A 144,179-nucleotide genomic window follows, 5' to 3' on the forward strand; every position below is an offset into this window, starting at 1 on the left:
ACACGACCACATCTATCTAATCATCTGCTCAAAATTTGGTGTCACTACATTACGAGCATCTAATGAAGTAACTAAGTCAACTAAATAAATGCATTTGTACGAAAAAGTAATTATGAACACAGTGTGAATTGGATCAATAGCTCACCATGAAGTCTCCAATATAATGCTCCTCTCAACTCAATGATATCGCTTATACAAGTCTCATAACTTGCACATGTGCAAAAGTATAATAGGAGTACAAAATCACAGTACTCAGTAAGTATCAAGTCTAGCCTCGAAGAAGTAGTGGCGAGGGTCGACATCGACATTCACTATCCATCCAATATCAAGTAAATCATAAATAAATTATGAAAATAAGCATGATATCATCAAATGAATACAACAGCTCAAAGAAACACATGTTGTACAGAATTTTGGCATGCTTAACAGATAAAGAGAGCAATTAAGATATCAACTCCTCGATCCTCGTACCAAATATGATTCATGTAAACAACAATTATATCAAATTTCTTCATGAGTCAAGGATATGAACATATGCATGCTCAGGATCCAATAACAATGTGTATAAGAGCCAATGCATGAGTCTAAGCTACCAATGTATGTCCCTGATCTAATATCAACATATATAAGAGCCAATGCATGAGTCTAAGATCCTAATGCACGCCCCTGATCCAATATCAACAACTTACAGCACAAATCCAAGTGTCTGACACAGGCCACGTATACAACAAGTACCAAAAGAATCACGGATGCCTACGCTGACAGAGCCCAAGGTAACATGGGTAATCACCTGACTCCTGAGGGACAGATCCTAATCCAAGTGTTAATCATTTTATAATTAATGATCATCAATCATTGCGGCGCGTAACCCGTTTCAATCATAATATCATAAATCAGTCGATAACCAATATCCACTCACATTGTCCTTAGTGCCAAATTTTTCAATATTTCCATAATATCCAACTCTCTAACTCATGCATATGTATATGAGATGATGTAATAAAAAGCCATCGGAGATGACAATAAGAATGTGGATAAAAAGCTCATAAAGCTATAGAGGACTATGGCAAATCATGTAACACAATTTATCACAACGTCTCAATAAGCAATTTAGCATGTTCTAGCTTAACAAATTGTTTATCATGAGTCAATTAGACCATAGAAACCACCAAAATCATGGAGCAAATATGATATATATATGACTACGAATTTATAATAAAGCTCAACATAGAAGAACAATCATTTATGTTAAATCAACAAGTCATAATCCTAGGCAAGCTCCTAGATCATGAATATAAATTATCACGTAGTCATAGCATCAATTTGGACATAAATAACAACTTCGCATAATCCAACAAAGCACAAATTCAAGTCAATAATATCGGATATGGTCAAGACCTAGCTATGCAAATATAGTCATCACCTCGCATATATTACCTATAGGGATAATTCTCTCTTACAATGATAGATAAGAGATTTTTCTCCGTTCGGTAAGCTAAAATCAAGCAACAATTGCCTATCATCCAAATTCAACTCCAAATGACTCGCATCTAGTCAAATACAACTCAATAACATCAAATAAAGTCATAGGAGCTTCGATCTTTAATCAAATTCTCAAAAGTAAACCATGGCCCACATGGTCAACACCTGAGTCAAGGGTAAATCCCGGCTACCCATAATTCTACGAGTCCAAATATATGATTAGATTTCAAAATCGGGTCCAAATCGACTCTCAAATGCCCCCCAAAATACACCATTTTAAGTTGTAGACAAAAATCCCAAATTTTACTATAAAATTCCAAGTTTTAGGTATAGAAATCCATAGAAAAACAAGATATAAATCCAAATCCAAGTAAAACTTTCTAACCTCTAATGTAGTAGTGAAATTGCTCATCAAATTCACCTCCTCTCAAAGTCTATAGCTCAAAATATAAAATAATGGGTAAAGGTCCCGAAATATAATACTTAAAGGTTTGCTCCAGGTATACTCTTTGCGATCGCGAAGCACAAAATGTCACTGCCCAGAAAGATTTTATTGCGAATGCGGGACCACCATTACGAATGTGATGACCAACCGAACAGCCCACCGTGCACGCGATCTACCCACTGCCAACGCGAAGGCCCAGACCTTCCAGCCGGCTACTTACTCTTACGAACACACTCCTCTCTCGCGAATGCAGAGCATCTACTCCCAGCACTCCGCGAACACGATTTTCTGATCACGAACGCGGTTCACTAAATCCCAGAGACCAAAATTACTCTATGTGAACTCGACCCATTGACCACGAACGCGAAGAACATCAGAACATCAACAATCTCAAAATGGTTCAAAATGATCTGAAATCACCACGAAATTCACCCAAGCCCCTCGGGACCCCGTCCAAACATGCCAACAATTCCATATACATAATCCAAACTTATACAAAGGCTCTAACCACCATAAATAACATCAAAAGCACGAATAGAAGATCCAATCATTCTCTTAACTTCCAAACATTCAAACTTCGCCGAACTTGTCTGCATCACACTTAGACATATCGAATCGCAACTAAACTTTGTACACAAGTCCCAATCACCCAAATGAACCTATCCGAAGTTTCAGAACGCTAATCCAAGCTCGACAATACCAAAGTCAACTCCCGGTCGAACTTATGAATTCTCCAATTCTTTAACTTGCCAACTTTTGACAAATAGGTACAAAATCTTCTTGGAACCTCCAAATCCAATTTCGAACATACGCCCAAGTCCAAAACTATTGTGCATGTCACGACCCAAAAATATCAACCCACCGGGGTCATGATGACGCCTAACACCGCTTGTTAGGCAAGCCAACACATAACAGATAATATGAAAGAATAGCAACTTACAAATAACAACAAGATAAAAATATAAATTAAGAGCAACTCAATAGGTATACATAATAAGTCTAGAACCAACATCTAACGCAAACCATCCCAAGTTGTGTAGTCACACGTGTATGAGCTTTACTATTTTGAAAGAAGTACAATAATGTCCGAAAAGTGAAAACAGTACAACATAAAGAAGAAGGTGACTCTAGGCCTGCGAACTATTTGCAGATCTACGTCGAATCACCCAACTGGTATCCGCTAAGTACTTCTTGGGAATCCGCTGGTACTAATGTCCGATTTACACAAGAAGTGCAGAAGTATAGTATGAGTATAACTGACCCAATATACTCAGTAAGTATCGAGTCTAACCCCGATGAGGTAGTAACGAAGCTAAGACAAGACACCTACAATAAACATCTGCAGTCATATATCAAGAAGTAACAAAATAACAGGTAAAGAATCAAGTATAACAACAAGTTAAGACAAGTAAAAGGGATAACAAGTATGAAAATAAAGGGGCATAAACGGAAAAGTAAAGTGTCATCGAGTAAACCTCATCTCGTAGTATTGCAATAACTATGAACAACGAAGCCACAAACTCAAGTCCACATCAAACTATCAAGGTAAAGAGCAAAATAATTAACAAAACTGTACGGCATCATCCTTCGTATTTTTACTCTTATCCTTATATTACAATATAAAAATAAGCACGGAAACACCCTTCGTGCATATCCTCACATTTACTCAAGTATGGAAATACCCTTCGTGCAATAAATATAATGCATGGAAATACCCTTCGTGCACAATCACTCTTCCTCACAAGTACGTCAACACCATTCGTGCATTTCACTCTTCCTCACAAGCACGACAATACCCTTCGTGTATTTCACTCTTCCTCATCAAGAATCACAAACAACACAATACCAAGCAAGGTGGGAAGCAAATTTAACATCAACAATGGTATTTGAACATAACCCGTTATATGAGAATCTTCCTACAATTAGCACCAATAACCAATAAATATTTTAATGATCTCAACACCCAATATCCCAATGATCTCGACATAGGAAATAACATGAATGGGAGAAATTAAAGAATTATACAATCTATCTAAAGCATGGAAGACATAATACACAAATAACATGGTACAAATATGGCTAATTCAACTCGCATGCTTATCCCATGGCCAACGCATATACATCTGTCACCTTGCATACGCCTCCCCCAATATATATAGTTCAAATATCAAATAGACTCGATTATACATTATTTTCCTCAATTCAAGGTTAACCAAGATACTTACTTCTTACTGGAACACAATCAACAATCCAACACGACTTTTCCATTAGAAAAAGCCTCCAAACCACTCGTATCTAGTCAATTATCATTCAAACACTTAAAACAAGCTTTAAAAATTACCCACAAATAAAAAGAAGTTCAATATTTAACACAATTGAAAAAGTCAATTCGGGCTCATGTGGTCGAAAACTGAAATTAAGACCAAATCTCGATTACTCATTCACCCCCGAGTCCGAATATGTGATTTGTTTCGAACCGACCTTAATTTGAGGTCTAAATATCAGTTTTATAAAATCCTTAAATTCTACCAAAAACTCCCAATTTCTACTTTAAAATTCTCAACTTTGATGATGGAGTTCATGAAAAAGAAATAAAAATTGAACAAAAACAAGTTAAGATTACTAACCAATGAATTTGAGAATAAGTTGCTCTCTAAAAATCGCCTCTATGGAGTCTAGGTTTCAAAAATTGTGTAAAATGAGCCAAGTCCCAAAATTCTCAACTTTTACCCGGCTGCAGATATTCGCAATGCGACAACTGCTCGCAATTGCGAACAAGCCTCTAAGCCTCCAATATCGCAAAAACGATGCCTCCATCGCAAATGCGAACCTGGGAAGTCCGCAAATACGAACAATGCATTGCAAATGTGAAGCTGCCCCTAAATCTTAACAGTTGAAAATACGACTGTCCAACCGCAAATGCGAAGCCTTCAAGTCCGCATATGCGACACAAACTTTGAAAATTTGCGAAGTTCCCAGCTCCAGCCCATCTTCGCAAATGCGAGTCATCCCTCGCAAAAGCGATGCTCGCATTTGCAAGCAGAATCTCGTAAATGTGAGATCTGCAGACTATCAACACCAGCACTTCACCGGCTATGCCAAAACCATTTGAAACTCACCCCAACCCTTCGAGCTCCAATCCGGACATCCACACAAGTTTAATAACATCATACAAACTCGTTTGCAAGCCCAAATAATTAAAATAACATCAAAATTCAAGAATCGATTATTAAAACTCAAGATTTTCAAGTTTAAAACTCAATTTTGCCAACTTTTCACATAACGAGCCGAAATGGCCTCGGGTCACCCGGGACCCCAACCAAACAAGTGTACAATTCCAATATCATAATACTACCGGAATAGTCAAAATACTGATCCGAAGTTGTTTACCAAAAATATTGACCGTGGTCAACTCTAGTCATTTTTAAAGTCAAATATCATATTTTCTTTAAAATTTCACATATAAACTTTCCGAAAAATCTACACGGACCACGCACGCAAGTCATAAATCATCAAATTGAGCTACGAAAAATCTAAAAATATAGAAAAGGGAGCTAGTACTCAAAATGACCTATCGAGTCATTACAGTAAAAACCTATTGAAACCATCAAATCTCGATTCCTAGGTCGTTTACTCAAAAGTCAAACCTTGGTAAACTCTTCCAACTTAAGGCTACATTATTGAGAATTATTCTTCCAAATCAACTCCGGACACTTGAAAATTAAACTCAACCATACACGCAAGGCATAATGCATTAAGTGAAGCTACTCAAAATCTCAAACCGCCGAACAAAATGCTAGAGCTTAAAATGACTGGTCGGATCGTTACACTTGTCCCCTCTTGTATACAACAGTTTGACTACATCGTATGACTCGAACAACTCTGGACTAGTTGTTGAATCCAAAGCTCCATTACTTGAAACACTTTCCTTCAATAAAATCATATTCTCTTTTGTAGAGAAAAGGTTGGAGACTTCTATTTTCTCCTTCCCTCGACTTTCTTCTTCCCGTGCTCTACAACACTTTCCTATACCCAAAGTCCCAAATACAAGGAGGAAAAACCATTATATACATGTGTATAATCTCTTCCATTAAATAATAAGGTAGTGGAATAATAACATAGGTTAGTGGTTACAAATTTAAGCTTTAATGGGTAAGTAGTGGTAGATCACAATGTTAGTGGTTACATGAGTTACACCAAAAATGATAATTATTTTCTTTGCCAATTTATAAACACTAACATGATAAAAGATATACACGTTAATATTATAATTTTAATATTAAAATAGGCATACTCCAAAACTTCCGCTCACCAATGTTTCCATCTTATCAATCGCAAGCTTCATTAAAATCTTCTTTCTTGTTCCTATTTTTGTTTTGGTGTCGCATAATTCTATGGAAAGCCAATTACATATTCAAGAAAATGGAGTTTTCTATTAAGTTTTATCCCAACTGTAATGAAAGTATATTTTTGCCCCAAAATGTTAAGTTACATTATAAATTTGCTTCTCCCTTTCAATGGGTTAACAGGTAAAATGTAATTGAAGGATTAAAGATTATGTTTTTGGTGTCAGGTATTACCTATGATCGAGACAAACATAGGTACATTCTATCTGGACAATTCCCTGCAGAGAAAAAGAAATACTCTTTTTGGAGTAGTAATTATGCTGCGCATCAACACAAATATATATATATATTGGACATTTTCCTTGCAATATTAGAGAAAACAAATACTCCAGCTTTACACTTCCGGGATTTGAGAAAATAAATACAGTAAATAAGTACTCAGCTCGGTGCCCGCTGATGCATAAGGCAATTAAAGCAAGGCATTAGGCCCCAAAATTTTGGGGTCCCATTTTTCACTAGTAGTAGGTGTATGAATTATTAATTTTTATCAATAAATTAAAATAAATATTTTGAAGTAAAAAAGTACAACTTTTCAATAAACTGAAAATAGAAAACTTCAAAATAGATTTGATCAAGTTGAAGCAATAAAAATATTTTTGGTTTTCTATTAGAGGCACAAAATTAATATCACTAGGCAATGCAAATCTGAAAAAATATTGTCTTTACCACAAAAGTTCCTTAAAACATAATAATCACTTCAATATTGATGTTTAAATTTATTTTTCCAATTAAAAAGTATTAAAGGAAAGTAATAGAAGTAGAAGATAATACTCTAGCTGATATTTTCAATCAGATAAAAAGACTTGATTTTTTTGTATCTATGTTTATTAGAAGAAGTCGATTATATTATTAATAATTTGCATCTATAAAAGTTACGGAAATACTTTCAAATAAAAATATGCATTTTTAAAAAAAAAATTAGGCCTTTCATCTAGGTTTGACTTTGGTCACAAATCTTTTTGAGCCGCCCGTGAAATTCAGCTCGAGGAAGATGATGAAAACCTACACACACGTGCTTGTTGATAAACAAGTCCTGGCTTGCAAAAATACCCTTTTGATGGACTACAATGCCTATCTTCTGAACAAATACACATCCCTTCTAAGGCACAGCCATCCCACTTTGCAGTTTGCTTCCCAAACAATATCTCATCAGACCATTCACTAGACAACATATTCTTAGGATCCAATTGATTCTTGGCTGCAATAAACTTGTTAAATTTTAGATACTTCTTCTGCACATCAAGAAATGCTACATTCCTATTTTTAGCCCAATGTGGCTTAGCTCCATACTTAACAAAAGCCATTTGCTCTACTTCTTCCCAAATATCTTGGTTTAATCGCGGGGTTAAGGCATCATTAGCGCGAAAATAGTTAAAATCCAAGACAACTGAATCTTCGCTTTGACCTAAATATGCTTCCGAGGCCTTGATGAAACGAAAGAGGAATCCGTTATAAATGTCAACACCACACATGTTTTCTGGCTTGACTAAATCGCGTAATTTTTTCACATCACGTATGAAATCTCCAAATTTTGAAGCTGGAAATTTGGCTGTGGATTCATAGAAGAAGAGTCCATTGATTCTTGGATCCCAAGCACATGTGTTAGTGATGTCTATAGGAGATGAGTATAAACAAGAACCTGAAGTTTGCATTTTCCCGTGAGGACCCACTACTGGATATCCAGTGAAGATTAACTTGTTGTTTTTTAATCCATTTGCTATCAATCTCTTATAGGACACGAAAGAACTTGCCATTGTGCATTTGCCACCCACGTTTCTCGTGTTTTCAAAGCCTTTTTCTGCAAAACAAAATAGTATATATAATTGTGAAGGTACATACATTAAACTACAAATAATTAAATGTTAACTCCACAAATTGTGTTTTAACATCACACTAATCATAGGGGTCACCTAATCCCTTCACTGAGCTTTCTTTGCCAGAAATAGCAAAACTATTACAAAAAAACTATGACACAAGTTATCAAATTTACCGATTCCTCGATTGCATGTCGAATGAATATATTAACTTACGTATATACAATGAAAAAAAACTATTATTTGTAATTGATATATCTTATTAAGTGATTTGTACTCATTTCCTGTGTTAGAGTAAGGATGCATATTTTAATGTTTCTATAAACTAATTCCATAATATTAATATTAATAATTAGATAGAATAATATATACCTGTGGCTCGAACAGACTTAGAGAGCAGAATAAGATTGGATTGAAATCCCAGAAAATCATTGACACCATCGCCTGATGTGTTTAAGGGGACTCTGTTATCATATCTGTACACAGCAGTACGTCTAGAAGGGTACCATTGAATGTCACCAAATTCATTCTTCCTTGCATGTTCCATAAACTCATCTTCTATATCACTATCATTCGTGAAATTGTATGTTATACTTCTTTTGAATGCTGGCTCCAATTGAAACGTCACCTACACAAAAATGCAGGTACAACGTTCATATTCTATTATACACTTAAAAAATTAGGCCGGGTTTCACTTTCCTCTATATCGTTCCAATTTTGTGGGGTGTCCTAATATAGGGGCACTTTAACTTTTCTCACATCAGAAGCGGAACAGGGGTGCAAGGGGAATTCCCTTGTAATTTTGATAGTGTGTCAAGTTTTCACACCTTTTCACTAATTAATTTGATAATGTAGGGCTAAGTTAATCCAAAATACTGTTAATATTCTCCACTTTAGGTCAAACCCGAATAGTTTTCTCGAAAAGGCCTCGCACCAAAGATTATCCTATAGCTTATATATAATTTTCTTTTCTTTTTAGCTACCATATTGAATCAAGGGTCACAATCCACCCACAACACCTACAAATGGTTCTTGATGACATCAATTATAACCTGAGAGATCAACTTGTACAGATTGAATTCAGGCACTACTATAGAGAGGCCAAATGGGCCTGCAGAATCTCCCTACTGAAATTAGAGGACAATTGAGACTAGTTGATGAAGATGTACAATGTGAACCTTGTTACTTTTTGTGGACCGACAGATCAATACTATTCATTGAGGCTATTTCTCTGGACTCCCAAGTAAAAGCTTCAATGAAGAACATTATCATTTTTATATATGCAACAAAGTTAATAGATTCTCCTCTTTTCCTTTCTGATGTACCATAATCTATTTTCTCTTATTATAGAAGCGGCAGTTGAGCTCCTCAGGAGTCAGTGTCATCAACATGCTTGCCTAGCATACTACGCGAGTGTCCACTTGATTTTCTAATAGGTGCATGTATACCTTTTCTAATAGGTGGGGGCCCGTTTGAATTTTCTTCACATTCTCACTCTATTTCCCAAATGTGAATTTGTAGGGCTTTCTATTATAATAGCCACGTGCACTAGACTACCGATTACAGCACATCATAGTAATAAATAGTAATGATGATGATCCTACGAATTCAAGTTTCTGACAGCTTCCGAAAATTTTGTTTACAAGTACAAAAACAATATGCAATGTTTGCTAACAAGTTTTTAATTGTTAATAGAATAATACGGCAGAAAAAGTAAATAAAAAAGGTAATAAACTATAGCTAACCAACTTTGCCTAGTAATGTAAATAAACAAAAATGTAGAAATTATTTACCGAATCTAATGTAGAACAAAATATAAAAGTATTTTTCTTGATATTATAATAAACATACAAAGTTCAACAATTTAAAAATATATAGCGATCATCTATTTTTGTGGTTAAAAAAGGGAGAAAAGTAACTCAAAAACTTTTTTAGAACACTTTTTAAAAAAAAGAAAATTATTGCTAACATTGTAACATGTTGAAACCATCACATTTACTGCACATCAATCCTCAAAATTGAGAAGAGTTATAGAAAGATGAGCGGTAAAAAAAAAACCTCAAAATGGGTATCTCACTTTTACTGGCACCATATTATGTACATTTAGTATTTATGTTTGATGATAATAAGTAACTCATAACTGAGTTTATAAAATCTTATTTTGTAATGTTATACAATATATTATTTTTTTTATTACCGGTACTTAGAGTGAAAAGAATTATTTGAGATTCATAAATACAATCACCTAAAATATGACGTTATATGAATTATGTGCAAATTTGTGTAAAAGAGGCAAAAAGATTATTTTCTAATTATCAAAAATTAATACAACTTCAACAGCTGGTAACTAATATTCCAAGTGAGAAATTTGCAGTTGCAAAAATCAATCAAAAACTTGAAAATACAATAAAAAGAAGAAGAATAATCATCTATTTAAAAATAAATCTATCATATCTTCATTTTGCCGTACTTTAATTTTAAAAAATAGTAACTATGGTACGTGATTTGCCATGAGAAATGATCGAATATGAGTAAAATCTTCCGAAGAGTATAATAGCTAAACCGTTTTTCAGCCAACTTTAATCACAAAAGAAAAAGTCATTATTCAATACCATTAGATATTAATTAAAAAATTTTAAACTTTGTAATATAAAATTATAGAATAAAAAGGGAAAAGCAAAATATTTGTCTTTGCAATTTAAACCACAAGTGATGTTATCATCCTAATTTTGCAAGAAGGATTGACCAAAATCATTGTTCCCGCAAATAGACCAAACACATGAGTTACTTTCGTTTAAATCACTTCCCAGTAATTTTCTTAGGTACATACTACTCTTTACCTTACTTATATTGTGAATAAATATACAAAAAATTAATTTTAATTAATAAATCCTTAACAAATAAAACACGATATTATAAATAGTAAAATAGCATGTGCAAGTACAAACGAGGTAAATTTATTCTTCGTATTCACAAATAACAAAAATTTTAACTTTGTTTATATCACCTTATAAATATGTTAATCCCTTCGTTCCAATTTATATGATGATGTTTGACTGTACATATTATTTAAGAAAGAAATTAAAAAATTTGAAATTTGTGGTCTAAAATATGTTATAAATATTTCTATGGCCTGAAATTATTTTATTAAGAGTAAAATAAAAACTTTAAATTTAAATTATTCTTAAATATAAAAAGATATCATTCTTTTTAAAATATACTAAATAAAGAAATGTGTTACATAAAACGAGACAGAGGAAAAAAAAATTACTCCCTCCATTTCAATTTATGTATCTATTTAACTGGGCACAGAGTTTAAGAAAAAAGGAAAGACCAAATCTACTCAATGCCCAAATCTACTCCAAATAAGTTTAAATTTGAAACATAACTTCAAATATTATAAAGAACAAATCTCATTCATCAATTTATCGAAACAACAACAAATTTAACATACCCATTTTGCAACTACGAAGAAGAAGAAGAAACTCTAAACACAAAGAAGAAGAAGAAAACATCAGAAGAGAAAAAGAGAAAAATGTATGTATCTCAAGTTATCTAAAAATTGGGTATTAGTTAAAAAAATTTAAAAATGGTATAAATTCAATGGGTGACATAAAACTAGACGCCACATAAAAGTTTTACATTTGACTATAGTTGTTGGACCCCGGCACAGCCTGGGCTAATCGTAACTAGTCATATATATAAGGGGAAGTCGCCTTTATTTTGTTTAATAAATATCTTATGTAAACAGGGGCGGCTTAACAGTATTTGTGGCTTGATAAGAGGCCCTAAACTTTATTTTATTTTTTTAAAATCACACACACATACGTGATATATATATATATATATTTGATATATATATATATTTGAATTCTATTTTTCTAATATTTTGAGATACAAAATTATTAATAACTTTTTATAATCGATCTCTCCTAAAAATATTTTGGACAATATTAAAATAGTTTTTAACTCTTTTATTTTAGTTTTGAACAACTTGATTCATATTTTTCGTAGCATATTTAAATTCTAATAAATGAATAAAAGACAATATATATAAATATGAAGTAAGAATAAAATGAGATGATAATAACACTTGAAAGTTCTAATAATAGAATTTAATTCAAGAAAATGATGACTTGATTTCAAGATATCTTTTTGCTCCTTCAATAACAGAAAATGCTTGAAACTTCAGGAAAAAATAAAAAAGAATGCACGATATATGATATCAATAGTACTTTTAAGATATGTGGGTTTTCGAAAAATACTATTCCTATTAAGTTATCAGACTTAAACTCGAAAAAAGCAAGAAAGAGAATATATAAGAGTATAAAGTTATGCGAGCGATTAACTCTTGGACAAACCAAGAAAGAAAATGAATAGTGTAAAAATATGATTTAGTACTACATATTTTCTGATGAAAAATGGGTAAAAAGTGGAATATAATAATTTCACTTGTTAGATTTTTTGTTCATACAAAAAAAAGTTGGAAAGAAATTCACATTTATAAAAAGTATTACGCTCACTTCAATTAGTTACACATCTATTCTTTCCTTTTATAAAAAAATATCTAATTTTCAAGGTAAAAACTGTTCATTATTTTTCTAAAACAGACTATAAATTTATTTTGATATTAAAAAAATGAGCCCCCAAATTTGGGGCCTCGAGCAAATGCTTTAAAGCTTTACCCTATAGCCTGCCTCTATGTAACTAGGAGGAGTCCTCCGACCATAGCTGTACGGTAAGTAGTTTATTGATTGAATAGTCACACCATCTTTAGCAAGACATATAGTTGACTCGTTTAACTACTTAGAGGTTGGGTTTATGTTCCTCTCTTTGTGATTTTCTGACATAGTAGGGGTTATAATATAATGTCAAACTCATATGAAAAATCGATCATTGTGGGGACTTTATTTGCAGCACCGGCAGATATTATGCAGTACTAGTGCAGTAGTGCTTATCGCTTGAACAAGTTCGATTTGAAATGAAGTGACTTGAATGATTACTAACTAATCAATCAGCTTGTTACTTTTGGCATTCAGTTGATGCTCTAATGGGAAATGTTAAATGTCATTCCCATTCTGCAGCCAAAAAAGAAGAAAAATAGTGACCTGTTCCCAATCATGCTCTGGATGCCTCTCTTTTTGTTTTTTGCGTTAGATTCCAGTCTGTCTACCTAAAAGTAATGAGCCAATATGATAAAACTCTGTAATTGAGATAAATTCTTAAATAATGGTATCCCTAGTATAACTTATTTTTGTCTCTTAGGCTAGAGATAATACTAGTAGTACTAATGATTTTACAGCTATAGAAAGAGACATTTATAAATCGAAAAAATGTAAATGAACTAATCACACTCCCGATGGAAAGAACAAGTTGATAAACCAATTAATTATCCGTAATTTCAGCTCTAAAGTGATTTCCTTAATTCTCTAAGGAAATCAATTCTTAAAAATGTATGAATTACGACAATCGAAAGAAACCAACTTGGACATACGAATAAACTAGACAGGAAAATAACTTAAACCCTCCTAATTAAATTTATTGAATAAAAAGGAAACAAACATATTTTATATATATAAAGAATATGAAAGAAAAATGCTTGTTACCTTAGAAATGATGCCAAGCAATCCAAGAGAAACTTTAGCAGCATTGAACAGTGGATCTTGTGGTATTAATTTGATTATTTTGGCATAGCCATTAGCTTCATTTGCTGGTACAATAAGACTCAGACCAGTAACATGATCATGAACTGCTCCTCCTTTGCCCCACCACGAACTACCGTGAGCCCCCGTACTTATTACTCCGGCAACCGTCACTCCCTCCCAATATGGCGCGGCCACTAAACTCAACCCCGCCTTTTCAATCGTATCGATAAACTTCCGGAGTCCAACTCCGCCATCAGCGGTGGCAGTACGTTTTTCCACGTCGACATTAATATTTGAGTCGTATTTTTCAGTACTAATAAAGACAGCAGCATTTCCAGTACTGGGGCATGCTAGTTTAGGAATGGTGTGTGAAAATCTTGTGACAACTTTGACTTTAAGGTTGTTCTTGTTGGCATTGGCTAATTCTTGTCGAAGCTCTTCTTCTGTTGTGGGATAGACAATTTTTGGAGCGTGACATGTTTGTCTGTCACCCCAAATACCGTAGGAATTGGAAAGCTGGCAATCTGTTTTATTGCATTTGATAGGGTTTGGTGGTGGCATAGCAGAAGAGATGGTTACAAGTGTGGCTAAAACCCATAGAAGAACTAGGTGGTGGCCGCGGCAGAGATCAGCCATTATCTTTTGAAATCTTGGTTGTGATTATTGATGGAGGATGTTTATAAAGATGAATGTTGCTTCAAAGGGAAGTGAAGGTGGGGTTGGGATATATTGCCATTGAGTGGAGACAGGGGAGTATTTAGGCCTTTTACGTAAATCCCAAACAAAGACACATTTGAGCTAAATAAATAAATGAATTTAAGGAATATGCACTGACCAAGTATAGATTAATTGTTTACACAATTCGTATAGTTTAACCTTAGATAATAGGTTAATTGTTATTTTTATTAGCTTACCTATTAATGCTTTTTATAAGATCTATTTTTACCTTATAATTTATCTTACAATATAAATATTTCAGTTACATTCTCCAGGCAATCAAATTTAAATTCTGAATAAATAAAGACTTCGCATTTGATTGCGGAGATGCTCAAATTTGACTTCTTTGTCTAATATTTCTAGTGTTTTCATTCTTTATTGTGTGGGCTTTTCTTGTTTGTGACGTACGCATAGCATAATGTAGTTTTCTGACAAAGTTTTGGATTTGTTCGACGTTCAGTTTTGTGGCTATTTAAGATCTAAGTATCTTTTGATGTGATATGGACTTCATCACTAAAGAAATTATCTTCCTTTCTGCTTCCTTCACCAGAAAGGAGCAAAATATGAAAACCTCGCCATTGCTGAAACATAAGAAATAGTATAATGAGAATATGCTCTCTTCAACGGCCACTGGTTAGCTAAAATCTTTATATATCTTGCATTCCAGCTTCTATTTTAGGAACAATACGCGTCCATTTTCTGTTTTATCTCGTTTGACTAAATTGCCTTTTAAGACAATCAATTTCTTTAAGATTGGTTCTCTTCAAAATTTGAAGCTACAGATATGAGCGTATCGGATGTCTTAGATCACAATACTTCTCCTTCTTTCAATTGCGTGAAAAGTATGGCTAACGTTGTAGATTTTAAAAAACAGGAGTAATCGATTCTCAACTCTGGTGGGCTCGTGTTCACATTTCTTGTAAAGTTAATCGTTTCCCATTAGAACTCCGCTTTTCCATAAAAGCAAAATTGTTATTCTCTCGGTTTCAATTTAGTTAAATATTTTTTTTATTAGTCAGTTCCAAATATAATGGTATATTTTTATAATTAAAAATAAATTAATTTTAAACTCTTCACTTTATCCAAGTTATCTTTAATGAGAAATTTTTATAATCACACAAATGTCATGGCTCCACAAAGTTTTTATCCTTTAAACTTTTAAGACCATAAATTTTAAAAGTCTTATTTTTTTTTTTAAAACTAGTGAAATGAATGGAGTACCTCTTTATTATGCTAACCGATTGAGTTCTCCCGTCTCATATTTTATTTAATTTGCTCCTCTGATTGCAGAACAAATGTATAACATTCCAGCCCACTACAATTATTGTTTGTTTTGCTCTAGGTCGGTACAACTTTAAAATACCTGTGTAAGGCTTGCTTTCTCGTATGCTCAATGTTTCTCCTGTATTTTTCTAATATAAAATTTACCTAAAGTGTCGCCTGGTTAGAAATACACCTACTCGTAATACCCTACGAGAAGAATAAGGTTTGCTAGCAATACGCAGAACACTAATACACCGCTATTCTGTTATTGGATAGTGATGTTGTCACGGCTAGGGGTGGTCTGGTTCGATTTGGATCGATTTTTTCCTAAAAAGAAACCAAACCAAATAAGTCGGTAATTATTCAAATATTGGAATCAAACTAAACCAATTAAGTCGATTTTTTATCGATTCAGTTTTTGTCGGTTTTGGTCGGTTTTTCGGTTTTTTCGGTTATTTATCGGGTTTTTTCTTAAATATGAGACATACACTACCAAATAAATATTTCGGAGATTACATTTTCAACTTAACACTATCAAACCAATTGCTCTTTGAGAAATCTATCATTTATCAAGATATATTGATGATAATTGAATCAAATAGTGATGAATAATTTAAGTACTCAATTAAAAATCGATTATTTTTAACATGAAATAAATTCTTGTACTTAGCAAAAGAAAACTACCAATCAATCTAAAATGTAAAGGCAAAGAATTAGATTATTATAATTGTAAAAAACTAGACTAAAAATATAAACGACTAATATGTACTATAAAATTTTAGAAACTTTATATAAAAATATAGATATATTTGTAATAATAAATTTAAATAGCTAATTTTATAGTCGGTTTGGTTATTTTTTTCGGTTATTTTTTATTAAAACCAAAACCAAACCAAATTTGATCGGTTTTTAAAATTCAAAACCAAAATCAAACCAAACCTAAAAAGTATCAATTTTTTTGATCGATTTAATTCGCTTTTCGATTTTGTTTGATTTTTCGAGTTTTTATGAACATACCTAGTCATCGCCCAAATGGCCATGACCAGCATCAAACGAGCCTAGTGGCTATTGAATGAGCCTTTTTCCTGACATCAACTAAATAATATTAAGCATGCATCCCATATGTACATATAAAGTGGCTATCACATATCTAAATTAAAACCTCGTGAGGCGTAGCCCAAATAAAATATCTAAGTACATATAAAACTACCCACGGTGGATTGGGAGCTTTTATGAAATATTTTAGACTTCTTTGCATTTTACAGCCTTAATGTACGCATTTTTTTTTAATATGCAGCCTTCTAAATTTTTTCATGATATGCGCCTCGATCTCTTCAACTTCTTACAAAACCACAAAAGATCCATTTAGTTTAATTAACTTACGACAGTAAAATAAGAAAAACACAATTACAATTTCTCAAAAATACAATAGTCAACAACTCTTACGGCATTGAAAATAACTACTCTTCAGACGAAAAGAATTACATTCCATTGAAGAAAATTGACGATGAAATTACATACGTACTTCTTTTTTCAGTACCGAATATGAGTACATACTTCCAAAGAGAAAATTCTCTCTCTGAAAAAGAATTTGTATTTCTAGGTGAAGGTTGTTGAATGATTATTCTTGAAAATTAAAAAGTACTAGCCCACATGGTCAACTAGCTGCAAGAACCATTTTGTCGAAAGCATCAAACAAAAGGCTAATGGAAAGTAGAACAAAGCTTTCCATAAAGCTTCCTAGCTAAGACCCTCAACCGGAAAGATTAAACTTTCTAACACTTTCTGCAAATAATCTTGGGAAAAGGCCCAAAAATGACCTTATGAGATTCGAAATGGATCAATTATAACCTTCGTTTAAACTTGAGTCCAAAAATGACCCTACCGTTATAGAATGAGTCTAATAATGCCCTTGTGTTATTCGAAATGGATCAATTATAATTCTCGTTTAAATTTGAGCCCACCAATGACCCTGCCATTAAAGAATGGGTCTAATACTGCTATTTCTCTCAGTTAGTAATGATTAGGGGTGTAAAATAAATATTTAAAAACTGACAAAACCATGCTGAATCAATTTTTAGGTTTCTTCTAATAAAACCGTAGGTTTTTATATAAATCTATAATTGTACCGATAATTAGAGTAGATTTTTTATTTTATAAAAATAAACCGAAAAAATATCTAACCGTACCGAATAAATTAACATGTGAAACATATATTTATATATTAATTTTAAAAATAATAATGTATTAAAATTTATACATTATTTATATTAATACATTATTATTTACAAATATAAATATTAGACTCATTCTTTAACGATATGGTCATTAGTGGGCTCAAATTTTAAACTTATTCGACTCATTCTTTATAAATATTAGACCCATTATCATTTTTAAACTTAATATATAAATATCGAACCGTACCGAATAAATTTACATGTGAAACATATATTTATACTGGGTCTAATAATAGGTCCGATATATTTACATGTGAAACATATATTCACATGTAAATTTATTCGGTACGGTTTAATATTTTTTCGGTTTATTTTTATAAAATAAAAAACCTACCCTAATTATCGGTACGGTTATAAATTTATATAAAAACCTACGATTTTATTAAAAGAAACCTAAAAATTGGTTCGGCACGTTTCTGTCGGTTTTTAAATATTCATTTTACACCCCTAATCATTACTAACTGAGAGAAATAGCAGTATTAGACCCATTTTTTAATGGCAGGGTCATTGGTGGGCTCAAATTTAAACGAGGGTTATAATTGATCCATTTCGAATAACACAAGGGCATTATTAGACCCATTCTATAATGGTGGGGTCATTTTTGGACTCAAATTTAAACGGGAGTTATAATTGATCCATTTCGAATACCACAAGGTCATTTTTGGGCGTTTTCCCATTAATCTTTAATTGTATGAGAATTTTGACCATCCCCAGCAAAGGTTTCATTCTTATTCATCACCTTTATTTGGGTTGTGACGTTTAATACTTCAATACCACATAAGGGGATGATTTGTGTGGTATTCAATTTTTGCGTGCACTTGATTATCGAAGGACCTCATTCTTTGATGCATTCCTTACATTACAACTGCGGAATAAATAAGACAGAAAGTAAAGAACATAAGAATTTTTACGTGAAAAACACCCGGCACAAAAAGGAAAAAAAACTACGACCTACTTCCCAGTAGAATTTTTTTCAAATACTTCACTAAACGCTGAACCAAAACAATGTTTACAAACTCTTGAAAATCTAAGGATTAAACTCTAACCCTTGTAGCAACACGTCACGGGCTGTTGCTACTACTTCAAGTTAACTCTAACTTGAATGATACGACTCAAGTACCTAGCACAATTTTCTTCTTAAGAAAGCTGCAAGGTATAACTTAAAAGCTCCTACTACACTTGAACTAGAATTAAAGGCAGACACATGAAACTAGTTTTTTTAATCTGGTTCATATAGCTTTAGGTTCGCACCCTTGAATCTCATAGAAATTGCTCACAAAATGCCTTGTTATTTTGCTCTCTGTTCTGCTTAACTTTAGTATATATATGTGTAATCACATGTAAAAGAGAGCAAACTGATATTTATAGAGTTAGTAGAATAAGGATTAACTAGAAGTCTGATACTTTACTCTTCCTTGGTGGAAGAGTTCTATATATAGAGGTGTAATAATTAATTTAAATAGCTACTTCTATAGTCGGTTTGGTTCAATTTTTTTGATTATTTTTTAATTAAAACCAAAATCAAACCAAGTTTGATCGATTTTTAAAATTCAAAATCAAAATCAAACCAAACCTAAAAAGTATTGATTTTTTTGATCGATTTAATTCGCTTTTCGATTTTATTTGATTTTTTGAATTTTTATGAACATACCTAGTCATCGCCCAAATGGCCATGACCAGCATCAAACGAGCCTAGTGGCTATTGAATGAGCCTTTTTCCTGACATCAACTAAATAATATTAAGCATGCATCCCATATGTACATATAAAGTGGCTATCACATATCTAAATTAAAACCTCGTGGGGCGTAGCCCAAATAAAATATCTAAGTACATATAAAACTACCCACGGTGGATTGGGAGCTTTTATGAAATATTTTAGACTTCTTTGCATTTTACAGCCTTAATGTTTGCATTTTTTTTATTATGCAGCCTTCTAAATGTTTTCATGATATGCGCCTCGATCTCTTCAACTTCTTACAAAACCACAAAAGATCCATTTAGTTTAATTAACTTACGACGGTAAAATAAGAAAAATACAATTACAATTTCTCAAAAATACAATAGTCAACAACTCTTACGGCATGGGAAAATAACTACTCTTCAGACGAAAAGAATTACATTCCATTGAAGAAAATTGACGATGAAATTACATACGTACTTCTTTTTTCAGTACCGAATATGAGTACAAACTTCCAAAGAGAAATTCTCTCTCTGAAAAAGAATTTGTATTTCTAAGTGAAGGTTGTTGAATGATTATTCTTGAAAATTAAAAAGTACTAGCCCACATGGTCAACTAGCTGCAAGAACCATTTTGTCGAAAGCTCAAACAAAACGCTAATGGAAAGTAGAACAAAGCTTTCCATAAAGCTTCCTAGCTAAGACCCTCAATTGGAAAGATTTAACTTTCTGCAATTAATCTTTGATTGTATGAGAATTTTGACCATCCCCAGCAAAGGTTTCATATTTATTCATCACCTTTATTTGGGTTGTGATGTTTAATACTTCAATACCACACAAGGGGATGATTTGTGTAGTGTTCAATTTTTGCGTGCACTTGATTATCGAAGGACCTGATTCTTCGATGCATTCCTTACATTACAATTGCGGAATAAATAAGGCAGGAAGTAAAGAATATAAGAATTTTTACGTGAAAAACATCAGGCTCAAAAAGGTAAAAAAAATCACGACCTACTTCTCAGTAGGATTTTTTTCAAATACTTCACTAAACTCTGAACCAAAACAATGTTTACAAACTCTTGCAAACCTAAGGATTAAACTCTAACCCTTGTGGCAACACGTCACGGGTTGTTGCGACTACTTCAAGTTAACTCTAACTTGAATGATACAACTCAAGTACCTGGCACAATTTGCTTCTAAAAAAAGCTGCAAGATATAACTTAAAAGCTCCTACTACACTTGAACTAGAATTAAAGGCAGACACATGAAACTGGTTTTTTAATCTGGTTCATATAACTTTAGGTTCGCACCCTTGAATCTCATAGAAATTGCTCACAAAATGCCTTGTTATTTTGATCTCTGTTCCGCTTAACTTTAGTATATATATGTGCGATCACATGTAAAAGAGGGCAAACTGATATTTATAGAGTTAGTAGAATAAGGATTAACTAGAAGTCTGATACTTTACTCTTCCTTGGTGGAAGAGTTCTAGTTAACTTCAAACTTCCAGCCGTTTTCTTATCTTGGATAGAGTTCTCTTCAAGTAATGAGTTATCCTCCTTATAAACGGTAAAGGTCCAACTATACCCTTGTACTTTCAAAAATGGTCTAAGAATACCCCTCATTATACTATTGGGTTATCTATACCCCTACAGTCATACTTTGGGTTCAAATATATCCCTCATTTAAATGGAGGGACACGTGTCATCGTCCAATTAGACAATTCTAAATAGCTCCTAATTAATTAAAAAGACCTATTACCCATACCCGAAAAGCAATTTTTTTTTACAAAAAAGCTTCTTTAAAAAAATGAAAAATATTTTCTAAAACAATGTTTTAGTAAAAACTGGAAAACAAAACTGAAAAGCAATTTTCTAAGTTTTTTCCCATCTTTCTTCTTCCACTTGGCAGCAGCCTTCTTGGCATTCTCAGCTAAGGTCTTTCTCAAGTTGACCTCACTCTGCTTCTTTTGGCTCCTTGTAGTTCTTCCTCTTGTAGGAGGAGTTTCTACAGGGATATAAGAGACATACTTTCTCTTCTTTCCACCCATACCTTTTTCCAAGGATTTTTACACTAGCACTCTTCTTCTTTTTAAAGTTGTTGCTATCAAACACATTCTGCAGCAAATCATGAAGGGGATATTTTCTAAAAGGAGCAGGTTCTTGGAACCGTTTTCTCAACCTAACTAGCCCTTCTGTTGCAGTAGTGTGTCTCCAATTCAAAATTCCCTTCTTTATCAACACTCTCCTCACTCCACACAACCATTGCCCATGTTTCTTTATCCATCCATATACAAGTGGGCGAAATATATCCAGTCACTCGTATTTCTTTCCTTCTCCTCACATCTACCTCAACACCCTTAATCTTTTTTTCTTTTTTTTTTTTATTTTTACCACTAATATCTGCATCTTTTCCAACCATCCTTATTTCTACACCAGCAATAGAACCAACCAACACAAAGCGATTTTTATGATTTTCTTGGCTTTCCGATCCCGCAGTAGAAGATTGAATCTCAGAAGTTAGCTATTCAATTTTAGATGAAACTAGTCCTTCCCCCTCAATCGCAGACTAGAAAAAGTCATCTGAATTTTTGTGTTTCTTCTGCTTGACTGGCTTGTAGTTTCTCGTTTAATTTCTCAGCATGTTCTCTGCATGCTACTATTTTGCGCGTAATCATTTTGACATGTTTTTTCTGAGTTTGGGTGGTTGAATGTGTTGGTGACAAATCTTTAGGTGGTGAAGAAGGATTTGCGGAGGTTTTGAAATTTTCAGGGGTGTTTTCCATTTCATCAATTCAAGAATCTAAGAGAGTTTTAGGATTTTTCTATTTTGAGTTTTCAAAAGTTTGGAGAGAAAGGGAGTTTTCTATTTCTATTTCTATTTTTATTTCTATTTTGAGTTTTCTATTTTGAGCAAGTAAGATCACTTTAAAGAGAGATGAATTTGATTGACTAATGACAACTTTTTGAACTTAGACGTCTACTCTTATTCGGAGTTTTAGTTTTGAAGAGATGTTGGACTCTTCCCGAAAAATTTGGAAATTATGATGTGTGGGATTTTTGTGGTGGAAACTAGTTCATTTGTAATTGCTCAGTTTAAAATAGATTTTAGGATAAAGTGGGACTCATTTTTAGATCATGATTCTTAAGCAGTTATTTCAACTTATGCGGAGTGTAGAATACATACCTTATAAGCTCGATGAACCAGGTTCTTCACTGAAAGTTCTATTGTGTAAGACTGAATTTTTCAAGAAAATAAGGGTAATATCATTAGACATCAGTGAAATATTTTAGTACATGGCACAAGAGTATAGTAATAAAAGTATGAGACTGAGCAATATCTAATCTATTTATTTACAAAATTTATAAATTATCTAACCAATAATTGAGGTAGGGTCGGTTTCGTTTAGGTGATCTTACTCATCCCTAATTCTAACTTGTTCCTTTTAAAGTGATTCCTACTCAAAGATTTTGTGAAGATGACAATAATTTGCTTATTAGTAGCACAAAATTCCACACTGATCAAACCCTTTTCAAAATCATCCCTTAGAAAATAATGTCTAACATATGTGTGCTTAGTTCTTTTGTGATGGACCGGATTCTTGGTCATACTGATTGCACTTGTATTGTCACAAAAGATAGGAATATAACATACATCAATTCCAAAGTTCATTTATTATTACTTAATCCATAACAATTGAGCACAACATGAGGCATCAGCCACATACTCAGCTTCAATAATAAATAAGGACATATAATTTTGCTTTTTGATGGCCCAAGATACAAGACATGAACCAAGAAAATGTGTCATATCTGAAGTAATTTTTCTATCCATAGAAAACCTGCATAATCAGCATCAGCATATCCCACTAAATTAAAATTACTACCTTTTGGATACCATAAGCAAATATCAGTTATGCCTTTTAAGTATTTTAAGATCCTTCTGACTGTAATCAAGTGAGACTCCTTTGAATTTGCCTGAAATCTAGCATAAAGTCCTACACTGAAAATAATCTTAGGTCTACTAGCAGTGAGATATAACAAAGAGCCAATCATTCTCCTGTACATTTTCTGATCAACAGATGAACTGTGTTCATCAAAATCTAATTTTGTGGCTATTGTAATAGGAGTGTCGATTTCTTTGGAATTTTCCATCTTAAACTTTTTGAGCAACTCTTTGACATGCTTTTGTTGATAGATCATAGTTCAATTTGAAGTATTTTTAATTTGTAAGCCTAAAAATAAATTAAGCTCATCCATCATGCTCATTTCAAATTCACTCCTCGTTAGCTTAGTAAATTATTTACTTAACCTATCAGTTGTTGCTCCAAAGATTATATATCAACATATATCTGAACAACCAAGAGATCTTTACCTTTTTTCTTTCAAGAATAAAGTATTATCAATTTTACCTCTCATGTAGCTATGTTCAAACAAGAATTTGGACAATCTTTCATACCATACTCTTGAGGCCTGCTTAAGACCATAAAGTATCTTATCAAGCTTGTACACATGGTCAGGACATTTCTTGCTTTCAAAGACAGGAGGTTGCTTAACAAACATTTCTTCCTTTAAATAGCCATTGAGGAAGATACTCTTGACATCCATTTGATGAAGAGTGAATTTCATATAAGCAGAAAAGGCTATAAGGAGTCTAATTATTTCCTATCTTGTAACTGGAGCAAAAGACTCATCAAGTATATGCCCTCTTCTTGACTATATTCTTAAACTACTAATATTGCCCTGTTTCTTGTAATTGTTCCTTCTTCATCAAGTTTATTTTTGAAGACCCATTTAGTGCCAGTCACTTATCTGTCCTTAGGTCCTGGTACCAAATGCCAAACTTGACTTCTCTCAAATTGGTTAAGTTCATCTTGCATTATTCACCCAATTTGCATCCTAAAATGTCTCAGAAACATTTCTAGGTTCAATAAAAGATAAGAAAGCATCAAAAGTACATAGATTCGTTAAAAATATCTGGTTTTAATTCCAGAGGTTGGATCAGTGATTATGTTCCCAATGAGATGAGAACTTTGATACTTGTACGGTTTCACAACTAACTGGTTTTCTTTGGATGTTCCTTCACTATTTTGTTGATGAGGAACATGTTCATGGACAGGTTCCTTCGGGATTTAAGGACCGACTCCTCTCTGATCAGTTCCCCCTATCAAGTTGCCCTGGGTGGAAGGACCTGCTCCATCACATGTTCTTTCCTATGATACACCTACTGGATGGATTGGAATTTCACCATTTGAATTTCTCTTCATTTGAATTTCTTCATCATCTTGTTCCTGCCTCTCGGAAATAATGCTAATTTCATGAAAGACAACATGCCCACTTTCTTCTACACACATAGTATTTTTATTTTATATCTTATAGTCTTTACTATGTGAAGAATACTCCTTCATTACTTCTGGGATCAAACTTTTCTAAGGAGCACTTTCCATTATTGTGAACAAAGCACTTGCATCCAAATTCCCTAAGAGGATATATTTGGCTTTCTCCCTTTAACTTACTCATAGGGAGTTTACTCAACAAGATGTCTAGTTATGAACTTATTTATGATGTAACTTTCAGTGTTCACAGCTTATGCCCAGAAGCTATGAGGCAACTTACTAGCAATCAACATGGTTCTAGCAATTTCCTCCAAAGTCCTATTCATTCTTCAACTACTCCATTTTGTAGTGGAGTTAAAGGAGAAGGAAATTATGATCTATGCCATGCTCATCACAAAATTAAGAAAACTTTGCATTCTCAAACTTAGTACCATGATCAGACCTAATTGATGCAAGTTGATTACCTAGTTATTTTTGCGTTTTCTAACAAATGAAGTGAACATGTCAAATGCTTTATATTTAGATAATAAGAATAATTTCCAAGTAAATCTAGAGTAATCATCAAAAATCACCTATCACATATCTCTTATCATCTCTGCTCATTATCCTCATTGGTCCACACAAATCCATATGGACCAGTTCCATCGACCTTGTAGTACTCACCATTATTTTACTTTTGAAAGAACATTTTACATGCTTCCCCCTTGCACAAGACTCATAAATTTTATCTTTATTGTATTTAATATTAGGCAACCCCATCACAAAGTATTTGGAGACTAGTTTGTTAAGTTGACTTAGACTAGAACGTCCAAGTCTCTTATGCCAAAGGAGGGGATCAATGTCCATGACACTCAAACAAGTGATTTCATTATCTGAAAGTGTGAATAGATCCACCACATGTATATTGTTCACTCTTCTTCCCAACAAGACTATTTTGTCAGTGGTAAGATTAATTACAAATATTTTGCAGAGGTGAAAGCTATTGTGTTTCCTCTATCACACAGTTGTGAGATACTTATTAGGTTGTATTTTAGTCCATCTATCAGATAGATATTCTCAATTAAGTGAGAATCAGATTTACCTACCTTCCTAACTCTAATGACCTCACCTTTCTTTCCATTTCCAAATGAGACATTACCTCATTTAAAAGCCACAAGTGAAAGGAACTTGTTATTATTTCATGTTATGTGCTTTGAGAAACCACTATCCATGTACCATATTTAATGTTCTCTTTCACTTGGACCTCAAGTTCTTCTTCAGATTCTCCAATAGCCATAAAAGCTCATTCATCATCATCATTAGAACCCTCATCTGTGCTATCTTCCCAAGTAGAAACCATTGCTTTGGTTGATCCTTTGTTGTAGCGCTTCTTGGGATGAATATGTTCCTTCTTCCTGCTCTTTCTTTAAGTTCTCTCATTTTTCACTCAGTCTTCCACATAGGACAATTCTTGATTATGTGGTCAGTTTTACCACATTTGTAGCAGCCATCAATCACCTGCATTTTAGTTATTTTTGCTTTGTTGTAGCTTCCACTTCTTGAAAAACATTTTCCTCTCCTTAGGTACTTCTTGAAGTCTTTGGTAATTATTATCATTTCATCATCTTCTAAATCAGAACCCTCGGTGATTCTGAGTGCCTGGCTCTTTTCCTTCTTACCTACGTCTTTCTTCATGGTTTGTCTCCTAAACTCATAGTTTTTAAGATTTCCAATCAATTCATATAAGGGAAGTGTAGCAATGTTCATTGATTCCTGAAGAGCATTGATCTTGCTTTCCCAAATGACTGGCAGAACCCTAGTCAGGATTTTTTCAACCCTTTCTTCTTTAGTGAGAATTCTTCCAAGAGACCTTAACTCATTTGTTAATGTAATGAACCTTGTGTATATCTCTTGAATGGTTTCTTCATCCTTCATGGCAAAATTTTCATATTATGAAAACAACAAAGTTCCTCTTGATCTTTTCACTTGACTTGTTCCTTCACGAGCCACTTGCAGTGTGTCCCATATTTGTCTAGCAGTGAAATATTGTTGTATTCTGTTGTACTCAACAGGACCAAGTCCACAGATAATCCATTTATTGGCTTTAGTATTCTTATCCCATTTCTTAAGATCATCAGCATTGAAGTCAACTCTTATTTTTGGAAAATCCTCACGTTGAACATTTTTCTTGAGTGTTAACAATAGACCGTTAGTGATTATGTCCCACAACTCATAATATTCTTCCTGTAGATAATCTCTCATCCTCTCCTTCCACCATGAATAGTACTGGCTATTAAAGAGTAGTGGCCTAGCAATGGATTGCCCTTCACAGTTTTCAGGTAGTGCACTCATCTTGATCTTTTCCTAAGGTGTTAGCATCTTCAAGGATAACCTGCTCTGATACCCATTGATATTTTATACTTCAATCGAACATAAGAAAAGGGGGAAGGGGTGATTTGTGTGGTTTTCAATTTTTGCGTGCATTTGATTATCGAAGGACCTGTTTCTTTGATACATTCCTTACACTACAATTACGGAATAAATAATACAAAAAATAAAGAACACAAGGATTTTTACATGAAAAATATTTGGCTCAAAAAGACAAAAAAAAAATATGACTTACTTTCCAATGGGATTTTCCCCAAATACTACACTAAACTCAGAGCCAAAAAAGTTTACAAACTCTTGCAAACCCAATGATTAATCTCTAACTCTTGTAGCAACACGCCACAGGCGGTTGCGACTAATTCAAGTTAACTTTAACTTGAATGATACAACTCAAGTAACTAGCACAATTTGCTTCTAAAGAAAGCTAAAAGGTACAACTCAAAAACTCCTTCTACACTTGAACTAGAATTAAAGACAAACACATGAAACTGGTTCTTCAATCTGGTTCATGTAGTTTTAGATTCGCGCTCTTGAATCTCACAGAAATTTCTCACAAAATGTCTTGTTATTTTGCTCTTAATCCTGCTTAACTTCAGTATATGTGGGATAATCTATGAAAGAGAACAAACTAATATTTATAGATTTAGTAGAATAAGGATTAACTAGAAGTCTGATGCTTTACTCTCCTTGGTGGAAGAGTTCTAGTTAACTTCAACTTCTAACTCTTTCTTTATCTTGGATAGAGTTCTCTTCAAGTAAGAAGTCTTGCTTCTTATTAATTATGCAATATTTTTGTTCAGATATTATCAGAATTAACCACTTATGCTTATCCCTTGCACGTGCATGCCTTTTGCTTGATTCTAACCGTAACCTGTGTACAATGTCCATGAACCTGGTTCATGCATGTGTTCCTTGTCAATCATCAAAACTTATACCGCTTAGATCAACATGTTCTAATATATAACCTTGAATCTCAACGTACAGTCTTAACATAATGTTATGTATATTAATTGCATGTGATAAACTAAAATTTTAATAACTTAAATGCTAAAGCAGGATTAGAAGCAATTTAAAGAAGAGTGAAGCAGAGAGAAAATTGAGCTCTCGAGATTGATACACCAAATGAGATGAAAGCATTTCTCGAAGTCTCAATTGAATTTAGAAAAGCCTGTGATAAATTCAAGAACAATTGCCTCACTTTACCTTTAAAAAAAGAATTCAAACACAATTGGCGAAGATGCACTGAGAAAAAGGACGTTAAATCAATAGGGAAATATTATATATTTTCTCACCTGTGGAGTACCAAGATAATTAGGGAGTACCAAAAATTTTTATGGCATGCCATCGAAGGTTCATCACAATTTCCCTAGAATTTGAAGTTCTTCCAACAAGGGAACGTTGGCTAGCCATCGAAAAAATACGACGTCCATCCATCTATAAGTTAGTATCTTTTCTTGATTTCTCTGGATGTCGGAATTCTAATGTTAATGCCATTAGAAGGAAATATCAGCAGTTCCGATGGACTTTTGCCGGAAAAGTTTAAGGACAAGTCGCTTTCCAACGGACACTTTTCACAAGTAATTCGCCGGTATCCCCTGATTACCTATGCCACTGAAAATTAGCGAATTTCCAGCCGTGTTAAGTTAGTTTTAGAAATTTATTTTTGGTTAATGTTGTTAGGATCAAAATAATCAGGTGTCATTCGGAAGCTAGTGAATCAAACCTTGAACGACGATAAATCAGACAACAAAAGAGAAATATATCAAAAGAGACACAAACATTTAACGTGGTATGGTCAATTGACCTACATATACATGCGGAGATGAGCTATATAAAAAAGAGTACAAAATATTGAGAGAACAACCTCACAAAGAGGCACACACAAGTGGCATCATAATACTTGTCTCACAAATTCTCCCCCTAAACAAGATTCTCAAACCCCTTAGGGACTACATTATGGATGCTACTGAATGAGAAAGAAGGATCCTTAATTTATAGAAGTCAAAACATTTTTCTCCAAGAAAAAGGATTAGCCAAATATGGAAGAACTATATTTTCCTTTTTGTAACAGGAAAAATCAATTATGGTAAAAATATGTTGTCCTTCCTTCAAGAGATAGTTAAACTAAATATAGTAAGAAAATCAGGGCAAACACCTAATAATCCTTCCTCTTTATCTGAATATTCTGACAAAATAAATTTGATCCATCTTCTTCACAAAATCTTTACCAAGTCGCATCTCCAAATCTCCACCACAAAGTTTGTCTCAATGTGAGTAGCACTCCGATCAAATTTTCCAGACAAAAATCATGATTACTGTCAAATTCTTCATCCATCCTATTACGTAGATCTTTTTATGTACTTCTATTTTCCTAGATATGTGATTTGCCTCATTAGTTTTTGATTACAGTGGGAGTTTAAGATTAATTTTATAATCTTTTTATGGTACTTTATTTCTTGACAAAATATAAACTTTTTTGAAAGATTAATCTTTAAATTTTGAAGTTCTCTTTTTCAACAAACACTTACAACCCTTGCAATTTGGGGCAAAGGTGCACTAATAGACCGTTGAGCCAAAGTGCTCCATTGAGCATGAGTTCACACATGCTTATTTAAGAATGAGATCAGAAAAATATATGTGTGATACATAGTCTAGGGAGGGAAGTATGTGTTTACGTGAATCCACCCCTCCTATATAGATCTGACCCTGAACATAGGGGCAGACTTATAGGCTTATATATGGGGTGTTGGGAAATAACAAGCATAAGCAATGTGTACGACGACGTATCAGCGGAATAATACCCGAGTCAAACTTTTTCAATATATTTGAATCAAAAGAACACAAATAAATTCAAGCACAAATGTATACGGGCAACAAGTATATTAACTACCACAAATATGGTAAGGTAAAAATAATCAAACACACGAGATACCAAGATTTACGTGGAAAATCTTTTCAATGTGAAGAGTAAAATCTATGGGACCAAAGGCCCTCAAAGCTCCATTGAGTCAATCAACAAGAGTTATAAAATTTCTCTAAATTGGCCACAAACCAAGTGCCAAACCAAAAGCAACAATAAAAAATAAGATTGCACCAAAACAATTGAAGAAAGAAGAGAAATCACCCCAAAAACGAGCTACTGTTCATGCCTCCAAAATCGAAGTTACAGTCCACCAAATCCATTATCCACCGTTGAACTCCAAGAACCCGATGTTGAGAACTCCCAGTTCAAATTTGAGCATGATCCAACCGTTAACGAGTCAGAAAAGCTAATTGAAGCGGACTGCCTGAGCAAAAATAACAATTCTCCCCCTCCCGACTATGTGGAGGAGACCACCATCCCGGCGATCATGCAACACTCTTCAAAACTTTCAGGTTCTCCCCCATCAGTCAAGAGCACATACTCAGTAGGAGGATAATGAGATTAATGTACTTTATCTCTAGTAGATCTTCTAAGAGAACTCTCTGGAGCATAAATAGTAGTTGGTTGATGGTATACCACATCATCTTGCACTGGAGCATCAACAATATCTTGCTAGTCATTCTAGATATCATCACCATCTTCATTATCAACTTGATTATCTTTAGTTTGAAGATTTTCTTCAGGTGGAATAGTCATAGGAACTGGATCAACATCAACTATATTCTCACTACTTTGAGAATTAACCTTCCAGCTTTGTCAAAATCTAAAATTGTCTGGTCTTCAAAGAACACAACATCATGGCTTCTAACAAGTTTCTTTTCAACTAGATCATAGAAACGATAGCCAAATTCATCTTGATCATAATCAATGAAGATACACTGCCTAGTTTTAACATCCAGCTTTGACCTCTCATCCTTAGGAACATGCACAAAGGCCTTAAACCCAAAGACTCTCAAGTGATCATAAGAAACTTTCTTACCATACCAAACTCAGTCAGGGACATCACCATCCAAAGCAACAGTATAAGACAAATTAATAATATAAGCAGCAATATTAAGTGTTTCTGCCCAAAAGGAGCCTGGCAGCTTAGCATCTGAAAGCAAGCATTTAACTCTCTCAACTAAAGTTATGTTCATCCTCTCTGCTAAATCATTTAACTGAGGAGTCTTTGGAGGAGTTTTCTAATGCCGAATACCCGCGATCTGCAATAATTATCAGAAGGACTAATATAATCACCACCATTGTCTGAGCGAATGCATTTTAAGTTCTTCCTTGTCTGCCTCTCAATCAAGGCCTGAAAAAGCTTGAACATATCAAGTACTTGATCCTTGGACTTCAAAGGAAATATCCAGAGTTTGCGAGAATGATCATCAATAAAGGTCACAAAGTAAAGTGCACCACCATGGGACCTTACTTTAAAAAGATCACATAAATAAGAATGTACCGATTCCAGCAAATCAAGCTTTCTAGAAGGCGGATGTCTCTAAAAAGAAACTTTTTTCTGTTTCTTGGCTAAGCAATGAACAAATCTCTATAATTTTTCTTGTTTTACTCCAGAAAGCAAATTATTCTTAGCCAAACTATCAATCCCCTTCTCACTAATATGACTCAACCTTCTATGCCATAACTCTGATGAATCATTCTCCACCAAATTAACTGAGTAAATAGAAATGGATCCATACATTTTGTACAAGTGAGATAACTTGATATCTCGAGCCACAACCATTGAGCCGTTATAAGCTTCCACTGGCCACCACCAAAGATGTTATAATAACCATCATCATCAAGCTTTCCAATAGATATTAGACTCAGGGGAAAATTCGGAGCATGCTTGACATTGTTAAGAACTAACCTGGAGCCATTGTTAGTTGTCAAACAAATAGTACCAATGCCAAATACATCAACCTCACCATCATTGCCCATTTTTAACTTTCCAAAGTTACCTGGAGTATAAGAAGAAAAACATTCCTTCTTTGGCGTGACATGAGAAGTGGCACCTGAATCCACAAACTAGCTAGTCTCATCATGAACAAAATTAATGGCATCTTCGTCTTGGGCAAAAAGAAGATCATCATCAACAACAGTAGCAATACGATTTTCATTGTCGTCGTCTTTATTTTGTTGTCTCATTTCTCTCTTAAACTTGAAACAAAACTTCTTAATGTGCCCCTTCTTGTTACAATGATCACATGTAACATTCTTATACCTGGACCTCGACTTTCTTCTACCTTTGCCTCTATCATTCTGACCTCTGAAGTTACTTCTTCCCCTGTCTTTAGTAACCAAAATATCGGAGTGTGAAGCTGAAGAAGACGAAGCTTGAGATCTTCTCCTCGTCTCTTCATTTAAGACACCACTCTTAGCATATTCCATAGTTACAACACCACTGGGAGTAGAATTAGCTAAAGAAACCCAAAGAGTTTTCCAAGAGTAAGGCAAGGTATTCAACAACATGAGTCCCTGTATTTCTTCATCAAATCTTACACCCATTCCAAACAGTTGGTCTAGGACACCCTGAAATTCATTTATATGATCAGAAATAGGACGACCCTATTTGTATCTAATATTCATCAATTGTTTAAGAGGAATAACTTATTATTGCCAGTCTTTGATGCATAAAGTGTCTCGAGTTTTTTTCACAAAATTCTAGCACGTGTCTCATTAACAATATGATTACGAACATTATCTTCAACTCATTGTCTGATATAACCACAAACCTGTAAGTGCTCAAATTTCCATTCCTCATCAGATAGAGTTTCAGGTATGTTGAAAGTGAACACAAGTAAATGCATTTTCTTGACAAATAGAATATCTTTCACCTTGCCTTTCCAAATGTGATAATTACTGCCATTCAAACAAACCATCATGCTCATATTTGCTCCATCATTCAAATAGACAATCAACATAACCATATACAACCACAAGCTCTGATACCACTTTGTTGATAAATAACAAGCACAAGCAATATGCACGACGAGGTAGCAGCGGAATAATATTCAAGTCAAACTTTTCCAATCTATTTGAACCAAAAGAAAACAAATAAATTCAAGAAAAAATGTATACCAGCAACAAGTATATCAACCACCACAAATATGGAAAGGTAAAAATAATCAAACACACGAGACATCAAGATTTAAGTAAAAAAACCTTTTCAATGTGAAGAGTAAAAATTACGGGACCAAAGGCCCTCAAAGCTCTACTAACTCAATCGATAAAAGTTACAAATGTTCTCTAAATTGGCCATAAAGCAAGTGTCTAACCAAGAACAACAATAAAAACAAGATTGCACCAAAATAATTGAACAAAGGAGAGAAATCATCTCAAAAATGAGCTATTATTCATGCCTTCAAAATTGAAGTTACAGGCTATCAAAACCAATCTCCACCATTGAACTCCAAGAACCCGAGCTTGAGAACTCCCAGTTCCTATTTGAGCAAGATCCAACAGTTAACAAATTGGAAAACGCTAATTGAAGCGGACTGCCTGAGCAGAAAGTTTTTGGAGCAAAATAACACACTTTTATCTCTCACAAGACTTCAAAAACGGTTGCACCTTTATGTTTTCTCTCTTGTTATGTTTCTAACCTAAAATAAGTCATATTTATATGTCTTGATATTAGTGGGCTATAGGGCAAAGTGGGCTAGTTCCAAAAGGTATTTTATTTATCCTCATAGGAAGGGATGCATGTGAACTCATGGTCTTTCTGTCAAACTAAGTATTTTATATACATATTTTCTAAAATTGATATGATATTATCTGCTGGCACCATTATTCAAAGAGGCTAAATTGTGCACTTAGTTGAATGCTAAGTTATTTACCTAAAGGAGCAAGGATCAATTCCCACTTAATATTTTTTTTCTCCTTTCTTTAATGGTGCACCCATCTTATAAATATTCTAGATCCTCCTATGCCTGAACATGCCTAGTATAATCCCACAAGTGAGAATACACTATTTAAACCGTTCAAAATTAAACTTCAATTCTAAAATTTTCATTTAGAGATTATGATCACATTCATCATATATTGAGAGTTACATATTAAGATCAATATAACTATCAGATACATGCTCCTTAGTCAAAGAGAAAGGACGGAACGTAAAAAAACTACTAAATATATAATTCAACTCAAGAACGACCTAAAATATTCACCTCGAACATGTAGGTATATGAGTGCACATTTACTTGTGAACAGAGATACGACAGTGTACGGGTGAAATTGGGGGAAAAGTTTTCCTTGATTCCCTGATAAAGGAACAAAGGGAAAGCACGACTCGAAGTGATTATAATCGAGGCCCAGGAGCCCTTCGTATCGAAATCCTAGAGGAATGAACGATGTATCTGAGATCAGACATGATGAAATGGTAGACTCAGGCCAAGTATAGCTTCTGGACCTTGGAGGATGCGATGAATAGTTATGCATGATGAGCATGGGGCCGTAATATTCTCCCACAGCTGGATATTACGGCATGAATCCTGTTCAGTATCAACTGTAGATCAACATTTACTGGAAAAAGAAGATTTTACCTTTTTTAGACTTATACTAGGACTGAAATTCTCCTACTATATAAAAGGGAAGGTTTTCTTTATTCTGACACATTGTGACATGCAAGTCAAATCAATAAAAATTTACTTTTGTCTTCTAGCAATTGTTAAAAGCATTACTCATTTATTCTTTTCTTCACTCATGACCGAATTTGTACCAAGGGTCCAATCGAGGATGAATTTCACTGTTCAGTCTAAGATCAAGCTTGGTCACTACATTGCTATTGATTTGATCATTTACTTTATCTTTAACTCATTTACCTATTGTTCTTAATTATTCGTATTGAATTATACCACGTATCCTTTAAACCGCGTATAAATTTAATCGTTACTCATTTTTTGGGTAAATAGTTTGGCACCCATCGTGGGGCTAAGGATAATAGTGGTGATTTGATACGAATCTCCATAACACACCCTATTGTATTCTTGTTCTTTGAAATTTTAATTCCAGGTTAGCCTAAGGATGTCAAACTCTCAGTCTACTCACTTGCATGTTGATGCTGAGTCAGACTATCAAGGCGAGAATAATAATGTGGTGCCTAGCAATGATGTACCTCCTATCGATCCCAATGGTGTACCAGTCGCCGACCCAGTCGATGCTAACTCACAGGTGGCCATCATCATCAATTTTCCAACTGATCTCGAAAACAGTGTTCGTGGGGGATCCCGACCAGCGGCTCAAGAAGCGCCCGAAGGTGAAGGTGATGGGGTGAGCCTACGACTAATTTTTGAAATGTTGTAGGATCAACAAGCGGCAATAGCATAGCTGCAGAACCAAAGCCATGCCCCTCATAAGGTCGAACCCGAATAATCCTGGAAAAATACTCGGAGAGATGAATAAGTTTCCATGGAACCGGGTGAAGTCAGGCCCGGAGAAAATTCTGAGGTGATGAAGATGCTCGAAGCATTAACAAAACGGATGGAGTCAGGAGAGAAAAATATTGAGGCCAACGACAAGAAGGTGGAAATATACAACTCCAAGGTCTATTAGATCCCCGGAGCACCTCTGATATTGAAGGGACCGGACTCCAAAATGCATATTCAAAATCTCTCCCCCCTGAGCACGGCACTGAAGCCGATCCCGAAGAGGTTTCGAATGCCCAAAATTCCTAAGTACAATGTGACCACGAATCCAAATGAGCATGTAACCTGCTATACATGCGCGATCAAAGGGAACAACTTGGAAGATGACGAAATTAAGTCGGGGTTGCTGAAAAAGTTTGGGGAAACTTTGTCCAAGTGGGCAATGATATGGTATCACAACTTGCCTCTGAATTTTATTGACTCATTTGCTATGCTCGCAGATGCTTTAGTGAAGGCCCACGCCGGAGCCATCAAGGTCGATACCAGAAAGTTGGATCTTATCAAGGTCAAGTAGAGGGATAACGAGATGCTCAGGGAGCTTGTGTCTAGATCCCAGATGGAACGAATGGATCTTCCACTAGTTGTGGATGATATGGTCGTTCAAGCATTCACTCAAGGGCTTAACCCCTAAAGTTCTGTGGCCTCTCAACACCTAAAACAAAATTTGGTGGAGTACGCAGTAGTGACCTGGGACGACGTCCAAAATAATACTAGTGAAAGATCAGGGTCGAAGACGACCAACTCGAGCCACTTCTGGATCTGTTTACCCCATCAGAACCGATGACAGATTTAAGAGAGCCATTGATCAGTAGACAAGGTAGGTCCAAGATCCGTATCAACCATATAATGTAGATTGAAGGGGGAACGGATTCGGGCATCACCCGATAAGGAATCGGAAGAGAAGTGATCGAGAGCGACCGGGGCCTGATGAGCAAGAGCAGGTTTGACAGGTCGCTCGGGAGAAGGGAAGCGACAATATTATCAGAGTATAATTTCAACGTGGATGCTTCAATCATAGTGTCATCCATAGGGCACATCAAATTTGATGTGTAGGTACCATGGTACTCACGGTCATAAGACCGAAGATTTCTGACAATTAAGAGAAGAAGTTGCTCTATTATTCAACAATGGGAACCTTCGAGAATTCCGAAGCGAGCGAGCCAGGAACCACTTCAGAAACAGGGATGCCAACAAACAGGTTGAACAAGAGGTGCCTCAACATGTAATCAACATGATCATTGGGGGAGTCGATGTACCCCAAGGTTCGATGATAAAATGCACTAAAGTGTCTATTATGAGGGAAACATGCACCCGGGATTAAGTCCTGGAAGGAAATATCTCTTTCAGCAACGAAGACACCGAGGACATCGTACAGCCTCACAACGATGCACTAGTAATATCTATACTTATCAATAAATCTCGGTTAAGCATGTGCTGATTGATCCAGGTAGCTTGGCCAACATCATTAGATTGAGGGGCGTAGAGTAACTGTGCTTACATGATCAAATCGTGTCGGCGGTCTGGGTATTAAATGTATTCAACATGGTGTGCGAGACCACGAAAGGTGAGATAACCTTACTGGTAAACACTGTTGGAACCACCCAAAAAACAAAGTTTTATGTGATCGAAAGGGACATGAGGTACAATGCTTTATTCAGAAGGTCGTGGGTCCACAACATAAGAGTGGTGCCTTTGACCTTACACCAAGCGCTAAAATTTCCCACATTAGAAAGAGTCAAAATGGTCTAAGGAGAATAGCCGGTCGCAAGGGAAATGTTCGTTGTCGATGAAGTGATCCCGGCGCCCGTGATTTCAAAGGGCACAGAATCGACCAAAAAAGAGGTAACTAAATAGCAATCAATGACAGAGGCCTAACCGGTCCAGAAGACTAGAAGAAGCACGGAGAGGATGATGAGGACGATTATAGTGTCCCGAGATCATTCGTAGCACCCGATGACACCGACACCACCAAATTAATGATCGAGGAGTTGGAGCAAGTTATATTGATCAAGTGCTTACCGGATCGAAAGGTATACATGGGCACGGGGTTAACCCCCGAGCTCAGGAAAAACCATATTGATTTTCTTAAATCTAACACCCATTGTTTTGTATGGTCCCATCTAGCCATGACAGGGATCCCGTCGAAGGTAACCACTCACAAGTTGAGTTAGAATCCGAAGTTCCATCCGGTTAAGTAGAAGAGAAGCCATAGTTTGAGATCTAACACGCGTTCATCAAGGATGAGGTATCCAAACTTCTTAAAATAGGTTCCATCCGGGAAGTTAAATACCTGGATTGGTTAGATAACGTTAGTGGTAGTACCTAAAAAGGATATAAACTGCGGATGTGTGTAGATTATAAGGATATAAACAAGGCATGCCCGAAGGATTCTTTCCATTTGCCTAACATCGATCGAATGATAGACGCGATGGTCGGACACGAGATACTCAGTTTTCTAGATGCCTACTATGGGTACAACCAAATTCAGATGGACCCGGACGATCAAGAAAAGACTTCTTTCTTAAATAAGTTTGGCACCTACAAATATAACGTAATGCCGTTTGAATTAAAGAACGCTGGTGCCACATACTAACGCCTAGTAAATCAGATGTTCGAAGAACAAATAGGAAAATCAATGAAAGTTTATATTGACGATATATTGGTCAAGTCCCTGCGAATAGAGGACCATTTGAAACATTTGCAGGAAATCTTCAACATATTAAGAAAGCACAACATGAAGCTAAATCCGGAGAAGTGTGCATTTGGGGTCAGCTGGGGCAAGTTTCTCGTATTTATGGTATCTAATCGGGGGATAGAGGTCAACCCCGACAAAATAAACACCATAGAGGACATCATAGTGGTCGACAACGCCGATGCAGTTCAAAGACTGACCTGGCGGATAGCCGCATTGGGCCGGTTCATCTCGAGATCGTTGGATAAGAGTCATCGGTTCTTCTCACTATTGAAAAAGAAGAACAATTTTTCTTGGACTTCGGAATGCCAGCAAGCTTTGGAAGAACTCAAGCGATACCTATCGAGCCCCCCTTTGTTGTACACTCCAAAGGAAGACGAACAGTTGTACCTCTACTTGGCGATTTTCGAGGTGGCGGTAAGTTGAGTCCTAGTCCGGGAAGAAGAAGGTACACAATTTCCTATTTATTATGTTAGTAGAACACTAAGCGATGCTAAAACAAGGTATACTCACCTAGAAAAATTAGTGCCTGCCTTGCTAAGCGCTTCTAGGAAATTTAAAACATACTTTCAATGCCATCCCATATGTGTCGTAACCTCTTACCCCCTGAGGAATGTCATGCATAAGCCCGAGCTCTCGGGTCGGCTAGCCAAATGGGCCGTAGAGATTAGCGAGTACGATATCGAGTACAGACTTCGAACTGTATTTCAGATTTTGGCAGACTTTGTGGTCAACTTTATGTCGGCCTTGATACCCGATGTCAAAACGAAATTGTTGCTCACCTCGGGGGCTAGCTCGGGGATATGGACCCTATTCATGGATGGTGCCTCCAACGCGAAAGGGTCTGGGCTCAGTATCGTATTAAAACCACCTACGGGTAACATAATTAGACAGTCCATTAGAACTGTAAAATTGACTAACAATTAAGCCGAGTATGAAGCTATGATTGCAGGTCTTGAACTAGCTAAGAGCCTCAGGGCCGAAGTGATCGAAGCCAAATGTGACTTCATCATCGTCGTAAATCAAGTCAATGAAACGTTCAAAGTAAAAGAGGAACGGATGCGGAGGTACTTGGACAAATTGTAGGCAACCCCACACCAATTCAAGGAATGGACTTTGCACCACGTACGTCGGGATCAAAATAGTGAGGCCGATGCACTGGCCAACTTGGGGCTGTCTGTCGACTCCGATGAATTTGACTCTGGGGAAGTGGTACAACTGATGAACTCGGTGGTAGAAGAAGGTCACGCCGAAGTAAACCTGACAAGTTTGACTTGGGATTTGAGAAACAAATACATAGACTACCTGAAGACAGGAAAATTGCCATCGGATCCCAGGGAATCAAAAGCTCTGCGCACCAAAGCTGCCATGTTTAGCTTAGTCAAAGGGCAATTGTTCAGAAGATCCTTCTTCAGCCCACTGGCTAGGTGCTTAGGTCCGGGAGAGAGAGAATATGTCATGAGAGAGGTCCACGAGGGCACTTGAGGGAACCACTCGGGGGCAGAATCCCTAGTTCAGAAGCTAATCAGAGCCGGTTACTACTAGAATGAAATGGAGAAGGATGCGAAAGACTTCAAATGAAATTGCAATGAGTGTCAAAGACACGCCCCGATGATTCATCAACCGGGAGAGATGCTACACCCGGTCCTATCGCCAAGGATGTTTATGAAATGGGGGATGGATATCATTGTTCCCCTGCCATGGGCGCCAGGTAAGGCACATTATATACTACTCATGACCGATTATTTTACTAAATGGGACGAGGCTCAGGCATTCGAGAAGGTCCGTGTCACGACCCCAATTTTCCTCCGTAGGATGTCATGATGACATATAGTCTTTAAGACTAGGTAAGCTTAATATACATGCAGAATATAACTGAAATAATGATAAAACTCTCAAATACTCAACAACTATCATAAAGGAAACTCCACAACTCAGCATAAACAAACTCCCCAAAATCTGGTGATAACAAATCACAAGCTCTACAGGAACGTACTGAACGTCCCTATACAACAATGTCTATAGAAGGGAAAGAAAATTAAATAGACTAGATAGAGGGTGACTCTAAAGCCTGCAGACGTCGGCAGGTATACCTTGAAATCTCTGAAGCTGAGATCGTCTCACTGGTGTCTGGACTGGTAAGAGGTCCCTGGGTCTGTACAAAAAGATGTGTAGAAGCATAGCATGAGTACACTACAACGGTACCCAATAAGTGCCAAGCCTAACCTCGGTAGAGTAATGACGAGGCCAGGTCAAGACCCTACAGGAATAAATAAGAAACTGGACAGGTATATAATAGTGTAATAACGATAACAATGGAAATGAAATAATAAAGAAATATACCAAGATTAGCTACACTGAACTAAGGCAAATAATGCATCACGAAAGAAAACAAGGAATGATATGCCAAGGGAACAAAGTAACCAAAACACAAGTGAAGTAATAGAAAGGTATCAATAAAAATTACTATTGAGGTACCGCCTCGTTGTCTCAACTCACAAAACAAATCACAATCTTTCTGTATATCACGCGGGAGCCTTGCATTTAATTTTGAAAATCATTTTTTCCGAAATAGCTTCCCGCGTTTTAGCCCACCTTATCACACCACATGGGTTCAAGTAGTTTCCCTACTAGCAACAAGCGTATCAAGCCCTATCTCACCGCATGTGTTTTAACCCCAATCTTTATACCACCGCATGCGAATCAATATCACAACTTATCAAAAATTGCACCTCAATATCACAACTTGCCAAAGAAGTCAACAATAATGGTGTTTCCATAATCAATATCCCATGGCTTAACCGCAATATGCACAAGATCTCAACAATTACAATCGGAAGTCAATAACTCAACAAGAATAGCATTTCATAACTTAACATATTTGCCTCAATGTGAATCACGACTTTTATAACTCAATACCAATTTCAACAACAAGACATTCCAAGAAATAACAATTTAAAGTAAGGAACTCAATGGTTAAATAATGAATAAGGAATAGAGGAAATAATAATTTCAACTAGGCATGTAAAGGCAAATAACAAGTAAGAGGTAAGACAAGTAAAGCATGTGAAGATAGGCTCAAGATGATGAATATAACATATTATGGTAACTCAATTAATGGCATGAAAAGAATTTACATATTTAGAACCGGTCAATTACCACATTTAGCCCGTGTATACACTCGTCACCTTGCGTACAAGGCTTCCACATATCACAATTAACACAAAACAACACCAATCCTAAGGGGTAATTCCCCCACACAAGGTTAGGCAAAACACTTACCTCAAAATACGCTACTCAATCCAATAGTAAGTCTTTCCCTCGGTTATCCAACTCTGAACGGCTTGAATCTAGACAAAATAACTTCATACCATAAATATAAACTATAGCAAGCTATTCCAAACAATAAAGTTGCAATCTTTAAAGAGAAATAAAAAGTCAACTCAAAACGTCAACCCCGGGCCCATGTCTTGGGACCCGAACAAAATTACAAAATTCGAACACCCATTCGATAACGAGTCAAACCATGCAAAAATTACTCAAATCCGACTTCAAATCCCCAAAATTTCGTCAAAGAAGTTTTCACAATTGTTTCCCAAATTTTCATCTCAAATCACTAATTAAATGATGAAAATAACAATGGATTCGTGTAATATAGCCAAAACTAAGAAAGAATCTCTTACCCCTATGATTTTCTTGAAAATCTCTCGAAATATGACCACAAACCGAGCTCTCTAGGTCCAAAAATAAAAATGAGATCAAACCCTCGAACTATGCCTTTTCTGCTCGGCGATTTGCGCATCTGCAGGATCACTGTTGCACCTGCGGAAAATCCATCGCAGGTGCGGTTCCCATAAATATCAGAGAATTCCGCTTCTGTGGACCAAATCGCGCACCTACACGTTCACTCATGCGGAACATGGGCGCATCTGCGCTCTCGCGCCTGCGGATGGGTCTCCGCTTCTGCGACCCCAGGCTTGGCTAGCCTTTCCGCTCCTGCGCTTCCTCACTTGCATCAGCGAGTCCGCTTCTGTGGAACACTGATTGCACCTGCAATCCTAGCTGGGCAGGTGCTGCACATGCGGCCCAAAGTGCACAGGTGCAATTGCACCAGACACAGCAATCCAAAATTGTTCCGGATTCAATCCAAACACACCCCCACCTCCCGGGACTCCATCCGAATATACCAACAAGTTCCAAAACACATAACAGACGTACTCGAGGCCAAAAATCACATCAACCAACATCGATTCAACGAATCGCAACCCAATACAAGCCTATTGAAACTATGAACATCCGACTTCCAAAACTAACGTCGAATCATACCAAATCAACTCCGATTGACCTCAAATTTTGCAAACAAGTCCTAAATGACATGACAGACCTATTCCAATTTTCAAAATTAGAATCTGACCCCCATATTAATAAAGTCAACTCCCGGTCAAACTTATCAACCTTCCAAACCTTCAACTTTCTAACTTTCACCAATTCAAGCCGAAACGACCTACGGACCTACAAATCAACATCCGGACACGCTCCTAAGTCCAAAAATCACCATACAGAGCTATTGGAACCGTAAAAACTCCATTTTGGAGTTGTCTACACAAAAGTCTAACTACGGTCAACTCTTTCAACATAAGCCTCTAACTTAGGGATTATGTGTCCCATTTCACTCCAAAACTCACTCGAACCAAAACTAAACACCCCGACAAGTCACATAACCATAATACAACATAGAGGAGGAAATAAATAGGGGATCGAGGCTAAAATATTCAAAATAGCCAGCCGGGTCGTTACATCCTCCTCTCTTAAAACAAACGTTCGTCCTCAAACGAGTATAGAGACATACCTGAAGTGGTGAAAATATGAGGATAACGGCTACCATAGCATGCTCGGTCTCTCAAGTCACCTCCTCGACTGGTTGACCCCTCCACTGAACCTTTACTGAAGCAACGTTCTTCGACCTCAACTTTTGGACCTGTCTTTCCAAAATGGCCGCGGACTCCTCAACATAAGACAAATCCTTGTCCAATTAGACTGAGCTGAAATCTAAGACATTAGACGGATCACCGTAATACTTTTGGAGCATAGAAACATGGAATACTGGTTGAACTGCAGCTAGACTAGGTGGCAGTACAAGCTTGTACGCCACCTCTCCAATCCTTTCAAGAATCTCAAAAGGTCTGATATACCTAAGGATCAACTTGCCCTTCTTCTCGAACCTCATAACACCTTTCATGGGCGAAACACGGAGTAAGACCCGCTCTAAAACCATGAATACAACATCATGAACCTTCTGATCCGCATAACTCTTATGTCTAGATTGGGTTGTATGAAGCCGGTCTTGAATAAATTTAACCTTTTCTAAAGCATCCTGAACCACGTCAGTACCCAATAGCGTAGCCTCCTTGGCTCAAACCAACCCACCAGAGACCAACACCGCCTCCTATACAAGGCCTCATACGTAGACATATATATGCTCGATTGGTAGTTGTTGTTATAGGCAAACTTCGCAAGCGGCAAGAACTGATCCAAAGAACCCCCAAAATCCATAACACATGTACGGAGCATATCCTCTAATATCTAAATAGTGCGCTCGGACTGCCCGTCCGTCTAAGGGTGAGATGATGTACTCAACTCAACCCGTGTGCCTAACTCAAGTTGTACGACCTTCCAGAATCGCGATGCAAACTGTGTACCCGGTCAGAGATGATGGATACCGGCACGCCATGAAGTCTAACAATCTCATGAATATAGACCTGATCCAACTGCTCTGAAGAATAAGTAGTCACTACTGGAATGAAATGAGCCGACTTGGTCAACCTATCCACAATCACCCATACTCCATCAAACTTCTTTTGAGTCTGTGGGAGCCCAACAACAAAATTCATGGTAACTCGCTCCTGTTTCCACTCGAGAATCTCAAGCCTCTGAAGCAACCCACCAGAACACTGATGCTCATACTTCACCTGCTGAAAATGTTGGCACCGAGCTACATACTCCACTATGTATTTCTTCATCTTTCTCCATTAATAGTGATGCCTCAAGTCCTGATACATCTTAGCGGCACCCGGATGATTGGAGTACTACGAACTGTGGGCCTCCTGAAGAATCAACTCACGCAAGCCATCTACATTGGGCAAACATAGCCGGCCCTGCATCCGTAACACACCATTATCTCCAATAGTAACCTCCTTGGCATCGTTGTGCTGAACCGTGTCCTTGAGAACAAGCAAATGGGGGTCGTCATACTGGCGCTCTCTAATACGATCATATAGGGAAGACCAAGAAACCACGCAAGCCAAAACTCGACTCGGCTCCGAAACATCCAATCTAATAAACTGGTTGGCCGAGGCCTGAACATCCAATGCTAATGGCCTCTCCGCTGTCAGTAGATATGCTAAACTGCCCAAGCTCTTTGCCTTTATCAAGGCATCGGCCACCACATTGGCTTTCCTAGGATGATATAGAATAGTGATATCATAGTCCTTAAGCAGCTCTAACAATCTATGTTGCCAAAAGTTAAGATCCTTCTGTTTTAACAGATGTTGTAGACTCCGCTGGTCGGTATAGACCTCAAAAGGGACACCATACAAATAGTGCCGCCAAATCTTTAAGGCATGAACAATAGCTACTAACTCAAGGTCATGGAAAGGATAATTCTTCTCATGTACCTTCAGTTGTCTAGACGTATAGGCAATCACCCTACCATTTTGCATCAACACCACGTAGAGGCCAACACGTGACGCATAACAATACACAGTGTAAGACCCCGAACCTGTAGGCAACACCAACATTGGGGTTGTAGTCAAGGCAGTCTTGAGCTTTTGAAAGCTCTCATCACACTCCTCAGTCCACTTGAACGGAGCACCCTTCTAGGTCAATCTAGTCATAGGTACATAAATAGATGAGAAACCTTCTACGAATCGACGGTAATACCCTGCCAAACCAAGAAAACTCTGAATCTCAGTAGCTGAAGATAATATGGGCCAACTCTACATTACTTCAATCTTTTTCAGATCTACCTTGATCCCCTCACTTGACACCACATGACCCAAAAACGCCACCGAGTCAAGCCAGAATTCACACTTTGAAAATTTTGCATACAACTTTTTTCTCTCAAGGTCTAAAGCATGATCCTCAGGTGCTGCTCATGACCCTCCCGGTTCTGGGAGTACACCAAGATATCATCAATAAACACAATGACAAATGAGTCAAGATAGGGCTGGAATACACTGTTCATCAAGTGCATGAATGTTGTTGGGGCGTTGGTCAGCCCAAATGACATCACAAGGAACTCGTAATGACTATATCGAGTCCTGAAGGCAGTCTTCAGAATATCTGGATCCCAAATCTTCAGTTGATGATATCTTGACCGCAAATCAATATTTGAGAACACTATGGCACCCTGTAAATAGGTCATCAATGAGTGGTAATGGATATTTGTTCTCCACTGTAACCTTGTTCAACTGACAATAATCGATACACATGCGCATAGAACCATCCTTCTTCTTTACAAAAAAGACCAGAGCACCCCAAGGTGACACATTGGGCCGAATGAAACCCTTATCAAGCAACTCTTGCAACTACTTCTTTAACTCCATCAACTCCGCTGGGGCCATACGATATAGTGGAATAGAAATGGGCTGAGTGCCCGACAACAAGTCAATACAAAAATCGATATCCCTATCAGGCGGCATGCTCAGAAGATCCACCAAAAAAACATCCGGATATACTGAGCAACAATAGATCAACTCTAGTCTCAAAACCACCAAGAACTACTAAACACGATTGATAAACTCGGTCAACAACAATAGAATCTCCCACTGGCGTGGACACATAAATAGAAGAACTCAAGGAATCAAGGGATATACCTAAATATGGAGCAAAGTAAGATGATACATAGGAATAAGTGGAGCCTGGATCAAATAAGACTGATGCATCTCTATGACAAACTGGAACAATACATGTGATGACTGAGTCTGATGCAACTGCCTCTGACCTAGTCGGTAGAGCATAACATCTGGCGTGACCTCCCCCCTCTAGGGAAACCCTACCCGCCCCACCTCCACCTCTAGCTGGTTGTGTAATTGGAGTGGCAACTGGTGCGATAACCACGGTCCGAGAAGTCTGAGGACCCGGAGGAAGACGTAGAGCCTGAATGGTCTATGGAGGTGCACCCTTCCTGAGTCTGGGGCAGTCACTCACCATATGACGAGTATCACCACACTCAAAACAAGCTCTCGAAGGACGTGACTGCTGAAACTGGCTCGGGCCTGGTCGGTTGGACTGGCCGTTGAAAGCACCCCGTGCAGAAGGTGCACTAGATAATGGCGGTGCATAATGGGCAACGTGAGACTTGGAAATAGCTAGAATATTACTAGAAGCTGGAAGTACTGAATGAATTTGTTGGCTCACATAGCCTCTACTATGACGGGCTACAATTGGGGCACGTGCACCACTGTATGTGCCAGAATCTCGAGGCCTCTTGACCTCCCTATCCTCTCACTCCCGACCCAACATACCCTCCAATCTCTAAGCGATCTCCACCACCTGCTGGTATGGGGTATCAGTCTCCAACTCTCGAGCCATGCTAAATCTAATACCATGGTTGAGCCTCTCGATAAATCGGCGAACTCGCTCTTTGACTGTGGATACTAAGGATGGTTCATGTCTGGACAACTCGCTGAACCTGACAGCATACTCCGACATGGTCATAACAACCTGGCACAACTGCTCAAACTCTGCGCGCCAAGCATCTCGAAGGCTCTAGGGAACAAACTCTCTCATGAACATCTCTAAAAATTGAGCCCATATGAGTAAAGCTGCCTCGGCCAGGCTACCCAACTTGTACGCTCGCCACCACTAATAAGTCGCTCCCTTAAGCTGGAACGTAGTGAAAGCAATCCCCACTCATCTCTACAATACTCATAGTACGGAGGATATGGTGGCACTTCTCAAGAAAACCATGTGCATCCTCTGAAGCTAAGTTGTTGAAAGTAGGGGTGGTACTTTTGGTACCTCTCGAGACTGAGCTGCTCCCCCTCAGATGTTGCTGCCCTAACCTCAGGCTAAAATGGGACAACTGATTGCACTCGTATGACCTCTAGTACCTGGTCAATTTGGACCCGCTGCTCTGGGGTATGGGCGGTGGAAATCTGTGCTCCTCCCCCAGCCTGAGGTATGGCAGGATCAAGTAGAATATTAATCAACCCTGCCTGAGCTAGTAAACATACTCAAGAACTGGGCGAGAGTCTCCTGAAATGCGGGGGTAGTAACAGGCACATCAAGTGACTGCCCCCAACTGGAGATACTGGTGTCTCCTCTATAGCTGCTCGGGCATGTGCTCTGGCTGCACCATGTGCCCGTCCGCGGCCTCTACCCCAGCCCCGGCCTCTCGTGGCTTTAGCATGGGCACGAGTGTCTGATCATCATATCAGTTGTACGTGTCCTCACCGTCTGTGAGAGAATAGAAATATAGAGATTTAGAATTTCGAAGTCAATGAATTCGCATGATAACAAATCAAAGAAGTGAAGCTGTTCCTAACATTTCCATAGCCTTCCGAAGATAAGCATAGACGTCTATGTACCGATCCCTGAGACTCTACTAAACCTGTGTGTGTCTCATAACACCTATGAACCTAGAGCTCTGATAACAACTTGTTACAATCCCAATTTCCCTCCGTAGGATGTCGTGATGGCACCTAGTCTTTAAGATTAGGCAAGCCTAATACACATGCAGAATATATCTGAAATAATGATAAAACTCTCAAATACTCAACTACTATCATAAAGGAAACTCCGCAACTCAGCATAAACAAACTCCCCAAAATCTGGTGATAACAAGTCACAAGCTCTACAAGAAAGTACTGAACATCCCTATACAACAATGTCTATAAAAGGGAAATAAAATGAAATAGACTAGATAGAGGGTGACTCCGAGGCCTGCGGACGCTGGCAGGTATACCTTGAAGTCTTCGAAGCTGAGCTCGTCTCACTGGTGTCTGGATTGGTAAGTGTTACCTAGGTCTGCACAAAAAGATGTGCAGAAGCATATCATGAGTACACCACAACGGTACCCAGTAAGTGCCAAGCCTAACCTCGATAGAGTAATGATGAGGTCAGGTGAATAAATAAGAAACTGAACATGTATATAACAGTGTAATAATGATAACAATGGAAATGAAACAATAAAGAAATATACCAAGATTAGCTACACTAAACTAAGGAAAATAATGCATCATGGAAGAAAACAAGGAATGATATTCCAAGGGAACAAAGCAACCAAAACACAAGTGAAGTAATGCAAATGTATCAAAAAGAATCACTACCGAGGTACCACCTTATAGCCTCAACTCACAAAACAAATCACAATTTTTTCTTATATCACCGCGGGAGCCTTGCATTTAGTTTTGAAAATTATTTTTCCCGAATTAGCTTCCCATGTTTTACCCCATCTTATCACACCGCGTGGCTTCAAGTAGTTTCCCTACTAGAAACACGCATATCAAGCCACCTTATCTCACCGCATGCATTTCAACCCCAATCCGTATACCACCGCATGGGTATCAATATCACAACGTATCAAAAATCGCACCTCAAGTGCCCACTATCACAACTTGCAAAAGAAGTCAACAATAGTAATGTTTCCACAATCAATAGACCATGACTCAACCACAATATGCACATGAGTCTCAACAATAACAACCGGAAGTGAATAACTCAACAAGAATAGTATTTCACAACTTAACAACTTTGCCTCAATGTGAATCACGACCTTTATAACTCAATACCAATTTCAACAACAAGATATTCCAAGAAATAACAATTTCAAATAAGGAACTCAACAGTTAAATAATGAATAAGGGATAAAGGAAATAATAATTTCAACTAGGCATGTAACAAGTAAGAGGTAAGACAAGTAAAGCATGTGAAGATAGACTCAAGATGATAAATATAACATATTATGGTAACTCAATTAAAGGCATGAAAAAATCTACATAGCTAGAACCGGTCAATTACCATATTTAGCCCGTGTACACACTCGTCACCTTGCGTACAAGGCTTTCACATTTCACAATTAACACAAAACAACACCAATCCTAAGGGTTAATTCCCCCACACAAGGTTAGGCAAGACACATACCTCAAAACACGCTACTTAATCCACTAGTAAGTCTTTCCCTCGATTATCCAATTCTGAACGGCTTGAATCTAGACAAAACAACTTCATTCCATAAATATAAACTATATGAAGCTATTCCGAACAATAAAGTTGCAATCTTTAAAGAGAAATAAAAGGTCAACTCAAAACGTCAAACCCATGCCCGCGTCTCGGAACCTGACCAAAATTACAAAATCCGAACACCCATTCGATAACAAGTTCAACCATGCAAGAATTACTCAAATCCAACTTCAAATTTCAAATCCCCAAAATTTAGTCTAAGAAGTTTTCATAATTTTCTCCAAATTTCCAACTCAAATCACTAATTAAATGATGGAAATAACAATTGATTCATGTAATATAGCCAAAACCAAGTTAGAATCTCTTACCCCGATGATTTCCTTGTAAAACTCTTGAACAATCGCCACAAACCGAGCTCTCTAGGTCCAAAAATGAAACTTAGATTAAACCCTCGAACTAAGCCTTTTCTGCCTAATGATTTGCGCACCTACGGGTTAACTGTCGCACCTGCGGAAATTCCATCACAGGTACGGTTCCCGCTAATATCAGAGAATTCCGCTTCTGCGAACTAAATCGCGCACCTGCACATCCGCTCCTGTGGAACCTAGGCGCATCTGCGCTCTCGCGTCTACGGAAGGGTCTCCGCTTCTACTACCCCAAACTTGGCTAACATATCTGCTCCTACACTTCCTCACTCGCACCAGCGAGTCCACTTCTGCGGAACACTGACCACACCTGCGGTCCTAGCTAGGTAGGTCCAACTTCACTTTTGTGGCTCGAGGACCGCTTCTACGGTGCCGCACCTACGGCTCAAAGTGCGCAGGTGCGATTGCACCAACACAGTAGTGCTTTAACAATCACACAAGTCAAAAATTGTTCCGGATTCAATCTGAATCACACCCGGGGCCTCCGGGACCCTGTCTGAATATACCAAAAAGTTCCAAAACACATAACGGACTCGAGGTAAAAAATCACATCAGCCAACATCGATTCAATGAATCGCAACTCAATTCCAGCCTATTGAAACTATGAACATCCGACTTCCAAAACTAATGTCGAATCATACCAAATCAACTCTTATTGACATCAAATTTTGCACACAAGTCCTAAATGAAATGACAGACATATTCCAACTTTAGTAATCGGAATCCGACCCCGATATCAATAAAGTCAACTCCCGGTCAAACTTCTCAACCTTCCAAAACTTCAACATACTAACTTTCGCCAATTCAAGCCGAAGCAACCTACGGGCCTCAAAATCAACATCAGGACACGCTCTTAAGTTCAAAATCACCATACGGAGCTTTTGGAATTGTCAAAACTCTATTCTACACAAAAGTCCAACTACGGTCAACTCTTTCAACTTAAGCCTCCAAACTTAGGGACTTTGTATCCCATTTCACTCTGAAACTCACCCGAACCAAAACCAAACACCCCGGAAACTCACATAATCAAAATAAAATATAGAGGATGCAATAAATATGGGATCAAGGCAAAATTACTCAAAACGACCGGCCGGGTCATTACAGTCCGGGAGAAAGAAGTCAAGTACCGGGGTGAATCCGTTCTCTCTAGTCTATAGAGCGGAAGCCTTAATACCAGTCGAGGTAGGGGAACCGAGACTCAGGTTCCAGTTTGCTACGAAAATGTCAAACGGTGAAGCCATGACCACGAGCCTGGAATTATTGGACGAAAGGCGGGAAGCCGCCCTGGTCCGGTTGGCCGCCCAGAAGCAGCGAGTAAGGAGGTACTACAACTGAAGAGCAAACCTTCAACATTTTCAAGTCGGGGACTTGGTGTGGAGAAAGGTCTACACACTAGGAACCCAAACGATGGGAAACTGGGCCCGAATTCGGAAGGACCGTATAGAGTTGCCGGAATAATCGGCAAATTCTCGTATAAACTCGAGTCAAAAAATGGTGTACAACTACTAGACAACTGGAACGTGGCACACTTAAAGTTGTACTACTTCTAAGGTATGAGCTCAATTCCCTTTTTAATTTTGTTATATTATGGACTAGCTTATGCAGGTACTCGACCGAGGGCAAATCTGACTATTAGGTCTGAAAGCACGTGTTATAACTTTCGCCAATTCAAGTCGAAGCAACCTACGAACCTCAAAATCAACATCAAGACACGCTTCTAAGTTCAAAATCACCATACGGAGCTATTGGAACCGTCAAAACTCGATTCCGTAGTCATTTACACAAAAGTACAACTACGGTAAACTCTTTCAACTTAAGCCTCCAACTTAGGGACTATGTGTCTCATTTCACTCAGAAACTCACCCGAACCAAAACCAAACACCCCAGAAAGTCACATAATCAAAATACAATATATAGGATGCAATAAATATGGGATCAAGGCTAAATTACTCAAAACGACCGGCCGGGTCATTACTGTCCGGGAGAAAGAAATCAAGTACCGGGGTGAATCCGTTCTCTCTAGTCTACAGAGCGGAAGCCTTAATACCAGTCAAGGTAGGGGAACCGAGACTCAGGTTCCAGTTTGCTACCAAAATGTCAAACGGTGAAGCCATGATCATGAGCCTAGAATTATTAGACGAAAGGCGGGAAGCCGCCCTGGTCCGGTTGGCTGCCCAGAAGCAGCGAGTAGGGAGGTACTACAACTGAAGAGAAAACCTTCGACATTTTCAAATCGCGGACTTGGTGTGGAGAAAGGTAACGACGCTACATACTAGGAACCCAAACGATGGAAAACTGGGCCCGAATTTGGAAGGACCGTATAGAGTTGCCGGAATAATCGGCAAAGGCTCGTTTAAACTCGAGTTGGGAAACGGTGTACACCGAGGGAAAATGTGACTATTAGGTCTGAAAGCACGTGTTGTACTCTTTTTTCCTTGAACCGATTTTTTCCTGAAGTGGGGTTTTCGACAAGGTTTTTAATGAGGCAACAGTAAAACATTCTACCTCATTTTTGAAGGTCGGCCTTAAACCGGAGTTGTTAATTATTTGCACCGAACCAACATTATTCGAGCCCTCACAAGTTCTGCCTCAAATACTGGGGGCCGTTACCCCTAGGTTAAGATCTTTAGAAGGTGCAATCACTTTATATTAAAAGCTAAGGCTTGGTAGTTAGGATTCATTGTAAGGGTCAAACGGTAAAATGAACCGTACCCATGTAGCCTACTCTAGCCATGATACAAGGCTTATACGCCTCCGATTATGTACTCTACATACAAAACTATAAAAGAAATCTTTGCTTTCTTTATACTTTATTACTATGCATTTCGCCGCGTCGATGCTTCACAACGGATCCTAAATCCGAAAGCCCACGGGCTACTTTGACTTGGGGACTGTCGTCTGATAAAACATTATATGGACCGGACGATCGAATCCCGGGGGTACCGAGCCTATTAGGCAGGGCCTGAACATGAAAGGCTACGGCCGCCTTAAAACGGCTCAGAAACGTCCGAAGTCCATACTTAGAAAGTAAGTCCTTACGTACAATTAAAACCTATTAAAGGGTTACCCTTGGAAAAACACCGTCGCATATGACTGAAAAACTTAAGCGTCTTAAAGGCCTTCGATTTCTATCAAAAATTCAAAACCACGAGCAATCCGAGGTTACCATCGAATCAGGGCCCCATTCGAGCTTCCAGAGAACGGATGCTCCAGATTATGTTTGATTCGATGCTAAGGCATTAGGGACGACGATACACAAATACAAAATTGAAATTAGATGCTGGAAAGTAAAAACACGGTGTTGCCTAAGGGAAAATTGTATATATATATCTCAAAAATATTTACAAAGGCATGATAATAAGTCCTCAAAATAAACAAGAAAGAAAATGTACAAAAAGGGAACAAAATAGAGCTAAGGCATCTTCGCCTTATCTTCATCGGAGCTCGACTCGGCACCGGGACCTTCAGGCTCATAAAGTTCCTTTGCCTCGGCGTCATGCCACTTGGCTTCTTCAATCTCAGATGACAGGTTGAATCCCCAGGAGTGAACCTCCTCGGGGGTCTGCCTCCGGGACAACCGCTTTACATACTCGGTCTTCGTTCTTAAATGGGCCTTGGCTATCTCCACATCGGCTTTATACTGTGCCAGCATTTCTTCAACCTCGGAAGAATAAATCGAGGTTGCCTCTAATTTGGACTACAGTGCAGCATATTCCCGGCCGAGGTCGTCCCATTCCGAGATGGCTATATCCAGTTGTGCCCCGGGTTTGTTGTTTAGCCGAGACCACTTGTCCGCCTTGTACTTTGCCACCCAGAGTTGGTCCTTGACTGATGCTAAATCCTCTTTTGTAGCCTCCTTTTTCCGAATCCAGTAGGTCCATCCTGCCCCTCAGCGCCTCGGCGTAGTCTTGACCTTATCCATCTCAGCCTGTTCTATCTTCTCTTGAACATGCGAGGTTGCGTTGTTAGTCATCACGCGATCCTCTCTCTTTTAATCTCAAATATCCTTACCTTCTCAACCAGATCGGCATGCTCCCATTTCATAAACAAGGCCTCCTTCTGTGCTTTTTCCAACTCGGCTTGGAGAATTGGGAGATACTTGAGGGCATCGTCTTTTTGTTCTCTGTGAACCCTATACATGTCCTTCTGCTGAACCTACTCTTTGAGCTCGAACTCGATCTGGCTGAATTCCATTCGAGACCGAAGGAAGCTTTCATGATGGAGCACCGAAGCCTGAAGAACAGAACGATAAGATTGTTAGAACATGTTGAAGCTAAGCAAGATTCGCAAAAGGCACAAGGAATAGGAAGCTTACTCGATTCAGTGCCTATTGTGCCACGTTGAAGAGGCTCGACGAGCCTGCTTCGTTCATCTTTGCCTGGTCCTCTTCGGTCACCAGGCAGTGAAGATAAATGGCCACACCCACCGGAGCGGACAACACTCGGGTGTCCGCTGGGATAGTAATCACGACCGTTCTTTTACGGTTGGGATCCACACTCGAAACAAGGAACTGCCTCACCAGCTTCGAGCTCGAGCTTGGCTCGCCTGCTCTCGATGGCACATCTTTTTTTAGGGTACCCAAGTGACCAAGCCTGGAATAATCCTCCAACGCGCCCATGTCCATGTCATCCAAAAACATGTTGAGGGCCTCATCTGCGCCCCGTGTTATCTCGTTTGATTTCTCTTTTTCGGATTGAGCCTCGCCGAACATAGACTCTATGTGGGATGGTGACTCCATGATATCGATGACACCGGCTACTTCCTTCAGGACAAGGGCAGTTTCTCAGGAGGTCGTGGCCTCTGATTCTCTTTCTGGCTCACGAGCTAGAGGGGGATCGGCCTCTAGGCCACCTTCTCCGGTTGCTGCATGTTCTCCTTCGTCGACGGTCGACCCATGAGTGATAAATTCCAGATCGTCATCCTTAGGGTAATCCTTGAGCCAGAAGGGGGAATCGGGGTCCGATACTCTAGCTTTGGTACTCTTTTTGTTGCTTTTCCGGACTCGAACAATTACCCCCTTGTTCTTAACCTCGGCGTCCGGGGAGCCAGAGGATTTCCTCTTTTTCTTCTTCTTCTCCTCCTGTGCAGCAGCTCTGGGTTGTCCCGAGGCTGATGGTTCATCAAGTGAGGACGGGGCCTCTTCCTCATCCAATGGCTGAAGCTTAGTGGTCTTGGGAAAACCTATAGAAGGGAAAGGGAATTAGCAAAAATAAAAGCTAAGTATGAAAATAGAATTGTTCGGGAGGAAGACTCACCATGGGAAGGAGCACAAAGTTTGCGCCATTCGCGCTCAAAATAAGACATTTGTTTGCAGATCCCCTCGATCCACTCCTTGAAGTGGGGTACTGCATTGAGAACTTGGGCGACCGCTGCACAACGGTGGGCACACGCAATTAGAAAAAAGAAAAAAAGGAAGTACCAAGTACTCAGGAAGAAGAGAAAACATACGGGATGAGTTCCACTTTGCAGGGAACAGTAAGAATTCAGGGGGAATGAGGTCTTCGATTTTCACCCAAACGAACCTCCCCTGCCATCCTCGATCTCGATATTCATCGATGCTCAATAATGGAGCTTTGCTTGTGATGACGTCCACATCCACTACTAAACGATAAATGGACACGTTCGCATGCAATATAATTTACCCAACTATGAGTCGGGGCCGAATCCCATAGAGAACAATATGTAGGCGACTAGGAGTGTAAGAAAATTATCACTTATTATGCTAAGCCAAACACTTAAAAGGGTTTTGAGAAAATATTTATAACTAAATGAGAAAATGTAAACTTACCTAGAAAGCAAGTAAAATGATATATGGCTACAAGCATGGATACAAGGAAAATTAAACTCAAGTAACGATCCAATGTATTTTACGATTTTACAAATATGAGCGAGTTTATGTTAATTAGCCTCGAGTAATAATTCTATATTATGTTCTTCCGAAGACTAACAAGACTTCCTAATTAAATTATCCCTAAAACAATTAAGAGATTAAGCACACTTGAATATGGCTACAAGTAGTTCAATCCTATCCCTAGGTAGAATCTATAAAGTGAGGGTTAACGCCTCAAGTTCTTGTTAATTAATCTTTCCCAACCTCGAATTATCTTTTCCAACATTAATTCAAAGTTAATGGGCGAGTCCTAGTGTTAGCTAATCCCTTTGGAAACATTAAAGAACAAGGATAATTAAAGAAAAATAACTCACTTCAATATAGATAAAAATCGTTCAATACATAAGCACAACAAGATATTTAATCCACACCTTAAATATGAATATTCCCATAAATAAGATTCAAGTGTTGAAAAAAATACTACACACTTAGATATTCAATACAAAGCAAGAAAATGAAGAAATGAACATAAATGGGTGAGAAATGCTCAACCAAAAGCTTCAAATCTTCAAGCCCCAAGTGTGTGTGCAAGAAGCCTAGATCCAAAATTTGTCTTCTCTAGTCAATGAGACTCAAAATTAAACAAAATATGTCTTTCCAATAAGCTAGGTCGTGTATTAAATGGCTTGGGGTGAAAAACATGAAATTCCAGAACTGCCCATTTCTTCTTCGTGTTCACGATCATATATTACTGTTCGCGGAGGTATCTTTTCCTACTGCTTCGCGTTCGCGATCTCTCCTTCTTGTTCACGAAGGTTTGTTCTCCTGCTGCTTCGCGTTAGCGAAGGGTAACTCACTGGGCAGATTTCCATTGTTCATTTTAGCTCCTTTTTGACTCGTTTTCACTTGGTTTCTTCATGATCACTTCTAAATCACATAAAACCTGTAAAATAGAAGTAAATAGCATTAACATACGATTTTATCAATCAAACATAACAAAAATATAGGATTAAAGACGAGATAAGTTGGTAAAATAGCCACTAATCAAACCCTCAAACTTAAACTATTGCCTATCCTAAAGCAATCAAAGCACAAAATCTCCTTCTAAGTATTTAACTCAATAGTGCATCAATATCATACCAAGTCAAAAAGTCTACTTTAAGTACAAACACATGACTTTAATTAGTACCAACAATTAATCCAAGGCATATGAATCACCAACAACTTCTTAAGAATATCATTTTATTTCAAGTGCTCAAACACCAAGTTAGTCAAAGTAGCAATAAAGTTATGACACTAAAGCTTCAAAATTTGCCTCTTCGTCATAAAACGGCTTTTCTTTTGTCCATTCTTTTCAATTGGAAAATGGAACAAATTAACAACTCAAATCTTAATGTACCCTCGCAAGCAAGAGATAATCCCACACTCATAAATGGCAATCAAAACATAAATGGGATATCAAGTGGAAAGGATTAAATCTCTCACAAAGATGTTCAAATGCACCCAAGTAGTACCATAGGCTTGCCCTTCATGTATTTCTCCACTAATATAGACACACTTAGTTCAAAATCAATTAGGACTTAAAGGGTTATAGTGTGGGGTTTTGGTTAAGGTAGGGCATAATTTTGGTTAGAGTGACTCAAAACCTCCCTAAGCACTATAATTTTTCAACAATCAAAGTACACTTCCTTCAACAACTTTTCCACCCTTTCTTCATTTTTCATTTCATCACCTAGTCTTCCATTTATTCACAATTCCTTAATTTTCCTTCCTTTTTTTTCTTTCTTATATATATATATATATATATATATATATATATATATATATATATATATATATATATATATATTTCTTTTTATCCTTTCACCTTATAAACTACTTCCAGATCATAACTTTTCCAACCGTCACCCCCAAACTTAGGCTTTTAGCCTATGTTCACACTTTCAAAGCACTTAGGGAGGTGGGATGCCAAAGGATAGATCAATAAAGAACAAAAGGTTAAAGCTTGTAACATGGTTGTCAAAGAAAAGGTTAAAGGCTCAAAAGAGGTTGACTAGGGAAAATATTCAAGGGTGAGAAATTTAAGGCAAAACAACGGTCCAAGGAAGGCCTAACATCATTTTTCAAACTAAGTTAGTCTAGGATTTCTCCTTGAAGCACATTCAGGGCAAGTTCTAGACTATAAATCATGCAAAAGAACCCACAACAAACCTCACCACACATGACACATGCGAATTCAAGTGAAATATGTATCCAAAACCCAATTAAAACAAATGAACTAAAACAAAATCACTCATAGCCTAAAGAGACTATTCAATGAATTAAAGAGCCAAAAATTGAGTCTAAAAGTCATGACAACAATCTTTACTTCAATCATTTTTCTTTTTCAAAGATCAAGAATTCATATACCAAAGTTTAAATCATGTTGGTATCAAGCAAGCCACAACTTTCCTTATGGACAAAAGGATCACACCCAATAATCAATTTATTCACTACTAGCTACTAAAATAACAAACAATTTACCTAAAGAAAAAAAGAAAAACTTAACAAGACTAATCCTTTAAGAAAGTTGTCACGCCATCCATCATAGAAAAAAGTCACCAGGTTCAACAGAAAAATATTCCTCGGGAAATAACCGTAGCATAAAGAAAATCCAAGGAGATCTATTAAAAAGTATATTACTACTAAAGAGATAAAAATAATATAAACTAAAAACTACTAAAGGAATAAAAATAAAATAACTAAAAACTACTAAAGAAAATAAAATAACAAAAGCGACTAATCCATAACTGTATTAATCACAACACAAGCCCGGCAATGACACACAATATCCATACAAACTCATAAGCCCGACAAGGGCATAAGTAAATCATAAATATATAAATAAAGCGTGCCACCCCCAACTAAAATCATTGCAGTGTACTCACTGCACAATATCAAAACAAAAAGCATAATAGTTAGAGGGGCTCCCTGAATCGGCCTGAGTCGGAGTCGGAGGTGGAAGGAAATTTGACCTCCTCCTCCTCCTCCTCCTCATCATCATCAGAGTCATTTGAAATACAAAGCGACCTCAGCTTATCCATCATTATTTTCAGGAGTTTTCTCTTTTTCTTTTCGTGCTCCCTGAACTTTCTCTGTTGCTTTTCAATCTTCCCCTGCTGCCGACTCATATTTTCCAACATGTTGTTCATGGCCTCCATCTTGCCCGTTATTGCTTTTTTCTCTTTGACCACGTCATCCAGGGATGGTGGGGAAGCAATGCCAGTAGATGTGCGAGCCCCAGATGGGCCAGTAGGAAGACCAACTATAAGCTGCCTAATGTATGCATCTACTCTATGTATTTGACTGGAGAGGTGATACATGGTATGAGGGCCGGACTGGAGTGGTCCCATGGGGTCAAATGACCCTGGTGCAGGTGAAAAGGATCTGTGGGATCAATGGTGGCCTCAGAGAACTGCCCAAATGAAGAGGATGCAACATCAATTCGCCTTTTTTCTGCTTGTCAGTGGGTCCCCTTTCAAGCAATGGGTGGATCATCGGCTTTCCTGGACCTCTCTCATCATCATTTAGGCGTTTTAACACCCCATCATCATAGCATAGCCGAGTAATCAATGATGGGAAGAATAGGCTCTTGGACCTCCCATGGGTGGCTTCCTCGATTTCTCTAACAATGTGCTCCCCCACGTTCACGGGTAGTCCATCCATGATAACAACAATTATCAGTTCCCTATCTATTGTCACATCAGTGTCATTTGTAGAAGGCAAGATCCTCGCACAGATAATGGAGAGCCAAGACTTTGCCTTAGTAGTGAAGTCATGAGAATCAACTCCCTTGTGCATGTTAACCACTCCGGGATCACCTCGTCATGCAATTTGTCCACCAACCATTGGTTTCCTCCTGCTTTTGCTCTGTCTCTATAAACCTCATTATCTGCATTGGGAAGGCCATAAATTTGTTGATTATCTCAGGGTTAAAGTTGAATTGCACACCCTGCACAGTAGCAACTAAGGTTTCGTGGAAGTCGGTCCTCAAGGCATTTGCATAAAATTCCAACACTACTGTGCAGTTGGCATCATTTGGTTGAGCGGTAAAACAAATCCACCTGCTTTCTACCAATCTTGTGTAGAAGCCCGGCATTTTAGCTTCAACCTTTTCCATGTTTATGCCTCTTTCCTTGACGATTGTTTTGGACAAGAGTTCGTCATATTTTCGTTCACATTCCGCAAATAAAATCTTGTCATGATCAAAGGGTTCGTTTTGTTCAGCTTTGGGGACACGTTCTTGCTCAATTTCATTGTGCACCGGATTCATTGTATGCCCAAAATACCTACAAAATAGACTAAAAATTTTAATAGCTTATATAGACACTTAAAATAATGTATTAAGAAGTATTTAAGCCAAAAAAATGGGCAAAAGGGTCCCGGGCAGAGCTGTGCAAAGCTACTATTTTTTGCCATTTTGGGGACTGCCAGGAATTGCTCTTCGCATCCGCGTAAGGTCCACATATTTGCGAAGAGCAAAAAAAAAATTCGCCCAGAAATAAACCTTCGCGTTCGCGAAGATCATCTTCATCGCCCGGACCTATTTTCCTTTCAGGCATTTTGTCAAACAGTTTGTGTGCCTTCTTTCCTTTGTTCATTTTTCAGTCAATTTTAGCACCCATCTCGCCCAAATTTTACAATAATACACTCTCACTCAACCAACTTCACCCAGCAAACAAGCATGTAAAGCATATAAGATTTTCACTTCTACTATTCAAAACTTCAACTCTAAGCATGAAACAAATATGGTTGCCCATCTATCAACTCACACCAAGAAAGGGAGGGAAAAGTTAAAAGACTAGAGAGGAAATAACATGCCTTGAAAATGGCGAGGGAGAATTGCAATGGACTTGAAGATTATGGAAAATTTGATTTTAGGGGTTAAGGAGTAGGAATAAATGGTTCTTGAGCAAAGAGAGGGATTAAACATTGATTTCCAGTGTTTTGATATTTTAAACTTACTTGAGGCTCGCATTCGTGTGGGACCTACCGCATTCGCTAAGGGTTAAAGTTGGCCAAACAGTCGCGAACGTGACAAAGACATCGCGGATGCGTCGGCTTAAAATTTTATTACCCTTCGCGATCGCGAAGAAATGCTTATGTAATTTCCAGCAGCTACTGATTAAGAGATTACGCACACTCGAATATGGCTACAAGTAGTTCAATCCTATCCCTATGTAGAATCTATAAAGTGAGGGTTAATGCCTCAAGTTCTTGTTAATTAATCTTTCTCAACCCCCAATTATCTTTTTCAAAATTAATCCAAAGTTAATGGGTGAGTCCTAGGGGTTAGCTAATCCCTTTGGAAACATTAAAGAACAAGAATAATTAAAGAAATAATAACTCACTTCAATATAGATAAAAATCATTCAATACATAAGCACAACAAGATATTTAATCCACACTTCAAATATGAATATTCCCATAAATAAGATTCAAGTGTTGGAGAAAATATGACACACTTAGATATTCAATACATAGCAAGAAAATGAAGAAATGAACATAAATGGGTAAGAAAATCTCAACCAAAAGCTTCAAATCTTCAAGCCCCAAGTGTGTGTGCAAGAACCCTAGCTTCAAAACTTATGTTCTCTAGTCAAGAGACTGAAAATAAGCCCAAAGATGTGTTTCCAATAAGTTAGGTCGTGTATTAAATGGTTTGGGGGGGGGAGGGGGGGTCAAAACGTAAAATTCCAAAACTGCCCAATTTGTCCGCCTGTTTCTTCTTCGCGTTCACGAAGGTTTATTTTCTGCAACTTCGCATTCGCGATCTCTCCTTCGCGCTCGTGAAGGTTTGGTTTTCTTCTGCTTCGCGTTCGCATTACTCCTTCACGTTCGCGAAGGGTAATTCACTGGGCAGATTTGCATTGTTCATTGAAGATGAGAAAAGTTGGTAAAATACCCACTTATCAACTTGTTCGACAAACGAGCTTGATCAACCCCTCTCGGAAGACTTAGGGACTATAGAGACGAAGCAGGTGGTCGAGGGTAAATCGAGGTGCTTTGGTGTTGTTGACGAAGTGGTGGAGGAGGATTACGATCCTCCAAAAGGACAGGTGAATCTACCCAAGGCAGACCTCGTACCTTTTGCAGAAGCCGAGAATTATAGGGTCCACCGGGACGAGCATAAATGAGTAAATATAAATAATTAGATACCCCTCCACGTGAGTGGTAATGTCTTCGTTGGGCCCGGGGATGACCACTTCCTTGCTCTCCTAGTTGCAGTCCACCCGAACTGTGAGAAGTGTGTCCTTGGTAACGGAGCATATGTACCTCCATGCTCCCTCGACTCAGTCCTGTTGACTGGAGGTCTTCTCGACTTTGAAGTCGTTCTCAATGGAACAGCCTCCGGGGAAGAAGCTCTTCAAAGGGGGTTCTGGGGCCACCTCGGCATCCGTGGCCGGGTTGGAAGTTGAAGGGACGGTCTCTTGAGGCACAAATTTGGAAGTTTTTTCCATCGGATTATAGAAAATATGAAGGTTTGAAGGTAAGGATGAAGGTTTGAAGACGAGGATAAAGATTTGTAGATAGGGATGAAGGTATGGAGGTCTGATTTGAAGATTTGAAGGAGTATGAACTTTTGAAGATAAAAATATGAAGATCTGGAAAACAATGGATGGAGGTTTGAAGGGGTTAGAAATAAGTGAAGAATTCAAGGCTAAGTCAGGGAGCTCTGGATTCGAAAAGTAAAAACATGAAAAAGGGTCGAAGCTTTTATAGGGAAAGGGCAATCAATGCGTGACATTTCACATTCGAGAACGGTCAACCGGCGGCTGACACGTGTCCGAAGTCAGAACGACGCGAGTAATGGGACGTTTCGCTGACCCGTCAACTCGGTTGTAGGGTATGGAAGAAGGAATTGGGGTTAGTTTATCGATTCTAGTCGCTTCGAGGAATCTACTCTCCAGGAAACGAGGGGACTATCTGCGTACAGGTGAAATAGAGGGCAAAGTTTTCCCCGATAAAGGAACAAAGGGGAAGTGCGGCTTGAAGTGATTATAATTGAGGCCCAAGAGCCCCTCATATCGAAACCCGGGAGGAATGAATAATGTATCTGAGATCGGACACGATGAAATAACGGACCCGGATCAAGTATAGCTTCTGGACCTCGGGGGACACGATGAACGGTTACGCATGACGAGCAGGGGGCCGTAATATTCGCCCTCAACCGGATATTACGGCACAAATCACGTTCAATATCAACTATAGATCAATATTTATCGGGAAAAGAAGATTTTACCTTTTTTAGACTTGTACTATGACTGAAATGCTCTTACTATATAAAGGGAAATATTTTCTTTATTCTAATATATTATGACACGCAAATCAAAGCAATAAAAGTTTAATTTTGTCTTCTAGCTATTGTTAAAAGCATTACTCATTTGTTCTTTTCTTTACTCACGACTGAGCTTGTCCGAGGGTCCAATTGAGGATGAATTTCAGTGTTCAGTCTAAGATCAGGCTTGGTCACTACATTGCGATTGGTTTGATCATTTATTTTGTTTTTAACTCATTTACTTGTTGTTCTTAATTATTCGTATTGAATTAAACCACGTATCCTTTAAACCACATATAAATTTAATTGTTATTCATTTTTGGGGTAAACAATGAGAACAAAGGCGTCACTAGAATTTAAATTTTATGGGTTCAAAAATTTATAATAGCAGCATGAATTTCTTAATATAAATGAATTTTGACAAAAGTTATCGGGTTCGGCCGAACACATATGTAACATGCTGGCTCCACCCATGTATGACAGACAATTACAAATATAATTGTATCTCGATGTAGCTTTAAACAAAATTAAAATATGCAATTAAAATTAGAAGTTCTTGCTAGAGGAAAAACAAGAAACCAACTTAGCATTTTGTTAAAACAAATATATAAGTAAATTGGATCGTCTTGTACCTTACATAAGCATAATTCATATTATGTCAAGTAAAATGAGTATAAGAAACCATATGTGGATACACACTTGATGATATAAAATTCATGGACAGCTGCAGAGATAAGCTCTTAAATTTAAACGCAGGTTTTGATGTAATTAAAAGGGAAATTGGAAATACTTGTGAGAATCCTTATCGAATATTATTCAAAAGTTTCTATTATATATATATATTTGTCGGTTCTTCACTTTCAGTACTTTGATGCGAGTTTGTTATGTAAAATAACAATGGAGCTTCGTTTGAAATACAAAATGATCATCATATATGCTGTGAGCTACAGTATTGAGACCCTTTAAGGATAAAAAATGAGAATTATTACTAGCTAGGGAAAGGTACAGGGTATAGTTCATAGTATAACTTAATTTAATCACTGCAGTTGAGATACTTTTGTGAGTTTTGAAGCAACATTAACTAAGACACTGAAGAACTCCCTAACATAATTGATTATGGATTCGTGACGTTGTATCAATAGATGCACGAATGAAAAGAATTAAATGCTAGACATTAGTATTGTTTGCTGGCTATATTGCATGCACCTCTTAGCTGCTACCAATATATTTCCCAATAATTATTATACTATAATTTGAAAAGAAGAAAAACATCAAACATGAACATACATTTTCTTATTATACCATGTGCAAATTGCAATTATCACCCCCTAAATTTAGGAAATAGATACACCCACCCCACCGGAGATTAATTTGGAAATAGATTTAGCAACTATATACACACTGAAAAATAACTAAATACTCTCTCTCCTGTCCATGGTATAGTTGAAGACATGAATACACGTTTATTTTGTGAAGTCAATATTTTGGGTGATAATTTAGTTAACATAATTAGGAAAAGCTTACGAGATGTGTAATTGTTGATTTATAGACTGTAAAATTAGTCTCTTTAATTATTAGTTCATCACGTGCCAGTCATAGAAGAAATCTAAAAATAGGGTAATTTATACAAAATACCCATTGAGCTTAAAATAATTATCCTTCTCTACCCATTTGAAAATTATTTACGATATATACCTATTATCCAGTTAAAACTAATTACCTAACCTAGCTTAGCTTGATTTGGCTTGGTTCGGCTCGATTTGGCTCGGCTCGGCTTGGTTCGGCATGACTTGGCTTGGCTAAAAAAAATAGGTAGGGAGAAAACTTTATGGGTAGGGGTGAGTAGGGCTGTGCATAATTTGGTAAATACCGAATTACCATACCGAAATCGAAATTTTTGGTATTTGGTATGGTATTTGGTTTATATTTTTTAAAAGTTGGGTATTAGGTATGGTATTTGGTATTTTTTTTAAAAATACCGAAATACCGATACCGTACCGAAATATATATTGGATTAATTTTAAATTTCATGTCATCCTTGCAGCCCGCAATTACCATAGAGCTTAAGGAGAATGTTTCTAGTTCCATATTCTTTAGTTAAAGCCTGTGGCCTGTGCACCACCTATTTTTGTCTATGTGGTTAATGGATGTTACCCGAATGATTTAGGTAAACAACACTTGTGAAAAACTTATTTTGGTCACATTTGAGAAGCTTACTGGTGTCTGGTATATTACGGAGATGCAAGTTAGAGCTTTAGACCAGACATACTTACATGTTGATGAAGTTTGTAAACGCTATTCTAATCTTATGCTCTTGTTTATAGAAGTCCCATATATGATGTATAGTGTTGTTGCATTCATAAGATTGATTTTGTTGGTTAGTTATAATTTTAATTTTGCTGGCTAGTTAAGGTGTTATTCTCCCCTAAATATAACGTTCAGAAGTTACTTTAGAACCAAATAAATTGAAATTACCGTACCGAATAAACCGAAACCGAAAGGCAAAAACCGAATTTTATTAGGTATGATATTGGTATAGCATTTTAGGATACCAAATACTGAAAATATCAAACCGAAACGTCAAAATACCGTACCGACCGATGAACACCCATAGGGGTGAGTAAATAATTTGTGGCGAATGGGTATTTGCAAAATATCCCCATCTAATTATTCACTCTCAAAGATTCTTATCACAATGTATAACTTTCGCATGACACTATAAACTAAAACAAATTCTGAAAGTTATTATTCTGACACTAAAACTTTCCCATGACACTATAACATGAGGAATCTATAAGGTGGAGACATTTTCTCTTGTGTGGTCCCTTTTAGTATTCTTATTATTCTTTAGTAGGAACAGTATTTTTTAAAACAAAAATGGAAAGTAGTAAAATATATTGGGCTCATATTGTCACATTATTAATTAATTAACTATACAATTCTTGAGCAGTGCTAGAACATTATTAAAGTAGTAACTTGTTAATTTTGTCTTATAAAAATATTATATCAAAATAATTTTTTTTGAAACAGTAATACCGCTCATGTAATGATTGAAAAATTTGTGAGATGTTTCAACATAAAAAGTCATATTATAAAGTAATGTAATTGAAAAGGAAAAAGAAAAAGAAAAAGAAAAAGAAAAGATAAAAGAGTGCTCGTAAATGCCATTGCTCTGTTTTTTATTTTTACTGTGTCCACGGCAGTCACTCTTTCGCTCAAGATTCAAAACATTGAACACTTTCAGCTCATTTTGTGTTTGACTAATTGCCCCAACAAAGGTTTTTGAAGTTTCTCTTTTCGTCATTGCCCTTAACTAAATTGTCTCAAAAAGAGGTTGTTCCTTTTTCTTGTTCGTTGTGCTCCTATTGAGTTGAATACCGAAAAAAGATCGATGACCCTTTTCTTATTGGAAGAAAATGAAGTAACCGTTTGCAGTTGAACTCAAGATTTGCTCATTTCAAGTTCAAATCTGGCGTTTTCTTGAGGTCAGAATTGACTTTTTCTTTTATGGGTATTGGCCTTTTGTTGACTTCATTCAAGATTCGGTTGATGGTATTGTGCTCTTCTGTTACAATGTTTTGATTCTTGATAGACATGGCTTTTCATTGTTTGAGTATAGATCAATACTTAGAAAAGTTTTGAATGTTGAGCAATTGACAGTGTAAGAAAAGTTTTGAATGTTGAGCAATTGACAGTGTATTGTGATTGACTCTTGTGCTGCTAAAAGAGTCAAATAGTTGGTTGAACTTTGCTTCGAGGTTGATTGAGCTTGTGCTGAATTTGTCATTATTGAGGATATTTTCAGTGTACTTGATGTACTAAGATGGAGTTATTATCTATTCTGGTCTTTATAAGCTTTCCCTCATTTTAAGCTAATATAGTTTCAGAAATTTTCATTATATTGATAGAGTTGGATAAGGCCTAAGGTATTAGTTTCGTGTGTCAAATTCAGTGGACATCATATTGGTTACTTCTGGCAAGAGTCTCTTTGAAACAATTTAAGGTTGTCTGATTACTATTATGGCTTCTATTAGAAGAACATTGTCCCCAGTGCCTCGTCCTGGTAGTACTATGAATGGAGAAGCATGTCTTGTTGCCTCTCCTTTGTCCAAGTCATCATCATGTACTCATAGCTATACACCAACTGGTACGTTGCTGTCTTCTCTTGGTTCATTGGATTATGCATTGTACAAGGTTCAAACATTTGTACTTGGTTTTTTGTCGCGAAGATCTTCTAGGCCCCTGGAAAGGTCAAAGTTGAAGGGGCTCATTTGGAGGAGAGCTCTTCTTCAATTCTTTTTCTGCTTCGTGCTTGGAGTATTTATTGGCCTCACTCCATTTGTTTCACTAAATTTGTCAACAAATTTTATATCTAAACATCAAGCTTTCTCCTTTGAGGTCGAAGAAAATGCTCGCTCATATGACGTATCTAGAAATGTGACTTCAACCACTGAGGACTTGCCTATCGTGGATAATTCGACATCAGAGCCTAACTTATTACATGTTGAACTGAAAAAAGAAATTTCCAACAATACCTCCTTTAACCAGTCACTTGAACAAGAATTTATGTTGTCCCGTAACCTTTTGATTATTGTGACACCTACAGAAACTCGGCCATTTCAAGCATACTATCTGAATCGTCTAGCCTATGGATTAAAGTTGGTGCCTTCTCCTTTGCTGTGGATAGTTGTTGAGATGAATTCTCAGTCTGTTGAAACTGCTGATATATTGAGAAGAACTGGAGTTATGTACAGGCATCTTGTGTGCAGCAAGAACATAACTGATGTGAAAGAAAAAAATGTGCACCTAAGGAATGTTGCACTCTCTCACATTGAAACACACCATCTAGATGGTATTGTCTATTTTGCTGATGAGTACAACATATACTCTGCTGATTTATTCGAGCAGATGAGACAGATCAGGTACTCTATTTGTTAAATTTTCTTACTTTTTGCGTGTTAGCGACCTTATTTTACTTTTGTGACATAAAGCCAAGTGGAAGAAAGTTTCCAGTAGGATATATCCTTAGGGAACATTACCTATGCTCAATTTGGTTCATAATTGCTTGTTCTCATTTCGATAATCTCGCATAAGCTGTTATTATTTTGTTTATAGTTATATTGGGAAATTCATGTTTAAATCCTTAACAGGTCAACTGTCATTTGCATCTTGATCACTCTGATCTTGGGTGCCTCTCACTATATCTTTTCTCATTATAAGCATTTGTTTTAAACGCGATGAATCACGCCCTTCTAGGTAATCCGCTGAGTCTGTAATCCTATTTATCAACTTTTTTGATAAAAAATTGTTGTATGCAGCCGGTTCGGGACATGGATTGTGGCAAGACTAGCTGAAAATAATAGGAACGTTATCTTGCAGGGTCCAATCTGTAACGCCTCTCAGGTTATAGGTTGGCACACTGAAGGTAGAGCAAAAAGATTTCAGAGATTCTATGCAGAAATATCGGGATTTGCGTTCAATAGTACGATACTTTGGGATCCTAAGAGGTGGCACCGACCAACACTAGAACCTATAAGGCAGTCTGATACAGCCATAGCTGGTTCCCAAGTGAGTTTTGTGTTCCTGGATCTTTGATGATTGTTAATAAAAATAGATATTCTGTTAGTGGATACTTCTTCAAGAGCATGGCTAGTGAAAATGTATTTGAAGTTGGAGCACTGTACCCAATCACCCTTGGGAGAAAGGGATATTACAGCTGTTATCTGTGTTACCGTGTGCGAATATGTCAACCCTAATGATTTTATTTGCAGGTGAGCACATTTATCGAACAAGTGGTAGAAGATGAAAGCCAAATGGAATGCTTACCAATGCACTGTTCGAGAATCACGGTTTGGCAATTCAACACAGACACGTTGTACCCATATCCTCATGAGTGGCTTGTGAAGAATTACTCAAGCACCATTACTTCAATTGGATTACAATTTTGACATACAGAGAGATTCTTGAGCATTAACAAGGTGCGTGAATTATGTCTATATATTCCCCATGAAGCTCCTTACTAGCTCTTTTACAGTTTTCTTTGTTTCCAGTTTTAAGTTTATTCATTTATCTGTTGTAACTTCTACCGTATGAGTTGTCCGCTTGTCATGCTAGAAGAAATAACCCCCTTCTTCCATTTCCTCCTTCTCCACTGTCGGTTTTCAATTTGCTGCTATAATTTCAGCGATTTCCATATGTTTATGACGACATCATCATCATCATTATTAAGTATTTTGGGAAATCACATGCTGAGGAGTCTCCAACCTAAGTCACAATTTCCAATTATGAAAACTATGAGAAATAATACACTGGAAAACTATATTATTGATGTACAACAACAACAACAACAACCCAGTATAATCCCACTAGTGGGGTTTGGGGAGGGTAGTGTGTACGCAGACCTTACCCCTACCATGGGGTAGAGAGGCTGTTTCCGATAGACCCTCGGCGCCCTCCCTCCAAGAACTCCCCACCTTGCTCTTGGGGTGACTCGAACTCACAACCTCTTGGTTGGAAGTGGATGGTGCTCACCACTAGAGCAACCCACTCTTGTCCGAGCTGTTTCCGATATTATTGATGTACATTAACTATAATACAAGAACCCCTATTTTATAAAAATATACAATACCTACGCTATTCCTATTCTATGTAGGACTATGCTTATTTACATAACAACTAATTATCTAACACTCCCCCTCAAACCGGTGTATACAAATCACACGTACCGAGCTTCTTACATATGTAACTAATATGAGGATCAGTGAGAGACTTGGTGAAAATATTTGCAAGCTGATCATTCGACTTCACAAACTTTGTAGTAATATCTCCTAAGAGTATCTTTTCTCTGATGAAGTGACAGTCAATCTCAATGTGTTTAGTTCTCTCATGGAACATCAGATTTTATGCAATATGAAGGGTAGCATTATCGCTAGAGCTGTCAAAACGGGCCAGCCCAAGCCTCATGGGCTTTTAAATTTGGTGGGCTAGGATGGCTCGGCCCGCCACATGAATGGGCCTTAAAATGACCAGCCCAACCCAGCCCTTCAATGTTTTTTTAGAAAAAAGAATTTCTTTAAATCCTTAAATAATTTTTTGTGGCATAGTCGATTAATCATGTAAACAACATCTGTTTGCTTGATATGCGTACAAAAAGCTTGATATGTGACGAGGAATCTCGTAATTGAAATGCAAATTCTCTATATCTCTAGCTCTTCTTTTTTAAAGTTACATGAATATTTTCTTAATGCTTTTCTTTCATTTTCCTCAAATTCAGGGATTGCTTCATTAAGTTTATATGCTGAGGTTTTTTAACTTAGGATTAACATCATTTGCTGATTTCATCATTACAGTCCTTAAATTTTTTAAAATTCCTGAAATTTGCTAGTGGTCAATTTTTGTTTTTTGTGTATTTAAAATTGATATTTTTCTATACTGAAGAGCAGTTTAAATATTAGTAAGATATTAAATTAATCCAAACTGATCATTGGCCACTTAAAGTAATATTTTCTTTTGAAACAAGATTATTATTGGCCACCTAAAACTTTTCGAGTTCGTTATTAATTAAGCGAAAGAAAAACTAGTTTTGTCATATTACTTGCATGTCAAAAATCTAAATTATAGTTGATATGGAAGGGTAAATAAGCAATCTAGGGTTGGGGAATGGGGATTGCATTTAATAGTTTTTTTAGTTTTTACTTTTTTAAATGTTAAATATTTAATAGTTAATTAATTTGAATTTAATTAATTTTTGGCCCACGGGCCGTCCCAGGCCCAGCCTCGGTCAAGCCTCAAGGGCCAGCGGGCTGACTTGGGTCAGGCTTATAAGCCTTAGTTTTAGATGGACTCAAAAAATCCTAGCTCAACCCTACCCAAGTAGCAGGCTGGGTTGGGCTGGCCTCACAGGCCAAGCCCATTTTGACGACTCTAATTATCGCACACAAGTTCCATTCTGCTAATTTCACCAAATTTCAACTCCTTGAGCAATTGTTTGATCCAAACTAGCTCACATGTTGCCATAGCCATTGCTCGATATTCTGCTTTTGTACTAGACCGAGCAACCACATTCCGTTTCTTACTCTTCCAAGGCACCAAATTGCGTCTTTACTAAAACACAATATCCGTATGTAGAACGTCTATCAAAAGATGATCATTCCCAATCAGTATCTGAGTATCTAACGATCTACTCATGGCCTCGATCCTCAAACAATAACCCTATGCCCGGAGCTGATTTTACAGACCAAAAAATGCGGACAATTTCATCCTAATGACTATCACATGGAGAGTCCATTAACTGACTTACAACAGGTCTTGTCACTGTGAGGTAATTTAATTTACCAACCAACCGCCTATATCTTTCAGGATCGCTAAGCGACTCCCTCTGTCCTGGCATAAGTTTAGAATTCAGATCCATCTCAGTGTCAACAGGTCTACAGCCTGTCATTCCTGTCTCCTCAAGAATGTCTAAGGTATACTTCCATTGTGAGATCACAATACTTGAGCTAGACTGAACAACCTCAATACCTAAAAAATACTTTAATCTGCCCCGATCATGAGTTTGAAAGTATTGAAAGAGGTATTGCTTCAATTTAATAATACCATTGACATTTGAAGCAGAATGCCGATAAAACATAGAGTGATCAGCTTCACTATGAGTCATGCCAATCTCCTGGATAACTGTGTTGAACTTACCCAACCAGGCTCAAGGAGACTGCTTTAGACGATGAAGTAATCGGTGCAAGCGACAGACAAGGCCACGAGACTCCCCGTGAGCAACAATGCTCAAAATCAGGTGGTTGCTCTATGTAAACTTCATCATCAAGGTCACCGTGAAGAAAAACATTCTTAATGTTCAACTGATAGAGAGGCCAATACCGAACATCAGCCATGGATTGATAAAGACGGACTGGTGCTATTTTAGTCATAGGAGAGAAAGTATCATTGTAATCGAGCCCAAATATCTGAGTATATCCTTTGGCAACAAGACGAGCCTTATGTCGATCAACCTGGCCATCCAGACCAACTTTGACTGCATAAACCCAACGACAACTAACAATAGATTTACTTGGAAGAAGAACAAGCTCCCCAGTAACACTCGTATGTAAGCAGACATCTCGTCAATCATAGTATGTCGCCATCCTGGATGAGACAGAGCTTCACCTGTAGACTTAGGGATGGAAATAGAGGACAAAAAAGATATAAAAGTATAAAACTCCTCAATGGTTGGTATGGGTAAGACTTCTGTGGGTGAGGATGTTGGAGGAGCTATAGTAAACTCCTCAAAGGTCGGTATAGGTAAGACCTCAGATATATCAAGGTGGTCGGAAGAGGTAAAGCAAGGTCTAGACTCAAAAAATGTGACGACAACTGACATAAGGTACCTGCGAAGATCAAGTGAGTACAACGATATTCCTTTTGAACACGAGAATAACCAAGGAAAACACACTTGAAAGTACAAGTAACTAACTTATCTTTCCCAGGGGCTAAGTTATGAATGAAACATGTGCTCCCGAAAACAGGAGAGGGAAGAGAGTATAAAGGGTGATTGGGGAAATAATACTGAATGCTGAATCTGAGTTTGGATGGGAGATGAAGGCATCCGATTAATCAAATAACAAGTTGTGAGAACTGTATCGCCGAAAAATGCAACGGAACATGAGACTCAATAAGAAGTGTGCAACCAGTCTTAATGAGATGCCTATTCTTTCTCTGCAGACCCATTATGCTGAGAGGTAATAAGGAGATGTCTGATGAATAATTCCTTGAGAAGTTATAAGCTGCTGAAACTGAGAGGATAAATATTCTAAGGCATTATCACTGCGAAAAGTGCGAATAGAAACACCAAATTGATTTTTGATTTCAACACAAAACTCTGGAATATAGAAAACAACTCAGAACGATCTTTCATTAAGAAAAGCCAAGTACATCTTGAATAATCATTATAGAAACTAACAAAATAACGAAATTCCAAGATTGAGCTGACTCTACTAGGACCCCGTATATCAGAATGAACTAAAGAGAAAACAGATTTTGCATGACTCTCAACACTACGCGGAAAGGTGGCTCAGGTATGTTCCCAAGCTGACACGACTCAACAATCTAATGTAGGCAAATTAGGCACCATCTTCTGAAGCTTGGAAAAATTCGGATGTCCTAAACGTCTGCGAATTAGGTTTGGAGGATCTGTAACAGGACATGCTCAGGAGGGATTGAGTGAGTTAAGGTAGTAAAGGCCTTGTAATTCACGCCCTGTGCTAATCATTTGTCCCGCACTGTGGTCCCGCATAATAAAAGAATCATCAATAAAATATATACCACAATGGAGGGCACGAGTCAAACAATTAACAAATGCAAGACTAAAAGGACAGCCAGGGACATAAAGATTGAATTTAGAGTGACAGAAGATATGGGATTAGCTTGTCCAACTCCTTTTGCTTTAGTTTGGAATCTATTGGCTAAAGTAACAGTGGGAAGAGACTGTGAATATATAATATCCGACAAAAGTGATTTATTACTAGGTATATGATCAGAAGCGCCTGAGTCCATGACCCACGGTCCAAGAGTACTAGACTTAGAAACACAAGCAAAAGAATTACCAATAACAGAAGTATCAGTCTGAGCAACCGAGGCTACTTGTGGAGATGTCTGCTTACTTGCTCGATACTGAAGGAACTCATTATATTCCCTTTCAGATACAGAAAATCCCTGGTTAGCTGTAGTCTCGGTCCGAGCAACATAAGCATTTTTGGGTGGTCGACTATGTAAAGAATAACACACTGTATAACTGTGTCCAAGTTTATTACAATAAGAACATTTGGGTTGAGATTTTCCAAAACGACCTCCTCCTCGTCTATTCTCCATAGTTTGAGATGCCCGGTTTTTCACTGTCCGGGATGCGAGAACAGAGGAGTCAAGTGTCTGTGATGAGATCATTTGGTGCTGCAACAAGGCGAAATAATTGAGAGAATAATTCATTAACTGTAGGGACGGTCAGACTAGCCAAAATCTGGTCACGTACTGAATGAAGGCCATTAGGAAGTCCAGCTAGTGTAAGAGCTAAAAACATATTCTGTCGTTACTCTTGTTGCTTTTCAATATTAGCAGAAACTGTTATCAACTTCTCAAATTCCTCCATGATTGCATGTACTTGTTCCACGTAAGTAGACATATCCAATTCCTATTTGTCAAGTTTGTCATTCGCGCTATCACATCATAGAAATGAGATATGTCATTAGTATATAAAGTGTGAGCCTTTTCCCAAACTAAATGACACGTCTGGAGTGAACAAAACAAGGGCATCAGCTTGAGATCAATAGATCGCCACAAGATACTATGCAATTGAGCATCTATCTTTTCCCAAAGTGCTTTGGCATTTTCATCTCCATCACTAACCTTTTTTTGGTTAAGTGTAGTCCTACATACAATAGGAGTAGCGTATATATTATGTATTGTTATAAATAGGGGTACTTGTATTATAGTTAATGTACATCAATAATATAGTTTTCCCGTGTATTATTTCTCACATGGGGAAAGCCACACAGTCGCCGTGCATCAATTTCCGGCGACTTTCTAGGGCAAATTTACGTCAAATCAATTTCTGTCTGTATTGTTCGAAAACCAACATCACCACAAGGTCCCCCAACTCCCGGCGACCAAACCCCAAAAAAATCTCCGGCATCAGAGGTGTCACGCGCCAATCAAAGTAAGTTTTTTCCCGGCGAGATTTGGTCCCCGCACCGGCGCGTGGGACCTTTTCCGGCCATTTTTTGGCCAACCTTCTTCAGGAAAGCTTGTTCACAAGGCAATTCCCACCCTAACCATCCAGGTTACACCTAATTCCGATAACCTTTTCTTTTTTGGCGACTTGTTGCAAGTTCCGACGACTGTTTCTAGTTTCCAGCGGCTACAATGTCCTTTTTCTGCTGCTTCTTGACTGTTTCTGTGACCTCTTAATTATTTGGTCTAACAATGTCTTTGGGAGTCGATATATTTGGTTCTAAAAACAAGGGTTCCGGAAATTCAAGCTTCATGATTACTTCGGAGCCCTTAATGGGAAGATCAAACTATTTAACTTGTGTTTCCTCTGTTGAATTGTGGTGCAAGGGTGTTCAAGATCTAAACAGAAACTAAAGTTATTGACTTTCTCTATACCACTCTACTAATATCAATCTACATTCTCCGTAATTCTGAGTTTTTTTTTTCTTTCCTCTAATATGGTATACACAACAAGAATTTTAGCAACATAAAATAGCTTATATCAAACCCTTGCTTATTTGCTACCTAACTTATCCTACGAAGCAGCTTGGATCCAAATTGCTGCTTCTTTGCTACCAAATTACCCTAAGATCTTCCACCCACCAAGAGTAGGGATGGCAATGAGGGGAAAGGCAGTACCTAGCACCACTCGAGAGGATCTGGGATGGCGATGGAGGAACAATATGTGGGCACGATAAGAGGAATGGGGGAGGGACGGGAATGGGAGAGGGGTGGGGGGAGGATGAGGACCAGTGGCTGGGCCAGTAATTTCACTAAGAGGTGTCAAGATATAAAGAAGTATACACTCGAAGAAACTAAGGAGATTCAATATATAGTCTATACACGTAAAAAGATAAATTTGGCCTAGCTACACAGTGTGACTTTTCGACGAAGGGGTGTCAATTGACACTCCTTAGTCTAAGGTGGCTTCGCCACCGGATGAGGTGAGTTGCATTTGGGGTGCCAGGTGGGGCTGTGTCACATGATCTTTCGGTATTTGGACGATAAATTAAAATTAAATGCAAATCAAAAGCTTGATTCGAATCTTGAGAAACAAATCAAAAACTCATATTTGGATCTTGACCGCTTCGTGAGTAACGTTAGACAACAATTAGTAACAAGCACTAATCACTAAGAATACCAAGAAGAAACTAAAAGGTATCAAAGAAGAAGTTATCTTACTACCTTGATCTACAAACTAGTTAGGTTGAAACATAAATCTCAAAACAAGAAGCATCAAATGTTCAAAAGAACTCTCAAGTAATAATATTCATCAAAAGTGAAGTTACAATCATGAAGAAAGCACCCCTTTACATAGGAACATATAAGAGGGTTGCTACCAACCCTATGATATTACATAGGTGCATAGAAGGCTGCAACACATTGCTATTCAACAAGCCTTAAAGGCGGGGTCAACATAGAATGGAATAAGTCTGAAGGCAATTTGTAGAAACTAAGTTAAAACACTAGTTTGGACCGCTTGACTTGCTCCATTTTTGGGTTGACTTGGTCCCCAACCCACCTCCTCTTGGACGTCAATTTGGGCCATCACTTGTAAGACTTGGCCAAAAGATCTTCCTTGGGCTCGAGCTCTTCTTCCACCATAATATACTTTTTAACTGCTAATTGAAGCCTAATAAGCTTGTCTTGAAATTCCTTTGTCTCCATTGGAGTTAAGATTTCAGGGATGCTATCACTTACCTTCCTCAAAGACCAAGAATTGTACAATGGGAAAGTCTTTCAAAAGTTTGTGAGTCGCTTCTTCAATTTCTGTCCATTCGAGTACTTGCCTCCTTTAGTATTGACAGATATGGCCATTGCACCACAAAAACATTTAAGGACAGGGTTTAGCAGAGAACTCAGTGTAGTCTTCACATAGAAAAAGTCTACTGTACACTTTAAATCCTCATTTTTTGATAAATTTTCCTCCATCAAGCATGCTTCATGTACAACCAACCAGCCGCAACAAGCTGCTCTAGGGAAGCTTTTGTTCTCCAGATTGCTTTCCAGGGCCAATTCTCTTGTGCATCAGCTGGAAAACAATTGGTAGCATAGTTTTACAGTGAATTGCCATTCTTGTCTCCTTTCCAGACTAGAGAATCTGGTTTATCTGGCTGAGTTTGTATGCCTGCTAGTATGAATAGTAATTGTGCTAAGTTTTCTATTTCACAGTCAAAAAGTTCCTCCTAAGCCCTAAATTGAATCTTTCACTATTCCAGTATTCTGCAATAGTGCCTCTTGGTTACAACTATGCCCAAAACTCAGGGAAGGCCTCTCTTAAGGGATTTGATCAAACCATGGGTCAATCCACGTTCTGGTTTTGTCCATCACGTACTACAATCTGTGTTAATTTTTGAAATTCACCCAAGCGGCTGTTAATTCTCTTCGAGAGAGATACACCATATGCCCGAGCTGTTTGTTTAGTGCACCATGGCCCATCCAAACCATACTTTTGTGATGATAACTTTCTTCCACATTGCATCCTGAACTCTCTAATTCCCAGACCTCCCCACTTTTAAGGGTGTGTAACCCAGCTCCACCTTACCAAGTATATTCCAGTTGTTTCACTTCCTTTTGAGGTGTTGAATGTTATGACATGGAATCCCATCCACTAAACTATTTTTTAGGGTGATTCTATTCCCCAAAGAAAGATATCACCTTTCCCATAAAGCAAGCCTGTTTTCACGTTTTCCACCACATTCTGTCACAGATCAGCATGTCTATGTGACCATGTTTAGCTCCGGCGCGAAGGCCCAAGTACATAGAAGGAAAATTTCCATTTTACGTCCCTATATAGCTGCTAATGACTTCATGTTCCCATTTCTAACAGAAAAGAGTTCACTTTTTCCCAAATTGACATGTAACCCAGAAACAGCTTTCAATATGTTCCCTTTCAAGTATCTTGGTTGTGATTCCTCTGAACCAGAGTACCAGGATATCGCCTGCATATAGGATGTGGAATACCAATCATGTTTTGTGTTTCCCTACCAGTGAAATTTCCTTGATCAATTTCCTTTTTTACTGCCTGCTAATCATTTTACTGAGGACTTGCACAAGTAACACAAAGAGGAAAGGGGACCAGGGATCCCTTGCTTCAACCTTTTTTGTGGCTGGAAGTAGTCTATTGGGGTGCCATTGATTAGGATCAACTACCTGACTGTCTCGTCAAGTTGCATGCTTCCTAATATTGATTCCATTTATTCGAAATCCCATAGTTCTCATCATATCTAGCAAAGAGGCCCAGTTAGCACGGTCATATGCTTTCTCCAGGTCTAGTTAGCAAACGACACCTTTTACCCGTTGCTTTTTCCTTGCATCCAAACATTTGTTGGCCACTATGCGCATCCACAATTTGCCTCCCCTCTACAAATGCATTTTGAGATTCAGGGATCAGTTTCCTAGTCGCCACGTGCAATGTTTTTGTATATGCTACCCAAATGACTGAAAGATTGAATGTCTTTTAACTCTAAAAGTGTTTGGAGCTCACACTAAAACTGCTATTCTTAGAACAAAAATATTGTATGAACTCTTCGTGGAGAAAAACTAATATCATACAAAGAGAAATATGCTTGCTAAGACCTCAACTGTTCATATACACAAGAAATAGAAAGCCTTCTGGATTGTGCACCATCAAATTTTATACAATGATCTTTGGTAACATCAAGGCAGAAGGTATTGGGAGAGTGACCTCATCTTGAATGGTGCCGTAGAGGATAAATATATAAGCGATCAGGAGAACAATAGCATCTAAATTCATTGCTGCATTCTTATTTGACTCTGAAATTTGGAGAAAGACTTCCCTTGACTTTTCATGATGGTGTTATTCCCGTTTTTTTTTCTAGTGCAGGGAATCTGCTGCAAATATTTATCGGACCAACCACCGGAATGCTATCAGTTAACTACACGCTATAGCATCTAGAGAGACGAAGGAAACCAGTTCTCTGCCCCTTCCTGCCTCCCCCGACCCTCCTCTTCCCTTTTCCTGTTCTGCTGCTATATCAGTAGATATTAATTTGTACAGTTGCATAGCGGTGTAAGCAGAAAAATTGTGGCCATGTTGGAAATTATTTACAACTGATAGGTGAGTTTCAAGTTCCCAGTCAATTCTATCAACCGAAGTTTTTGTAATCCAAGTTGATGCTGCAAAGGAGTTTTGTTCTTGAACTGGCTGCATTTCAGTAAGACTTGTGCATATTTTAAAGTGCTAGTTCTCCGCTAACATCTCAAATTGTTTGACATTATCTCATTTTTATACAATTCTTTCACAGATACCAAATTTCAAATTCAATGTTCTTCAACTTTCAATCTTTGATCTGATTTTTCTTTATCAAGCTAATTTTTAAACCATTACTTTAATATCTTCTTCTAGTAATAACTAATATAATTTATAAATCATTAAAACTGTGTCTAGTCCATTTTTTTTTTACATATAAGATGGAATGCATGGAGTATTTATCTTTTCGATTCTTCTTCTGTGTAGTGGAATGCATTTATAAAAATCCAACTGCAGCCCAGGACTAAATGTGGAGTAGCAAAATCATAAAGCGAATTTCTTTTATTGTTTTCTTTAACAATTTTAGTATGCATTCAATTATTTATAGTATATTTTTAAATGGGCCTACTGGCTATCTTTTTTTCATGGAATAATTTTGTTTTTTTTAAAACAAGGGTGAATTAGGATACACCAGGTATAAGGAGACAAGCCTACTAGTTTCAATAAAAAAAAATGAAAAAGCAAGCCTATTATCTTATTATTATATTTCAGTCGATTTTTCCCGAAAACATCGGACCTTCACAGAAGCTAACTTTTAGATGATTATGACTTTCACAAATAAAACCTTTTTCAGTAAAAGTTATTTTGTAAGAAAACTATTCATTAAAGATTCAAATTAAGCTGGTTTCTAACCGGGACCATACAACTATAGGATTCAACTGAACCCAGTACTTTTGACGCGGAACATAAATTTATGTATAAAAATTCACTAAAATTACAATAAATAATAGATATGAATCCGTAAATTTAAATGCTGAACCCATAGAACTAAAATCCTAGATCCGCCTCTGGTTGCTATTATTGTTCGCGGAGTTTCAGTATGTATACTGTTTCTCTAAGGGAATCAATTCTCGATTTAGAGACAATCATTTCAGCGTTATTCCCTTTCTCTTAATTATTTCACAAAAAAAGGTATGAACACATAAATTGAATAAATAGAGAATTCCTGAGTTACTCCCCCCCCCCCCCCCCCCCCAAAAAAAAGTTAAACAAGAAAATTCTTTGTTCTCATGAAAGTAAAAGAATGATTGAATTATTTTTTCCTTTTGGTTTCTCACCCGATATTTGGTATCCTCTGAATAATAAAGGCGGCTGATGATATTTTTTAGGCGACTTACCCATTGTTAAGAATACAATAATATAGTGATGATGAGGAAAAAAATAAAGAAAGCGTCGATATGTCCGAGTGGTTAAGGAGACAGACTCGAAATCTGTTGGGCTTTGCCTGCGCAGGTTCGAATCCTGCTGTCGACGCTAAGTGTTTTTTATTTTCAACTTTATGTTTTATGCTTTTTGTCTGAAAACTTACATTATTGTCTTTACTAGTATTACTTTTCTTTTTCGACTGAATAAATCTTCGAGGATAGACCCAAAAAAACTAAAAAAGAACTTCGAGGGTTATGATGCCTATCTTAACATTAATGCCGAAGACTGACAACAGAAGAGCTATAATTAAAAATTACTCGCTTCTCAAACTTTATTTTTGTCATAAATCTTAGCCACTCTTAGTCCTTTACAAAAAGAAATAAAAAGTTTAAATCAATTTCACAAATTAATTTGAAACTGCTAATTGTTTTTTTCAACTTTCTGTTTTATTCTTGTATTGTCTTTACTAGTAGTACTTTTGTATGGGGTAAAATTGGTTTACAACGGATGGTCGAATGATAACATAACACGTGGAATCAAAGATAGACAAAGGGCAAGTCAGAAAACAACCAATACATGATACAACGAATGTAATCGATACAGGATAAATCTCGAAGGGAGTGCAATCGGTGGTAGAAGTCTAAAGGTCTATCATCGGATAACATTCAATGGGAGAATATTCATTAATAATAAATAAACGATCGTTGCAGAGAATATTTGCATTGAAGGTCAACCGTTACATGCAAATCAATGACTCTTTTATTACCATTTAAGAGGGGTTTGATCCTAGAATCTTATTTCCCTAGGTAGAGCTATAAATAGCAGGCTCATTAGCAGAGGTGGAGTCAGGATTTTAAGTGTATGAGTTCAGAATTTTAAGACATGACCGCGACCTCAAGCTAATATACACAATTATAACACTAAGAAACGAGTACTAATATTTAATATATATTTAAAAAGTAACGGCCACTTAACACAATATATGACTATAAACATTATCGTTATAATTGCACTTGACGGCTCGTCATGTTTTGAAAAATAAAAAGTGATGCATCATTAGGTAGGTCTTTAAGTTTCAACATTTTCTTCTTTGTATAAAAAATAAACAATCATTCAAAAAGTTATCATCAATGCAAAACTTTATAAAATTAAAAGTTCTTTCTACCATTGCAGTAGCCAAAGAAAATATCAAATTTAAGCAAATTAACAAGTCTCCATATCTCGTGAATAATTGTTCTAAAAGTTTACTGAATAATGAATACTAGATGCATAGAAAAGTTTTTGTACTTTCCTTTTTTCTTTTTGCTAATATATGAAAAAGATTATCAGATGATGCAAAGTTCCCTCACCGGCTTAATGTCCACATCCTTTTCTAGCCTAAGCAAATATTGCTATAAAATATAATTTTATTTTATTTTTAAAAAGTTATTTTGTAGTCAACCATTACAAATTGAATATCTCACTTTAATTTGATTTTGCACAATAAAATAAATATAAATAAAAGAGGTGAAGAATTTAAATTGCTTATTGTTTGTCAATAAAATTTTTGAAGCCATATAAATATTATAAAAATTTATAAGTAATGAAAAAGAACAAAATATATGATCCACCCTCCAATTAATACACAAATCATATTCACGTGGCAAAGCTGAGAAAAATTAAGAGAGGGGTCTAAGATTTTAGGGGATGCATACAAATACAAATATAAAAAGTCGAAATGAAAAATCAGCCTTTGGAATCAAAAATTTTAAAATCAAGTAACATTTACTTAAAAAATCAAAAGATAAAAGAAAGGCAAGCAAATAAAAGAAGATGGAATAGCAGGGATGAACCTTGAAGAAAAATATGACTAGTTGGTACATTTGATTTTGATTTTAAGTAATGACAAAAACTTTAAAACCTTAACTCTTTCCCTCACTTTTCTTTTGATTTTGATTGGGGAACAACTCTTTCAAAGAAGTGAAGGACAACTGGGGTTGTTTTGGAGCTTTTGTCATTTTCTTTTTCGCCTCAGTAATAAGTTTGTGGGTTTTTTCAAAAGAAGGAAAAGGAAGCGTAGTTAAAATGAGTTAAAATTGCACTGCTTCTGGGCAGTATAGAACCCGCGTGGTCCGTATGGGTTGCCTCCGAACCCAAAACTCTATCCACTGAACCCAAAGCTTTTTTATTACTGGGTTCGTCGTTGTATATTTATATTCTTTTAATAAATTTTTCAATACAAATACAGAATTCGAGAAAAAGTCACTAGGTTCGTCCGAACCCACATTTACTATTGTAGCTTCGCCCCTGCTCATAAGCCATTGTAAAGACATGAACCATTTTATACAAAAAAGGTTATACTTTAATATTTTGCTATGAAATTAACATCTTTATTTCATTTTATTATTATTCCCATTTGTGCTCTCGGAGACGTGGAGTTCGTATCTAAGCTCATTATCATCTTCAATTTCAATCGTTAAATCTCAATTTTAATCTTATCTATTTATTATTTTTGGATCAAATCAATTCATTTGTCTATTAACCATGTAACAAATTCAACTGTATCGTTTTGCGGGTAAATAGTTTGGCGCCCACCGTAAAGCATAGACAACTGCACAATTGCTTTGATTCATTCGTTTATTACTAACCTTTTTTGATTCTTTCCTTAGTAAGAACCAGATATGGCAGATAATGATGTCAACATCACACAAAACGTTAAGGAACGCGAAGATTTGCCTCAACATGATGACTCAATCAACGACACCCGTAATGAAGGTGAAAAAACAACTCCGGTTCGTAAAGGATAGTACCCTCGGCATGTGCGGGAACCAACTCCCGATGATGCGGAGGAGGAACATGTTGTGGAAACGGTAAAAATCTTGAGAGAATAGTAGAAAGCGATCATGAAACACCTTTCAAGGCAGGATCGGGAGATAACGAAGTTAAAGCAAGCAGTCAGGCGTCTCTAATAACACGAACAGAAGGGTCCTAATTCCTCCCAGTGTTCCTGCAAAGCAAACGACTCAGAGGGTTGATAACAATACCCCAAGGGGTGAAGTCAGTTTCGACGAAGTCGTAGGGACCGATAGCGGATTAGGGAATAACAACGGGAATGATCCCTTCAAAACTGAGCTCATGAGGTTATTGAGGGAAATGAACAAACGAATGGATCGAAATGCGAAGGAGTTTCACGCTTGGATGGATCAGATTCCGGGCGCAGCGCCAATATCAAAAGGCCCAGATTCAAAGAAATACACACAATTGCCGTTTAAGACGAGCGCAACACCAGAGTTAATTCCAAATATGTTCAAGATGCCGGACATATCAAAATACGATGGGACTTCGGATCCGCAGGAGCACATCACAACCTACACCACGGCTGTAAAATGGAATGATTTGGCTTAAAATGAGATCGAGTTGGACTTGCTGAAGAAGTTTGGTGAAACTCTCACAAAAGGGGCCCTGACATGGTAATCTCTCTTACCCGACCATTCAATTGAATCTTTTGATATGCTTGTAGACTCGTTCATTAAGGCCCATGCCGGAGGAAGGAAGGTTTAAGCTAGAAAGGCATACATATTCAGGATTACGTAGGGCGAGTCCAAACTGCTGCGAGAATTTGTGATCTGATTCCATGCAGAGATGATGCTGCTACCGGCGATACCAGATGAGTGGGCAGCAGAGGCATTCACAAAGGGTTTAAATCCGCGGAGCTCCGACGTCTCCCAAAAGATGAAGGAAATCCTTCTCGAGTTTCAAGCAACCACATAGACAGATGTCCATAAACGTTATGAGTCAAAAATAAGGATAAAAGACGATCAACTTGGGTCCCGAGTATTAACCAAGGGACGTGTCAAGAGAAAAACCAGTTTAAAAGTGACTTTGATGCAGATCGGCGATCCTTTAGAGATTGTTTCTACTGTATGAAAGAACCGGAGGTCGTAGCAGTAAAGGGTCTCAGTCATCGGGTAGGTTTTCTCTCGATAGAAGAACCGATCATGGCCGGAACAACAGGTTGTTATAGGAGAAGGAGGTTCCAGGGGCCCGAGACTTCACATATCCCAGGTTTTCAGATTACAACTTCAACATCAGCTTAATAGAGTTGGTATCAGCAATGAGGAATATCAAAGAAGCACGGTTCCCGAAGCCAATTCGATCTGATCCTAGCTAGAGGGATCCCAATTTGTGGTGTGAATATCATGGGACTCACGACCATAGAACTGGGGATTGCCGGCATCTACGTGAAGAGGTGGCGACATTGTTAAAGAATGGCAATCTTAGGGAGTTCTTAAGTGATCGAGCTAAGAACAACTATGGCAGAAGCCGGGATAATGCAGAGCCTTCGAAGGCAATAGAAGGGTCACAATGGATGACTATCAACATGATCTTTGGAGGAAATGAAGTCAATGGTGTGACCTTCTCGTCAGCAAAGAAAACAAAGATATCGGTGACTCATAACAAGAGGCTCCGGGAAGTCGCGAAAGATGATATCACTTTCACGGAGGAGGACGCTGACGAACTTATTCTTCCACATAACGATACTTTGGTAATCTCTCTTAATGTTTTAGATTTCAAAATTAAGTGTGTTTTGGTTGACCCAAGAAGCTTAAACAACATCATTGTTGATACCCAATTTTGTCCCCATATTTTATAAATATTATATATACTTTTAAAATATCATTTCTGCATCGTCATCAATTTACAAGAGTCATATAAGGGCTTTTAGTAATTTTTCATAATTCTTAAGGCTTTAAAAATGATTTTTTCTTGCATTTAAATTGTTTAAATATTTATTAATTATCCTTTCAAATTATTTTGTGATGAATTAATCATCAAAATTTATTATCTACACCCACTTGTATGTATTATAATATTCTACTTCATTTTATATAATTACATTTGTATTTTTTGAGCTATTTATATAATTTTATAATAATAGCCTATACTCTACAATTAATTGCATTTGTCATTTTAATTAGGGTCAAAATAATTTTTTCATATTTTTATAATCTTCAGTTATTATTTTAAAGTATTAAGTTTCATAAATAGTATTTTTTATATTTTATTTAATTATTTTATTAAATTAGTTTCCCTTAATTTCTTGTATTTAAAATCCAGCCCAATCTTAAGCCAATTATTCGGGCCAAATTAATGGCCCAAGTACCCCAAACCTCAGCCCAATAACCCATAACCTAAAACCAGCAACCCACTACCCTATACCCATCCGCTAACCCGATCTGCCACTCACTAAATCCTGGCCGTTGATCTCAAAGATCAATGGCCCACAACCTCCCCCTTATTTTTATTACCCAAATCCTTGAAACCCTAACCCATTACCTCCAAAATGGCCGCCCCAAAATACTCTCAACTCCCCCTCTCTTCTAACAAACCCTAGCAACCGCCTCCCCTAATCTTCTCCGATTCCGACCTAAAATATGAAATCATTCTGTGATTCACTTACCTTATTCGTAATACCTCGCTATTATGTATGCGTCTGTGGAATTACTTGAGTACTTGCTCGATTTTGGCAAGTATGACCTTCTGAGATCGGACTAGATCGACTTTGATCTATAGAATTTGGACGATATTATGTCCATATACATGAGAGAAAAGGGTGATTCTCGCCTTTACTTGCTGGCTTGTGACCCAGGAACCCTAATTAGGGTTTGGAATTTGATTTCTTTCCTTACCAGTTACTCTACTGATTGCATGCAATATTTTTCTTTTTATGGTTTATGTTTGCTTGATTTCTTTCCTTGATTACTCGCCTGATTCAACACTATATAAACCCCTCTCTCAAATTCCCCAAGGAGGAGACATTAATCACTATTATTTTTTTACTCTTTCACTTTATATTATTATGAAATTTGGCTCTTGGCTGGCTGAAAGCCAGGACCACCGGAATTCGACTAATTAACTTTTCTTGGTGTGAGCACTGCCAAGGGTTCATCTGAAACCCTTGGGAACTCTGACGCACTGAGATTTTGGGTTCTACTCCTCTTTGTTGACATTTGGAGTACTGTTGAGATTGTTCTTCTTGTTTATCTGTTTATCACTTGATAACTGGTAAGTTCCTTGGCCTTCGCAATTTCATTCTCTTTTGTTTGTGTTCGTATTCTATACACTCATGCCACTGAAATTTATGTGAGTCAATATGTTTCTATTCCATATCTGTATGCAGCCTTATAGGCTCTGAAGTTGTCTTGTGACTCTGAACTTTTTCTAGTATTTGAACTTGCCTAAAATTCCCAAATCTGATTTGTCTATTACCTGTGTTTAATATGAATGATTGTTGTCTCTCTTAAGCATGTTTACCTTAATATGTGTGTTTGAATGCTTATTACCTGCTACTCTCCCTTAATTTATCCCCTACTTTGTTCTGCATCCTTACGATAGACAAACTCATGTGTTCTAATGTATCTGATACTCTACTGTGACCAATTCTTAACTGTGATGCCAACCAATTGTGAGCTTTATTGTGTGTTCCATACTTAGTTCAATCCCGGGTTATTTAATAATACTTATAGTCTGTAAGGTAAAATGCAATATCCAGCCTTTATGGGACAATCTAGCTCTTAATGTGTCTTTGCATATTGAGAATTCCGGCTCTACTAAACCTATTTAGTTTGCTATGTTATGATGATGTTTGTTGTCAATCTTGCTTTCCTACCCTGTCCTGGATTGTTATGTCAACCAAACTCTTGCTTAGGAAGTAATTTAGTCCATGCCTAACTTGTTACTCTTTTAGTTCTGTCGTTCATGAGGACCTGCTATTTTGCTGAATCCTGCACTCCTTAATACTAGTTCAAACCTTAGGAATAAATCTTACAGCTGACCTTCTTTCACCATATATGGCAAAATAGTATTAGATTTGATGATTGCTTCTCTTACTGTTGAAGTTTGATATTGTCTCTTGTACTGTGATAACTTTATCTTGTTAAGTAATTGCTCGACCATGAACCTATACAGTTAATTTCCATATTGAACTTACTACATTGAGGCTGTTCTTTATTGCTCCCTTTGCTTTTCATGATCAGATCCCCTATTTGAAAATTTTCTTAAGCTGGTTTTGACCATGCTAGTGTTTCCAACTTCATTCGAAAGAGTCTGTTATCCCAAGATAATCAATCATGTACCCTAAAAATACAAGCATGAACTCGTCTTGTGTGTGTCCTGCCAACATGTCACATGATTTTGTCTATACATCTTGGTGATAATTAGCTTTACAGCTTTAAGAAAATTAGTGTGTGGGCTTTCTTCCCGGGTTAGTTAGTTCAACATATAGTCTGTTGCTTTTGGGCTTGGTTGTTGGATTCAAACTTACTACAGGTCTTATGAGCTGGGTTTTTGAGTCTAATGGAGTTGTCGGAGGCTTAGGAGAAACACTGGGTTATCTGTACTGGTCCTATCATTGGGTATATAGTGGTCTTTTCTGTAATTATTTATATTTGATTATTTCATTCGGGCTGTAATAACTTGTAATAACGAATGATGTGGAAGTTAATTCTAATACTTGCATGAATGGGTAGAAAACATGCATATAGGGTCTATGTGTTCTATTTGCTATTACATCCAGCATGTCTTATTTGTTTCGTTTAACTTATGTTGCACACTGATAGGAATCATGCACACACTTCACTTAACTTGTCAAAATATGCTACACTTATTTCCATGTCCACTATTCAACGTTCTTAGATAATATGCCTATAGGATACAACAATGCAATACTTTTGCTAATCTAGATACTATGGCTATAAGGTTTAAAATTAATCAACTGCTTCATTCTGCTTTTCTACTGCCTCACTTAGATAGCCTACCTATAGGGATAAAGTGTTATAAAATCAAGTCTAATTGTTAGAAATCCTGCCTATAGGGTGTTTATTGACGCTACTAATCCTGTGTTTTCAAGAGGCTTCACTGCCTAATCATGCGACTATTAGAGAACATGTCCATAGAATTATGGGATTGTTTTCACCACCTTATTACACAAACGATTAGATATCCTGTCTATAGGACTTGTAACGCTCTAATATGCCTATACGTTAGTTTAGAAATTACAACACTGTCTGTATAATACTGGAATTATATAGAAATCATGCCTACAGAACTTAAGGATTCTAATACGTCTTAATTCTGTCTACTGCCTAACCAGAAATCTGTTTGCGTGCTTTCGTGCTTATGTGTGGAGGTTAACTTGAGCCTTTTTATTACTATTGTATGCAGTTCTATATGTTTTGAATGTCGCATAGTTTTATCATTTTTGAGCAACCTAAGTATAGTCTAGAACCACATGATAGTAGGTCCAAAGTCTCCTGGACTATAGGCATGGGACGGGTAGTGCACGCATAGGGAATGATATAGAATTGAATTAGAATGCCTTTAAGTAAACAACTTCAACATAGTAATCGGGTAGCAGTAGATGATAGTCTGTGCCCGCTGAATAATACGAGTAACCTCTACCTTAAGAGAGTTGCGAAGTATTATTTATATTGCACGGGGTGATCCTTTAGGCTAAAAAACTTAGGACCCCCTCCTCTTTTTTATGTGCATGTTATTTACACTTAGTCATTCAACATAGATCAATACAGTTTGTACCTTTGTAGTTATTAAGACTTGTACCGATTCTCATATGTTTTGATAAGACTCTACAATTTCTGAATTTCCCTTCTATTTATTTGATCACCTAGCTTAATTACATAATCCACATAGTCTAAAGTTCGGCCGGGGTACACAGTTGTGGACCTCCAAGAGTGCCTAACACCTTCTCTCTGAGGTAATTTAAGCCCTTACCCGATCTTTGGTGGCGTTGACTAGTCAAACAGAGTTATTTACAAATGGGTGTCCTAACGCACCTTAAAAATTATTAGGTGGCGACTCTTCTCTTTCAATACCCATTTAAAAAGAGTTGTCACATGTCAAAACCCGCTTTCACGAGAAAATGGGGTGCGACAACACTGCGACTCTGCTGGGGAAACTTAGGTTTTTACCATAATGAACTTGACTTATGTGGATTACTTTCTTTTATTGTTTTAAACTACTATTACATGCTCATCCCTTTCGTTATTCACCTTTATTTGTTTTAAATTGCTATTACATGCACATCCCTTTCCTTATTCACCTTTATTTGCTTTAAACTGCTATGACGTGCACATCCCTTCCCTTATTCTCCTTTATTTGTTTTAAATTGCTATGGCATGTACGACCTCTCTCCATCTCCTTCATCTTGTCTAAGACTTCTATATTATGACTCTTCCATCCCTATTTCCCTACCTGCTTCATTACGTTCTCGCACATATTTTGAGCTAAACTGACTTCTCTTTTCTGTCTTTATTTTCTTTTCTCTTCATGTTCACTTTTGCTATTTTATTTACTGCTTTTACGTATTTTTATCATGCAAGCATAAAGCATGCTCCGCATCATATTCCACTCGTGCCAATTATCAACATAGCGGCGCTTGATGAGTGTCTGCGCTTTCCTGAAATCACCCTTTTTAAATTAAAAAGGCTTACTTGCAATAGACTAGTCGATCAATGGTGCAGTCGACGGTCCCGTGCCTTTCCCTCTCAAGTTGTCCACTTGGGAGTACCAGTGTACACCCTTCTAGAAACCCTACTCTAATTTGAAATGTACACGCATCATGCTAAACCTAGTATGGGTTGAAGCGTTGTTAACGTAACAACCCGCTAAGATGAGCCTTGTACAAAGTCCGACGAGATTTCCACAGTCCCAATGGACGCTATCATATTATGTGTATTACTTGGAGAAAATGTGCCAACCTATTGACTATTATTACGTAAGTAGTCAAATCTGGAGGGGGAAATGGATAACCTTTGTTTGTTTACAGAAAATGAAGCACGAAATCCCCAAGTTCGGTATGGTCCAGAATATCCCGCCTTCACTACTTGACTGGTGGAAAGACCTTGCGCCTTGTGACAAGAATCATGTGAGGAGAGTACTGGGTGACCTGCCATCTTTATTGAACATTCAAACAAATAGGGAACTGATCGAGGCCGTGTTCTAGGATGATCGGCTACGCGCCGATGTAACCACTAGTAGAACCTGTCTCAGTACCTACACATCAATGCAGAAGTGTAGCGTGAGTACGGAAAATAATGCGTACCCATTAAGTATCTAGTCTAACCTCAAAGAAGTAGTGACGAGGGGTCGACTAGACACTTACTAGAGGTCAAATAATAATAATATAAGTGCATAAAGTAGACATGGTGAGAATACAACAAGTATCAATGAAGCAAATAAGAGCAACTACAATAAATAAAATCAGGAGTCCGTATCAAACTACCAACATGGCATGACTGGCCGTGAAGGCGCTAACTCAATTATCCCTAAATCGGAAGCCATTTCAATTATTATGCACAAAGTTGTCGAGGCGAACGACTCGATCCCATAATAATAGGGGTACTCAGTACTGCTGAGGCGAACGACCCGATCCCATAAGAATAGTGTTATCATCATACTGGTGAGGCGAACGGACCGATCCCATAAGAGTGGTGTTATCATACTGCCGAGGCTAACAACTTGATCCTATAAGAGTGGTGTTAACATACTGCCGAAGCGAACAAACCGATCCCATAAAAGTAGAGAAATTTACCTTGCTCGCGGAAGTACTTATGGTACGGGAAGACATGGATTTTCATAGTTTATTAGGTATTCCCCCTTTTTTGAAATAATTCAAATTTAAATCCCCAGTCTCAACTCTAATCAAGACAATTAATACATATGGTAGGCATAAATAGTACAATTAAAAGCATGATGTGAATCATTGTCCATTGACATATCATGAAATATAGCTACGCACGGACTCTCGTCAACTCGTGCATATGTAGCTCCCCACACAAGTAGCAAACAACAATAATACGCCTAAGGGGATAAGTTCCCTCTTACAAGGTTAGGCAAGAGACTTACCTCGGTCCTAAGTCCTCAATCCGGCTCTCCAACCTCACTAGAACTCTCCAAACGACACCGAGAACTCCGAAACTAATCAAAAGTCATATAAACTAGTAAATATATGCTCAAAAATTCATAATGTAGCTATTAGAGTAATTACCCAACCCAAATTGGAAGATTCCTAAATTTCAACCCCAGGCCCACATGCCCGGATTCCGGAAATTTTGAAGATAAATGTTACCCATGAGCTCCCGAACTCAAATACATAATTTTCTCCCATTTCCATCACCAAATTCTTGATCAAATCCCAAATTTACGAAAACCCTATGTTCTTCGCTAATCCCACAAGTTTTCACAATTATCCATGTTTTTCTTCCTAAAATCCGCATAATTAACTTAAAAATGGGTAGGAGTTACTTACCTTAGGATGTTGATGAGAATATCCCTCAAATGTGCTCTCAAAATCGCCCAATACCAAATGAAATGTGAGGTAAAATAGCCTAAGTCTCGAATTAAAAAGACTCACTGCCCAACGGTTGCCGCTTCTGCGGACCTTGGGTCGTACCTGCGACGCTACACCTGCATAAAATTCATCGTAGGTGCGGTCCTCACCAAGCACAGACAAGTCCGCTTCTGCAGAGAAGCATACACACTTGCGTATCCAATCCTGCGGATATTGTCCGCACCTGTGCACTCGCACCTGCGACCTCAGGCCTTCTTAGCCTCGCCCGCATCTGCGATCACTCCCCTCACACCTGCGAGCTCGTAGGTGCGAAAAGCACTCCGCTTCTGCGACCATTGACCAACCTACTCCAGTCCTCTTTTTCGATCATTGGGCTGCTTCTGCGAGCTCGCACCTACGGCCAATTCCATGCAGGTGCTAACGCACCAGACCTGAAGCCACTAGCAATCCACCAAGTCCAAAATCTAGTCCGATTCCAATTCATTTTGCATTCTGGGCCCCCGGGACCCCACCCAATTACACTCACGCATACAAAAACATAATACGGGCTCGCTCGCGTGATCGAAACACCAAGATAACATCTAGAATTACGAATCGGATGCCAAAATGCATGAATCCGACATGAAACTCAAAAATTTCTAAAAATACTTTCGCTCGTCTGATTCCTATCAAATCAACTCGGAATGACGCTAAATTTTGCGTTCAAGTCATAAATTACCATATAGAACTATTCATAGGCTTGGAATCCCAAACAGACCTCGAAGACACAAAAGTCTACTCCAAACCAAACTTAAAGAACTTGAAAAACCTTCAATGCGCCAACTTTCAACATTAAGCGCCGAAACGTTCCCGGGTTATCCGAAACCCAATCCAAACACACGCCCACGTCCAAAATCATCATACGATCCTATTGGGACCGTCAAATCCTGGTTCCGAGTTCATTTAATCAAATGTTGACTCAAGTCAAACTTAACTATTATAGGCCACTATTAAGGAACTAAGTGTTTTGATTTCAACTTGAACCTTTCCAAACCTAAACCAACCATCCCCGCAAGTCATAAAATAATAAAAGAATATACTGGGATTCTTATTTAGGTGAACGGGGATGTAGAAAGAAAAATGACTGGTCGGGTCGTTTCATTCTCCACCTCTTAAACAAACGTTCGTCCTCAAATGGGTCTAAAATCATACCTGAAGTGCTGAAAAAGTGCGGATATCTGCTCCTCATGTCCTCCTCGGCCTCCCAAGTCACTTCCTAGATTGCTTGACCCCTCCACTGGACTTTTACAGTAGTAATCCTCTTGGACCTAAACTGGAGAACCTGCCTGTCAACAGTGGCAACTGGCTCCTCTTCATAACCAAGACCCTCATCTAGCTGAACCGTGCTGTAATCTAGCACGTGCGACCTATCGGCATGATACCTCCGGAGCATAGACACATGGAAGACCGGATGAACTCTTATAGACTAGGAGGCAAAGTAAGCTCATAAGCAACCTCCCCAACTTCTCAATACCTCAAATGGGCCAATAAACCTTGGGCTCAACTACCTTTCTTCCCGAACCTCGTGATTCCCTTCATCGGCGAGAATTTCAAGAGAACCTTCTCGCCCACCATAAATGATAAGTCACGTGCTTTCTGATCCGCGTAACTCTTTTTTCTGGACTGTGCGATGTGAAGTCGCTCCTAAATCAACTTTACCTTTTCCAAGGAATCTTTCACTAAATTAGTACCATATAACATAGCCTCACCGGGCTCAAACCATCCGATGGGAAAACGACATCGCCTACCATATAAAGCCTTAAATTGGGCCATCTCGATTCTCGACTGATAAATATTATTGTAAGCAAATTCGGCCAAGGGCAAGAATATATCCCAATGCCCTCCGAAGTCAATGACTCATGCCCTGAGCATATCCTCCAGAATCTGAACTACCCGCTCTAACTGCCAGTCGATCTGTGGATGAAAAGATGTGTTGAGCTTTACTCGGTACCCAACTCGCTCTGTACTACCCTCCGAAAATGCAAAGTGAACTGAGGGCCTCTATCTGATATGATGGAAATAGGCACACCATGCAACCGAACAATCTCCTGAATGTAAATCAGGGCCAACCTCTCTGAAGAGTAAGTAGTCACCACCGGAATAAAATGTGCCGACTTGGTCAATCTATCAACAATGACCCAAATGGCATAAAATTTCCTCAACGTCCACGAAAACCCAACAACGAAGTCCATAGTGATGCGCTCCTACTTCCATTCTAGTATAACCATCTGCTGGAGTAGGCCACCTAGCCTCTGGTGCTCATACTTGATATGCTGGCAGTTTAGACATCTCGCCACATACTCAACTATATACTTCTTCACCTGCTACCACTAATAATGCTGCCTCAGATCGCGATACATTTTCGTAGCCCCTGGATGTATAGAATACCGAGAATTGTGCGCCTTCTCTAGAATTTACTCCCTCAAACCATCAACATTAGGAACACATAGGTGACCCTGGAGCCTCAGGACACCATCCTCACCGATAGTAACCTCCTTGGAATCACCCTGTAGTATCGTCTCTCTGAGAACCAGCAAGTGTGGATCATTGCACTGACGAGCCTTAATCTGCTCAAGTAATGAAGATTGAGCCACAACGCATGCAAGAGCTCGACTGGGCTCTGAAATATCCAACCTCACAAGTCTGTTAGCTAAGGACTGAATGTCCAAATCCAATGGCCTCTCCTCCGCTGAAATAAATGCCAAACTGCCTATACTCTCAGCCTTTCTGCTCAAGTCATCTGCAACCACATTCGTCTTGCCTGGATGGTAAATGATGGTAATATCATAGTCCTTTAATAACTCAAAGTACCCGTGCTGCCTCAAATTAAGTTCCATTTGCTTGAACAAATGCTGCAAGCTGTGATGATCGGTGTAAACCTCACATGACACCCCATAAAGATAATGCATCAATATTTTGAGAGCATGAACTACCGTGGCCAACTCCAAATCATGCACGGGGTAATTCTTCTCATAGGGCTTCAACTGACGTGAAGCATATGCAATAACTCGCCCATCATGCATCAATACGCAACACAATCCAATGCGTGAAGCATCTCAATACATATTATACATGCCTGAGCTGGAAGGCAACACTAAAACCGATGTTGTAGTCAAGGCAGACTTGAGCTTCTGAAAGCTTACCTCGTAATCATTGGACCATCTGAACAGAGCACCCTTCTGGGTCAATCTAGTTGAGGGCGCTGCAATAGACGAGAAACCCTCCATGAACTGACAATAATACCCTGTTAACCCCAAGAAACTCCTGATGTCAGTCTTCGTGGTAGGACGAGGCCAACCCTGAACTGCCTCAATATTCTTGGGATCCACCTTAATGCCCTCACCCGATACAACATGCAACAAGAATGCCACGGAATCCAACCAGAACTCACACTTGGAGAACTTAGCATAAAGCTTCTGCTCCCGTAAGATCTGAAGCACTAATCTCAAATGCTGCTCGTGCTCCTCAATACTACGTAAAGTATTATTTATGTTTCACGGGGTGATCCTTTAGGATAAAAAACATAAGACCCTCCATTCTTTTCTATACTAGCTGTTCGCACTATCAAAGTTCGACGTAATTGCACTCCTTGTGATTTTTTAAGACTTGTATCAATTAGTCATATAGTTAATTCTTATATTATAATAAAATTTTCAACTTCTACATTTTTCTTTGCTTATTTGATCACCTAGCTTAATTATCTAACCCACATAGTGTAAACATCGACCGGGACCCACAATTGTGGACTTTGAATATTGCCTAACACCTTCCCTTTGAGGTAATTTGAGCCCTTACCCGAACTTTGGTGACGTTGAGTCAAACAGAGTTATTTGCAAATAGTTGCCTTAACGCACCTTAAAAATCGTTAGGTGGTGACTCTTATCTTTTAATACCTATTTAAAAGAGTTGTCACATGTCGAAACTCGCCTTCACGAGAAAATCGGGTGCGACAACATGGCGACTCTGCTAGGGAAATACTTAGGCTCTTGCCATAACAAATTTAAATTATGTGGATTATTTCCCTTATTTCCCCTTTTTGTATAAATTGCTATGACATGCACATTCCTTCCCTTATTTTCCTTTATTTGTCTAAATTGCTATGGCATGCACATCCCTTCCCTTATTTGCCTTTATTGCTATGACATGTACGCCCTCTCCCGCTTCTTTCATCTTGTCTAAGACTGCTATATCATGACTCTCCTGTCCCTATTTTCCTATTTGCTTCATTACGTTCTCTTACATTTTCATGAGTTAAACTGACTTCTTTCTTTTATCTTGCTTTTCTTTTTCATCTTTACCGTGTTATTTATTGTTTTTATGCACTTTTATCATGCAAATACTTGGCAACGTGTTACTATTTTTGCATAAATTATGATCCATATCACACTCCACTCGTGCAGATTATCAACATAGTGGCGCTTGATGAGTGTCCGCGCTTTCCTGAAATCACCCTTTTAAATCGGAAAAGCTTATTTGCTGTAAAATAGTCGATTAGAGGTGCAGTCGACGATCCCGTGCCTTTCCCTCTCCAGTTATCCACTTGAGAGTATCAGTCTAGACCCTTCTAGAAACCCCACTCTAATTTTAAATGTGCATTTATCATGCCAAACCTAGTACGTATTGAGGCGTCATTGGCGTAACAACCACTTAGATAAACCTTTTCCAAAGTCTGACGGGATTTCCATAATCCCAAAGGACACTATCATGTTATGTGCATTACTTGGGAAAAATGTGCCAACATGTTGATCATTATTGCGTAAGTAATCGAATCTGGAGGGGGAAAGGCTAACCTTTGTTTATTTGCAAAAAATGAAGCATGAAATCCCCAGGTTTGGTATGGTCCAAAATATCCCACCTTTGCTAATTGACTGGTGGAAAGACCTTGCATATTGTGATAAAAATCATGTGAGGAGAGTACTTGGTGACTTGCCATATTTACTGAATATTCGACCAAATAGGGAACTGATCGAGGCCGCTACCATGTTTTGGGACGCAAAAAGAGATGTTTTTTGATTTGGCAATATAGAAATGTCTCCTCTCCTAGAAGAAATAGGAGGTTTCTCCAAGTTGCCTTGGGATACTCCGGGATTACTGGTACCAAAGAATCGTACTCCCCCCGGTTTTTTGAAAATGTTAGGTTTTAAGAAGAATGATGAGCTGCTCTATCTAAAGAAATCATACATCCATTTTGAGTTTCTTTACGAGCGTTATAGGCATAGCAAGTCATATCTTCTTCATCATGATGAACTACCCATTACTTCTTTGGGATGGGTACATCGCCGGGTTTATGTATTCATTGTTTGCCTCTTGGGGTTGTTGATATTTCCAATGAAAGGAGGAAGGATTCATACTCGTTTGACCATGGTCGTCGGGACCTTAATGGATGGTATTGAAGGAGAAACTTATACTATCATCCCAATGATCTTTAGCTGAAATGTACCGCGCCCTAGATCGGTGCAAGCATGGATTCTGACACCTTGAGGGTTGTATTCTATTGCTACAAGTCTGGCTGCTGGAATAATTTCATACAGGCGAGTATCGTCAACAGCTTCTATGAAGGCCACTGAATGACTACATAGCCAACCATCACCCAAAGAAAATGATGTTTGTTCCAGACACGTTTGCAAAGCCTGGAAATGCTGTAAGTTGGGTGCATTTCATTAGCAATCTGACAGACAAACAGGTGCATTGGATGTTCGAATAGTTTCCTAGTAGTGAGTTCATCATCAGATCGAAGGGGACTACTCACTTGGTGTTGATCGGGCAGCGAGGTATCCACTCTTACACTCCTATAAGGGTAATGAGACAAGCCGGAAGAAAATAGTCATACCTCGGGTTTCCAATATGGTCCAGTACAAGGAAGATTTCAAGGGAGATGTCATTCCGTTCAAATTCGAAGCACAACACATGTGGGACCAAAAGATCATTGTGGAAGAGGAAACTATAGAGCCAGACAGGTACCACACCGGTCATATATACTACTATCTGTCATGGCTAGAAGACGACGTAGCGGGAGACATCAAGCCAGGAGTCAATCTGAAGGATAAGGTCATAGATGAAGTGGCTGAGGCACATGTTAAGTATAAAAGGCTGCGCAAAAGGGTGTTCGAGTCTGAAGTTAAATATCTGGAGCAACACAAAGTGAACATGGAGGCGATAAGGGAGTGGAAAGAGATTGCCACCAAGTCAACAAAATGATTGGAATACTTGGAACAAGGATTGATTGAGCTGGAAGGGAAGATGAGAAAGAGACTCTCGGATTGTCAAGGCATGAACAATGATGAAGGAGGGAATCTAGCAAAATATTACTTACTGTTAGATATGCGCGACCTGGGAAACTTGATTGATGGGGTCAAAAGTGCCAAGCATGGAGAAGGTCCTTCAGGGACCCAGTAGATTAGGAGATAATGTTCTTTACTGCTTTCTAGCTTAGATTAGGATATTATTATCAATTTAGTGAAAGTTTGATTTTGGCTCATTTTCGTATTAATGAAATGAAGCAAATGTTGGCACCAATTTTCTCCAAGTCTATGTGTCGCTTAGGCCTACCTCAGGCACAATGAGGTCCCCAAAATTAGGACGCGAATTATTGCATGACTTTGTGAAACATGTTTAATATTGCGAACACTCTTTTATTTCACCTTACTAACTAGGTTACCTTTTCTTTTTTTTTCTTTTTTGATTATTCCCATTCCCAAAGGTTGGTTCGTGCATACTGGCATCATCGATATACACACTAGATCCAGAGGTCCTCCACCTCCTCCTCCACATAGCGACCCGAAAGGCAAAAGCAAGGGAAGATGGATGATTTAAGTATCAAGAAAGACAATGCTACTGTGGCAGAAAACATTGAAACTTCCAATGGCAGAAGTACTCTGGGGCAGAATAAGCTGGTCTTATGTTTGGAGCAGAAAATCCTAGAACTACAGGGTGAGCTCGAGCAGGTCCGAAATCTGGCGAACCTTTCCCTTACGCTCAATGTTCCCGACATCAACCAGCAAAACCCGACTACCCAGAACCAAACACCACCAAAATATGCACAAAATCAGAATCCACCACCCATAGTTCTAAATCCTCCCGCACCACACCAGTATCATAATCCCGCACCTCCCCAAAACCTTAACCCGCCTTCAGTGCCAACCCCTCAACAACACCATCATCATCCAACTCAATAACCGCAAACTACCACTTATCACACTCCCCAAAATGTACCACAACCCACTCTCGATCCCCAAAACAAGACCAATGACCACCCACATACCCAAGTTCCAGGAATCTATCAAAGCAACCCGATATATGGGGTAAGGTCCAACCCGATATATGTGGAAACCTTACCCCATAACCCGCAGCAAACCCTATACATACCTGAATCAACTGAGAAATACATGCTCATTAGAAACATGGCAGAGGAACTCAATAAGCTCACAGGGAGAGTCCAGAGTGTTGAAGTGAGGAAAGGCGTTGGAGGTCTAAACTATGAGGACCTGTGCATTCAGCCGGATGTGGAACTACCAGAGGGTTACAAACCTCCCAAGTTCGAAATGTTTGATGGTGCTGGTGATCCAAAGGTGCATATGAGAACATATTGCGACAAGCTTGTAGGAGTGGGTAAGAATGAATAAATCCGCATGAAAGTGTTCATGCGAAGCCTTATAGGGGACGCTTTGTCTTGGTACATCAGTCAAAACCCAAAAAAGTGGGTTAATTGGGTGAGTATGGCATCAGATTTCATGGATAGATTGAGGTTCAACACGAAAAATGCGCCAGACATTTTCTACATTCAAAACCTCAAAAGAAAGCTGACAGAAACCTTCAGCAAATATGCTACTCGTTGGAGATCAGAGGCAGTGAAGGTAAGGTCAGCACTTGAAGAAAAACAAATGAACAAGTTCTTTGTTAGAGCTCAAGATCCACAATATTACGAAAGGTTGATGGTCATCAAAAATCACAAGTTCTCCAACATCATCAAGCTAGGAGAAAGAATAGAAGAAGGAATTAAGAATAGGATGGTAACCAATTTCGAAGCACTGCAGGCCACGAATAAAGCTTTGCAATAGGGAGGCATTTAAAAGAGGAAAGAAGTGGGTGCCGTGATGGTTTCCCAGGGCCCTAAGTCTCCCCTCACATACCAAGCACCTCCATCCACATATCAAACCTCACCCCCAAAATACCAATACCCTGCCACCACTTATCATACCTACAACACTCAACCTGCATATTACCATTTACCTCCACCCACCCGCCAAAACTACCCAAATCCACATCCTAATTTTGACCACAGACCGCCCAGACAGTACACCCCAATTGCTGAACCCATAGCCCAACTATATGAGAGACTGAAGGCCTCTAGTTATGTCACCTCTATTCCTGCTATTGTTGTGGAAAATCCTTCCCAATGGGTCAAACCCAACAAAACATGTGATCATCATTCAGGCATGAAGGTTCATACCATTGAGGAGTGCCACAAGTTGAAAGACAAAATTTAGACGCTGATCGACACTAAGGTTATACAAGCAAAGGAAGTTGCACCAAATGTTTGCAACAACTCTCTCCCGGATCACAGAGGTGAGGGAGTGAGTGTGATAGAAACTGATGAGGGGTGGGATCAGGAAGGGTCCATTGGACTCATTCGAGAGGGAGACGCTCCTAAAACATCTCCAGTCACCCTCGCACTAGTTGTGGTTCAAACTCAGGTGCCATTTGAAGTTGAGGTAGCTACACCCTTCACTGTAATGGTAGCTCCCACACCATCTTACAAGTTTGATGCCATCCCGTGGGATTATGTTGTAGAAGCAAGGAGAAAGGGAAAAGCCAAAATGGAAGAAATAGGTGTCGCATAAGGTATGACTAGGACTGGCAGAGTTTACACACTTGAGAATCTGGGAGGAACGAGCAAATAAGCTGCACCTAAGCCGTATATTGTTGAGACTGGCACTAGCGATCTCTGGAGGAAGATACAAGCAAGGGATTACTCTATTGTTGACCACTTGAACAAAACTCCCGCTCAGATATCCATCTTATCACTGTTGCAAAACTCAAACGTGCATATGAATGCTTTGATGAAGGTGTTGAATGAAGCTTTTATACCCACCGACATCACTAGTGGAGATATGGCTAACATGGTCAGACATGTATTGGAGAGCCACAAAATCACTTTCCATGAAAATGAGTTACCACCAGAAGGATTGAGTCACAACAGGGCGTTGCACATCACAGTGCAATTCGAAGATAAGTTCATCGCCAGGGTCTTGATAGATGGAGTTTTGAGTCTGAATATATGTCCACTGACCATCTAAAGAGATTGGGTAAAATCCTGCACGAGATACAAATGGGAAGCATGAATGTGAAGGCGTTCGATGGATCTCAGATAGCCACAATCGGAGAAATCAACCTCAATCTACAAATGGGTCCGTCCTGATTTAATGTTGAGTTACAAGTACTTGATATATCTGGTACTTACAATCTATTGTTGGGACAGACATGGATACATGCAGCCGGGGAAGTGGCTTCAACTCTGCACCAGGCTGTGAAGTTTGAGTGGAATCATCAAGAAGTGATCATTCATGGAGATGGGAGCAACCCCATCTACAGCAATCAGACTGTCCCAGTCATCGAAAACAGAAATAAGTTGGGGGGGGGGGAGAAACATATCATCGCATTGAACGGGTTAACGCAATTGAAAAGGACCGATGGTGGAGCAATAAGATAGAAAGAATATTGCTGTGGACAGGATACGAACCAGGCATGGGTCTTGGCAAAAAGCTTCAGGGAATCACCAAACCCGTACAACCACAGTATCATGGCACGACCTTTGGACTCGGATATGAATACACATGGCAAGAATATCAGGATTGGACACTGCCGTGGCGTGCTCCTTATTATCTACTGGAACAACCCGTATCACTTTTGCACCAGACATTCCATCAGGCAGACATGATGTGGGGGTCTGAGGAAGATGAGGTTTTGGCTGGCATGAGGAAGCTGTTTCTAGATGAAGAAGACATGGACTGCAGTGCAATTGTTGAAGAGGAGGATGAGGAAGACCTTACTATTCAAACCATGGAAGAAGGAGCTATTCTCAAGAACTGGACCACTGCACCATCCCGAACTCGCTAAGTTCCTGGGTAGCCTGGAATATTAGCATGAATTATTTTCAAATAGTTTTGAGCATTTAAGAATATTTCAATATTTTGTTTGAAATAATTACTCGAGCCATCGAGTCGTACTTGTTGACATTTTAAAAGTTTTTTTAAGGCATTATTGTTTTACATATTTATCATTATCTTTCCACATTATTTTCAGCATTATTATTACATATCCTGATAAATCTATGTCTGTGACATGTAATGAGACAACGCAACATAAGGACAGTGATTTGGAAGATGTGGAAGATGATATAATACAAGAGGAAATCATCAAAGAAGTAGAGAATTTTAAAAACAAACCAAAGTCTAATTTGGAAGAAACTGAGGCCGTTAACTTTGGGGATTCCGAAACAGTCAAGGAAACTCGTATAAGCATTCATCTATCACCATCAGAGAAAGAAGAGTATATCAGATTCCTAAAGGAGTCTGAAAACATCTTTGCATATTCCTACAATGATATGACTGGTTTAAGTACATCCATAGTAGCACACAAGCTACTCATCAATCCCATGTGTCCACTGGTGAAGCTGAAGCTCAGAAAGTTCAAGCCAGATATGAGTTTGAAGATAAAAGAGGAGGTCACCAAGCAAATCAAAGCCAAGGTTCTCCGAGTGGTAGAATACCCGACCTGGTTGGTCAACATTGTACCAGTTCCAAAGAAAGATGGGAAAGTTAGAGTATGTGTCGATTACCAAAATCTGAACAGATCAAGTCCTAAGGATGATTTCCTGCTGCCTAACATACATATACTGATTGACAACTGCGCCAAGCATGAACTCCAATCCTTCATGGATTGCTTCGCAGAATACCACCAGATTTGGATGGATGAAGAGGATGCCGAAAAGACTGCCTTTATCACACCATGGGGAATATATTGTTATAAAATGATGCTGTTTGGTTTAAAGTATGCTGGGGCCACCTACATGAAGGCCATGACAACTATCTTCCACGACATGATACACAAGGAAATAGAGGCTTACATGGATGATGTTATCATCAAATCTAAAACGAGTTCGGATCACATAGTAGACCTGAAGAAATTTTTCGATCGGCTTTGAAAATACAACTTGAAATTAAACCCTGCAAAGTGTGCCTTCGGAGTTCCTGCTGGAAATTTGTTAGGTTTCATCATCAGCCGCCGAGGTATTGAGCTAGACCCGTCAAACACCAAAGTTATCCAGGACCTACCACCTTCAAAGTATAAGTAAGAAGTGATGAGTTTTCTAGGGCGCCTCAATTACATCAGCCACTTTATAGCACAATCAACGGTGATATGTGAGCCAATCTTCAGAATGCTGAGGAAAGATGCTGCAACAAGCTGGACTGAAAGCCTTCGTCAAAATCAATGAGTATTTATCTAAACCGCCCGTGCTGGTCCCACCAGAACCAGGAAAACCTCTACTTTTTTATGTGTCTATGTTGGATGGGTCTTTTGGTTGTATTCTAGGATAACATGATGAAACTGGAAGGAAGGAGTAAGCGATATATTATCTAAGCAAGAATTTCACGACTTACGAAGCGCGATAGAACGCACTTGCTGTGCTTTGACATGGATAGCCTATAAGTTGAGACATTATTTCTGTGCGTACACTACATATCTCATATCAAGGATGGATCCGCTGAAATACATTTTTCAGAAACCCATGCCTATGGGTAAGTTATCAAAATGGCAAATATTTCTGAGTGAGTTCGACATCGTCTATATAACTCAGAAGACAGTCAAAAGGCAAGCATTGGCGGATCACTTGGCAGAAAATCCCGTATACGGAGAATATAAACCATTGAAAACATATTTTCCCGACGAGGAGGTATCGTTTGTAGGAGAAGATATTACCGAGGCATACAATGGTTGGAGGATGTTCTTCGACGGAGCAACAAACTTCAAAGGAGTGGGTATCAGAGCTGTCTTAGTATCAGAAACCGGTCAACACTATCCGGTATCCGCAAAACTCAGGTTTTCATGCACCAACAATATGGCAGAATATGAGGCCTGCATCCTGGGGCTCAGGTTGGCCATTGACATGAACGTTCAGGAGTTGTTGGTAATTGGAGATTCAGATCTATTGATGCACCGGGTTCTAGGAGAATGGGCTACGAAGAACACCAAAATATTGTCATACTTCCAAGGATTCCGAATGAGTTTGCAGATGCATTAGCCACTTTAGCCTCCATAATACAACACCTAGACATGAATTTCATCGATCCTATCCCAATAGGAATTCATAAACAACCAGCTTATTGTGCTCATGTTGAGGAAGAGATTGACAGAAATCCGTGGTTCCATGACATCGAGGAATACTTGGAAAGGGGAGAATATCCAGAGCACGCTACACACTCAGAAGCGCACGCTTCGAAGATTGACCAATCATTTCTTTCAAAGAAGAGAAATTATTTATAGAAGGAATCCTGACTTGGGATTGTTGCAATGTATCGATGCCAAGAAGGCGTCTAGATTGCTCGAGGAAATACATGCTGGAACTTGCAGACCCCACATGAATGGTTTCGTTTTGGCCAAGAAGATATTAAGAGCAGGATATTTCTGGATGACTATGGAAACAGAATGCATCAAATATTTTCAAAAGTGTCACCAATGCCAGATATATGCTGATATGATACGAGTGCCGCCCAACGAACTCAATGCAACGAGTTCACCCTGGCCCTTCTCTACTTGGGGTATGGATGTCATCGGACCAATTGAACCTGCTGCTTCAAATGGACATAGGTTCATTCTGGTGGATATAGATTACTTCACGAAATGGGTTGAAGCCGCATCCTATAAGGCTGTAACTAAGAAGGTGCTAGCAGATTTTGTTCGGGACATCATCGTTTATCGATTTGGATTACCTGAGTCAATCATTATTGAAAATGTCGCCAATCTCAACAGTGACTTGATGAAATCCATGTGTGAAACATTCAAGATCAAGCATCGAAACTTTACAACATACATGCCGCAAATGAATGGAGCCGTAAAAGCCGCTAACAAGAACATCAAGAAGATATTGAGGAAAATGGTAGACAATTACAAACAATGGCACGAGAAGCTACTGTTTACTTTGCTCGGGTATCACACCACAGTTCGTACATCCACTGGGGCAACCCCCTATCTACTGGTTTACGGTATTAAAGCTGTTATTCCTGCCGAAGTAGAAATACCTTCCTTAAGAATTATACAGGAAGCCGAGCTCACCGTCGCAGAATGGATACGGAGCCGGTATGAACAACTAGCTCTCATTGATGGAAAAAGAATGAGCGCAGTATGTCACGGTCAACTCTACCAGAATAGAATGGCAAGAGCTTTCAAGAAAAAGCTTAGATCAAGGCAATTCACACCGGGGCAATTGGTACTGAAACGGATCTTCCCACATCAGGATGAAGCAAGGCCCTTATATGGTTCACCGAGTGTTAACAGGAGGAACACTTATACTTGCAGAAACGGATGGAGAGACTTGGCCAAAACCTATCAATTCGGACGCAATCAAGAGATACTATGTTTAAGACTATGTTTGCATTCTCTATTTGCCGTAATGGAACTACGCTTGACCTGATTCCCGTATAAGAGGGGATACGTAGGCAGCCCTGTGGGTTCGGTCACATCATAATAAAATCTTCATACCCCATATGGTTAGAAACTGGGGCAGGATCTCGAGTTTGCCCGACCCTATCATGTTTGAAATCACCAAGTAAAGTAACACAGGAAGTACGCATTTAAACAGGGGTAGAATTTTGAGGATCCTCGAAATTCCGAGTTAAGGAAGTACGCATTTAAACAGGGGCAGAAGTTTGAGGAGGATCCTCAAAATTCCGATTTAAGGAAGTTGCAATGTCTCAAAAGCATGTCATAGTCATCAATTCAACAAATTATCTGCTCCCATGCATTATCACATATTTCAAAAACAACTACATTTTATACAAGCAGTTTATCACAGATGTATGTTTTTCGAAAATTTTATTTTTTTAGCAGCCAGGCATTACCCGGGGTAACTCAAACAGGGCCTCCAAACAAGAGCAAAGGCAAAGCAATGAATCAAGAGCACAAACCAACCTTACCCCCCGCAAAACTCACAATTATTCTTTGGATGCAATCACAATGAACATAACAGGAATGACCGCAAATACATACACACAGATCACTATCTTCATAACGATAAAAGTCACCAAACGCAAACACGTCAAGCTAAGAAATGCTTTATCCTCTCGCATTTAGTCATTGTTTTTCTTGCATATGGCTAAGCATTGTCCTTATCGTTGCATAGGGTCAAACACTGCCCTTACGTTGCATGAGGCTAAGCATTGCCTCTACACGGCATGAGGCTAAGCATTGTCTCCATCATTACATAAGGCTAAGCTTTGCCTTTACTACGCACGAGACTAAACACTGCCTCCATAATTTCCATAGGGCTAAGCACTACCCTCATTATTGCATAAGGATAAACATTGCCTTTCCTACATATGATAAACACTGTCTCCATAATTTGCATGAGGCTAAGAATTGCCTCCAGAATTTCATAAGGCTAAGCATTGCCTTTTCCCTGCATGAGACTAAACACTATCTCCATCTCTTGCATGAGGCTAAGCATTGCTTCCAGTATTGCATAAGTCTAAGAATTGCCTTTCCTTGCATGAGACTAAACACTCTCTTCATCTCCTGCATGAGGCTAAGCATTGCCTTTCCTTGCTAGAGACTAAGCACTGCCTCCTTTCCTTACACGAGGCTAAGCATTCCCTCCATCATTGCATAAGGCTAAGCACTGCCTTTCTTTGCATGAGACTAAGCACTGTCTCCATTCCTTGCACGAGGCTAAGCATGGCCTCCATTGTTACATAAGGCTAGGAATTGCCTTTCCTTGTATGAGACTAAACACTCTCTTCATCTCCTGCATGAGGCTAAGCATTGCCTTTCCTTGCTAGAGACTAAGCACTGCCTCCTTTCCTTACACGAGGCTAAGCATTCCCTCCATCATTGCATAAGGCTAAGCACTGCCTTTCTTTGCATGAGACTAAGCACTGTCTCCATTCCTTGCACGAGGCTAAGCATGGCCTCCATTGTTACATAAGGCTAGGAATTGCCTTTCCTTGCATGAGACTGAGCATTGTCTCCACTCTTTGCATCGGGCTAAGCACTGCCCTTATCTCATACAAGACTAAACCTGATCTCGTCTCATTCTCACATACGACTAAGAATCACCTGCTTCCTTTATCAAGCAATACATATTACCACATACTTGCATCTCATGGGCTGAAACATCCACATTGTCCGAAGGCATCATAGTCCAAAGGCACCATCCTCATAGCCTGATGACACCATGCCATGGCCGGAGGATCTCTCAAAATCGCATATCATTATTCAAAGGCGTAATAGTCCAGAGGCACCATCCTCATGGTCCGGGGACACCATTCCATGTCCTGCGAATCCCATATCATACACTTCATGGCCCAGGACATCATAGTCTAAGGACCTCATCCTCATCGTCCAAATACAACTCTCATAGTCCAAAGGTAATTTGTATCATGGTTAAATTTCCTCAATCACCCATATATGTTCACATGCATCGTGTTTTAAGTTTTGTAGTTAACTCAGGAGGAAGCCATTATACAAACAGGAGCAATTCTCGCTCCGATTTCCGTTCACAACATTCACGACACTATCCTACCCAAGAGATCCTTTTTCAAAACATATGACCACTCTTATAACAACTCCATCAGTTTCGTTCGTCGTTGGATCCAGAACTACACACGGTTTGATTTTCGTAACACCAGGGATATGTAGGCAACTTAAGAACAAGGGTTTGACCCCCATTTTTTCAGAAACACATCATCCTCACTCATTTCAGTCAAAATTGGTCATCAATTTCTTTACCAGGCAACTCTTTCATCATTCCCGTATAAAGAGGGGCAGCTGTTGATACACAATTTTGCTCCATATTTTATAAATATCATATATACTTTTAAAATATCATTTCTGCATCATCACCAATTTACAAGAATCATATAAGGACTTTCAGTAATTTTTCATAATTCTTAAGACTTTAAAATTGATTTTCTCTTGCATTTAGATTGTTTAAATGTTTATTAATTATCCTTTCAAATTATTCTTTGATGACTTAATCATCCAAATTTATTATCTACACCTACATGTATGTATTATAATATTCTACTTCATTTTATATAACAACAATTGTATTGTTTGAGCTATTTACACAATTTTACAATAATAGCCTATACTCTACAATTAATTGCATTTATCATTTCATTTAGGGTCAAAATAATATTTTCATATTTTTATAATCTTCAACTATTATTTTAAAGTATTAAGTTTCATAAATAGTATTTTTTTATATTTTATTTAACTATTTTATTAAATTAATTTCCCTTAATTTCTTGTATTTAAAATCCAGCCCAATCCTAAGCCAATATTTCGGGCCAAATTAATGGCCCAACTACCCCAAACCTCATCCCAATAACCCCTAACCCAATACCAGCAACCCATTACCCTATACTCGTCCGCTAACCCAATCCGCCACACATTAAATCATGGCCGATGATCTCAAAGATCAACAACCCACAACCTCCCCCTTATTGTTATTACCCAAACCCCTGAAACCCTAACCCATTACCTCCCAAATGGCCGCCCCAAATTACTCTAGTTTCCCCCTCTCTTCTAAGAAACCCTAGCAGCCGCCTCCCCTAATCTTCTCTGATTCCGACCTAAAGTATGAAATCATTCTGTGATTCACTTACCTTATTCGTAATACCTCGATATTATGTATGCGTCTGTGGAATTACTTGAGTACTTGCTCGATTTTGGCAAGTATGACCTTCTGAGATCGGACTAGATCAACTTTGATCTATGGAATTTGGACGATATTGTGTCTATATACATGAGAGAAAAGGGTGATTCTCGCCTTTACTTGCTGGCTTGCGACCCAGGAACCCTAATTAGGGTTTGGAATTTGATTTCTTTCCTTCAACAGTTACTCTACTGATTGCATGTAATATTTTCCTTTTTCTGGTTTATGTTTTCTTGATTGCTTTCCTTGATTACTCACGTGATTCAACACTATATAAACTCATATCCCAAATTCCCCAAGGAGGAGACATTAATCACTATTATTCTTTTACTCTTTCACTCTATATTGTTCTGAACTTTGGCTCTTGGCTGACTGAAAGCCAGGGCCACCGGAATTCGACTAATTAACCTTTTTTGGTGCGAGCACTGCCCGGGGTTCATCTGAAACCATTGGAAACTCTGACACACTTAGATTATAGGTTCTACTGCTCTTTGTTGACATTTGGAGTACTGTTGAGATTGTTCTTCTTGTTTATCTGTTTATCACTTGATAACTGGTAAGTTTCTTGGCCTTCGCAGTTTCATTCTCCTTCATTTGTGTTCGTATTATTTACACTCATGCCACTGAAATTTGTGAGTTAATATGTTTCTATGCCACCTATGTATGCAGCCTTATTGGCTCTGAAGTTGTCTTGTGACTCTGAGCTTTTTCTAGTATTTGAACTTGCTAAAATTTCCAACTCTGATATGTCAATTACCTGTGTTTAATATGAATGATTGTTGGATCTCTTAAGCATGTTTACCTTAATGTCTGTGTTTGAATGCTTTTTACCAGTTACTCTCCCTGAATTTATCCCCTACTTTATTCTTCATCCTTACGATAGACAACTCATGTGTTCTAATGTATTTGATACTCTACTGCGACCAATTCTTAACTGTGATGTCAGCCAATTATGAGCTTTATTGTGTGTTCCATGCTTAGTTCAATCCTGGGTGGTTTAATAATACTTATAGTCTGTAAGGTAAAATGTAATATCCAACCTTTATGTGACAATCTAGCTCTTAATGTGTCTTTGTATATTGAGAATTCTGGCTCTACTAAACCTATTTAGTTTACTATGTTATGCTGATGTTTGTTGTCAATCTTACTTTCCTACCTTGTCCTGAATTGTTATGTCAACCAAACTCATGCTTAGGAAGTAATTTCATCCATGCCTAACTTGTTACTCTTTTGGTCCTGCCGTTCATAAGGACCTGTTATTTTGCTGAATCCTGCACTCCTTAGTACTAGTTCAGACCTTAGGAATAAATTTTACAGCTGACCTTCTTTCACCATATATGGCAAAATAGTATTAGATTTGATGCTTACTTCTCTTACTGTTGAAGTTTGATATTGTCTCTTGTACTGTGATAACTTTCTCTTATTAAGTAATTGCTCGACCATGAACCTATACTGTTAATTTCCATGTTGAACTTACTACATTGAGGTTGTTCTTTATTGCTCCCTTAGCTTTTCATGATCAAATCCCCTATTTGAAAATTGTCTTAAGCTGTTTTTGGCCATGCTAGTGTTTGAAACTTCATTCGAAAGAGTCTGTTATCCTAGGATAATCAATCATGTCCCCTTAAAATTCAAGCATGAACTCGTCTTGTATGTGTCCTGCCAATATGTCACATGATTTTGTCTATACATCTTGGTGATAATTAGCTTTACCAAGATGCTGGGGCAAGCAAAGCTGACCGGAAGCATCATTCTGGTGGCAAAACTTTTAGCTGGATTCAACTTGAGAAGTGTGACAACCCGAGGAGATATTTTGTTGCCCACAAACGCCGAATGATTGATCAAAACAACTCTATTCGAAATGGTAAATGGCGATATGGGTTATAATGTAATCCTCGGAAGGTCGTGGACACAAGAGATGAAGGCCGTACCCTCAACGTATCACTAGTTGTTAAAATTCCCAACCCTGGAAAAAATCAAGTAGATAAGAGGAGACCAACCAGTGGCAAGGGAGATGAACGCAACAACTATTTCGAGAAGCAAGGGGAATGGTCCTAGCAAATAGCAATTACAGGAATCGATGCCTTTCCCATTCCCGAATGAAGACGATAAAGGCGAGGAGTCATCAGAATCCCACCAGGTGCCAAGATATTTTAAGGTACCAGAGGAGACGAATGCGACCAAGTTGACCGCGCAAGAACTCGAGCAAGTGGCCCTATTCGAAGAATTTTTGGAAAGGAAGTTTCACTTGGGAACATGACTCGATCCCGAAATCAGGTTAGAATTTACAAATTTTCTTAAAGCTAACGCAGATTGCTTTGCATGGTCACACTTGGATATGACAGGTATCCCATTAGAGGTGGTCGTTCACAATCTGCGTCTGGACCCAAATTTCCCACCGTTAAGGAAAAAGAAACGTCTGATAGCTGAGGTCAAGAATAGGTTTGTTAAAGAAGAGGTAACTCGACTACTCAATATCGGTTCCATTCGGGAGGTAAAATATCCATAATGATTATCCAATGTAGTTGTAGTTCCAAAAAAGAATAACAAGTTTAGGATGTGCGTAGATTATAAGTATTTAAATAAGGCGTGCCCTAAGGACTAGTTTCTGTTGCCAAACATTGATCAAATGATTGATGCTATAGCCAGACACGAGTTAATGAGTTTTCTTGATTCTTACTCCGGGTACAATCAAATCAAGATGAACTCGGAGGATCAGGAAAAAACTTCTTTCATAACAAACTTTCATATATTGTGACAATGTGATTCCTTTTGGGCTTTAGAATGCCGGAGACACTTATCAGAGGCTCGTTAATAAAATGCTTGAGAATCAGATAGGCAAAACATTGGAAGTATACATTGATGACATGTTAGTCAAGTCTTCGAATGCAATAAATCGTTTGAAACATCTTCAAGAAACATTCGACGTTCTGAGGAAGCATAACATAAAACTCAACCCGAAGAAATGCGCGTTCGGGGTTAGTTCCGGTAAGTTCTTGGGATTCCTGATTTCGCAAAGATGGACCGAGGTAAATCCCGATAACATCAAAGCTATTAAAGACATTCTGGACCAACTAACGAGTGTGAAGGAAGTACAGAGGCTAACCGGGAGGTTGGCGGCTCTAAGCAGATTCAACTCAAGATCCTTAGAAAAGTGCCATCACTTCTTTTCACTTTTGAAAAAGAAGAACGATTTTTCATGGACTTCGGAATGAAAACATGCACTTAAAAACCTAAAAATATACCTGTCCATAGGGGTGTACAAAGAAAACCAATAAACCACATCAAACTGATAATTCGAGTCAAACCGAAAAAAACCCGATGTGGTTTGGTATTGAAAAATAAAACCCGACCATAATTGGTTTGGTTTGGTTTTAACTAAAAAAAGTCAAACCGAAATCAAACCAACCCGATAGTATATTTATATAATTTTTAAAAATATTTTATACATATAAATATTTATTGTTATGTAATTTAGAAATATTTCTTAAACATTTTCACAGTTTTATCTTTTAACGTATTATTCAAGTTTAGATTGAAAATTCTTGAATGGTAAATAAATTTTATAGCCCATAAATGTAGTAACTCAAACAAAGTTCGAAACAATACTAATGCTAACAAAAAAAATTCAATTCAATACTAGAAATGACGATATTGTTGGATAATTATTTTATTTTTACACTAGTTTATAATGAAAATGCATAACTTAGTTTATCTTTTTCTTTAGTTCTTAGTTATGTAATTAATATTAGTACTTATTAGCTATACTTATTTTAGCATGGCCTATGTTGTATTTTTAGATTATGTTAGTTTTTATTATGCTTATTAATTAGCAATATTTATTTTATGTAATTTTATCTATGTTATTGAATATTTTAGTATAATGCTATGACTTATCTCATATTATTGTGTTAGTATATTGAAAAATACGTTATATATAGTTGTATTTTACTAGGACTTAAGAAATATTTGGAGCACAAGTTACATATTTTATGCTATGAAGACTTTACCAGAAACAAAACCCGAAAAAATCCAAAACCCCCGAAAAACACCGAGATTGAAAAACCCGACTTACTTGGTCTGGTTTGGTTTATAAATTTAAAAACCCGACACCATTGGTTTGGTTTGATAATTGAAAAATTCGAACCAACCCGACCTATGTACACCCCTACTTGTCTAGCCCCCCGTTACTATCAAACCAGGGGAGGGTGACAATTGTTGATATATTTAGTGGTCTTGGAGGTATCAGTATATGCAGTTTTGGTCAGAGAGGAAGAATGTACACAATTTTCCATTTATTATGTTAGTAATATACTTTCAGGAGCAAAGACTCGCTATTCGCACCTCGAAATGCTGGCCTTAGTTCTCGTAGTCGCCTCTCGAAAGCTTAGGTCTTATTTCCGGTGCCACAATCTTATATTGTCGTTGTGACAACTTTTCCTTTGAGGAATGTCCTTCACAAGCTTGAATTGTCAGGCCGTTTGGCTAAATGGGCATTCGAGATTAGTGAATTCGACATTGAGTACAAGGTCATGAATGCGATCAAGTCACAAGTTCTGGCCGAATTTGTGGCCGATTTTAGTCCCGGATTAATGCCCCTGGCTGCTAAGGAAGCAGTTCTGTGTCGGAAAAGGCATAGGGAGTTTGGACCTTATTTACAGATAGAACTTCCAATGCAAAAAGGTCTGGTCTCGGGTTAGTTCTAATCACGCCCTCGGGGAAACCATGAGGTAGGACATTAAAACTATTCCGTTAACTAACAATGAAGCTGAGTATTCGTCTTTGGTTATAGGATTTGAACTAGCCTAGGGACTAGGCTCTGAGGTCATCGAAGTAAAATGCGAGTCCCAGCTGGTAGTAGACAAAGTGTATGGGATTATCAACGCAAAGGAAGAGCGCATGCGAAAATATTTGAACAAGGTTTAGGCATTACTTACGTGATTCATGGAATGGTCTATCATCCACATTCTGAGGGAGGAGAATGTGGAAGCAGATGCACTGGCTAATTTAAGGTCATCCACAGAAATGAAAGGATCTGACTCTGGTACTGTCATCCAACTTCTACATTCGATAATGGATGTGGACGGTTACTACGAAGTCAATTCAACCAACTTAGTCTGGGACTGGAGGAACAAGTTCATCGAGTATCTTCGGCATGGTAAATTACCCGAAGATCTGAGGCGTCCCGGGCACTATGTACCAAAGCAAATCGCTACTGCCATCGTGGATGGGCATTTATATAGAAAATCATACCAAGGACCATTGGCCCGGTGTCTGGGGGCCTCAGAGGCGGACTATGTGATGAGGGAAGTCCACGAAGGAATTTGCGGGAACCATTATGGTGCACACTCGTTAGTGCTAATGTTGATTAGGGCAGGTTACTATTGGCTTCAGATAGACCAGGACACAAAGACGTTTATTCAGAAGTTTGATAAATGTCAACGCCATGCATAGTTGGTGTGCCAACCAGAAGAACCCTTGAATTAGATGTTGTCCACATGGCCATTCATGAAATGGGGAATGGACATAGTTGGTCCTCTACCACTAGGTCCCGAAAAAGGTAAGTTTTCTTTTAGTTTTAACTGACTACTTTACTAAATGGGTTGAAGCAGGTCCTTACCAAAAGATCGATGAACGCGAAGTGGTGGACTTCATATGGGACCACATAATCTGCCGATTTAGAATACTGAAGAAAATTGCTTGTGACAGCAGGCCTCAATTCGTAGGCTCAAAAGTCGCCAAATTTTTGGAAGGATTGAAAATCAAGAGAACTACATCTTCACCATACCATCCAAGTGCTAATGTGCAGGCGGAATCAACCAATAAGGTAATTATTCAGAACATGAAAAAGAAGTTAGAAGATGCTAAGGGCAAATGGCCCGATGAGCTAGCTGGAGTACTATAGGTATATCGGATAACGGCGAAGTCGAGCACGGGATAAACACCTTTCTCTCTCGTGTATGCTGCGGAAGCTCTGATACCGGTGGAAGTGGGGAAGCCGACTTTACAATTTTCCGAACAAATGAAGAAGCAAATAATAAAGCGTTGCTGGTGAGGCTGGACTTGCTCGATGAACATAGGTACTTGGCATACGTGAGGATGGTGGCTCAAAATCAAAGGATGGAAAGATATTATAATCACATGGACAATCTCCGTTACTTTAAGGTAGGAGACTTGGTTTTGAGAAAGGTGACTCAGAGCACTCGAAAAGTCAATGCCGGGAAGTTGGGACCAACATAGGAAGGTCCTTACTGGGTTTTGGCTATCACCGGTAAAGGGTCGTACGAGTTGGAAAATCAAGATGGAGTCAAATTTTCCAGCAATTAGAATGTGACTCACCTCAAAAGGTATTATTGCTGATAGGTCCTACCAATACTGAAAGTATATGCTATACTCTTTTTCCCTTCGTCTAGTTTTTGTCCCAATCGAGTTTTTCTAGCAAGGTTTTTAATGAGGCAGTAACGAAAAACATACTAAGAAGGGAGTGTCATCGGCAAAGGAAAGACCTTTAGATATCATGGCACGAAAACTTTCACATCGATGGTAAATAGCTATGTGTATGGTTAAATAATCTTTGGTATGATGGCAAGCTTTTCCTTCCATCACTAAATAAGGATTACTTAATCATTCACAAGTTGTTTCCATCGATGAAGCAAGACTTCAAGTATTCGAATCTGCATGCTTCATATTCGAACACTAGGGGGGATATAATATCTGATACGACACCAAAAGTGTCACGCACATCGAGGATTGTTAGAACCGAGATCAATAATGTCTCATCAAGGCCGAGGACTGCACGATCAGCCCATAAAAATAAGTTGTAAAAGTTAGCCACATGTATTGGCAATTTTATTTTAGCAAATAAATGCTTATGTACTTTTAAAGATAGAAGGAATAAAATAAAGTCCTTTTATTTTTATCTTATTTCTTGTCTAAATGATGAGTTAATTTTATGGTTTGAAAGTTAACTAAAACTTCAAATTCTTGTACTAGAATGAACATGAGACGTCCTCTTCAAGAGCACCATAAAGATAAGGGCCCTTTCTTATGAAACCCTCATAGTAAAGGGTAGATTCTGGAAGAGTTTATACCCCGAATCAAAAGCTATCGGATGAAAATATACTTGAAGCTTTAATCGACTAAACACAAAAGGAATATTTTTGCACAACACTTAAGCAAAAACATTCTTTACTTATTTATCAGGTGCCAAACTCGGTGAAAGATTTGACACAGTTACAAAATATAAAAAAAGAAAAGAAAAAGAAACAAAATAAGAAGAAGATATACATCATTGCTGCCAAAACCCGAAGGGAGAGATGGATCTACATTTCCCCGGTAGAGGAAGGCGGATTCAAAACTACCGGTTCAGGACCTTCATCTTCTTCAGTATCCCCTTCGATTCTCAAGTACTCGGAACCAGTACTCGAGGAGTTACTCGTAACGGGCCGAACAAGAAGATTTTGGTGAGCAGATAACTCTAGTTCTCGGGCCTAGGCAATACAATGGTCTATGTTGGCGATACCCACTTTGGCCTCCTCCAAGGTCTTCCTCTTCATATGGTATATGGAATATGTCTTCTCAGAGACTAGGGAATCCTCTTGGTCTTGGAGTTTATCCTAAAGTTTATCGATTTTGGCATGAAGCTCTTTTCTTTTAGATTTCATAGCACGGAGGCGGGCGTCGAGCTCAACTTGAGTGAAGCCGATTTTGGTACATGACCTCTTAAGCCTCTCTTCCATTCAGGCCCTCTTTTCCTCAACAACATTGGCCTCCTCGGTTTTGGAGCTTAAGTCTGCCTTCAAATTATTGATCTGCTCCTCGAAGGCAGACTCGCACTCGGCAGCAGCAAGCACATCGTCATGGAGCTCGACCCACTTAGCCTTAGCATCTTGAAGTTTTTCATGTAATTGAGTAGATTCATGGTTGTGGGCCATTTTATCTTGCTCGCTCTGCTGCAACCGGGCCTCAAGCTCGTTCATCTTTGCGGCTTTTACCTCCAGCACCAGGAGGCACACGACAAGCTGGTTCCTTTTAGCTAAGAATTGATACCGCTCGAAAACAAGTCCTTGTTTATCAAGGATCAATCTCTGCAGACTCTCAGAAGGGAGAAAGTTGGCCTAAAATAGAAGGTTGAAATTAGGATTATCATTGCAACATGTAAGCAGAAAAGAAAATACGAGGAAACTAGTACGGTACCTGTGCCGTGTTATGCATTGCATTGTTTATCAAACACTCCCCAGAAAGGTAGCGCATTTTCTTCCAATTTTTTGCCGAAACCAGTGTCTTTATTTAATTGGCGAGCTCCACCGGCCTTGAAAGGACGTGACAATCCTGTAAAATTGAAAGAGTGGCGTTTCGCCTCCCTTGGGTTTTTTAGAGAAGGTACAACATAGTTGCTCCCCAAGTTCCCATAGTCGGGAGACCAATAGGGACAAGCATCCCTCTCTTGTTCAGATGGTACCGGTGGATGAGATGTAGTTGTTGCTAGTGGCGAAGGTGCAACTAGTGTCGATGGGCGTGAACTCATCGGTGTGGAAGGTGAAGAAGCAGCGGTGGCAGAAGAAGTATTAATTGTTATTTGCTTAGTGGTTAGAGGCAGAAGAGGCCCAGGGTCCGAACTCCTTGGACCTGAGGCAACAATGGGGGTCGGAAAGCGAGAATCGGCATTCTCGACCAAGCACATCTCACCCCAAAGGGCCTTAACTTCATCTGACGTCGGGTTTTGAATCTCTCCCGGCTAAGCATCCGGTTGAGTTGATGAAGATATTTTTCTCTTTTGAAGGGAAGTATTTTTATCACTGGCTTCCCCTTCATCAAGAGGACCAATGTCACCAGCTCGGATGACATTTTCTTTTCTCTCTTCTCCTAAGTCCCAGCCAAAGAGGGGCATTTTTTCTTCAATTTCTTGTCCTTGGGATGGAGAATCCGAGAAGAGGCATCCTCACTAGAAGCAGATCCTCGAATTTTGCTTCGGGCAAGGGCATTTTGCAGCACCCTCCTGGCGTCTTCAGGGTCAACTAAGACGTCTACTTCGGGGCAGACGATAGAGCCCCTCGGAATCCCTGTATCAAGCAAAAATAAAGTTAGCAATTTATCTATTCAATAGATTTCTTGTGTCCGAATGAAGATAAGGGAAAGAGTGACTTGTATTACCATGGTGTTTGTACTTCCACCCATATTTTGGGGGCCATTTCCTTCCACCGGTAGAATTCTGGAGTCGTGATTTCTAGAATTTTCTGAAGCCACTAGTCCAGGCCTTGAACCCATGGTGGTTCCCTTCGGGTAGCTGAAATGACAGAAACGAGAAAATCAGTAACAACGGAAAATAATCTTTTCACGAAGGAAGGAAGTGAATGATCGAAAACTTACGAAAGTTATTCCACGACTCGGGAAAAGTTGGAGTTGTGGCCGAAAAGATGTCCCTGGTTGCAATGATGATGAATCGTTTCATCCATCCACAATCGTTGTTATCGTTTACGCTGGTGAGAAGAGTGTGGTGACGACACTTGCTAAAATTTATTACTCCCCCACGAAAACTTTTGGGAGAGTAAAGGTTCATTATATGTGCAAGAGTTATGGTTTTCCCGGTCTTCCTGCACAGTTGGCGAAGGCAGGCCACCGTCCTTTATATACATGGGCCTACTTGCGCTAAGCTGACCTGATATCGGTGACAAGACTCCAAAATTATTGGGTCGAGCCCTACTCTCGACCCCAGGGAGAATGGACCCAAGGTAAAGGGGTACATATAGACATACGTAAACCCCTCCTTGGAGAAAGTAACCTGATCTATCATATCCCGGGCAAGGATTTCAATATTAGAGCAGTTGCAGTCCTCCTTCACAGTTGGGATACTAGAAGGGCGAATGGAGGAGCGATACCCACTAACTTGCCAAGTCCGTGAAGATGCAAAAGGAGCCTTCTCTTGAAAATCATTCCCAATGATGAGATAATGTGGTATGATGGTGCTAACAGTGGGAGGATCAGAATCGATATCAATCTCCTTGTCATTGTTTTTCTTTGGGCCTCCACCAAAGAGAAGACCAGTGTTTTCGAAGAAAGAAGTGAAAGAAGCCATGGTAACAAAAGCTCAGTAAAATTCTTGCTGAGATAGTTGAAGAAGATAGAAACGTTTCTAAGCAGATGCAAAGAGCAAGAAAGGCTTATGAATGTTGTAAATGTGAAGAAGTGAAAATGTTGAGTATGGAAGTTATAAACGGCAAATATCGTGTTCATGATTACCTCGAAAACTAACGAAAATAATTGTTAAATCATGGGGCAACACGTGTTTGGGGTATTAAATGCGAGAAGACATGCGTCCTTTCAAGGATCAGAGATTGTTAAGGAATTTTCCCGCCAAGAAAGGAATCTTCATCAACTTTCCGATAACACTAAAATATGTCACCGAAAAGTAGTAGGACTATATGTATGGGATAAAATTGGTTTACAACGGATGGTCGAATAGTAACATGACAGGTGGAACCAAAGTTAGGCAAAGGGCAAGTCAGAAAATAACTAATACCGGATACATCGAATGTAATCGATACCGGGCAAATTTCGAAGGGAGCGTAGTTGGCAGTAGAAGTTCAACGGGTCTGTCATCGGAAAATATTCAACGGGAGAATATTTATTAACAATAAATAAGCGACCGTTGTAGAGAATATTTGCATTCAAGGTCGACAGTTACATACAAATCAATGACTCTTTTATTACCATTTAAAAGGGGCTTGATTATAGGATCTTATTTTTCTAGGTAGAGCTATAAATAGAAGGCTTAACAGCCATTGTAAAGACTAGAAACATTCTATACAAAAAAGGATATAGTTTAATATTTTGCTCTACAATTAACAGCTTTATTTCACTTTTTTATTATTCCCATTTATGCTCTAGAAGATGTGGAGTTCGGAGCTAGGCTCGTTATCTTCTTCAATTTCAACTGATAGTGAATAATACTTTTGTGAGCGAGCAGAACCTGTACTCTAATACCAGTTATTGGGAATAAATCCTCTACAAAAATAATATTCACAGTAATAAAATTAGAATAATAATGTAGCACCGAGATACGGTAATTAACAAGAATAGAAGAGTAACAACGACACAAAAGATTTTTACGTAGAAAACCCTTTTGAATAAGGGGAAAAACTACGGCCCCGAGAGAAGCAACTGATATCACTATAGCAAGAAATTTTACACTTTGTAGGTCCGAGTAAATACTCCAAAGATCACTACAACACTCAAAAGAATAACCCTCTTTTGATATTCCCATCGTACTACAATATCGCTCACTCTCTATTTTTCTCACAGACTATTTTCTTATACCCTTTCTGTGAAACCTCACTCTTTCTTTCTAACTCTTGGATATATTTTTCCTCTAAGATTGGTGTGTTGAGATGAGAGCCGAAGATCTCCTTTTATAGACAGAGCCTTACCCTCTCACGCCTACTATATTTGACATTTTCCTTCAATTTTGACAATTCAGAAACGGTGGCTGCTAATTCAAAGAAAAAGACTTAGAAGCTTTTATCAAAGGCCTTAAATCATGGTATGGACCCCACAAATCTCCCCCCAGTCCCATTCACATTAAGGAGGTAACACCGGAGATTCTAGTTTGAGTGCATGCCGACAAGTTCTTTGCATAGCTCAAACTTATCTCTTGGTACTACCTTGGTCAGCATATCCAAAAGATTCTCACTTGTATGGATCTTCTTGACCTGCATAGATTCATCCTCTATCCTTTCTCGAATCCAGTGATATCTCACGTTGATATTCTTCGTCCTTGCATGATACATGGTGTTTTTGCTCAGGTCTATTACACTTTGACTGTCATAATAGATGACATACTCATTTTAATGTAATCTAATCTCTCGAAGGAACCATTTCAGCTAAACCATCTCCTTGCCAGCTTCAGTAGCGGCAATATACTCTTCTTCAGTTGTAGAGAGTGAAACACACTTCTGCAACTTTGATTACCATGATATAGCTCCCCCTGAAAATGTGAACAGGTATCCTATAGTAGATTTACGATTATCAAGATCACCTGCCATATCAGCATATATAGCCCTGCAAGATTGGATCTGATCCTCAAAACACAAGCAATCTCCTACAGTACCTCTTAGGTACTTGAGTATCCACTTGACTGCTTCCTAAAGTTCCTTTCCAGGATTTTCAAGGAATCTGCTAATAACACCAACTGCATGAGCAATATCAGGTCTGGTGCATACCATTGCGTACATCAAGCTTCCGACTGCTAAAGAATAAGGAACTCTAGCCATGTTCCCTTTCTCCTCCACTGTTGTAGGACACATCTTCTTGCTCAACTTTAGATGACTAGCAAGAGGTGTGCTGACTAGATTAGCATTCTTCATGTTGAAGCGTTCCAGTACACGTTCAATGTACTTCTCCTGAAACAGCCACAACTTTCCGCTTGTTCGCTCTCGAACTATCTTCATACCCAGAATTTGTTGTGCTGGGCCCAAGTCCTTCATATCAAATGACTTGGACAAATATCCCTTCAACTTTGCGATCAGCCCCTTGTCTTTTCCTATAATTAACATGTCATACAACAACAATATAATAAAGTTATTCTCAGAAAATCTTTTGAAGTATACACATGGATCAGAATATGTCTTTGTGTAAGTTTGACTTTTCATGAATGAGTCAAACTTCTTGTACCACTGCCTTGGTGCCTGCTTCAACCCATAAAGACTCTTATTCAGTTTGCACACCATGTGTTTCCTTTCAGCTACTTCAAATCCTTCTGGCTGCTCCATATAGATATCCTCTTCCAAATCTCCGTGAAGAAATGCAGTTTTCACGTTCAACTGCTCCACTTCAAGATCTAGGCTAGCTGCTAAGCTCAAGATTGTTCGAATATAACTCATTATGACAACAGGTGAGAAATTTTTATCAAAATCAATACCTTTCTTCTGCTTGAAGCCTTTTACCACCAATCGAGCTTTGTATCTGACCAGCTTGCCATTTCCATCTTTCTTGAGTTTAAAGACCCATTTGCATTTGAGTGGTCTTTTACCCTTTGGAAGTTTAACCAGCTTTTACGTGCCATTTTTCTATAGAGATTCTATCTCTTCTTGCATGGCTTTCATCCACTGGTTCTTTTCTGGATGGGACATCACCTCCTTAAGACTTTCTGGCTCCCCGTCATCACTGATGAGGACATACTCTGTGGAAGGGTACCTGCATGACTCTACCCTTGGCCTTTCTGATCTCCTCAAAGGTGAGGTTGTTCTTCTTCCTGAGTGGGGTGCTCCACTTTCTCGACATCATCATCAAGTTGTTCCCCCTGCTTAATAACATCACCAGGTTGCTCTCCCTGCTCGACAACCTCATTGGTCCTACTTTCTGCACTTGTGGGATTGTTAGAAGTAGAAGGAAGAGTAACAAGGTTAGGAATTATACCATTCTTGGCCTTCTCTGTCATATCATTAGCAGTTCTAGCTTCACTTTCTTGGAAGACTACATCTCTGCTTATGATGACCTTCTTCTTTACAGGATCCTACAATCTATATCCAAACTCTTCATATCCATATCTGATGAATATGCAAGGAACAAATTTAACATCCAGCTTTGTTCTCTGCTCCTTTGGTACATGTGCAAAAGCTCTACAACCGAACACCTTCAGATGCGAGTAGGGCAGCTCTTTGTTGGTCCAAATTCTCTCTGGGATATCAAACGCCAACGAAACTGATGGACTCTTATTGATCAGGTAATAGGCTGTCTGAACTGCTTCACCCCAGAATGACTTAGGCAATTTAGCCATTTTGAGCATGCTTCTCACCTTCTCCACAATGGTGCGGTTCATCCTTTCGGCTATGCTATTGTGTTGTGGGATTCCAAGAACTGTCTTTTCATGTCTGATCCCATGGCTCGAACAGTACTCTTCAAATTCCCTTGAAGTTTACTCACCTCCATTGTCACTTCGGAGATGCTTTAGCTTTTGGCATGTCTCCCTTTCCACCAGAGCATGAAACTTCTAGAAAACTTGAAACACCTGATATTTGGTTTTATAAATATAAATCCATAATTTTCGTGAAGCATCATCAATAAAAGTAACAAAAAATTTGTTACCGCCCATCGATTCAATTTTCATTGGACCACAAATATCAGAATATACTAAATCAAGCATATTTAATTTTCTTTCAGACGATGTCTGAAATGAGACTCTATGCTGCTTACCAAATAAACAGAAATCACAAGATTTTACCATTGTACATTTGGCATAAGAAATGAGTGATTTCCTGGAAAGAATCTGCAATCCATTCTCGCTCATATGACCCAATCGTTTGTGCCACAAATCTGTAAAAATCTCATCTTGTGTCGCGTTCAATTCACCTTGGCATATTTCTGTATTTGTCATGTACAACGTGCCACGAGCAACTCACTTTGCAATCACCAATTATCCCTTGGTGATTCTCCACTTTTGATTTGCAAAATAGTTCTCTATCCATCCCGGTCTAAAGCAATTCCCGATATCAAGTTCATCCGCAAATCAGGTACATGTCACACGTCCTTTAGAACCAATGTGTATCCAACATTTGTCTTGATACAAATGTCACCGATCTGTAACTTGTGTTACTCATTCTCACAGTGCCGAAATCACCTGCTACATATCTACAAAAAAGATCTCTTGTGGCATGGTAAGATGCTGCTATATCAACCACTCATTCCGACTCTAGACCTGACAAGTACATGCATTCCTCATCCTCATTTATAAAGAGGACAACATTATCATTGTTTTGAAGCATGGTGGCTGTGTTGTCATCATTTTTCTGGCCACTGCTTTCACCTTTGCCCTTCCTTGGATTTGGACAATCTCTTTTGAAGTGACCCGGTTGATCACAATTGTAGTAATTTCTGGCTCTTGATTTAGATCGGTTCTTAGACTTCCCACGAGCTCTGGATCTGCCATAGTTGCTCGAACTTCTTTGATAACTCATGCCTCTACCTTCTGTGATGAGAGCCTGTCCTTTATTTCCAGGCTTCTATCTCATCTTCTCATTGAGTAAAAGAGCCGATGTGACATCTTTCAACTTAATTGTAGTCTTGCCGTGCAAGATGGTTGTTGCCAAATTATCGTATGAAGATGGCAACGAGTTCAACAACAAGATGGCTTTATCTTCTTCTTCGATTTTCACTCAGAGATTGGCGAGCTTTGTGATTAGTCCATTAAACACATTTAAATATGACAAAAAATTCGTACCTTTACCCATGTGTAGGGCGTATAGTTGCTTCTTCAAGTATAATTTTTTTGTCAGCGTTTTGGACATGTATAAGCTTTCCAACTTGTCCAAATTCTACGTGTGGTATCTTCATCAATGATGTTATTTACGACATCATCTGATAAGTGCAACCTGAATGCACTAGCAGCCCTTTCATCCAAGTCAGCCCAATCCTCAGCTTTCATGGTATCAGGCTTTTTGGCTTCAGCATCTAGTACCTTGTGTAATCCTTGTTGGATGAGCAGATCCCTCATCCTTCTTTGCCATGTTGAGAAACCATTATCTCCGTTGAATTTTGCTACCGACATTGAATAGTACTTCTGTGAGCGAGCAGAACCTGTGCTCTGATACCAGTTGTTGGGAATAAATCCCCTACAGAAATAATATTCACGGTAATAAAAGCGGAATAATAACGTAATACCGAGATACGGTAATTAACAAGAATAAAAGAGTAACAACGATACCAAGATTTTTACGTGGAAAACCCTTTTGAATAAGGGAAAAAACCACGGCCCCTAGAGGAGCAACTGATATCACTATAGCAAAGAATTTTACACTTTGTAGGTCCAAGTAAAATACTCCAAAGACAACTACAACACTCAAAAGAAATAACTCTCTTTTGATATTCCTACCTTACTACAATATCGCTCACTCCCTATTTTTCTCACAGATTATTTTCTTATACCATATCTGTGAAACCTCACTCTTTCTTTCTAACTCTCAAATATATATTTCCTTTGAGATTGGTGTGTTGAGATGAGAGTCGAAGCTCTCCTTTTATAGGCAGAGCCTCACTCTCTCACGCCTACTATATTTGACATTTTCCTTCAATTGTTGACAATTCAAAAATGGTAGCTGAAAAAGACTTAGAAATCTTTATCAAAGGCCTTAAATCATGGGATGGACCCCACAGATTGCAGTTGCATCCCGCGATAGCATAAACTCACCAGTCACCACAGCAGTCCGCGGTGTATTCTTGAAGTTCTCTTTGAGAAATTTGTGTAATAGGTTTCTATCCGTTGATTAGCTAAGTTTCTGCGGGATTCAAAAATATGGCTGGAAAGCTGGTCAACATCAGGTTTTAGTGTTTTACGGATGAAAGGATCCAAAAGTATGTGCACTTGCGAGTGCAGTCATCCATTGTTACAAGCCTAGGTCCATTATCTTGGTTGTAGATCAAAGATGTTTTCTTTTTTGTCTTATATTATTTTGCACTTCGACATTTAATTTAATTTTATAAAACTTAGCAAACTGTAATTGGGTAAGTAAAAACTAATAAGTAGATACCGTTTTGGTATTTCAAATTCCATCGTAATTTTTGAGGATAAAGAAATGGAGCATTTTCGTATATTGATAGCTTGTTTGGGGCCAAGATGAAAAAATCAACTTATTTTGAGAAGTATTTTTTTTTTTTAAAAGTACTTTTGATGAAAAACAGCTTGTGTTTGGCTAATTAATTTGAAAAGCACTTCTAAGTAGCAATTTGTGTTTAGCCAAGCTTTTAAAAACTGCTTCTAAATATATTTTTCTCAAAAGTGCTTCTTAAAAAAGTGCTTCTGGGAAGAAGAATAGTTCTTTTTCTACTTCTCAAAAATTACTTCTGCTTTTATTCAAAAACACTTTTTTTTCTTGTAAAAGCTTGGCCTCCAACTTTGAAAAACAAATATTTCTCAACTTAGAAAAATTTGGCCAAACACGCTAGAGGGAAGTAACGACGTTTGACTTAGTTGGCGAAGAAGAAAGACTGTTTTAACTTCTTTTTTTAACCTGGTCCACGCGCTCATATTAGGTGAAAATCACTCTTTGTGCCAAATCAACTTTTTGTGTCTAATAGCCGAATAGGTACCGCTCAAATAGAGATAGATGTTTAATAGGTCATTGGCTTAGTTTAAGTGTCTATATGGAATTTTTAAACAAGTTTAAGAGGTATATGTATTTAACCTTATAATTAAGAATTATTCGCTTCTCAGACGGTAGTTTTGCCATAGATCTTATCCACCCTTATTCCTTTACAAAAATAAATAAAAGGGTTAAATAAATTTCATAAATTAATTTTAAACTACTAAATTTCCTGCCAGTCTGCCACTTATTCAATTGGCTAGCAAAAATTAGATGATTAGGTACAATCAGACCTCTGCATAACAACCATCTTATATATTAATATTTTACTTTTAAAGTTATTTTTTTCAGTATTAATTCTTTATGTTATATTTTACCTATATATAGTCCTTTTTAGTACATTTTATAGAAATAGAATCTCTAAAATTATCAATAATAGGCCTAGATATTTCGACCAATTGTTTTTGAAACTATAATACACCGCTTATGACTTAAAATATTTCGTGAGTACATACTTTCATAACTAAAGTGTCATTCCGGTTGAGAGATCTGCATATATAGTTCCATTGGACAAAAGTTGCTCATCTTGTATTGAAAACCCCATTGCTGAAAGTTTCAACGCAAATCTTTGTTAATTCAAGTGCTATATCGCCGCTCAGAGATTGGAGTCTATGAAACAAGCTACAATTATAGAATTTTTCATCAATCTTGAATGAATATTTAATTTTCAAGTAGGTTTAAAATGTGTCCCTTAGAGCTTAAATCTTTGTACATTTACTTATGAATTTATTAATAATGTATTGTCTTTATTTAATTTTTAATTAGAGAAATAATGTATATCTTTTAAAAATTTTAGTTTTATATAATTTTTTAATCTTTTATAATGTTAAAAATAAAAAATTTATTTTCGAGATACTTTTTGTCTATAATAGTCAAATATAATTTAAATATCAAATATTAATAAATATATAACAGTCAATTGCCGTAAAGGTCAAAAAAGTATCGAAATAAATAAGACGATTATAGAGAGGTTCAACTATAATATAATGTCTTTTCGATAGTGGAACCTTTGTAATTATATCATCTACTGATTTTCTTTTTAAGAAAAAGAGAACCAAACTTCAGGTTATAACCAAAAAGTAAGTAATTGACAGTGGTTTTTTCTTTGGCTCCAAAGCAAAGTTTTAAAGGTCGAGATTCTACATAGATGATTTTCTAGCCTTAGCATTTTATAGAAGAATCTTTATCATCCAACCAAAAAGGAATAACAAATTTTTCAATCTTTTGTTTCTTAACTCGTTAACATTAATGAGTTAAAATAAGCTAATTTGGTGAAAAATAAATTTAAAGTTTAAAAGGTACCTCAAACAATAGTTGTAATGATCCGACCGGTCGTTTTGGACATTTATGTCCATTTCTACTATTTGAAGTCGTGAATACCTTCATACGATGTATTATGACTTGTGTGAATTGTCGGTTTTGGTTTTCAGGTATTTCGGAGTTAGTTTGAAAGAATAAAATCCAAAGCTTTAAAGCTTAGGTTAAAATAGTGACCGGATGTCGACATATATTTAAACGACCCTACAATAGAGTTTTGATGATTCTAATAGCTCCTTATGGTGATTTTGGACTTAGGAGCATGTCCGAAAAATTATTTGGAAGCCCGTAGCTAAATTAGGTTTGAAATGTAAAATAGAAATTTAAGTTTGAAAGTTTGACCGGGGAGTTGACTTTTTGATATCGGGGTCGGAATCCGATTCTGGAAATTGGAATAGCCTCATTATGTCATTTATGACTTGTGTGCAAAATTTGAGATCAATCAGACTTGGAAATTGGAATACATTTCGGCATCGAATGTAGAAGTTGAAATTTCTTAATTTCATTAAGCTTGAATTGGGGTATGATTCGTGGTTTTAGCGTTGTTTGATATGATTTGAGGCTTCGACTAAGTTTGTATGATGTTTTAGGACTTGTTGGTATATTTGGTTGAGGTCCCGAGGGGCTCGGGTGAGTTTCGGGGTGGTTGCGGACCTTTTCTAGGCCATTTTTAATTGACGGTTTCTGTCTACAGAGGTGTGCATCGCGATCGCGAACATTTGGTCGTGTTCGCGAAGAGCAAACAATAGTTTGGAGCCTTGTGAATCGCGATCGCGGAAGCTCTTTCGCGATCGCGTAGAACAAAATCTCTGCTGCACTAACCCGACTTTGAAAGCTTATATCTCACAATCTATAAGGAATTTGGAGATGATCCAAAATTGGAAGTTGTAGCCCTTGATGTCTAGTTTTCAGAAAGCTAAGTCAAACCATTTATCATTTGAAGTTTTGTACAAAAAGTTATGACCATTATACTAGAGTCTATCTGGAAGAGTTGGGAGTTTGTTCTTCGCGATCGCGAGTGGTTTTCCGCGATCGCGAAGGAAAAGTTTTGGGCTGGAAATTTTTGTGCTTCGTGATCACGATGCATTTTCCACGATCGCGAAGAGTAAATGCCTGGACAGAAGCTATATTTTGAGGTTTCGGTCATTTTAACATATTTGGAGCTATGGAGCTCGGATTAAAGCGATGTTTGAGGCGATTTTCACCATATGGATTGTGGTAAGTGATTCTAACTCAGTTTCGGTTAAATTATACGAATCTATTGTTATTTTTATCAACATATTAGTATTTTGGGTTGAAAATAGTAGAACATTTCATAAACTTTAATTTGAAGATTTGAGGGTCGAGTTGATGTCGGAATTTGATAAAATTAGTATGGTTGGACTCGTGGTTGAATGTACGTTCATATTTTTTAACTTTTGTCGGATTCCGAGACGTGATCACCACGGGCGATTTTTGAGTGTAATTTCGGATTTTGTGAAAAAATTAGTATTTTGATATGGGATAAATTCTTATAATTTGTATTGACTGAATCAAATTAATTTTGACTAGATTCGAGCCGTTCGGAAGTTGATACGCGCATAATGGAATTTTTGGAGCATTGTTTAGCTTGCTCGACATTGGATTTGGCTTGTCGAGGTAAGTAACTCTTCTAATCTTGGAGCTGAGGGTATGAATCCTGAATATACGTATTATGTGAATTATTTGGAGGTGATGCACATGCTAGGTGACGGGCGTGCGAGCGTGCACTATAGAAATTATGATGTAATTGGTTTAGTGAAATTTTGTAGTCAAATATTCTTAGCATTTTCTATATAGTTTTATGTGTTAAAGAAATTGAGCTCAGAATCATATTAAAAATCATGCTGAGGCTATTCCGGATGGGCTCCTTCAGCCCAAGCGCTATAATCTGCACGGACAACTCACGTGTTATAGTATCAATATCTGTATCCGGATGGATAACTCATAATAAGGCCTGCTACAGGCGGGCAACCCCGATCTACATAATAATAAAGTATATAAATCTAATATGGCCTCCTGCGGCGTGCAGCCCGATCCTATAATTATCCTCACAATCAGGCCCTCAGCCTCACTCAGTCATCAATCTCTCTAGTCTCGGGCTCACAATGTCATGAAACTAGCCCAAAATAATGATATGATGAATCAATAAATAGCAACAGAGAGTGAGAGATAATATGAAATGAATGAACATGACCGAGTATGAAATTTCAATTTAAAATAAATAATTCAATAGCAATATGACCTTTGTGGGTCTCAAGTACACACCCCTAGTGAGTGCAGGTACCTACTAAGTGCGAGTGCCGAGCGATTGGGAGGATTGAGTGACTATGAGGACTGAGTGACTGGGAGGACTGAGTGAAATGATACTCTGAGAGTATGCATATGGTTTTATCACTGAGTTGCATCGCATTGACATGAACACTAGACATACAGGCATAGAGATGCATTTTTCTCATGTTGTACGGTATCACGTCATTCATGACTTCTCACACATATTGGCATATGGGCATATTGATGCATTTTCCACTGGCTATGTGGAAAGAAAATGAAATCTCTTATTTATTATTGAAAGGAATTTTTAAAAAATTACTGTTTTCAAACTTATTCATATTTTTGGCAAATCCGGTAAAAGACTTGAGTTTTCACTGATACACTTGAAAGGCAGAGCTATTTTCAGAAATCATGATTAAGTTGAGCATGTTATTGTTGAATTATTACTTGTGCTGCTTTAAATTATATTGTTATGAAATGTTGTTGGCTATTGGTGTTGGACCCCGACTTGTGTTTCAGCTCGTCACTACTTTCAACATAACGTTAGGTTTGTTACTTATTGAGTACATGGAATCGATTGTACTCATACTACACTCTTGCGCCTTGCGTGCAGATATTGGATGTTGATGTTGCTGTGATCGACGGGAGTTTGATTTGAAGATGTACCTGTGTTCCGGTCATAGTTGCCTCTTGTTCATGGTAGCTTTAGATTTATAAGAATTTGTTTATGTACATTTCAAACAGATGTTGTATTTATTTCATACCAATTTTTGTTAATTCTAATCTTAAAAGCTCATGATTTGTACTATCAGTCCTTGAGGAGTTTAATAGAGCCAGTTAAATATTATTTGAATCAAATATTTGTAAATTGGCTTACCTAATAGGTTGAGTTAGGTGCCAACATGGCTAGTTGAATTTTGGATCGTGATAATAGTGCACACCGAAAATTGTACACTAAGTTCTAGTATAGTGCGTAAAATTTATCTACAACAGAATACTTTAGTTTAAATTCAAATATTCCCCCATTCATGAATAATGAATCAATATCTATTTTTCTAAGTTGCATAAACGCCAAAGACATTTGCGAAAGCATAGTAGTATGTATAAACCGTTAGCTTCTATGTTTTCCAATCAAATAATCATCCTCAAGAGTCATTTTACAAATTTCTGTAAAGTTTGGAGCTCATGATTAGGGACGGCAAAATGGTTAAAAGAAAACAGTTATCCATCCATATTAATCATTAAAAAATAGGTTGGATAATGAACTTTTTAAAACGGGTCAAATATAAATAAAAACCATATTATTCACTTAGAAAATAGATAACTAATAAGTTTAACTTTTTACATCTGTAAAACCTCAAATTGGGGGTTTCTCAAGTTTGGGAGATTAGGAATTCTCCCAAGAGTGATCATATTCAAGAAGCCATGGATAATGTATCTACATTATCCGCCGGTTAATCTGTTTTTTATTATCCGTAATAAATATGGGCCGGATCGGATAATTTATTCGATTTTGCATTACTCATTTTCGACCCGTCTCATATCCGACCCGACCCGTCCGTTTGCCACCCCATGGACGATTCTATATATCGCAAAGTCACTAGCGGGTCATGTGGAAAATGAATCCTATAAGTACTTTTATTATGTGAAAAATCAAAACAAAAACACGAGAAAAAGAGCGAAACACTTAACAAAGAGTGAGTTTGAGAATACCCGCGGTTGTGAGGCAAATATTTGAGAGGGTAAAGACGTGCATTACACACGTGGAAAAGGTCTAATTCGATTCAATTGCTCTTTTCTTTTCTTTTTAAATTGTTTTGAGTCATAAAATTGTGTGAAATCTTCTCTTTAAATAAGAAGAGGAAAAATCCCTGAAAACTGGTTTCTATTCTTTTTTTTTAAAGAACATTTCACTGCTGAATATTATCACTATCAGATAATATGCTTATATTAGTTGACATTCTATGTCAATCTTTCAAATGACGAATATATATGATATGTCTATGCATGACAGAGAGAGAAAGAAAGAGAGGCTCTTCTTGGACTGAAGAGGAATATATTCAAAGATGAAGAGAAGACCACTATTTAGATAAGAGAGGAACAAAAATATTTCATAGGAACAAATACTTGAGATTTAGCAAGAATAATATTTGTATCGCTATAAATACCGAACAAATTAAGCAGCATAATTAACCAAAAGAGGAGCTAGCCAAGTTAGGAGGAGAGGCCTTACATGAATTAGAAGAGTTTCTCTTTGTTTAGTAGCCAAGGATGACTTGCCTTTCATCATTGCATGCAAAAAGGGGTAATATTATACCAAAAACATCTTTTCATGGTTGGAAATGAATGAGTGGCAAGCATCTTTGGCGACTTGACGAGCTCTTCTTTATCATGTTAGTCCATCTTCTTCTTTTCTCATATATGTTATGGTGAAGGAATAGGTTATGTTGTAATTGTCTCCTTAATATTATACGTTTTTGGGTTATTCGCGCCCAAGGGCAGAGCTACAATAGTAAGTGTTGGTTCAGGCGAAGCTAGTGACTTTTTCTCGAACCCTGTATATGTGTTGAAACATTTTGTGTTCCTATATAAATATAATATGACGAACTCATTATCAAAATGGCTTTGGGTTCATCGGTCAAGGTTCTGGGTTCAGAGTCGAAAGACGCAGGTTCAGTTCTCCGTGAAAGCAACTTAACTTTTTTACAACTTTTCCTTTTTAAAAAAGAAAATTCACAAACTTAATTAAGAGTCTTCAAAGTCCAAAACGAAGAAACCCATCAAGACTTAGTGACAAAAAAGCTCATTAGGACTTAGTACCTTGTTTTATTTGTAAGAAATAAAAACATAAATCAAATTGAACAATAAAAAAAATTGCTCCTCTAAATAAAAAAAAGACATCACGCTATGGTTCTGCCAAATCAAAAATCGAAAGAAATTGTCCGTCCAACTCTACTCCCTTCTGAGGGGTGACCTCTGTATATATTATTTCTCCTTTATTTCTCCTTCTTTTCTGTTCTTTTTTGTCATTGTTTCCCTCTTATATTTCATATTTGTGTTAATAATTTATACAAAAATTTGATTTTTAATTTTTAATTATAGGGGTGTCCCACATTTTAACCTTATTCTCTTTGTCAATTTGTACTTTTGTGCTTCCCAAAATTTCAAAAAGTCGAGTACCCGACAAGGTGTGTGGTCCTACTTTCTTGTTTTTAATTTTTTACTTTCTTAGTGAAGCCAACATCCTTAATAAATTAGTGACTTTAGAAGTTTTCAGATTAAACTTTTCTGTTTGATCGATTGTTGACCTCTTATGTTATTTTTTTTAAATAAAGTAATTGGTCGAGTGTAATTGAAATAAAGTAATTATTAATTTTTAAATATATATTAAATTTCGGTACTCGTTCTTTAGTCTGCTTGTTATTGTATATTAGTTTTAGGCCACAATTCTATCTTAAATTTAGAACTCATACACTTCAAATCCTAGCTCTGCCTCTATTCTTACCTTATAATTAATCAAACTTTTGTGGTTGAGTTATAAGTAAAAGATCCATATCATATCAGATCAGACACAGACTCATTTCCACTTTTGTTTTATCTATTAGTACTCGATCTGTTTTATCCATGCTCCTGCTCCAGATATGAAGTCATGGGCAGAAGAAAGGAGAAGGGAGGTTATAAGTGTTCTATGTACATTAGGAAAATGAATTATTGTCTCATTACGAGATGCATGCACCTAATCATGAGCTAGCTTTTGGCTATTGTCTCTTTCCATGTTTCTCCTTAGGTTTATTTGGCCTGATGTTGAAATTTCCACTGGAAGTGTTTTATCTAAGACATTTGGTACGGTACTTATTTAGTCCATCTTGGCAACTCCTATGCTTCGGCAGTCTTTAGTCTAATGTCATCGATGGCAACCAGTGCCGGATCCTAATGTTCCTATTTAATAATGAATAAGTTTCTCTATTTCGCCAAAAAATAAGGATATCTATGTACTCACTCCGTTTCAATTTATGTGAACCTATTTCCTTTTTAGTCCGTGTCAAAAAGAATGACCACTTTCCTTATTTTGAAACAATTTATCTTTATGCAATGATTTATAGCCACACAAAATATATGTGCATCATTTTACACCACAAGTTCAAAAGTCTTCTTTTTTTTTTAAACTCCGTGCCCAGTCAAATGACTTCACATAAATTGAAATGGAAGGAGTATTAATTTATTATTTTATTACTCTAGAGAGAAAAAAATTAAACAAGGGGTAAGACTTCCTCGATTATGACGGAAGTCATTTCTTTTATAAACATCTCAATTCACTACATATCACTTAATTCAAAATACCAATGAAATTTTATTGTCAACCTTTTTAATAGATGGAGTGATCACTTTTAAGATAACTAGTTTCTTGACACGTGTGTTGCACGTGAATAGTATGATAATTAATATTAATATTTTAAAATAATATAAATAATATTAGAGTATATATGCGATGATTTGCACTAAATTTAAAGGGGAAAAATACAAATTCAAACTGATAAATGGTGAACCGATTCAACAGACTTGATTGTCGAATGTAAAATAATTAGGCATTATTTGAATATGTGAAGTTGGAAAATTTAGTTACTTAGGTACAATGTGTAGTAAAATTAATTCTGATGTTATTTGGTACAAATATGTGATATGAACATGTCTCACATAGCTAATAGTACTGTTTTATAAATAATGTTGTTGGTGTATTACCATTTTGATGTTTGTCATAATCAAAACTCTCGTTGTGCCCATTGATATCGTTGTTGAAAGCGAAATACAGTTGTCCATGTAAGAGAACAAGTTACAAAAAAATACAAGCCAATGATGAGAAATATGTGATATGAACATGTCTCACATAGCTAATAGTACTGTTTTATAAATAATGTTGTTGGTGTATTATCATTTTGATGTTTGTCATAATCAAAACTCTCGTTGTGCCCATTGATATCGTTGTTGAAAGCGAAATACAGTTGTCCATGTAAGAGAACAAGTTACAAAAAAATACAAGCCAATGATGAGAAATATTTCGGCCTTCTGTTTTATTTATTATTATTGCTTTCAAATGCATTTGATGAAAGAATATCTTCAAATATGGATTGTAAAAGTTCAATTACAGGTATAAAGAAAAGTTAAGATAAACCATTAACCATTTGCATTCAGATTGTGAAATGAAATAAATATATTACCTCCAGATCTAAAAAGACAAAACAATATAAATTATCCAAGTTTATATTTAATTTGCATGTTTAAAAGTTTCATAATGAGTTCGATACTACAATTAATGCAGGCCAAGAAGTAATTTCTTAAAGCGTCATATAATGGAGACAATAAAATTCGTAATTTAATTATTTATTCCAAAATTAGTTTTTAGAGTTGCTAGCATACATAGTTTGAAGAAATAAAATAAAAAGTTAAATTCCTTATGAGGAAATGAAGCCAAGCTCAATACAACAATATTAAAAAGAAAAGAAGCAGAAAATAATTATTGAATCGAACATTTGTGTCATACTATTGCAAAATTGTAAATAAGGTTAGACATTCAACTTTCAAATTCCAAGGTAGAAAACAAGTTTATGGATGTGATGTACAGTTTCATGATAACAACACTCTAAAAATATATATGGCAAGGAGCAGCTTTTACCACAACAGTCACAAGACCGATATAAAAAAAAAAAGAAAAAAAAAACTTTTGCAAATTGATTGTGTGCTGTAGATGGAATGAGATTATCAAATAAAATCACCAATGTTCTAATATAGGAAAAAGATTCTGATTGATAATAGTTTGTCAGAAAAAAAAAGAAGAGAAAGGGGCAAGTGATGTCACGCATCATTGTAAACTTCTATAATCTCTCTCTATATATATATATAAAGCAAGGCCTTGAGTAGGTGATGTGGCATGCTTCTTTGATTTAAAATCTTATTTATCTTTTTTCTCCATTTTTTAGATTTTCCTATAAAAAACAGCCTTTAATTGCGGCTCTTTAGTAAATAAATAAAACCGAAAAAGCACCGTTTCAAAAACCAGCCGTTCCAAACCTCTTCACGTTTTCAATTCATCCAAACAATGAAGGTTTAATTGCAGTACAAAGAGACAAACCACCGTTTCAACAAAACCAGCCCTCCAATTCGCACCAAAGCAGAGAAAGACCAACATACAGGTACAGAGCTTCATCTTTGGTTAGTAGAATTTGATTTCATGTAGGTCTGTATTAAATTTCGTTTTTCTTTTGTCTAGGACCCTATATCAAACTTAATGTCTTTGCGTAGGGTTTGCCAGAGTAAGGAACAATGACTCAAAATATAGAGATTTTGGTGAAAGTTTTCGCCAGACTTTATTATGATTGAAAAGAGGAGTATATTTTAAGTAGCACAAAATCTTCTCTGTTTTTCTTAATTTTTCACAATTATTGAGGAAGATTTAAGTTTGGGATTGCTATAATATGATCTCCTCTGCTTTCCTACTGCTTTTTTGCTTTCGATCCTTCCTTTCATGCTTTTTTTTCATCGTCTATGTTTGCGATATTTTCCTTTATATTTTGCTTATACACAGTGTTTGTCCTGAGTGCGGGATATTTAGTAGGATAAAAGACAATAGTGGAAAAATTTTATAAAAAACCACAGTCGTCAATAAAAGCAAAAACCATGTAGAGATGGTCAACCTTTATCTTGAAGCTTTACTTAGTATGATCACCGCACAAAGAAACAAACATAATAGGAAAGAAAGAATGATGGTTGTTCTGGATTATCGGTCAAGAACTGTCTTCATCTTTCTCTTTCGTTCTCTACGAGAAAAATCTAAAATTATAAATTAAACGATTTGGAAGAAGGGTAGATCAAGATGTGTGGAAAAGAATCAGAAGAGTGTTTCAGGGCCAACAGGACAAGACACATAAAGTGAAACGAGGCATATGTTTTCTTGAGTAAATTTTCCATATGGTCACTCAACTTAGATGAATTTTCTTATTAAATTTACTCTTTATAAAACTAACGCAAAAGGAGTTGCACGTTTTATGCTTTTCTTTTCTGTTTCTTTTTATTTCATTTTGCACTTTAATTTGCTTGTATCATTGTATTTATATATCTTTGAAACGAATTTGTTTCAAAGAGTCTGAATCAACATAAATATGTCGGAAAGTGTTGCATTTTCAACTCTATAGTTATCTTTTGAGATATTGTTTTGGCCATCTTAGGACTGACATTATGCTGCTATTGTAACCTTTTTTGATGGTTTTAACTAAGTTTCTAGCATATTTAACTTCACATAAATTTATTTAATTATATATATCCTTATTGCATCACTCTTCATTTATAGATTAGATAATCATGGGTGCTTTTATCTTATAACGGAATGGATTTGCTTGTGATCTGCGCTTTTAGATATTGCGGAAGTACACTATTCCCTCGGAAATTTATCTTATTGCATATGATTTGTGCCTTTAGTTTCTGTATTGCAATTGCTTTATCTGTACTACAATTGTATTGGTGTTCCTTCAACATTAAACCTAGATTTTCGCGGTCTTTTTGCTACTAACTGTAATGTGTCCAACTCTAATTATTATTGTTCAATATTGTTGAAACACATATATTTGAATTTTAAAAAAAAGGTATATGTCTGTATTCAGTATTCTTGAGGCAGGGACAAGGTGGAAGAAGCACCAAAGGTTTGATATGACAGTCAATGAGGAACTTTCTACATATGTAAAGGTTTTCTAAGTATAACCTTTTTTCTCCCTTTTCCCTATTTCATTTTTCACTCTAAGAAGACAAAAACAAGATTTGTTATTCTTCATCAGTGTTTTCTTTTGATTTCTCAAAGCTTTTTCAAAAGTATAGTACTGTATGTGTTTTTAATTTTTATTTTTCAAATTTGTTATTTACAATATTTTCGTTTCTTTGATAGTATAATAAGACGGAGGAGTCGCTTTGCTTCATTTAGATAAAGCTAAAGGTATTACGTATATCTAAAGTTTCAGCTTTCCCTTCCGGGTGAGTAAAGATAAAATTTTAATTTATATACACATATGGACAATCGGGACATGGTAGGATTATATCTCACAGTGCTGCTTCTATGTAAATTTGGCCGAGAAAGGTCTTCCACTGACAGTTTAATATATTCTTTAGCTGTTAGTGTAGTTTTACCGGTTATAATAGGTTGTTTATCCTTGTCATAATTTATCAGGTTGTTTATCCATGGTAATAGTTCATCGTAAAATCATGAACAAATATTTGGTTAGTAAAGATTGACTTTCTTTTATATGACATCAATCAATTATAACTTACCCATATGTGTGTTTTCACTATCGCGGACAAATTTACTAGTTTAAAATAATGGAAGTCAAAAGACTAATATATAAATGTTATTACTGTTGAAAAATGTAAGAAAACGGATACGTAGTGAGTTAATTTGTGTAGTTACTGGAAGATTAAAAAGTCCATGCATTACTATTGTTTAGTGTCGTTAAAAGTTAATACATTTAATAGAAGATGAAAGATCAGACTCTAGGCGTTACTATTGGTTTAGTCACTAAACTTTTGTACAAAAGATATACATTTAATAGAAAGATTTTTATTTGAAGGGCAAAATAGTCATTCAACTTTTAATGAATTTTCTGGTCTTTTAGCTTTCACTTTGGGTCTTTACACTTATAATATGGTATGATAACTAGTAAATGTCTTTAATAAATGCTACTAATTACTTTCTCTATCTCATTTTATATTGCACACTTTCCTTTTAGTCTCTCCCAAAAAATATAGTATTACTTTTATATATTTAAAAATATTTTAACTTTAAAATTCCTCTTTACCCTTAATATATGAGATGATTTACCGCTGCATAAATGTTTAAGCTTTATTTTAGACCATAAATTTTAAAAGTTTATTTTCTCTCTTAAAATTCGTGTCACTACTAGAAAATTGCATTTTTCCGACCGAAAATTTCCGACGGAACAGTGTTGTCCGAATTTTCTGACTGAAACAGTCAGAAAATTTAAAAAAAAAGTAGTTACATTTTTATTAAATAACTTCGACCATGTTTCCGACAATATCCGCCGCACAGCTTGGCGCAAAAGTCCGCGAACAAAATTTTTGATTGAATTCGCCTTTATTTAAAAGTCAAAATTTCACCGTTGACTGTCTTTGCGACCGAATCGGTCGCAAAATTTAAAATTTTAATTTGCGACTGATTCGGTCGGAAACTTTAAACTTATTAAAAATAAATATTAAAGTTCCGGCCAAAACGTCTGGAAAACTATTTTAAAAACCCTATGCTCGACCCCTTTCTTTCTTTCTTTCTTTCTTTCTCTTCTTTTCTCTCTCTTTTCTTTCTTCTTTAGCCACCCCAACCACCCCCATCCTTCTGTTAGTTCCTCCGGTACCTCTCTCCCTCTCTCTCTTTTTCTCTCCTCCCTCCGTCCATCATCTCTCTTATTTTTTTTTACTTAGTAATCTTTTCTTTCAATTTTTCAGTGAATTAGTCGTGCCCCCACCTTCTCCGACGCAGTTTGTAACAACTCAACCGGTCGTTTTGAGTATTTTAGCCTCGATCTCCTATTTATTAACTCATATATGTTATATTATGGTTATGTTACTTGCCAAGGTATTTGGTTTTAGTTTCGGGTGAGTGAAATTGGACACATAGTCCATAAGTTGGAGGTTTAAGTTGTAAGAGTTGACCGTAGTTTGACTATTATGTAGATGACTCCGGAATGAAGTTTTGACGGTTCCAATAGCTCCGTATGGTGATTTTAGACTTAGGAGCGTGTCCAGATATTGATTTGGAGATCCGTAGGTCGTTTCGGCATGAATTGGCGAAATTTGGAAAGTTAAAGGTTTGGAAGGTTGGAAAAATTGACCGGGAGTTGACTTTATTGATATCGAGGTCGAATTCTGATTCCGAAAGTTAGCATAGGTCTGTCATGTCATTTATGACTTGTGTGCAAAATTTGAAGTCAATCGGAATTATTTTGGTATGAATCGATATTAGTTTTGAAATTCGAAAGTTCGTAAGTTCATTAGGCTTGAATTAATGCGCGATTTGTGGTTCTAATGTTGTTTGATGTGATTTGATGCTTCGAGCGTGTTTGTATGATATTTTAGGACTTGTTGGTATATTTGGTTGAGGTCCCGGAGGTCTCGGGTGTAATTCGGACCATGTTCGGCGCATTTCGGAATCTTGAGGATTGCTGAAGCTACTAGTTTTCTACAGGTCTAGTTTCCTTCAACACGTTAGCGAAGGTTTTTGCGCGTTCACGTAGAGTCTTCAGGGATTGCTGGAATTTTACCCTTCGCGTTTGCGAAGGTGAGGACCCGATTGCGAGGCTTGATGATGGAAGGATTGTACTTTCTCACTCCTCGTTTAGAGTGAAGGAGGAGAATTCTTGCATTCCCTAAGAAACACGTTATTGCCGACTCCAACCTTGCATAAACAGTGAAGAAGAAGAAGCAGGAGAAGTCTTTTCTCCTCGTGTAAACCTTCTCTTCTAAGTATTTAGTTCCTCGATAATTCTACACATCATTTTTCTTGTTGTTTTCAGTATTTGAAGACAAATAATAGGATTTCGGATTCTACTAATTTGACAGTGTATTTGATACTCATCAGCCAATTTGCCTCATCCATATATTTCCATTGTCCCTATATATCTGAATGATGCTCTATTCATGCATATTGGAGGAATATATTCCTTCCAATAGTTCAACCAAGCTTCTCGATCTATTCTTTTTCATTTCTTTCCTGATTTGGATAGAATGTCAACGGAATAAGATGTATAGTAGTCCAATCTATCCCTTCATTATCTCGATCGGCGCTCATCTCCTTTTGGTAGAGTAGAATATGAAATTAACGTGGGGGGACTTTTATTCACAAACGATATATATAAATTAAAGGAATCATAAAAATTATTGAAGAAAGACAGACAATTAACATGGAGAATTTTTTTTTTTTTTGGGTAATTAAACAATTTCATTAATCCTAAAACTGCAGCCACATATATAGTAAAGACAGCCTTTTGTCTAGCTTCAGTTTTATAAACCAATACTTTCCATGGTTACTTTGGATGGACACCCAACATCTGGAGATATATGTATCAATATCATGTTTATTGTTCCCCTGTCTAATATGCTCCCTTGCTTCAAAAACTTTTCTTACCATCTCATGTTTTGCCATAATTCTATAGTTTTAGTACATTACTCGCATTATATTTTGTTGGTTTAGTGGTTAATTATGCGATATTTGAGCTAAATTATGTAATTTTATTTGTAGGAGTATGGGAAGACAAAGTCGAGTGAAAGTTGCACGAAAAGAGGACAAATAGGTAGGATTTTAGTGGCCCAAGAATGCAAGAAAAGAGCACAAAAATACAAAGTACCCAAGCCTGGCTATAGGAAGGCATCGCCAGCTCTGTAGCCAGCTTGGTTTCGCTATAGGCCTCGCCTCCCGAGCTTTCAGGCGCGCTACAAGCCTGGCCTCGCGAGGTCAGGCGCCCGATGGCCAATTATTCGCGAACGTCCCCCCTCGTTCTCTCAAAAGTGAGTTTAAAGACTATTTATATGGGATAGGGTTAGCATGGGACGAAATAATACAAGCCCACTTCGAAATAGCCTTTTTAGGATAGCTCGTTCACTCTCTCGTGCGCACGCGAGAGTGAACGAGCGAAGTTCTTCTCTTTTTCTTATCCTTCTAAGTCTCTCGTGCACTTCCATGCCTTTTTGCCGTAATCCGTTGTTTTTTCTCAAGTTTTTCCTCAGCTATCTCGTTCACTCTCTCGTGTGCATGCGAGAGTGAACGAGCAAAGTCCTTCTTTTGCCTTTTGGTCCCGAATCAACTTCTTTTGCTCATTTTTCGTCCAACTTACTCCTACACATAAGAATGCACGTAATGAACATAATTCACTACAAAAACTCATGTAACCTACTCTAACCACACAAGTTATGAGATGAAAATACACCGAAAAATATGCATTTTTGGCTCTCAATAACTGTGCCTATTTAGTATGTACTGCTTGAAAAAGGGTACGCATTTAGGTAGTCATTGAACAATATCACTCCTAACATAGTTGAGAAATCAATACAGAGGGTTTAAAGGCAGGATTAGAGATAACGAAACCTTGGTGCGATCGTAGTGAACGGTGAATTAATGCCGCCTAGCGTAGTTCAAAAGAATACGTCTAGTAAATTGTGGTAGTGGCTCAGAAAAGAACTACGACACTCAAATTACTCACGATTAGTAGAAAATACTTAGGCGAATTTATAGGAAATGTAGCGGTGGAGATTCTGACAATTGGAAAAATTACAACCCTAGAATTTTTCAATCTGTTTACAACTTTTGTTATAAATTTACATTATTTTAATTATTATAATTATCAAGTTTCTTCATACTTAATTAAGCATATATCTTGCTTGATTACTAGAAGTAAATACCTTTTATCTCCAGCTATATATATCTTGGAAAAGTAATACAGCAAACATTATTTCTTATGCTCCTGGTCCTCTCCTTTTTCAATCTTTTATTCTTTACGTATTGACAAGAGGGGTTGCTCTGATGGTAAGCAACCTCCACTTACAACCAAGAGATTGTGAGTTCGAGTCACCCCAAGAGCATGGTGGGGAGTTATTGGAGGGAAGGATGCCAATGTTTCTATTGGAAACAGCCTCTCTACCTCATGGTAGGGGTAAGGTCTGCGTACACACTACCCTCCCCAGATCCCACTAGTGAGATTATACTGGGTTGTTGTTGTTGTTGTTGTTATTCTTTACGTATTCCAAATTGCTTGGTATTCTTTAGAATATTTATGTCAAACATTTCTTGAATAAACGAAGCGGTAAAATGCCAACACCGTAAATAAATATATCGGATAAAAGAAAACTTTTGAAAGAAAAACAACCATTTCTAAAGAACACTTGTTCGCAATTGCGAGCATCGCAAATGCGAGATATAGGTCGCAATTGCGAACTATGTCCCCAGCCTGCTATAGTTGCTATTGGGACAAAAACATCATAAATGCAATCTCCCCTTCAACCTGTCTAAGCCCAGGGTTCAGTCGGAAATGCGACCAAGCTATCGCAAATGTGAATCATGGGATGTCCGCAATTGCAAACATTTCTTCGCAAATGCGAAGACTACCCTGCCTAGTTCCCATCGAAATTACGATCTCAACCTCGCAAAAATGGAGTTCACATATGCGAACAGGTCTTCGCAATTACGAGACCTGCAACCCATCACAAGAACTGAAACACACTAGCAGTCCTTACACTATCCAAAATCATCTGAAACGCATCCCAAAAATCACCCGAGCCCTTTGGGCTCCAAACCAAACATGCATAGAAGTGTAATAACTTAATACAAACTCGCTCGCGCGACCAAAGAGCCAAAATAACATCTAAAACTACAAATTGAACATCAAAACGAATAAAATTTCAGAGGAAAACTCAAGAACATCTAGAATCACAATCAAGCATCTGATTCCTATCAAACCAACTTCGAATTGCATCAAATTTTGCAGACAAGTTTCAAATAGAAAAATGGACCTATACCAAGTCTCAAAACCAAAATCCAAACCCGTTAACCATAAAGTCAACCTACGGTCAAACCTAGGTTTCAAAATTTTCAAATTGCTAACTTTCGACAAAACAAATCAAATTAACCTAGGGACCTTCGAATTCAATTTCGGGCATATGCCCAAATCCAAAATCACAATACATATCTACCAGAATCGTTAAAATACTAATCCGGGATCATTTACATAAAATATTGACCGTAGTAAACTCTAGCCTCATTTTTACTCAAAATTTCCATTTTCTTCAAAAGTTCACATAAAAGCTTTTCAAAAAGCAACATGGACCATGCACACAAACCAAGAAATACCAAACGAAGCTAATGGAGGTCTCAGAACTTGGAATAAAGGCTAGTACTCAAAACGGCCTACCAGATCGTCACAAATCAAGTTAGAACACAAATAATACCTAACTAAAAAAGAAAAAAAAAGAACATGGGTTGCCTCTCAAGAACTAAGATTTATCTTTGCTTTGATACAGACAATGGTTCAATCACGAGGCCACGGATACACTACAAAAGGAAGAGGTGAATCTTCTAAGGGTCGAGGTAGAGGTACCTTGCCCCTTGGCCAGCCAAAACCATCAGAAAGAAAGCCACATCAGGCAGAGGGAGAGGTGCAGACCTATCCAAGTCTAGTTCCTATGTCCCGTCTAGGGAAGCTTCAGAGGCAACTCAACCTCTATTCAGGAGGAGCAGACGGCCACACAGTCTAGGCCACAAGGACGATTCCAACTCATGGATGAGGCCTCTTCATTTCACAACACTTTCGAGGGGTCGGAAAGTGCTAGCTAGACCTTTGAGTCAACAACTACCCCAGACACAGAGGCACATACTATACAGGATATCCCCGATGATGGTACATGGAGAGATGGTACATCCACGGGTGTGGAGAGATTGAATAAAAAGGATATATGGGAGGATAGGTTCGTCAGCTTGGCTGCCTTCACTGATTTCCGTATATGGTGGCCGGTGAGATCCTTAACACTTGAGCGGCATTTTCTATTGAAGGATTTGGATAAATACAACCCGGCGGTGTTGATGAATTTTAGAGCATGAAAGGGTTGGATGTGGTTTACTGAGAGAGTTGAGAATGCCAAGGAGTACCTCGTACGAGAGTTCTACGCAAATGTCTCTCATATCAAGAAGGGGACGAAGGTGACTAAAGTACACAGTTTGATCATCACACACTAAACGCGTACTTGGG

General features: G+C 37.8%; 4 protein-coding genes, 1 long non-coding RNA gene and 1 other non-coding gene across 7 annotated transcripts; 5 read left to right on the top strand and 1 right to left on the bottom strand.

Annotated features, from left to right (window-relative positions):
* Positions 1–6,635: 6,635 nt before the first annotated feature.
* LOC107824953 (L-gulonolactone oxidase 3) lies at positions 6,636–14,528 on the bottom strand. Its single transcript, XM_075246286.1, has 3 exons — positions 13,754–14,528; positions 8,520–8,775; positions 6,636–8,131 (listed from the first exon to the last, which is right to left on the bottom strand). The coding sequence occupies exons 1-3, from the start codon at positions 14,426–14,428 to the stop codon at positions 7,311–7,313; spliced, it is 1,752 nt and encodes a 583-aa protein (XP_075102387.1). The 5' UTR covers positions 14,429–14,528; the 3' UTR covers positions 6,636–7,310.
* A 51,806-nt stretch (positions 14,529–66,334) lies between these two features.
* LOC107805073 (putative beta-1,4-xylosyltransferase IRX9H) lies at positions 66,335–79,081 on the top strand. 2 transcript variants are annotated; one of them, XM_016629052.2, is made up of 4 exons: positions 66,335–68,088; positions 68,485–68,734; positions 68,938–69,144; positions 78,760–79,081. In XM_016629052.2, exons 1-3 carry the CDS (start codon positions 67,187–67,189, stop codon positions 69,112–69,114), a joined length of 1,329 nt encoding a protein of 442 aa, XP_016484538.1. In that variant the 5' UTR covers positions 66,335–67,186; the 3' UTR covers positions 69,115–69,144; positions 78,760–79,081. The 2 variants fall into 2 exon arrangements, with proteins under 2 accessions (XP_016484538.1, XP_016484537.1); XM_016629051.2 differs by having other exon boundaries at positions 66,336–68,088; positions 78,765–79,081.
* Positions 79,082–80,362: 1,281 nt separating this feature from the next.
* On the top strand, positions 80,363–80,444 carry TRNAS-CGA (transfer RNA serine (anticodon CGA)). The gene has a single exon. It is a non-coding gene; the product is annotated as a tRNA-Ser (tRNA).
* Positions 80,445–113,599: 33,155 nt separating this feature from the next.
* On the top strand, positions 113,600–114,109 carry LOC142177251 (uncharacterized). Its single transcript, XM_075245722.1, has one exon. It carries the CDS (start codon positions 113,600–113,602, stop codon positions 114,107–114,109), a length of 510 nt encoding a protein of 169 aa, XP_075101823.1.
* A 66-nt stretch (positions 114,110–114,175) lies between these two features.
* Positions 114,176–116,312, top strand: LOC142177252 (uncharacterized). The gene is made up of 3 exons (XM_075245723.1): positions 114,176–114,215; positions 114,268–114,482; positions 116,238–116,312. The coding sequence occupies exons 1-3, from the start codon at positions 114,176–114,178 to the stop codon at positions 116,310–116,312; spliced, it is 330 nt and encodes a 109-aa protein (XP_075101824.1).
* A 19,022-nt stretch (positions 116,313–135,334) lies between these two features.
* LOC107825084 (uncharacterized) lies at positions 135,335–135,889 on the top strand. Its single transcript, XR_001656989.2, has 2 exons — positions 135,335–135,584; positions 135,662–135,889. It is a non-coding gene; the product is annotated as an uncharacterized LOC107825084 (long non-coding RNA).
* The last annotated feature ends 8,290 nt before the right edge of the window (positions 135,890–144,179 follow it).

The sequence above is a fragment of the Nicotiana tabacum genome, chromosome 23, assembly GCF_000715075.1.
Source record: "Nicotiana tabacum cultivar K326 chromosome 23, ASM71507v2, whole genome shotgun sequence".
In the NCBI taxonomy this organism is placed as follows: Eukaryota; Viridiplantae; Streptophyta; class Magnoliopsida; order Solanales; family Solanaceae; genus Nicotiana; species Nicotiana tabacum.

Excerpts from the sequence above, each read along its gene's own strand:
- LOC107824953 (XM_075246286.1), bottom strand. The coding sequence starts at position 14,428 with ATGGCTGATCTCTGCCGCGGCCACCACCTAGTTCTTCTATGGGTTTTA. Across the intron at positions 8,776-13,753 it reads TGCTTGGCATCATTTCTAAG|GTGACGTTTCAATTGGAGCC; the intron begins GTAACAAGCATT and ends ATTTTTGTGTAG. Across the intron at positions 8,132-8,519 it reads TAAGTCTGTTCGAGCCACAG|AAAAAGGCTTTGAAAACACG; the intron begins GTATATATTATT and ends TTTGTTTTGCAG.
- LOC107805073 (XM_016629052.2), top strand. The coding sequence starts at position 67,187 with ATGGCTTCTATTAGAAGAACATTGTCCCCAGTGCCTCGTCCTGGTAGT. Across the intron at positions 68,089-68,484 it reads GAGCAGATGAGACAGATCAG|CCGGTTCGGGACATGGATTG; the intron begins GTACTCTATTTG and ends TGTTGTATGCAG. Across the intron at positions 68,735-68,937 it reads CAGCCATAGCTGGTTCCCAA|GTGAGCACATTTATCGAACA; the intron begins GTGAGTTTTGTG and ends TTTTATTTGCAG.
- LOC142177251 (XM_075245722.1), top strand. The coding sequence starts at position 113,600 with ATGGAATGGTCTATCATCCACATTCTGAGGGAGGAGAATGTGGAAGCA.
- LOC142177252 (XM_075245723.1), top strand. The coding sequence starts at position 114,176 with ATGGACATAGTTGGTCCTCTACCACTAGGTCCCGAAAAAG. Across the intron at positions 114,216-114,267 it reads ACCACTAGGTCCCGAAAAAG|GTCCTTACCAAAAGATCGAT; the intron begins GTAAGTTTTCTT and ends GGGTTGAAGCAG. Across the intron at positions 114,483-116,237 it reads AGGCGGAATCAACCAATAAG|AGACTAGGGAATCCTCTTGG; the intron begins GTAATTATTCAG and ends ATGTCTTCTCAG.